The sequence below is a fragment of the Camelus dromedarius genome, chromosome 33, assembly GCF_036321535.1.
Source record: "Camelus dromedarius isolate mCamDro1 chromosome 33, mCamDro1.pat, whole genome shotgun sequence".
In the NCBI taxonomy this organism is placed as follows: domain Eukaryota; kingdom Metazoa; phylum Chordata; class Mammalia; order Artiodactyla; family Camelidae; genus Camelus; species Camelus dromedarius.
Genome location: NC_087468.1, coordinates 13,610,872 through 13,752,605, shown reverse-complemented (window position 1 = coordinate 13,752,605; position 141,734 = coordinate 13,610,872). Strand labels below are relative to the sequence as shown.

Here is a 141,734-nt window from a genome sequence, read left to right as displayed (position 1 = left end):
GTGAGGGATAAATGAGAAAACACACATCCAGGGCTCATCACAGGGTAACCTGATGCCTGGGTTCAGTGAACGGTGCCACTACAGTTATGGTTTCTGACCAGCTTTCATCTCTGGGGTAACATCTGTCCAGGGGCCTCACACTACGAGCTCCCTCTCCCTGGCCACCGAGCCTTCCTCCTCCTGGGTCCCTGACAACCACCCACTATCTCTCTGCCTCCACTGGTTCCCCAACCGCTCTGGGTCTCCCATCACCCAGTGCTCTTGGCTTGAGTCTGGTCCAGGCTGGCCCGTCATCAACCTCACCGACCTGCTGGAGCCCCTGCCTCTCAAAAGCCACAGAATCTGTCTGAAAACCCTGGGTCATGTCCCACTGAAGGGCCCCGCCATGCCTTTTTGATCTCTCTCTTCATCTGGGCAAAGTTTTAATCATCTCATGTCCATTTTGAGCACATTCCTCACCTGAGTTGCCCCTCAAACTTCTCCAGTCTCCCGGGGTGCCGAATTCGACCCTGGCATCCCTTTTCAGCAGGTGACTTTGCCCAGGGCAGGCTGGTGCTCCCTGGGAGGAACACCTCTCCACGTCCCACGAGGGCTGACCCACAGACCACACGGCACGGCGGTGGGGCCGTCGAGAGAGAAGAGGGGAGATGGGAGGGGCGGGGTGGATGGATGCAGGCATCACATGAGCAGAAGTGGGCCTGAGTGTCAGCCGGCAGGCTCACTGACCCAAAGCCTTGACGGGGGAGGCGAGGCCAGATGGAGAGGCTGGCACAGTGCAGCTGCTCGGTCAACATCCCCTGACTGAAGCTTTGTGTTGAATACTTTTTTCTTATTTTCAAAACCACCCCAAGAAAGCTGGTTTCCAGGACCAAGTGGCCCAGGGCTCGGCCATCTTTTGGATTCTATGTTTGGGCAGGAACTGAAGAGGGGGAGGCATACCCAGCGCCTATAACCCAAGATAATACACTAGTGACAATCCAGAGGCCTGGAGGGGAGGGCAGGGGGACTCCGTGCTGGGCCAGTGGGAGGAGCTGGAGTCTGGGGGAGAAGACCAAAGGAGGCACAGGGGCAGGTGGGAACGTGCATTCCGAGAGTCAGAGTCAGGCATCCCCAGGGGTTGTAGCTTTCGACACCCCGTGCCGTCCAGGGCAGCAGGACCGGGGGCCATGAGCCTTAGCAGAAGCACTGATGTCTGCTGTCCTGGGGACACTGGTCGCTGGCCTGGCTCGTCTTCCGAGCACTCACATGTGGAGTGGGAAAAGGGCAGGTGGGACTGCCCTGTGGGGGAGGGGACCCAGAGGTCAGCACGGGGCCCGTGGGGCAGGAAAAGGTGTGCAGAATGGAGCCTGGAAACAGGCTTCTTTTTTGGGCTCCGGAGCTGACAGTGTGTGGGGCAAGGAAATGACCTTCTGCCCACTCTGCCCACAGGGCCTCCATTTAGAAATTTGGAAGTGGGTCCAGATCAATGGGTACCAGACTTGGGTGGGTACCCGAGTCATCACCTAGAAGGCTGTTAAAACACAGGTGGCAGGACCCCACCCCACCCTGCAAAACACACACACACACACACACACACACACACACACACACAGAGTCTCAAATTCGGCAGGTCAGGGGCGGGGCCTGTGTCCACATTTCAAACCAGCTCCCCAGCAGGGCTGATGCTGCTTCCCCGGGGAACACACTTTGAGAACCACTGGCCTAAGCGCCGATGTTTAGAGCTTCTTCCAGCTCCGAGGTTTTAAGATCTGGTTTCCAAGAAGTACACAAATGGAAAGAAGACATTTCAAAATAAGGGAGAATTTTAGAAGAAGCGAGAGGAGACATTCCTAAGCATATCAGCTCGCCGTGGCCGCAGGCAGGCGCCGGGTCGCAGCCCAGGACTAGTGGGAGTCGGGCCGCCGGCGTGATGGACCAGCTCACTCCTGTCTGTGCTCTTCGGGTTTCTTTTCCTTTGCTTTGCATTGGATTCTGCATCGGAGACCATATTTCACGACGCCAGCTGCTTGAGTCTGTAATGAAATACTTTATGAGAAAGCATTTTGAAAATATGAAGTATAAGGGCGGGGGGTTATTTTTAACGTATGTTTGTGTTTTCTGCTTTATCTCCTTCAAAACAGCAAATTATGATTGCCGTAAAAGACAGAGAGGTAGTTGATGGGAGAGAGTCGAATGGGTTGGAATTGAACTGATCTGAGTTAAGTAAGAGTTGCATTATCCCGGCTCGTAGGAACCAAACGCTGAATGTAGGCGGAGGGGAAGCAAGGTGACTCCAAAGATGAAAAAGCTGCTGGGACCCTGGGCTCCCGGAAGCCTTGATGCCGCGGGGCCTGCAGTCAGGGCATTTGGTGACCAGGTCCCGGAATGAGAGCTCAGGCTCCCTGACTCGCCACCAACGTCTTTCCCACCATCTCAACATCTTTCTGTGGCCTTGGGGTTTCCTCCCTCTCGGTACAGCCGGGCACCTTGGATGTGGACCCCGCCCCTTCCCATTTGGGTTTTCAGTCCACACCGGTGCAGCTGTCCCTTCCAGCCGTCTACCCCGCGCCCTCTCCACACACACACACACACACACACACACACACACACACACACACACACGGAGATCAACAGGGACTGAAAGGCTGATTGAATGCAGTTTGATGCCCATGAGCAAATCCACCCTCCACCCCAGGACACCCAAGGCCCCTGTCCCAGGCCCTGTGACTCCCAGGGCCTCGCTCTGGCCTCCGAAGCCACGATTCTTGTCGTGGGATGAGGAGTCTGAGGGCCTAAGGAGACAAGCACACCGGCAGCGCCCTCCCCACCTGGACGATGCTCCAGTACACACGCCTACACCTGGACGTCCGTACACCTGTGTGCAGAGCCCCTCGGGGTTCAGGTCACAGCTGGGGATGGGAGGGCAAGGTGGACCTCAGCCCTGCCTGTAGAACTGAGTCCAGTGCCAGCTTCACAGAAGAATTGTATTCTGTTTGTACTTGGCAAGAGGCTGAAGAGAGGCAAAGCCGGTCAGAGTCCCGTGGCCCCCAGGAGGCCCCCGCCCCGCTGGCGGAGTCGCCCAGCGCCACTCAAGAGCCCTTCTCAGAGGGATAAGCCGCGCTCTTCACCACAGTTGCTTCAAGCCACGGTCCCAGTTACCCTTGAGAACTCTTGCAAGTGGATGGCTGGCCAGGGTGGCGCCAGGCAGCCCCCCCCCCACACCCCCACGACCTCCTCCTGACCTCTGTCTGGGAACAGGCTGCACAGAGGCCCCGGGAGGAGCCCAGTGGGCAGTGTTTTCTGGAAACACAGCTGAGGCCCCAAGGACCTGCTTTCTGTGGGCTGCCCTGGCATCTAAACAGGCTGGGGCACTGAACTAGTGCCAACTGGGCAAAGGGAGGTCTTGGATTTAGGCTCAAAAAAATCAGCTGCCCTGGTATCAAGTGGGAGAGACTCCGCTAACCAGATCATCGAGACCACAGACCGTCAGCATGTCACAAACTTACCGGAGCCAAAGCCGGCTAAAACCCGAAACAAAAAACGAATGCAATCTTAGATTGCATTAACAGAAGTATAAGCATCAAACTAAAGGAGGTTAAAAAGGGTCAGTCTATATTCGGTGTATTGTGGTCTGTTTTAAGTAGTTCATTTTTAAGACCATAAAGACAAGCCAGAATATTCTCTAATCAGTGGAATGGTATGGGTAAGGTATGGGCTTCTCGCAAAGGAGCCTTGGAAGAATTTTTAAGGAAGTGGCTGTTCTGCTTAGAGGAGGCAAGAATCCAGGAGATTTGAGAGCTGTCTTCCAGTATCTGGGGGGTTGTGTGTGAGACTGCTTGCTTCCACCTGAGTGTGACAACAGAGTGCTGAGAAACACACCATGTCAATAGAAATGGACCTGCCTTTTTGGAGAACAGTATGGCCTTCAATACTAAAGCCCCTAAAAAAAAATCCTCACGCTCTCTGGTCCGGGACTTCCATCACTAGGAATTTATCTCAGAGAAGTGCTTAGAATGTGGCAAAGATTTTTCCTACCATGGTTTACTGCCGTATTATTTATAATATTGGAAAGTCAGAAAGAACTTTAACATCCAGCAGTAAGGAGATGGATGCACACACTGGGATACATCCATGCCACAGAAAACTTGGCAACCATTAAACATACGTCTTCAAAGACTGTTTAGCAATGTGAGAAATGTTCAGTGTCGGTGAGAGGAACGAGCTGGATACAAAACCCACAGTCAAATACAATTCTAGTTTTGTAAAACACATGCATATTTCTTCCACAAATAGGAGGAAATACACCAACATACTAACAGTGCTTATCACTGCATGATACACTTATCAGTGATTCTTTTTACATCCATTTTTTCCTATATTTTTCCAATGTTCTGCAATGCATATGTATCATCTTTATGATCAGAAAAAAAGTATTAAGAATGTTTGGAGAGCAGCTGTGCGCTGAGTCGGTGATAGACTCGGGGTGGACTAGCAGCCGGAACTGCTCAGTGCCGGCTTCCCAACGAGCTGGACGCCTCCCTGTCACTGAGTGTCCAGCCCTGCGCTGGGTGGGAGGTTGAACAAGGGGGCTGCTAAGTGTGAGAAGCAAGAGGATGAAAAGGGCAAATGACACTTACTGTGGTCCTGCTGTGGTTGGGATGCTCCAAGACTGAGGGTTAGCATCAAAATAACCGCCGTAATGGCCTAAAGCTGGGAACAGCTGGAGCTGGGAGCTGAATCCAGGACTTCCTGCCTCTTCAGCCCATGTTTGAAAGAGCCTTTTCCCTCTGCAGGGGCCAGGTAGGCTCCAGTCACCTGTTTATGTGCTCCGCCTGCATCCCTTCTGGGGATCAAGAAAGAGGAAGGAAAGCTTGCAATTTGTTGCAGAGCTTTTCCCCTACAGTTCGTGAAGCCTTAGGGTGGAGACGTCTCCGGGAGAGGAGTTGCTCAGCGAGTGGCTGGAACATGGCTGGATTCTCAGCTTCCAGTGAGCCTCCATCACCCAGCATCGGGGCGCACCTGTGTGGATCAGAACTCCAGCTGATGGGCTCCCTTTGAAAGTTTGTAGAACAGATTTCTTTACTGTCCCTGAAGCATGACGCTACCCTCAAAGGCAAATCATCCAAATGTAAAGCACCCGATTTTTCTCCCCCGACCTTTGCTGCCTTACGCACCTGCAGCCATTTGGCTAAGGTGTCAAAAATCATATGGCCCATTTCCCGTTCACAGAGGGCAATACTGAGTCTGCCATCAAAAGCTCTAGGCATCAAACCTGGGACAGCGATACATCTGCCTCCTACCAAATCTTTGGACTTTTAGAGGGTTACTTGAGCAAGCGAGTTCTTATTTTCATGAGAGACTTTCAGTGGGTCCCAGAAAAAAAAAAACAAGCCACAAATGTTATAGTGCTTAGAACTTTCTGAGCACTGATGAGCCACTGCTCCTTTCCCTCCCTCCCCTCACCAGCTGCACACACATGTGCACACACATGTGTACACCAGTGCAGGCACACACACACGCAAGCACCTCTTCTCCATAAGGGCCCTGAGTGTCAACTCATTTTAGCAGTTCCTGACTCTCACCAACAAAGCTTGGAAAGCACGGGTTGTTTTGAGGAAAGTCTGGCCCAAACGTGCGAACTGAACGCTCTCAGGGCACAGGCCCCACGGGGAACACCCATTGTGTTAGAAGGCCAGCGTGCAACCTCCATTTATAGACGTGGGTCTATTAAAGGCTGTGACGGCTCCCATCTCAACACAAGGGGATTGGGGCGGGTAGGGGGAGCAGTAGCTTTCTTGTTTTCAGATTTCCAAGAATTTGAAGTAGCCTTTAGTTTTCTTAAGGTAAGCTATATTTCCAAATCCTCCTATACCTGAAACATTCTCCAGGAAAAGGCAGTCTTCGACCACCAGTACATATTTATGAAAGTCAGAAATGCCAGATGGGACCATTTTATCCAGCAGGAGAATACTTCGTTGCCAAACTCCATACAGTCATCTCCAGAGGATCTAAATATTCCCCTAGAACAACAGAACAAGCCTAATAGCTCATTCTGGGGATCTAGCCGTCTGACTTTGGGGAGCTCATTTGACATCTTTGGATGGCACTCTCCTGCTTTGTAAAGAGGGTGTGAGCCCCCAAAACAATCTCCCAGTTTTAAGTTGCATGATTCAACCCCACTAGGAATTGATTGAGACCCAGGGCTGGCCGACAACAGTTCACAGGTCAAACTCAGCCTGGTGCCTGTTTTGTAAATAAAGTTTTATTAGCACATGGTCATGCCCACATTATCTACAGCTGCTCTCGCACTACAATGGCAATGGCAAAGTTGAGTAATTGTGACAAAGTGGCCACCAAGCCAAAAATAATTACTATCTGCTCTGTTACAGGAAAAGTCGGCCAAGTCCTGGTCTAGACCATTAGAAACTGAGGGAGCCTGAGTTAGACGGTGAGAAACTGAGTGTTCTGTTGGGAACACATAGCAGTACATCCATCGGCCTGGAAGCTGTTTATATTTTGAGCCTGTGCCATCTCTTGGGGTCACACAGCAGGCAGCAAACCTATGGAACGTGTTAAGTAGAACTTTCTTGTCGTTTGTCCCAAAACGGCTGCTTCCAAGCTTCAGTGAGTGTGCCTTTGGCAGGAGCACCGATCTCCTCCCGCTCCGTCCCCTCCACTACCCCACAGACTCCATCACTTCCCTGCTTATGCTTCCTCTTTCCAGACTTTACTGTTGTTCTTTTTTTTTTTTTTTTTTTAAGTCTCTCTTCCAACAGAAGGCTCTCCCTCCCCTTGAGAATTTTAATTGCACTTCTCTGGACCAAGTCCAGGTTCGTTGGGTCTCACGGGAGCCTGTGACCAAAACTGCACACTGTCAGAAGCAAGCTCTAGATTCATGCAAAGAGGGGAGTTTTGGCCGTGGGGCTTAAGGGAAGGGGGGCCAAGTTCTGTGGTTGGACCCGGGCTGAAGTCCTGACTCCCAAACCTTCCAGTTACGCAGCCTTCATCAGCAACAGCCAGGCCACCTTCAGACCCTCTAGGGTGGCTGTGTGAAGCGGTGAGCTGGGGAGACATGGGACCCACTGCGGAACCTGTGTGAACGCACACCCCAGGGGGATAGTTCCTGATGATGCTGTGTGTGGATTCCTTTCTTCAAAGAAGTCAGCTGTGATTTCAACTTTATATTTCCATGAGTGTGTGTTACGCACGTGTATAGAGATAGACAGTTGACGTCACAACTGACTTCTCTGAAGGTAACAATCTCTCCTTCTCTGTCTGTCTCTACACACACATACACATATGCACATCCATACATATATATGTATGTACATTTATATAGTTGTGTATGTGGGTACACACACAGTTGTAAAATATATATAATACAACATATATTGCCTTATATATGAATGCTTATTTATAAATATTTATGTAATTTTTTTTAAACTAACAAAATGTTTCTTGTTCCCCAGTTGAGCACTAGGCTTCTCATGGGGATCCAGCCTCACCCATCTTCCTGCACATCCAGGCGCCAGCATGGCAGGTGACACACCAGACTGCCTTGGTGAAGGGACCCTGAAGGGCACCATGAGGCCCAGAAAGATAGACTCCAGTAGAATTTAAAGCTTTGAACGAGGAGCTATAATGGCTCCATAAATACTTGTGAATTCACGTTTTAAGTTGCATGGCTCTCAGAACCCGTGTTTAAAACGTTTATTTAGCCAGCTTTGATGGAACACAGAATTTGAGCCAAATCCATTCAAATAGGACATGTCCTTTGCACCCCTAAGTATTGGCTTACAACTCATTAGCCATTTGACAGGGCAGCTGGGAGGGCGGGGGCGGAAGAGAGCTAATGCTTGTGGGCCCCGAGCCATGGTCCCCTGGATGGAGATAATGCATCTTTGCGATGTGACGGAAAGCCCCTGAGAACTCATCTCCATGAACAGCACCCAGTGTATGCACCAGCACCCAGCGTATACCCCAGCGCTTAGGAAGTACAGGCAACCCCAGTTCTCTGTGGGCTCTGGCTTTGGTGCCCTGCATCCTGTGAGTGCGCTTGGGCTGATGTTCCCCCTGAACCATTTACTTTGAAAGTGGCCCACCTGCCCCTTAGCTGCCAGGCCCCAACAGCAGCTGGTGGCCATGAGAAGCCTTGTCCCTAACCTCTGAGTTGACCGCCTTATACACAGATGGTCGGAGAGGGGAGATGACCCAAGAGCTGAGAGGAGCCCCGAGCATCTCCCGCCTCACCTGGATGTGCCCTGGGTGACTCTGAGTGTTTTCAAAAGCAAAAAAAAAAAAAAAAAAAAAATTAAGTTTCCGAAGGCCTCTGCTCCCGGCTCCCATTACCCCTGAGCAGACCTCTATCTCTAATCAGGATCACGCAGTAATGACACAGACAAGTCCTGGGGAAGATGAAAGGCCTTGTATAATTAAAAAGATAAGAGTGGGCCTGGGAGAAGGAAATTGGGATTCAATTAACACGGGCGCTCTCCCCTCGCCCTCCCCCGCTATCAAATGTTCCACTCGGAGGTGCCCTCTCAGCTCCGGGAGCGAAAGGCTGAGGGCTCTTATTTATGGCCTGGCTGGAGCGGGGCCGGGGGGCCTTCCTCAGCTGGGGAGTTTGTTTACTCAGAGCTCAGGACAGGAGGGGAGAGCGACACGAATCCTGCCAGAGGAGGTAACAAGCTGCTTTTGACTCCTTTTCTTGCCTCGTCTCAGCCCCTCTGATCTTCTTGACAGGGGAAGAAAAATACTCAATAGAAGGTCTATTTCCTTCCTCCTTCAGCCTGAGGCTGACACAAGAGGCGAAGGGTCACCGCTGGGAAAGCTCCGCGGGGTTATTTGTGTTGGGAAACCCGGCCACTTCCCCCTTTCCGTCTTTCTCAGGTTTCCGTGGAGGCAGAGGGAAGATAAGGGTGGGGACGCAGCTGCTCGAAGGGTCTGTGGGACTGGACACGTGGGGCCTCAGGGAACCCTGCTTCTGCTGATCCGCTGAAGGGCTCTGAAGCCAGGGGAGAGCAGAGTCTGCTGGGGTCCGTGGTCTAAGCCGGGGTTAGTAGGGTGGGGACAGCTTGGACAGGGATGGGGGGCTCCAGCAAAGGGCAGGAGCTGACACCAGCTCTGAGGGAGTTGGTCCCACGGTGCCGTGACCTGTGACCTCTCACATCACAGCTAACTCTTGGTAGAGGCAGACCCAGGCCCCAGGACCTTACAGAGATAGAACATGGCGGTCCATTTGGAGGGATGGGCTATGTTTTGAAAATTCTGCTTTTGCTGAAGGATGGTGAAGCTTCTCCCTGCCTCTCTTTTGAAGGGGCTCATGGACCCCTCAGTCAGAGCCCTCCCCACTAGAGGGAGAGGGTCTAGCTCAGAGGTGGAGTGTATGCTTCACATGCATGAGGTCTTGGGTTCAATCACCAGTACCTCCATTAAAAATAACTAACTAAATAAGCCTAATTACCTGCCCCTACCCCACAAAATAATTTAAAAAGAGAAGGAAGCCTCCCCACTAGAAAGCATCCCTCAGTCGCCCTGCAGGGCCCTTGGGCCGCATGCTGTCAGGCCAGCGGGGTCCACAAGGCTAAGGAGAATGGCCTTGAGGGGACCAACCCAGGGCATCTGGGACCAGGAAGACAGAAAACAGTACAACAGCGGGGAGGAGTGGAGAAACCTGCAGATAAATAATCAGGATATGAGATCTTATTCTTTACCCAGTGAATCATCTGGAAGCTCAGCTCAAGGTTGTACATTAACCTCACTTCATACGCCGCAGACACCTCAAGCTCAAGATATTCAAAGCCAAACTCCACATTTTAACCATCCAATATCTTCTCCTCCCATGTTCCCTATTTCAGCAAAGGACCATCTAAGCCTCAGTTGTCCGATCCACAAATAAAAGAAACAATGCCAGCTCTGTCTCCTTCAGAGTTGGTAGAATTAAATGGACAGCCCAGAAACCAACGTGATTCGAAAACACAAAATGCAAGGCAGGTCGCCAAAGCTGGAGACCTTGACTGCCTTCTCCCTCACTGCCCACATCGGGAGCCTCCTTACAGAGGAGCTCCGTGTCACATGAAGTGAGACTGCAGTGGCACCCTGCAAACTTCAGCGGGCTGCACCTGTGAGCGGATGCAAACCAGTGCAACCCAGCTCAAGAGACCTCCCCCAGGGGCAGCGCACAGCCACTTCCAAGGAACCTTATTAGAGACTGAAACTGAAATGTTAGTAGGGAAGAAGGGCAAGAATTCTAAGCTAGATGGGAGAGGAGAATGGCTGCACCGCAGGTTTGAAGGAGAGCTATTTGGACCAAGTTTTAACATGAAGACCTTAGAGACAATCCTCTGTTTCCCCCATTTTTCAGAGGAACCATGCACACTGAGAGACCTTATGGATATCAGCCTCCAAGCTGCTCTCCTAGAATTCATGCTCTTGTGAAGTCCCCTCCCAGACTGATAAGGGCTGGCCCACACAATCAATAGGATACTGAGGAAATCACAACTTGTGGCTTCTGAGCCTGGCTCACAAAGCATGTTGTGACTTCTGCCTCGGATCACTTGCTCTGGGAAGCCAGCTGCCATGTCATGAGGACCTTCAAGCAGTCCTACAGAGAAGCCTACATTGTAAGGAATTGCAGCCTCCTGCCAATAGCCACGTGGGCAAACCATCTTGGAAGCAGCCTCCCCAGCCCCAGTCAAGCCTTCAGATGAGTTCAGCCCTAGACAGTGTCTTGAGAGACTGTGAGCCAGAACTTCCTGATTATGCCACTCCCAGATTCCTGATCCCCCAAAATGTAAGATAATAAATGATTTCTATTGGAATTCACTCAGTGGTGGGAATATTTGTTGTAAAGCGATAGATAATTAATACAGAAGGTATATATCATGCTCTTAAGTTCTGTATTTTCACAATGTGTCCACAGTCATTATCTCATTTGATTCTTACGCTTACTTGTTCTTTCAAAGGTAGAGAGGCTGCGGCTTGGAGAGGTTAAGTAGCCTTTCCAAGTTCATAGCATGCATGGTGGCAGAAACAGGTAAAGAAGCCAAGCATTCCAACTTCTAGAATTTGCTCTTTGCATCCAATCCAGCTTCTGAAATCACATTATGCAGGCATCTGCATCCTGAGTCATTGTCTAATGCCTGCTCTGTTTCATAAGAATTGCTTGCTGGAAGCTCTAGGGCACAGACAGGGACAGAATCACAGGTACATTAAAGAGTTACCTCAACTCTAGCACCACCTGCTAAGTTAGTCTGAGTATTCCCAGCCATAATGATGTGCCTCCATTGAGCGCCTGCCTCATGACAAGTGTCAAAGAAGCCACATCTACAGGATGCATTTCCTAGAGGCACAGTTCAATAGAGAGCCAGGGGGGTGAAAAAAAAAAAGAGAAAAGAAAAAAGAAGAAAGCTATAACATTTGAGCTTGAAATGTCACAGGGAGCCGAGGAAGTGGTCTGATGGATTGCCCTGTCATCTCCAAGCCAAAAGAAAAAAACTTTCAGATCCATCAATGTGTTCCTGCCCTTTTAATCCAAATAATATTTTACAGCATCAGAACGCAAAGAAATTATTTTCTTAGACATTCAACAATGTACGTGGATTGCCGAGCGCTTCACCAGAAAGCGGCAAGTGAGAACCGCAGGTTGTTCTGATGTCTGCACGTCTCATTGACCCAGATTATATAGAAAAATATACTATAACATATATGAGAGTCTACATGGTGCTGTATGTTCATTTATTCACTCATTCACTCACTCATTCATGGGAGGCCCACTGTCCACATGACTCTGCCCCAGACATTTGACTTAAAGGGACACCTGTGTGCCTGTTCACCAATGTCCAGGTCAAGGACACCTCGCCTGCTCTGGACCTCCTCCTCCCTCTGGCTGGCTTCCCAGTCAGTAGGCATGCTCTCCAGCATCCCTCTCTCAGGCCTCTCCTCTAGGCTTCCACCATCTGCCTCTTGGATCAAATGTTTGGCTCTTGGGCTCAGGTCCGACTGGAATATAGCTTAATTTGCAGAGTAGGCTGAAAAACCCCATCCCTGATATGAAAAGATGACTGGCGGCAGGAGGTATTTGCTGCAGTTTTTAGAAGGGCAAACATTTTAGGTTGGCTTCATACCAAAGGCTGCCAAGGGAGGTGCGATTTGGTGAAGTGTTTGCCAGTTTCGAGCAATTCCTGCCTTCTCTCATCCCAGCTCTTAAGCCGCACTGTGTCAGTCTCCTCCAAGCAGTCCTTCCTGATTCCCTCAGTCAGTGTGATCTTCCCCTTCCCATCATATTTGGTGTCTCCATCTCAGTGATCTGCTTGGTATTTTAATTACCCACACGCGTTTCTCACTTTTCCACTAGATTGTGAGTCACCACCGGGCATGATTGCATCCACATCCCTATGCAATACTCATACAGGGACTAATAAATCTGTATGACAATGACTATCATTAACTACCCTCATTTTACAGATGATGAAACGAAGGGACCGAGAAAAGAAATTGCCTTCTCAGGGTCGTAGAGCTAAGCGTTAGAACTGGGATTTGAACCCATCTGACGGCAGATCCTGTGCTCAACGCCTTCACAAAGCTGGAAGGCATGGCTTGCTACTGGTTCCATGTCTACCTGACTTCAATGTCTGTCCGTTTTCTGTAGGGATCCAAGTCAGTAAAGGGAAACTCTTTTCTACATCCTTTCAAAGGTTTTGCGGCAGCATAGAGTATGCCCCCTCTGAATTTTCTCTCTTGAAGGTTAAAAATATCCATCCTCTCAAGTGTTCTGGAAGATGAGCTGTTTGTAGCCCCCTCACCATCTTGGTCACCCTGCTGAATAAGCCTGAGTGTGTAATAATTCTCATAGGAGGTGATACCTAGAAGTAAACACAATACCGCAGGTTTGGTTCCACCAGCAAAGAATAAAACGAGACGATGATTTCCTGTTTGGCGTGGAGCAGATGGCAGGTACCTAGGCTTAGGGAAAAGCCACTTAGAGGGGACAAGGGTGATGCTGAGTCAAAAAAGGAGACAGGAAACAGTGAGGTGGTAACGAGCTGGGACAGCTGCAGGAAGGGCACGTTCTAGTAAAAGTTTAAAGTGCTGTGAAAACTAAGAGAAGAGGGAGTTTAAAGAAGCAGGAGGGGAGCTTGCGATGTGAGATTTTGCAGAGGGGTCAAGGAGGATAAGAACTGAAAAGATGGACAAATCCTCAGGCTTGGGGAGAGCAGCTGGGGAGAAATGCAGGATTACGGAAAGAGCAGGCAACGGGACTTCACGCAACAAAAGGAAAAGGAGGAGACCAGTGGCTGGTGGGAGGCGGGGCAGGCAGCAGGGTCCGGGAAAGCATTGTTTGTAAGCTATGGAGGTGGGAATGGGGTGTTTTTCAGTCGAGAGGAGAGAGTGAATGAAGAGGGAAAGGTTGAAGTTGCTGGAACCAGAGTAAGATGGAGGAAGCAGGCCAGATGGGAGGTAAAAGAGCGCTTTGCTAGTAGAGATGGAAATACCTGAAGGTCTGAAGGTTCAGAGAAGGGGCGCTGGGAGTAACCCTCACTTAGTGCTTTCGGAGGGCAAAACCTTTTCATACTCGTCATCTCACTGGATTGCACACCAACCCTAAGAGGGAGGTATCACTATTTCTAGTTTACCTGTAAAACAATGGAGACTTATAAAGGATAAGTGACTTTCCCAAGGTCCAGGATTTTCTTAATCCTAATCCCTTTTTTTGGACCTTATTACTGCAGCCTATTGCTCTGTGTACCAGAGAGTTCCAGAAGGTGTGAATCAATACCCTGCCCTAAAAGGGAAGCAAGTGAAGGGTTAGAGGTTAAGGAGAGCAGAGAAGGTTGACTACACAATTGTAGAAAAGGGGTCAATGAGAAATGGATACAAAGTTTGGAAGCACCAAGAGCATCAGGGGAGACAGCCTAAGTTTGCACCAGTCTAGAGGAACCCAGCTCCACTCTTCTGCACTCTTCTGTGTCCTGAGAAATGAGAATCCATCCATTGATTCCTCTAAGCTTAGTGAGTGCCACTGGGTCAGAGAATCAGTGGGTGACTCAGGGCAGGAGTCTTATGTGGCCAGAGACAGGGTGGAAGCACAGGACGGACATGAATCAGGACAGTGGCCATGCCTAGCATGATGTGACCAAAGAGTGAAGGGTCTGCTCAAAGACCATAGGAAATGGAGGGGACTCCACGGAAGTGGGTAGCCTGGGAAGGTCCCTGCAGAGGTTTAAGCCAGAATTCTTCATGTGTCCAAGCATGGCGGAGAAGCAGTGACAGAAACAGAGAAACCTTGGCACTAGTGAATGTATTTGGGTCAAGTCAAGTCTTGTTACTAGAAGGGCTGGAAAACCCTCTCAGAAGAGCTGGAAGAGAACTCGGATTTATTTCCGTGGGGAATACTTTTCTGTAAGAAGAATTATAAAGCCTCAGAAATTACTTAAAGTTGATATCAAAGATTCACTCACACCTGCTAAGGAGAGCCTCAGAAACCTGGAATTCTTTTAGGCACCTGCAAAACTCTCTTTCCTCCCAGAATGCTAGTCTCAAGGTGTTGCCTGGGTAGGACTCAAGTCCCTGGAGACCCAGGCCACATCCTTTTTCTTTTTCCTGACCAGTTCTCTATATCCATCTTCAACAAGCAGTTCTGGGTAGAGCCCGGCACTGTGGGCAGAGAGGATGACGTGAGCCTGGCTTCGACAGAAGCCTCACACAGACAAAGCAAGGTGGCCACTCTCAGGCCATTGGGGACTGATGGCACAGGAATTTCAGACCAGGTCCAGCTTCTTCTGTGTCACTGCTAGGTTGTCCTGCAGCCTCTGCTTCCTCCAGTCCAGGTAGCATCACTGCGGCCGGCTCACCTGCCAGCCCATGTGCATTCTGGAGGGGAAGGCCACCCGCATGGGCAGCTGTAGCATCCTCTCCGACACATCCACCACCAGCTGCCAGGCATGCAGCACCCAGGCCACACCTTGTGGTTACTAAAACCTGGCCTGGATCTCCTGGTGCTACCTTGTCATGTGAACAGGTATCTAACCAGTCTCGTCATTGTCCCCAAATCAGTAGACCCCTGGGGGACCCTGGTCCTAGCTAGAACTTTATAGCAAATGCATGAGGGGGAGCCCATTAGAAAATATATCTATCTGTATACAAATGATGCTTTGAAAGCTACTTTCATTTTTCAGAGTTGGGAGAGTTTGGCAGTTACTGCTAGAAATCTGAGCTCAGTTCATGATGAAATTTTCAGAACCTCAAATTGAACTGTGTGATCTGACCTACAGGTGTGCCTCACAGGTGTGAGAACGATGGAACAACATATTTGAAACCTGCCCAGGACATACAGGGAAAGCCACCATTGTGTAGTAATAAGAGAGTTCAAGTTGGCCAACCTGAGTCTGAGTTCCTACAACCTCACTTGCTCTGTGAACCTGAGTGAGTCTCAGACTCCCAGAGCCAACTTCCAGTCCCAGACCAGCCCGTGTGCATGCTTCTCATGCATGAAGTCCTGGGTTCAATCCAGAGTACCTCTACTAAATAAAGAAAAATAAACCTAATTACCTCCCACACACACACAAAAAAAAAAATTCAAAAAAATTTTAATGCAAAATTAAATCTAATCCTCAAGGAAGCTTCTAGATTTGAAATTAGTATTCCCACTTAATATATGAGGAGACTGGGGCTCAGGAAAAAAAAAATTAAGAATGTGCCCAAAGTCATACAAACAAGTGTCAGAGCTGGGGATGTGGCTCTTTTCTTAAAGTCCCATGTTCTTTTCACTCTACCACCCCTGTAAAGAAACGTCTTAGTGAACCAGATGAATTATTTGGGGTTCCTTGTCATAGTACATTGACTCGAAAGCTTCACTGAACCTTCTAGACCATCAGCAGGGCTGAAATAGACAAAATATCCAGTGATATGGACTACAGAACCAGAGCAGCTCTGTGTGTAGACGGACACCACTTAAAATGGAACACAAGTGGTTGCAGATCAACACAGAAGTAATAGACTCTTCAACAAATCTTGCTGGGACAACTGGTTAACCATAAAGAAAAACTAAATTGGAATTCTACTTCACAGCATATACACAATCAATTTAAGACAGCTTAATAACTTAAATGTGAGAAGTAAAATTTAAAACTTTAGAAGAAACTGGGGGGGGGGGGATATTTTTATGACCTCAGGATAGGAAATACTTTTATTTGAAAACAATATGAAAAAAAAGCTCATAAAGAAAAGATGGTTAGCTTTGACTATGATGAAGTTAAGAACGTGGGTTCAACAAAACACACTATAAAGAAAATGAAAAGACAAGTCACGAACTGGGAGAAAATATTTGCAACACATAATCAACAACCGATTTTTCAGAACATAATTTTTTTGCAAATCAGTGAGACAAAGACTAACAATTTGACAAAAATAGTCGAGAGAAATCACGAATAGTCATTTTATAGAAGAGGAAACACAAGTTGCCAATAAACACAAATATTCACTCAACCTCACTGGTCATCAAGAAAACTGAAATTAAAACAACAATGAGAAACAATTTTGCACCTCAAAATTTAGAAGTCTGGTAATACCAAGTGTTGGTTAGAAAAAAAAAAGTGAAGCGAGCAAACTCTCCCTGCTGGTAGGGATGTAAGTTGACACAGCCACACTGCGAATAAATTTAGCATCATCCATGACAGTTGAAGATATGCATTCCCTGTGACCCTGAAGTCATACTCCTAGGTACAGTCCGACAAAAAACACCTGGCCCACGCAGCGAGAGAGAAATTGAAAAGAATGTCTGCAGCAGCATTACTGAAATAGAAAAATAGACTGGAAACAAGTCAGCAGAGCAAATGTACATCAATAGGGAAATCGATGAGTAACCTGCGACATCGTCCTGCACAGGAATAGAATACAGCCATGAAAACCATGCAGGTGCGAACATCAACACACACACGCACCTCCCAACATTGACTGAGCAAAATGAGAAAAAAAAACCTCAGCTGCCCAGGAATATACACATGGCATGACACTGCTTGTATACAGTTCAAAAATAGGAAATAGTGAACAATCTACTGTTTGGAATGCATAGATTTGAAGCCAACTTACAAAGAAAAGTAAAAGGAATGACGAACCCGGAATTCAGGAATGTGGTCCCCCCCGCTGGGAGAAAGGGGGGCTGAGGTCTCCAACGGTTCCACGGGTGACCTTCTGTCTCTCACGTTGTGTGGTGTTTACGCTGGTGTCCGCTTTGCCCGTCTTTCCACCTTATGTACACTTTATGGGCTGTGTTGTGAGCATGAGTTTGGTAGAAGACCCAGACAAGGAAAATTCATGCTTGTAATTCAGAGTGAATGGTCATCCACTGCCCTGGGCACAGCTCAACCCACTACCAACACTAAGTTCTTGGTGTGGGAGGAAGTCCATATGGCCAGTGTGTAGATCGTTACAGATGCAAAATGTGACTTGATACGGGGATGAATGGTGGAGGATTGAGCGCACGGATGGGTGTGTGGATGGATGGATGCCTAAATGAGGTGGCCAGCTCAGAGCCTAAATAACATGAAGGTATTTAATAGAAGTTCTGGCACAAATGGGAAAAGGAGGCAGGAATCTAGACTTGAGATTTACAACCAGAACTTCCTTTCTCCTGTCTCCTGAATGCACTCAATCAAATACAGTGAGAATCATCTAATTTAACATCAGCCTAATTGTCTCTCTTTATTAAATGGAGAGAAGGCTAAGTGTTAATTCTGCACAACCCTCCCGCCACCACCGCACCCTCACCAGTTGGCTTAGAGAATCTCCTGATCTTTCTCAGTACCCCACACCATGCGTTGCCCTGAGCCCTGCTCCCCTGTCGGTCCTGATTCGATCTTGAATGCGGACACTGTTTACTGATTTGCAAGCATGATGCTTTTCTGGGCCCCTTCTAGGCTGTAAGCTTGATGAAGGGAAATGCGTCTTATTCATCTGTTAATCCTGCATTTCTTACAGCACTTGACAGATCACATGTACTGGACACACACTTCTTTTGGAATGAACAGGCACTGAGATGCAGTCTATGAAAAGCAGTGAGTCTAAGTCACTGACTCCAAAACTCAAATATTACTGGATTAGATTACTCAAAACCAGAAGGAAAGGCAAAAACACGAAGTAGACTCTAGGCTGATGATGGCTAAGACGTAAAAAGGCAATTTAAACCAAGCCCTGAAGTCTTGCCGAGTCCCCGACTAAGCCAAGCAAATCTGATGCGCATAATACACCTGGCAGGCCACACACAGCCCAGGGGACAAAGCGGTTCCATAAAGTTTGGGCTGACATAGCTTTAGAAGGTTGAATAAAAGTCAGCTTTGTGAAAAAAAAAAAAAAAAGGCATTGGAGATGAAAAAATTTTTTTGGTATTTAGCCCTGAAAAACACTCACATCAGGGCAGCCTGGAAAGGCCAGGCAGGTGACAAGATCAGGAAGAGGTACAGAAACACAGAGAGATGAGTGAGCAGGGTGGAAAGTCATGCACAGAGCAGTGAGAACCCTGGAAGGAATTAATCACACCTCTAGTCGCTCAGGTCACTGTCTGCACTGACCCCGTGCTAATTCCGCTGCAGCTGCCAAAACTCAGTTGAAATTCTTCTAGCAAATACTGCTGGAAACTCTTCTAAAAACCTGTCCAAGTGACTCTATTTTGTTTATACCCTAAATGCTTCTTTTGCATCCAAATGTCAAAGCAGAAGTCGAGGAAGAGACCAGGTTGGAACTCATAATTGGATCTGATGAGTTCTTTCCTTCTTCCTTCCTCAAATCTTGGTAGTTTAAGCTGATTGGTGAAAGCTATTACTGCTCAGCTACGGGATGATAACACCTCACAACGCTAGCAGCAACGGGGCAGTTACACCCTGTTGACCACTCCCTACGTGCTGACACTGTCTTAATCCATGAGCATGTGTTATCTTTACAACAGTCACAATAGTGTTATCGGGTCAGCATTATTAGCCCATTTTCTCTAGGAGAAAACTGAGTCTTGAGACATGAAGTAGACGGTGCTAAATGAGCACGGTTAGTCTCCAGGGCCGTCTGATCTAACCTCCTTGTAGCTCATATTCATAAAAAGACATCTCTAAGGAACATTGGGTTCTCTGCAAGTACTGTCTGGTACTTCTACCCACTTTGAGGGCAAAGAACAACAGCCATTAAACCACAGGAAACATGAGGGCAGGAATCAGCACAGAGCTGGGCATCATGAAACGCAATACGTCCACTGATTGAATTTTGTTTGAGGACCACTTGGCACATCAGAGCTTTGAGAATGTCAGCCAGTGAGAACTTCCCACTGCCGGTGGTCCTTCTCTGCTTTTCCTCTTCTTCCCTTTCTTCTCCATTTCCTTCCTTTCTCTCCTGCCTGCCTGCCTTCCATTAAATGAGCATTTGCAAGCACCTACTATGTGCAAGCTTTGTGCTAGGAGCTGGAATACGGAAATAAAGTAGACATGGACCCACACTAGGTACCTTGACAAGTAGATATGAGAAGACACCACAGAGAGGCTCTCAAACTCCAGCGAAGAGTTGGCCCCGCAGGGTCAAATTCATCCCCTTCTCTTTGTGTCCAACCAGTAGACTACAGGGCCATGCTTCCAAATGGGAGAGGACACCCAGGCACGTCTGCCTGGCCTGGGAAGGCAGCCCTGCAAATGAACTAAACCACACGTTATGTACAGGAAGTTCAGTGCAATCACATGAAGGAAAACCCATCAGCCAGGGATGGAGAGAAAGAGGGGCCAGAAGAGAGGCAGACAGAATCCCTGAGCCCCAGAAAGAGGGGAAATCAGAAAAATCCCTTCCTGATCATTTGCGCCCCCAGCCCCCTCTCAACCCCTCCATCTCCCAACGAGGTCATTGACTTCTCCCCATCCTTAATCTTGTAAGTAAAAATGGGAAATGAACATCTCATCAGCATTGCAGAGCAGAACAGGGCTGGAGACCACCCGTCGAGTCGAGGGGGAAGACCCATTCCAATATTTATGTATTATTATTATTTCGAGAAGAGGGGGAAAAAAAGCCAGAAGTATTTCCAAAATGTCAACACTATTAAGGAAATCTGAACACCTTAATCCATTTAAATGTCAGCTAGAACCAGGCCGGGGTTTTCAGGAGGGAAGAATGAAGGAAGTAAGGAGGGGCAGAGGGAATTAATGCCAGATTCCACATAATCTATCAAAGTTTCTTTCTTTTCTTAATATATTAAATATTAAATGCTTCTTTGCATCTGAGTGAGAGAGGAGAGAGCAAGGGAGCAGGGTGGAACTCATAAATGCCTAGATAATTGGTTTTGAGCTTTTTTTTTTCTTCTTTCTTTCTTTCTTCTTGGCGGATTCTCAATTTCCCTATAAAAGAGAAAATTCATTTCCAGCCGCTAATGTAATGTCAGCGTGCTGTTTACTAAGCATGGATGATGTATAGGGGGACACTACTTTCAGAGGACTACTTAATGATGCATAGAATTAAATCCTGAGCTCCTCAGCTGAGCCTCCTCCCTCCCTCCTGGTTCCCAGGCTCCCAGTGCATCCTGGGAGAAGCAGGGTTGGCATAACCTGTCTCCCCAGTTGCTAGAATTCTGGGGTCTTTGCTGAGGTAGCTTGGAAATAGCCCCTGAGCCTCAGCAGACACGTTTGCCCCTGGCATAAGCTGGGATGACCTCCTGGGCAGGAAGAAGCTGATGGACAAGGGGAGGGACGGATGCTCAATGCTGGCGGGGCAGGAGTAGGGCGTTAATGTGAGGCACCCAGTGTGTGTGTGGGGGGGGCGGGCAGGGGGGAAGAGGGCAGGGTGAAGTAGGAGAGCCTTGGTAGGGGAAGGGCTGACCAGGAAGAGCTGGAGGTGGAGCATCTCTGAGCTCACCCTCTGCCCTCTGGAAACCACAGCATTCAGATGCCAAGGAAAATAGATGCGGGCCTTTCGGCTGCATCCCAGGGGGTCTGCGAGGCTGTCATGGCCAGGGCAGCACCTCAGTCCTTCTCCTTTACCAGCCAGGCGTTTGTCTCGGCTCGGCTCGTGCTGGTCTCACAAGGCGGGGCAGCACCCTGCGGCGGGACCACCCGGCTTCCTGCCCTGGGGAAGTGACCCAGCCATGCCACCTAAGAGACCGCAAACTGGTGGGCTGGAAACTGGGAGAAAAGGTGGAAAGGGAGACAAGGGTGGGGTGCTGAGAGGAGTGGAGAAATGCGGGTCTCTCAGCGTGGTGATACAGGGAGGGGTGACCAGGTAGTCCCTTCTGCATCTCCTCCAGGGTTGCTCTGGCCCCACCATCCTACTCAGTCTGGTCTCCCTTCTCCCCCTGGGTAAGTCGGGTGGCCTCATTTTCTCTGTCCTGAGCACTTGCTGTCACTGATCACTCCCTGTTTCTGGAAGCCCCCGTCTCCTCTGGCATCCACGATGCTGCTCTGCTTCTGACAGCTTGCTTCCCGTATCCCTCGTGGGTGTCTTTCGTTCCTCCAGTCTGCACACTGTAGGTTTTCTACAGCATCTTTCTTGACAGCTTGCTCCTTCTCCGTGTGTTTTCATTCCCTATATAGGTTTCTGTCTTTCATGACTCCAAGCCCATATCTCTAGTCCCACCATGCTCCTGGGCTCCCGCAGCACATTGGCTGCCACTTCCAGGCACCTCGGTGTAGGTGTCCCGCCCTACAGGGCACATTCAGTATCCTCCGTACCGTCAGCTGCCTTCCCCCCACCCCATTTCTGCCCATGCAACTGCCATTTTTCCAGGCCCTCAGATCAGAAAGCTTAGAGTCGTCGCTGTCTCTTCTCTCATTTATCAGTTTTGAAGCATCCCTGGCTTCGCTCTTTCCCACTCACCCCCTGACCCAGCATCACCCTGGTCCAGCCCTTGTGCCTGGACTCCTGCCAGGTTCCTCCAGGTTTCACCTGCCTCCAGTCTAACCAACCCTGAACTCTGGTGCCCAACTCATCTTCCCAAAACCTCATTTACACTAAGTCATTTGACAGAGGCTGGCCACCACCTACTCAGCTGAGTCCAAACTGCACAGCACTGGGCAGAACCCACTTCCAGGGAGGATCAGGCCTAGGAGGGAGAGGCACCATCACGCACCAGCCAAAACTGGGAGGAGACCCCAGCTTCCTCGTGGAAGAACCATTGAAGAAACAAGAGTTTCCAGATTGGAAGAAGGGAGGCTAAACACTGGAATTTAATTTGAAAATCTAAAGAGCTGTCCTGCAGCCAACGAGGATCAGGACCTGAGTGACACAGAGGGATACGTCTGGAACACAAGCGGACACAAGACGTCACGAGCTAGATTTTAGAAGAACTTTCCAAGAGTCAGAGACAGCTAAAGCTGAAACTGTCTGCTCCTGCCTCTATATATGTTCCAGCAAAGCCTGACAATCACAGGTCGGGAGATTATGGAAGAGACTCACATGTGGGATCGGTGAGCAGGAAGTTTTTCTAGATGGGTTTTTTTTTGAAGCATAGTCAGTTTACAGTGTGTCAATTTCTGGTGTGCAGCATAATGTTTCAGTCATACATACGTTCCTTTTTGATACTCTTTTTCTTTCTAGGAAATTGAACATAGTTCCCTGTGCTGCACAGTAGAAACTTGTTTATCTATTTTCTACTTAGTCATTCATGTCTAGAGCAGCTTTAAAAAATTCCTCCCCACGCAGAGGTTCTACGCTGTTCTACGTGACTTCAAGGCCCTCCTTCCCCGACCTCATGTCTGTAGCCCTCTTCTCTCCCAGCATCTCCCGCGTGTGTGCAGACAGGCCAGACTCTTCACTGCCCACACGTGCTCAAGGCAAATCTTTGCCCATGTGGCTTCCAGAATGAATGGCCCTTTGCTGAGCCTTCAGACCCGCTCTGTCTCCTCTGCGCTCTCCCACCTTTGACTCACAGCCACTCAACCACATCGTCTTGTTCAGTACCTCCCTCTCCTCACCCTCCCATCTTCCGGTGTGTGACTCCCTCATGACCTCATGATCTGATCATGCTGCTTCTTTTGCAGTTGCACAGCATCTAACACAGACCCCGGTGTGCACTGCCCTTAAGAAATATTTGATCAGTTGATTGATTAAACATTAACACATGCACATCTTCACTGCCCACCTTGAGTCTTGCTCTGTTAGACTCGCCAGCCAAAACAGTGTCATCAAAAGGAGGATCCTGCGTGTGGCTTCCCATCACATATTGAATAAAATGCCAGCTCCCAAGCATGGTACTCAGATCCCATCACACCCTGATCATAAACCACCTTTTCAAAATGTTTCTTAAGTCATTGCAACCAATCCACACTCTTTGCTCTGGCCGCAACAGACTCCCACTGTTCCCCCTGCCTGGAATACACCCTCCCCATCTTTGTTCATCTGGAAAATTCCTACTCACTCATCCAAAGGCACCTCAGAGATCACCTTCTCGGTGGAGCTTTTGCTGACGACCTCTAAGGCGGCAGCTTCACCCTCTCTGTGCTCCCATGACACTTTGGGCAGCTCTCCATTATATCACTCACCATATTTTATTATAGTTAATTGTGTACACATCTGCCTTCCCCGCTTGTCCTTCAAGGGCAAGGGCAATGTCTTCCCCATCTCTCATCCCTCTAGGACCAGCAGAGTGTGAGGTGTATAGTATTTAACTAATGGGACAGAGGAGAGGGGAGGGAGGGACGGAGAAAAGGATAGAGGGAAGAAGGGAATAGAGAGGAAAACTCATGGGCAGTGAAGATGCTATGACAGGGATCTGAGGAAGGACATACGCCTGGCCCGCGTGTCATAAGTGACCAAGAAGAAGGCACTTTGTGAGAATTTAAGAGTCTAAAAAACCCACAAATCTTTGCCTTCTCTTAGGAACATCTGCTCTGATGCATGATTACTGCCTCCTTGCGTTATAATCCATGCTAATTAACGCAAACATCTCTCTCTCTTCTGAGACCCTGAGGTCTCCCTCTGTATAGGACAGAAGAGAGTATTTCCGCGAAGGCTGGGGATCTTGAGTGGTGGGGTAACTTTGTGCAGGGACTTGGGAGCGTGAGGCATTGTGCTTTATTAAGCCCATGGAGAGGGAAGGTAGTCCTGAGAATACACTTTTCAGTTGTTGTTGTCATTGTTTTTTCACTTTTTTTGATAGTTAAATACAGAGTGTGATTGTGCAGGCCGAGAGAGGAGAAAATAAAACACCGAGGTCAGATTCAAGTCATGACACCTTCAGCCGTGTTGTTCAGGCTCTGCGTGCGGGGCATCCACCCCCTGAAGACGAGGGTTCCACCCGGGAGCCTTGGCTGCAGCCCTGAGAGTCAGGTTCACTGAGGATGCGGTGCTGAGAGGCAGAGGCAGAGCTCAAAGTCCGCCCCAAGGGCGTCAGAGCAGTTCTTCCTTCCTTAGAGGCCCGCCAGCATCAACAGAAAAACCTGTCAAAGCATCTCTAAGAAGGCAATACCTTGGTTGCTCCAGCCAAGAGCTCTGGTTAGCACCAGTTTTGTAGGACTGAGTGTCTGTTCCTGTGGCTTAGACATGGCCAGTATTTCTTTGTTTTTGTGCTATTTCTGGAACCCTTGATTTTTCACCATCACATAGGAATTCCTTCAGATTCTGTCTTCTCAATTTTGCCCTTTAACATATTGATCTTTCTAGAATATCCTGATTTCTATCCCTTCTCATCTCTTCCACAATCCAACCCACCTCCACTTCCAGGCCCTTTGTCCTGAAAATAAATGGTTTGGCCCACGGAGGATGTGAAGACCATACAAAACCTGCCCAGCCGATTGTTCAGCATCCCTTCCCACAAGTCACCAGTGCCTTCAAAGCTGGCTCTGGACTCGGATCTGTCTCTTTCCCCAGATTCTCATCTCAGAATCCAATATCCCGGGTCCCCTAAACTCTTCTGGGTTGAAATGTTAATGGTAAGTGTGAGTCAATGGGTTACATTTTCCTGGGGACTTCCGAAGTCACCAAAGCAGGAGATTTCCTCTCAGGTCCTTCATACGAGGAGGTACTTGAGACTCACATGTTTCAGTTCTGTGGGAAGCACCATGGCCAAGCCCCTCAGAGACCCACGCTCCCCGAGAGACATGTCCCACCTACTCCGTGCCTCTCTGTCCTGGTCATCTCAGGTTTGGGTCAGTGTCTCAGTCTCACTGCTCCTGGGGGTCTCCACACTGGGGCCAGTCACCAGCCCCATTTAGGACTTTGTCTCCACATATTGTCTGATAGTTTCAGTCACATCAGCCAGGAAAGAAACTTCCTGACTTGCCCATCTCTTTCTCTCTCTCTATCTTGTAGTCACTCATCCATGCTTACCTGCCTCTAAAATAGTTCCATGGATTTTTTTTTCAAAGTTAAGGAAAGAAAGACTTTAAAACATCCTATCTTGGGGCTGTGATGAAATGAGGGAAATGCCATGCCTCTGGCTGACTTCTGAGACAGTTATAAATGACTAAAACTAGAAATTTGGGATGGAAAGAGTTTCCCAGCTGTTACTTCACAGCCAAGAGTGGAAACAGGCTCTTCACAAAGGGAGATGGCAGGGAGGATGGCAGGGGGCGTGGGGGGGAGAGGCACTGAGAAAAGTGAGGAGTTGAATAAATGCTGCCGGACTGGGAAATGAGACCTGGGGAAGGGAAACACTACTCCAGGCCCTCCTCAGGCCATAAAGACTCACTCACACGCCCTCCCACGACAGCATTTCCCACACAACGTGTGTAAACAGCAGAGGGGGCTCCGGGGAGCTGCGAGATGAGCAGGGGAGGAAGGGGGCGGATCAGTCTAAACTCCAGGGATCTCAGCCCAAAGTCGACTGGGGCTTCCAGGTTGGGATTTGGGGAAAGTGTGCCTCAGTTTCCTCTTTTGTAAATGGTAATAACCAAAGCTAACAGCCACTGCGCCTCCTCTGCATGACACTGCAAATTTCTTTATGTGCATTCGCTTACTCCTCACAACAACCCCACAAGGCAGGTCCTATTAGAGGTCCCAACAGACAGACGAAAAAAACACAAAGATTTGGAGAGATTAAGTAACCAGCCAGGGCTTATACTGTGCAGCCTGGATTCAAACCTGAGTCTTCCTGTCTTTCTACACTGCTTTTCTGAAGTCTCGTAGAGTAGCCCTTGCTTCTTATTATTCTCTGGGACTTCAGACAGCAAGAACCCTGGGCCTTCTCCCCTGCAAGGTTCATTCGCCTAGTCTTCAGATGAGGGATGCAAAGAGGGTGAGTGAGTTTCCTTCTCTGGGTCAACTAGAAAGTTAGCCAGTGCCAACAACCCATGCACATGGACAGCATCTCCAGTTTGTGAAGTTTTCTTCTATGCATTCTCTTTTGGCTGTCTCAGTAGACTAAATATACGAGCAGAGGCAGGCTTCCTCATCTATAAAGTGAACATAAAATCACCTGCCTTGCAGAACTGGTCCAAAGATAAGACGATTATGGGAAAGCCCCTGGGACAACATCAGGCACAGAATTTACTCTGTCAGCGAATGCGAGGTCCCTTCCAGCTCTCTCCAAAGTGATGGCATGAATGAGCTGTAAAGACTGAGCTCTTACAACTGCAGTTCCACCCCGCCAGACTTCCTCTCTGGAAGCAAGACGTGCTTGGCACCGTGTGCCTCTTTTCTGAACTTTCTCCCTTCCCCTTTCTCCTCCTCCTCAAATGCCCCAGAACTACAAGTCATAGATGGATTTACAGGGTGGGACTGTGTTTTAGGGCAAGAATCTAAAAGAAGACCCAAGTTTGGAATGGGTAAGGGATGTTTTGGGGTGGACAGCATGCAAAGGTCTTTAGGGAGAGAAGGACTCAGGTCACTGAAGGGAGAAAAGGCACTTGGCACTGAGAGATGGGCAGGTGAGTGCACACAAGCCAGTAGGGCACGAATAGCACACATGCTTGCGCGCGCACACACACCAGCCAGGAACTGGCAGTAGTGATCTCAGCAAATGAGCCCCTGATCACTCTAGAAAAGAGCTGTTCAGGCAACCTGCTCTCCAGGAAACTTATCCTTCATCAGGGTGAATGTCAAATATGTAAAGTCATCTACCATTGTTTATGTGGTCAAGTGTGTCTGAGGACCAGCCCTCTTGGCCTGCCCTCGAGGTCCCTCCACAATTCCTTAGGGATCCATGGAATAGACTTTGAAAAACACAGCCTTAAACCAGAGAAGGAAGAAATGCAGAATTTCAAGGTTGGGAGACAGAGGGACCATGGTTCACCTACAGATCACGCGATGCAAACAGTTGCTTTCGGGGGTGGGTTGCCTTGGTCTTTAGTGACTTGGTGGAGTCCCTGCACCCATGCTTGGCTGTCACAGCCACATTCCTTGCTTTGGGAGAGACTGATAAACCCCTGCTTTGTTTAGGCCGCTTCATTTGGATTTCCTGTTACATGCAGTTCAACTCGAGCCCTAACTGATCCATCATGCCCTCCATTCCTCTGCTGGCCTCCTGCATCCCAGGCTGACCTCCCCATCTCACGCTCACTCTTTCCCCCAGACTTGACATCTCATATTCTCGTCCTCCCCACAAATCATTCAGGATGCCTTCCCTGCCAGATTCATTGCATTATCCCCTCCCATGTCTCAGATCCATGCTTGGCACACAGTAGGCACCAATGAATATTTCTTCAGCAGATAAATGAATTATCTAAGCAGCCCTGCTCTGTTCCCATTATCCTACAGATGCCCAACCATCATTTCAAACCCTGACCCCTTGGCCCTCTCCTACCTCATCTTTCTTATTGTCTATGGAAGACCTCTATTGGGTTGACCTTCCAACCCCTGCAACAAAACTTGTCTGAAACAGAGCTTGTTATCTTTCCTTCCAAACCAGAGCCCCTTTCCACTTTCCCTATTATTGCTAGCAGCTCAATTAGCCTTAGGACCGCACAGTCATCGCTCTTCATTTTTCTCTCTTCTTGGCATCCACTCCCTCTTTGGATCCCGCCTGTTCTTTCTCAGCAAGGTCTCCCAGACTCCGAGTTCCCTGTTCTCAACAGCCAACTGCTGATCCAGACGTGCATTCTGTGCTGGGAGCCCCGGGAGATCTCCTTCACAACACCAGTCAGACACCGCTATTGTCAGTTCCTTGATGCGCTCAAAAGTGAGTGCTGGGTGCAGGCACAGCCACAGAAAGCTCTAGCGAGCATGTGACAAAGGGATAAGGGAATGGATGGGTAATCCCCATGCTGGCTGCTCCTTGGGGAGAGGGGTCATCTGTGTCTTATCTACCCAAGTTGAACGCAGTCATTTCAAGGACAGACTGGAGGCTCTTCTTAATTCTTCAAGTTTCTTTCATCCTCAAAACCAAGCTGAAAACTTATCCTCTCTCCCCTACCTTCACACCGTCCCCTCTCTGTCACTTTCTCCTGATTCTGGACCTCTGCGTTTCACTGAGTAGCATCCACATGACAGCTGGAGGAGGGGCCGTGATGGAGAATCACTGGTGATCTTAACAGCCTGCTTGTGGGAACAAAGTCCCGTCCACCTTCTCCTGCAACAGTCCTCCTCAGCCTTTTTCTTCAGCTCTGTCTAGAAAACACTCCAAAGTTTCTGTTCTCTTTGATATTTACCCTATCCATCTATGCTACCTTCCAAATAAATAGAAAAAGAAAAGAGGAAAGAAAAAATTTCTTCCCATAAGCAAGGATAGCTCATTTTCATCACCGTTTACCCCCAAACTCCAACCCTAAACCTATCGAAAAGTGCTCTTTAAGTGAAGAATGGGGGAGAGGATTTTTGTCCACCTTAGTATGCTTTCTGGGTATAACTGCACCACTCACCCCTGCTTAGAGTCTATCTGTGTTGTCTAATGTATGCAGGGCTAAGACGCTTCCTGAGAAAACAGTTTGGGATTTGAACATACACAGGTGACACTGATGGGGTCTTCATGGAAGCCAGACTCTGGCGAGGAACTCCAGTCACCATTCTGAATCCATCTGGACATGGGACGTGAGCAGCAGATGGAAAGGGTTCTGCTAGGGCCTGGATGCTTTTCCGCAGAGGAAAGTCTGGATGTATGCACAGTTAAATGAGCTGCAGATTCTTAAGGTTCAAGCAGATCTGCTCCAGCACCCTGTAAGGAGACACAGAGGAAGATAGGAGCCTTTGCCTCTCCCGTTTTGCAGAGCCAGTGGTGGCTGTCACCTTCAACAGGCCACCTGAGCCAAGTAATGTTGGGAGCACAGCCAAGAAACCAGCAGCATCAGTGGATGAGGAGAGCGACGAGACTCATGAGAGCATTGTGCCGCCCCTGCACCACCTGAGAGGGATGGGAGGAGCCGTGGGCGGCTGAGGGCGTGGGGAAGGGGGATGACGGCCTCAAGTCGCCAGAAATGACTCCCAGTACCAGGAAACAGGCACACAGATCACTGCAACCTCACTGCACCCACAGGAGCATTCAGATTACATAAGGAATCCTCCAGGCCAGGGTACATCAACCAAGCCCAAAAAATGAAATAGGGAGAAAAGAAAAACAAGACGACAGGCTTCCAAAGCACTGAGTGCATTGGAGATGGCTGAGCGCAGACAGTGCTTGGTCAGAGGCTGGTTTTGTTTGGGGTTGGATGGGAGAGGAAGGATGCAACAGGAAGCCAGCCCACCCTGAGCCATCGCTGTTCTCAGAATGGTGGGGCGTTCACGGAGGTCCCCAAACACTGGAAGCCTTGGGGACTGGCAACTCCAATTCCTTCTTTCCATGAATGAGCACATGTGCTTTCACAAAAGAAAATAATTGAAAGTAGCGTTTGGATGGCATGTCAAACAAGGCCCCCATTAGCCCAAATAATTCTCAAAATATCTTCATGAGATATGGCTGTCCTCACTTTAAAGCTAAGAAATAAAGGATCAGCAGCCTTAAATAAAACCCAAGACGCCCTGGCTTCCCTGGACCATTTACTCTATCAAAGGGGGCCTGGGGGTGGGGGTGGGGGAGGTGTGGGGGAGATGTGGGGGAGGGGCGGGTTATGAGAGATGATGAAATTCTGAGCCAGCTCTTTTATCAGTCCATATGGTGCATATGAAAACATGTTTGGTATTTTCTTTTAAATCATCAAATACAAGTTGGGCAGAATTTTAAGAACTGAGACGCCCCATAAAATACTGAGAAAATGTGATTCAGAAAAATGCAGGAAATATATGGTCCAGTGTTTGCTGTGCATTAGAACTCATTAAAAAAAAAAAAAAACTTGTGCAGACTCTGCCCATAAACTACTGAGTCCGAATATGGTGGGGGGAGGATGCTCCGTATATCCAGCAAGCTGCCCAAGTGATTGTGCTACACGTGAAAGTTTGAGAACTAATGATCTAGGTTCTGGTTTATCTTAATTTATAGTTATCAAGACAAATAATTAACTAGTTTTAAAAACCCACGTTTATTGATTGCTGTCATTTTTCTAATAACAGTGAAGCTTCATGAGGACTTATATGTCTATGTGTATCCTGTATATTCTGACTTAATTTTCATAAAGAACTCTCCGGGGTTAGTATTGTTCTCCTCGCTTTATAAAAGTGGGACCTAAAGTTCGGAGAGTTGGAGTGATTTGGTTGGCATCATTGGCCCATTGGCCCCACAACATCCCTCCTCTTCCGCACGCGGCTGGGCTGGGAGGAGCGGAGGCCTGTCGCGTGACTCCCACACCGGCCCCTGCGAGCTTGGTGCTCCGCACAGGCGCGGGCACTTCTTGCAGCCTTTTGAGAAGAAGCAGGTGAGGAAAGACGGGGAGCCTGTGTGGCCTGGATCAGTGCTCGGAGAAACAAGGAGCTCGTCTGTCAAAGAACTGAGAGACATCAGAGAGGGCGTCTGAGGTGAAGATGAGAGCGGATGGAGAAAGGGAGGCGGGCTTGCGGAATGTCAGCTCTTTGGGGCTGGAATCCGGGGCAAGTGAAGAGCGAGGTGATGTGGATGTGGTTAGGAGGGCTGTGAAAGGGAAAGTGGGTAGAAGGGAGAGGAAGGAAACCTCCAGACGGAGGGTCAGGGTTCAAGGATAGGGCTGCTCCAAATGAAGGGCGGGAGCATGAGAGCAAGGCAGAGGTGAGGGGCGCGGAAGGAGGAGGCAGGGAGCAGACTCAATATTTTTAACCCAACCTCGATCAAACGTATAACTAATAAACTTTTAGAGACACACTCTGGTCCCGCTGTCTCAAAAGTTGATCTCAGGATCTCTAAAAAATTATCGAGCAGCCCAAGAGCACAGTGGCACATTTAAAAAATATGTATTTATGAAAACGAATATATGTATGTATATGCATGACTGGGACACTGTGCTGTACACCAGAGATTGACACATTGTAATTGAATGTACTTCAATTGAAAGATGTATTTATTAATTCATTTAAAAGTACGAATAAACTCATTCATGTTAATAAATAATAAACTCATTCATGTTAATAAACAAATTCATGATAATGTATTTTTATGGGAAATAACTACATTTTCAAAAACGCATGAGCCAAGAGTCATGATTATACACGTTTGCACATCTTTAACGTCTGGCGTGATAGAAGCCGGCTGGCTTCGCAAACCCGCTTTTACATTCAGTGTGACCATATGTTGTTTTGGCTGAGGTATACTGAACAAACTCTGGCCTCACACAGATAAGGAGCTGGAAAAAGGAGGACTATATTCATCTCTTTTTCAGATAATTGTGGGCATTCTTCTTTCACACGACCTCAAAATTCGACAAATGGTATATTCTTAAAGGTTACTTGTGACACAGAATCTCAAACCGTTCTCAGTGAAGTTTTGGTACCCTCTGACTTGCAAACGTGTTGATCTGTTTCGCACCTTGGATGCCTCGCCCATGCATGATTTGTAACATCGTGCACTGGTCCTTTGGAAAATGTTGGCTCACTGAGCTCTGAGGAGCTTCCAGACACACAACAGAGAACCCACAGTACACTCGTGAGCCAGTGAGCAAATCCAAAGCAAGTGATTTAAAACAGCGTTGACCTCACAGGCCCCCTAAGAGGGTCTCGGGGAGTCCAGGGGTCCCAGACCACACTTGGAGCACCACAGCTGTTGTATATTGAAAAGTGTCCTGAACTGGGTATCAGACAACCCAGGTCCTGGATCAGACCGTACTTCTCATTAGCTTGAGCATATTCCTGAACTTCTCTGAGCCTCTTCAGCCAAAAGGGACGATCACTCTTTCTTTAAAGTTCCCCCATGGATGGGGAGGGTACAGCTCAGTGATAGAGTGCATGCTTAGCATGCATGAGGTCATGAGTTCGATCCCCAGTACTGACATTAAATAAAAAAAAAATTAATAAATAAATCTGATTAACTAACCTCCCCCCAAAAATTCCCCATAAGCCCCTCCCACCAAGGCTTTCTTTGCTATCTCTGAAATATACTCTTCTCTGCTCAGTTCCCCAATTGCCAGCTGTCAACCTCATCCCTTCTGGAGGCCCAGCGGCTTAGCCACTCCTTCCATGACATACTTCTGACTTTTCCTCCTTGGGCCCTCTGCTGCCTTTGTTTGGACCTTTCTTGGGGATCTTCTCTCACTCTGCTCTCAGTGAACATGACCAGAGCGCTTGTCTTGCTTCCCCACCTCCTCCACCCCCACCACCCTCTCCCACCCACGCTGGGAGTCCCCGGAGAGCGGAGACCACCGGGCCTTATTCATGTTTGTGTCTCCTGCAGCTACGAGCCCCCTGTCTGATGTGGAGTAGGCGCCCTGCGGAAGTGAAATTAATTGGTTAGCATGTTTCAGAAAGATCTATCTGTAAGGCTGAATGGATATTTATGGGAGAAGAGGCAGGGAAGAGGTGACTGGGAGGTGAAGGAAGAGGAATGACAGTAAATGGAAATAATGGGAAGACAGATAGAAGGAGACAGAGAGGAGAGGTCAAAGTCTGTGCCCAGAGGTCACAGAGCGGGAGAAAGAGATGGGACGGGATCTGGGCATGGTGAGAAGATAAGAAGGGCATTTTAGGATGGATTTCACCAATTAAGGGGGTGGGATGCTTGAGAAATGGCATTCCACTGGATGAAGAAAACTAAACCATACTTGGATGACAATCCTGAGAGGCTAGTGGGCAGACAGGGCTGAGTCCCGGGCAGCCCTAAGGTGGTTGCTTGTGTGAGTGAGGGGTGAGAATGGCAATGACAGAAGCTGGTCCATGTGGCCATGTTTCCACTCCTCTCTCCTAACATCTTCAAGGATGCTGCTGGCTGCCTGGCACCCAGAAACCCCTGCCAGCGCCCACACATCTGGCGAGGAATAAGCCCGCAGGAGGCAGAGTGGAAAAGAGCAAGACACTCAAATCCTCTAATTTTTTTCTCTTTAAATATTTGCAGAGAGGGAGTGTGGAATCGGCACGGGCGACGCGGTGCTTACTGCTCACACTACATTAAAATTCAGATTGGCTTGTGCAATATTCCGGGCATAACCGCTCTGTGCTGATATTTTTATAACTCTTAATATCAAACAAATTGCCTCTTCACTGAGACAGTTTAATGTGACGGGGGCTGTGCCCGCCAGCTTCCTCGCACCGGCCCCATAAAGATCACCGTTCTGTTACTGGGGACAGAGGAGCCATGAATTTCATATCAAAAATACGGCTGGATTATGCAGAGTAAATCTTGGACTGTATTAAAGGGATCACGGTGTTTTAATTTCTCTTCTCTCCCCACCCCCCACGCCCCCCACCGCATATTTTCTTACTAATAAAATGCAGTGAGGGGCCTCCAGACTGATTCAGCTATGAATCCTCTTTTTTGGCTGAGGTCCCTGTTTTTGTCATCTTCATGCCTCTTCCCGAGTCATCAATGGATGCCTTCCGCCCCACCCACCCTCAATAAATGTCACCTCTCTCTTCTTCATGATCTGAGGGAGAAAGAGACTTGGATGGATTTTCCTAGGAAATCCCCACCCACCGTTCTGTCCACTTCAGGGTCAAGAGGGTCCTCTTGTTTGAGCAGGTTTTGCCTCAGCACAGAAGAGAGAGAACCTCAGATGACACTGTGCTCCACCTCCCAAGCTCTGTCTGGCAGAGACCCCCCCATTACTACCCGCCATGAACTCCTACACGGTTAGAAAAAACACACTGACTTTATTAAACAATTGGTTCTCCCTTTTATGTATTCTTCAAAGACCAAGAAAAATGTCAATCAGAAACAATCCATTTGAGATAATAAGTATTCCCAAACCAAGGTGGTAAAAATCAACCCAGAGCAAAGACATTGATATTGTATTAGCCCAAGATGCTCTATGGTAGGTAATCTGCCTATTTTTCAAATATTGAAAATAGTTCATGGGCTCCTCCTTCTCCACATTACTGCCTCAGGGAGCCACTCGGGACGCTGAAGTTTACAACAAGTGATGTAAGGTGTCCTCAGAGTCCCCAGGAAATAGATTAATTGGAAAGGTCATGTCCGGAGAGATCTCAGCATGCAAATTTCATTTGTTTCAATAAAAGTACTGACGACAGCACAAACCCAAAAAGCAAATGATCAGATTGTTTTGTGTCATCTTCCAGCCTTCCTGAGACCCACACGCTCCAGGCTGACAGACAGACATAAATATATGGACTGTTTTTTCCAAGGAACATAGATGAACCTTGACTTCGAAAGTGCCCAGTTGACACAGCGTTGTAAATGGACTATATTTCAGTTTTTAGAAAATCATGTTATCATCACAGAAAAAAGAATGTTTTAAAAAAGTGCCTGGTCACTTGGGTTACCTATGTACTGTCACTGAATCACAGATTTTTCTCCAACATGTATACATTTCACACTCCTTTCTTCTTCTCCACTCACAGGCTTATACTTTTCATATTAGACTCTTAGAATGATTCTCCCATTTTCAAGTTTTACATTTTAAGATTCTTTGAAATTAGTGTATTTCAAAACTATACAATTATTATAATTTGATTTGCATTTTATTTGCAAATGTCTTACAAAGATTCAAGCTAAATAATCATTTTCTTTAACTACTGTATGTTTGTTGATTCTTATAACAGCTGGAGACTTACTTACCTCTCTTGCTTGTGGGACAGTCTCAGATGGCCCTGGTTTGTAGATTCAGGTGGATTTTTGAAACTCTCTAAAGTTCTGGAAGGGCCTGTCTAGGGTGGGCTCTCAGACCAGACCCACTGCAGTTGTCAACTTTTAAAATATGTCCCATCTTATGAAGCCAGGAAGGAGTGGAGATCAATGCTTTTTATCACCGACAATGATAAAAATAGGACAATTTGGATCACACTAAGGCTGGCACATCATAATAGCAAAAGTTTAGAAATAATCACAATGATAAAAAATGTGTGCCTTGTAAAAGGACAGTCAAACACAGAATGTACCAACATACAATAAATAAACTGTAACCATTTAGAATTACATCTCAGAAAAAGATTCAATATCATGAAAGTGTATGCACAATACAATATTCAGTGGATAAAGCAGATCCAAAAAAATCTGTACGGTCACCCTTTTTTTCTTTCCAAACTGGGATAAATACCAAACTGTAGAATTAAGCAGTGATTTATATTTTCTTGTTTGTGCTTATCTCTATTGTCTTAATTTTGATAGGAAAATAAGTGTATTGTTTTTAAAATAAGGGACAACTGGCTCCAATGCACAACCCATTGGAGGTGAAAAGGGAGCCCTGAGTTTGCAAGACATCCTTGTGTTCATGCAGTCACTCCCCTCACAGACAGCACTTGGGGCCTGCAGCGAGCCAGCCCTGAGGCAGTGCAGGAGAACCCCAGACCTACCACCTGCCCTCAGACAGCTTACAGTCTGCTACCCAGAAAATTAAGAGAAGTGACACCCCTGCCTAAGAGGTGAGAAGGGCTTCCACTGCCTTCTGTCCCGTCCTGAGTGGTGCCTGTGACCAGGACGTGAAACTGGTTGCGCTCCCATGGGATCTGGTAAGGTTGAAGCAGCCTGGGCCTCACAGGGGGCCCGGGGCAGGCCCTGAACATGCACCCCGCCCCCACCCTCGGCACCTGTGCCACCGCCCTGGGACACCCACCAACCCGCCCCCGCTCTTCCGTCCCCTCCCCATCCCTTCCCCCTCTGTCTGCCTTCTTCCCGGGCGCCCCCAGAGACCTGCTCCACCCCCAATCTGTTGCGTGTGCCCAGCTAGCGAGGTTTCTGCCCTTTTCAGCGCCGCGTCCCGGGGAAGAAAGAAGCGCGCCCCCGGGCTGGAAGTTCTCCTGGGGGCGGGCGTCCCCCCGGAGTCTGCGGCAGATGGGGGAGGCCCCAGTGGGGCGCACGTGGATGAATTTCTGGGAGGAAACCATGTACCATCCGCTCTCGCTCGCTGCCATCCAGTGTTTTCTTCCCTCAGTGAGTCTCTTAATTTTGCTCATTTATCTTAAAGAGCTCCGTGAGCGCCGTGGGCTCTGGTGGGGGGGCCCGCACAGGGGCTCCGACACCCGACCCCCACGCCTGCCTCCCAGAGGAGCCATCCAGCGCGGACCAAATCTCATTTTCCTACAAATAGTTTGTCAGAAGCAGCAGGGCAAGCAATAAATCACCGAGCGCGAGCGCGGGGAGGGAAGGGGGGGCGGGGCGGGGGGAGGGCGGGGCCGGGGCGAGGGGAGGGCCGCGGGCGCAGACGCGGGGCGGGGTGCGGAGAGCGGCGCCCGGGAAGGAAAACAAGCGCAAGCGGAGGGAAGGGGATGGAGAGACAAAGAGTGGAAAACGAGGGAGGATGAGAGACGGAGGAGGGGCGAGGAAGTGTCGAGAAAGCAGGGGGAGAGGGGGAAGGGGAGGAGAGATGGAGTGAGGCGAGGAAGGGAGAAGCACTGAAAGAAACTGAAAGAGACGGCAGGGATGAATCTGGAGGAGAGAGAGAGGAGAGGAGACGGGGAATCCAAATGGGGAGTGAGATGTCTGGTCAAGAGGCAGGCTGGAAGCAGGATGGTGAGCAGAGACGCCCCATGCCCTCCTCCACCTTCTGTGTCCTGAGCTATTGGGGAACCTGCGGTCTGACTCCTTGTCCTTCTCCCCGCCTCTGTCCCTGCTGCCTTCTCCAGCCGGATGGATGCAGGATAGAGGTCAAGTGGGGTCATCCTGGTCCATTATGTGAGCCAGCCTGGAGAGACAGTCCCCATCACTGCATTTAGTGTGTGTATGCATGTGTGTGGGTGTGTTCTACAGAGTGGGGAACCTGCATCTCAACTGTTCTGAAGCTGTGTGGCCTTAAACCAGACAATTGACTACTATGTGCCTCAGTTTCCTAATCTAGAAAATGGGAACGATCATCCCTGTTTCCAGGCTTGGGAGCACTGGAAGAGGTAACCCATACGGACAAACGTCTAGCACACAGTGCAGGCTGCTTATTAGATAAAGGAGCCTCCCTTGAGTGTCCGTGGTCAGTGAACTTGGCCTGGCGGCCCAGGGCAGGGCCTTCAGAACCTGCACTGCCTCGCCACCCCCGCAGCTTTTGATCCCCAGCCAGGCATTCTGAGCCTTCAGCTGTCAACGCAAGCACACTCCAGTGCTTTCTGCTTTGCCTTCGGTCTCCCCTGGGCAGCTTTGAACACTAGTGAGATCATTGTTGTCAAGCTCTCTGGGCTGCTGGTGCAAGGGCAGCTAGATAAGGAGGGCCGTGAGGCTGCCCGCCCCCACTCCATCCCCAGCCCCAGCTTCTGCTTCTCCTCCCACTCACCTTCTCCTCCTCCCGGGCTGCTGGGATGGAGCCCGCACTCTGGGGAGAAGCCAATACCTTTACAGGTGGGAGGAGGGAAGAGGTACCTGGCAGGGCCCATGCTGTGAAGGCTGGGCCCTCATCTGTGTGGGTCACAGAACTACCCCCAGCCCCTAGCACAGCAGTGGCACATAGTGGGTTCATAAAATGAATGACATTCGTTTAATATGATGAAGGTGTATTCAGACTCATTCACGCTTTATGGCAGGAAAGAAGCTGTTGTTATTACATGTTATGAAAAGGGCAACTGAGACACAAAATCAGCGGCCCAGGGAGTGGCAAGGCTGAGGTCTGCAATCTGTCTCCAAAGCACGCATTCCTTCCACTACAGCCCAGGGCTGGGCACCCTGCCCATCAATGTTACTCTCCAAACAGCCTGTGTTGGCCTCGTACCTCCTGATGCCCAAGGTTAGGGATGTTAGAGAGCCTGAAACCTGCCCCTGCCTTCTCCTTACCCTCTGGATTCTGGAGAAGGGACCCTACAGGAGACTGCACTTGGGGTGAATTCTTCCCTTCCGGACTCTGTGCCCTTGGCATTGTCCGCTAGCCGTGGGCACCGGGCTGTGCCGCTCTCAGACAGATCCTCAGCCCCTGGGCCTCCGCCCAGCCTGGGGCTTTGAGGGTGAGGTCGCACATCCCAGAACCTCTCTCACCTCTGCTCTTAGGACCTGGGCCACGCCCACTCTGCTCCTGTGCCCTCCAACCCTCCAGCAAGGGGAGGGTCCCCTGGGGACCCCGTGTCCAGCCCTGACAAGGAACAGAGCCCAGGGAAAAGAGGGCCAGGGTCTGCTCTCTGCCATTTACAAGCTGGGGGATCCTGGTCAGTTGTTTTCACCTCCCCAGGCCTCGGGTTCCTCAACTGGAAAATGGGGAATGAAAAAAAAAATCCATGCCTGCCTCCCAGAGCTGTCATGAGAATCAATTAAGGCAAAAGCCAGAAAGCACTTTACAGATGAGGAGGCCTCTTTCTCTCCACCCCCTCCTGATGGCAGCTCCCCAGTTCTCCATCCCGATGTCCCTGCCCTCCCAGCCCAATGTGCACATGATTCCAGGGTCTGAACCCTGAGGACCACTGATGCCTCCCACCCTGCCCCTCATGAGGAATCATGACACAACACCATATGAAGCTTCAGAAGTGAATCAACTTAAAGGTGGCAAATTAAAGCAGTGGCTAAGAGTGCTGGTAAGAATTTTAAAAATCACATTTGAAAATTCCAGCTCTGCAGAGTGGGGAAGGGGGTAAAGCTCAGTGGTAGAGCACATGCTTAGCACACATGAGGTTCTCGGTTCCATCCCCAGTACTGCCATTAAAAAAAAAATTAAAAACAAATAAAATTCCAGCTCTAGCATTTACTAACAGTGTTAACCTTGAACAATCATTTTCTCTCTCTAAGCCTCAGCTTCCCCATCTATAAAATGGGATGATAATAATACCCATTGTATAAGATAGATAATGTATGTTTGGCAGCTGACACGGGTTAAGCACCGACTGGCTACTATGGTTATTTCCCCTTATTTTTGTCTTGACTCCTAAACAGTAAATCAGTTGCCAGGCTCTGCAGCTTCTGGTCTCTTTCTTAGTCATCCCGGGGCCAGTACATTTGTCCACATCCTTGTCCTCTCTGCCTTCACCTGAGGCCTCGTCTCCCAGTCTGCAAACCACCCTACTCAGCTCTGATCTGGCCTCATGACCAAGGGAAAGGCCACCCTGGGTTCCCAAGATGCCAGACACCAAAAAAAGGAGGAGTTGAACACAGCAGCAGTCCACAAAGACGGAGTGGTGAGCGAGGTGGGAGAGGCCCAAGGTCATGGGGTTGCTATGATCACAGCCACTGCTAGACTCCTGGACTCCTGGGGCCCAGCTTCCCCATAATCCCCACCGGAAGCGCCACTAACAGCCCGGGACTGGCCTCCCATCTTACAGAACCCTCTGCCTCAAAGCCCTCGGCAAGGCGCCCATGAAGCCCTGCTTTATCCCAGCCCGTCTTCTTGGGCCCTTTCACTCACCCTTGCTCTCAGCTTCATCTGCTATCCTGTCCAGCCTTCACCTGTCACCCACAAATCTCATTCATGGCTCATTCACGCATGCGCTGGGCCTCCCATTGGCTGCAAGGAACTGGAATATGTGCACAGCCCAGTCTCTGCGCTCCAGAGCCCCAGTGTAGTGGGCACCCAGCCATCCAGCCCAAGCCCACTCCTTCAGTCCCTGAAGCCCGCTTCCTCCAGGAAGCTCTCCCAGATTGGCACACTGATGGAAGACTGCTTTGTAAATCCTCCCAAATGGTGCTGTTCCTTTCTGGAAATTCTATATGCATGAGGTATTTTTATCTCCTTTTAAAAACTGGACTTTTGTTCCTGTTGACGTGGCGCACATCTTAAAGTCCGTTTTTAAGACACATACCCTCTTGTCTGGGCTGAATTTAGAAGTCCACATCACTGTCAGATTGCATTCTAAGCACCTGAGTTCCCTGTGACTCGCAGGAATCAAGGCCAGGGCAGGAGAGGGCAGCCAGGCCTGCCTTGGGGAGGAGGGGAAAGGCACCCACAGAGCAGGCTCCAGAACCTTGCTGGTGCCATCCGGGAGAGGAGATAAAGCCCTGTGGAAAAGGAAAAGGCCATTCCTGGATGTGCAGAATCCAGGGAGAAACCACTTTCTATTCTGCTCAAATTCAGCACGCCCGTCCTTGGAGGAGCAGCTGAAGTGCCACGGCAGCTTCTCTGGTCCCCACCTGCCTCAGGGTGCCTTCCACGGAAACTCTCCACACCACCTACACCTGCTGGGGACTCTGGGTTCTGTGCAGGAGTTTTGCATATGGACATCTGTGCACCGCTTTGCTTTCTGTCTGCCATTTGGTCGTGCAAGTTCTTCCCGAAGACAGACAAGGTTTTTCAACTTGAGTATCCCCTTCCCTCCACATCATCCCTCCTGACCTAACACCTGGTGCGTAGTAGGTGATCAGTAATTGTTTGTTGAAGGGCAGAAAGGTAGAAGGGAAAGAGAAAAGGAAGAAAAAGGGAGAGAGGGAGTGGGGGAAGGAGGAGAGAAGGAAGAGAAAAAAGGGAAGGATGGAAGGAAGGAGGAGGAGGGACATGCGCTCAGGTGGAAACAACACTACCCGCCAAGCCGGGCGGCTCTCCCTGTCTCCTCTCCCTCCCAAGTGCCAACCAGGGGGCCTGGAGAAGCAGACTGAATTTTCCAATGTCCCCCTGGGGGCAGATCCCCTGTCTCCCCAGCACCCTGTGTGGAAACCCACACTTTATGGATAGCACTGAGTCTGTGTTTCTGATGAGAAGGAACAGCTGCAAACTCATTTGGATGATTAAGATTCTCAGATCAACAACCTTGAGCAGGATCCAGTGAGACAGAGGAAATCCATCAGCACCGCTACTCCCTTTGGGAACGGGAGGTTGCTGAGCAGAGGGGGAGTGCCAGCAGCCAGGGACCTCTGGCCAGGAGACCAGAGGGGCTTCCCGGTGAGGATGGAGCCACCAGATGGCAGGGCCCTGGTGACGGCTGGCGGGTGGGGGCTCTGAGGCTGGAGCAGAGGGTAGTAAGATGGTGTCTACTGAGTTGCAAATTGAATGAAAGTGGACTCCTACATCCCTCTTCTTTCTGAGAACTACGGGGCCTCAGCTCCCATGGTTGTTTCTCCCTAGCAGGGGGCAAATTCGCCCCCGAATGCAGAGGTGAGCTGGGCCCAGGAAAGGGCATCAGGCTTTGCCCAGAGCCTTGGATTCCAGAGCCAGAGCTGCTGAGAGCTGGCAGGATGACCTTGGATCACTTAGCTAGCCAACCTCGTCCTCATCTTGAAAACCTGTTGATGGTCTCACGTCCCGTCTTCAATCTTTACAGACTCTCTTCATAAGCTAAGAAGCTTCAGTGGGATTTGGAATTTTTTTTCTTTTCTTCAGAAAAACTAGTCTGAAGCTCTTATTTAAATTCAAAACGAATTCTTCTTCCACTCCACATACTTCTGGTCTTTCCTCAAGTATTGCCCACCGAATGAGAACCTACTCAAGCTCTCAAACTCACTCAAGAGTCTGGTTGCTCTTTGTCAGATGTTCAAAACATCTGCACCCATTCATTGAGTCAGCAGATGTTTTATTGAGCACATACTATAAACCAGACTATAACAGAAACAAAGATGGTGACATAGCCCTGTCTTTAAGAAGCTTCTTTCAAGGAGAAAGAAGTTAAGCAAATAAGTCAATTATTGTATGTCCAATATCAGGCACTCTGTACAAAATAATGCCCTAGAATGTCAGAGTCGATCAAAATCGTAGAGGTCACGTAGCCTGTAAAATTCCTGCTTCCTCATATGGCAGCCTTACGACTCCGATCACAGCATGACCTTTGCAGCCAGCATTTGGAAAACCTAAGTTCCGTGGTTATAAGAAATTGATCAGAGCCTCTTTACTGAATCATCTAAGAGAAAAGCCTGCCCTTTCCTGGTGCTTCCATGTCCCCCTCTGTCTGCCGGCCTCTTAAAGCCAGAGTTTAACCTCTTCAGGCCTCAGTCCCTTCCCCTGTGAAATGAGAGGGCTGGATGGCACGACTTCTGAGACCCTTCCAGCCCTAACATTTTACGATCTGTGATTAAGACTGAGATGACATTGCTCAACCCGCTGTCCAGAGGGTGACCCGCCAACTTTCATAAAAACAATCATCATTAACCTATGTTAATTGGTCAATAAAACCATCACAGTTTTATAGAGAGAAACTTGGGACCTGCTGAGACCAGTGCAATGGACAAGCCAAGAGGAAGTTCAGCCTTAGACACAAAAAGAGCTCACGGGTAACTGGTAACCACGAGAGCTGAATTAGTCAAAGTGACACAGACTGAAAATTATCTGGGCTGAAATGAGAACAGATGAGGGAGAAACTGAATGACACATGAACTGATCTCTGGGTTGGAAGAGCCTGGGCCAGCCAGGGGAGGAGGGGGTTTCCAGGGTAGGGTGGGTACCAGAAGAGGAGTCCGGGGGGCTTTTCCCCACAACACCGTGCAGAGGTCACACCTTCCTCTTGAACCCAGTGGTTCTCAAGCCTTTGTATTCATAACTATCAGGAATCAATGAGGGCTTGTTGTTGTTTTGTTTCTTCATTTGACCCCCATCCCAAGACTGGTGGGGGTGACTTTTTAAATAGGGGATGGTTTTAGCTTGTCCCAGAACTTGCTGCCTTGCTTGCAGGGAAAGGACATTGCAAATGAATAAAATCACAGACGCGCATTCCTGTGTGACTACTCCTGGGTCTTTAAAAGACCACCGCCATCACCCCTGGGGCCCCACAGACGATGATCAGGGAATAGGGGCTGGGGTCTGCCTTCTAGCCTCATCTGACAACTGCTCCCCACCCTTCCCCAAGCGGCTTAATCTGCTCTGTATCTGCCCCACTTAGATCTGAGGACCATCTGTCATCCCTGACTCTTCTCCTGCCCCTTGGACTTGACAGAATTCTGCTGAACTCTCAGCTCACCCTCAAAATTGTCCCATTGTGTGCCACCCGGTTCATAATAATAGGAGAATTATCCAGTGTCACCACCTACTCCGAGCCAGATGATTTACATGCTATATCTTGCTAAATCCTTATAATGACTCTATGAGATGAGAACAGTCCTCATTGTTCTATAGCAAAGGAAACTGAGGCTTGAAGAGTTGAAGTGACTTGGCAAGGTCATATACAGGTGATTGGCGGAGCCAAAATTCAAAGCCAGGTGGGCTTGCTTCCAAAGCGCATTCCTCCATCACCTAGACCCCACCCCACTCACATCCTGATCCACCTTGGCCCTCCCTCAAGGAAGAACGAGATCGTTACGTCATTGTAAATTATCAGTAGTGTCACCTTGTCCGCGAGGAGAGACGAAATGGTGACAGGAGGAAAGTGGAGGCTGAACGCTGTGAGAGGTGTTCGTTCCAGTGGCGAGCCAAAGGGCCCAGAAAAAAACCACAAGGGGACAGCAATCGGTTTGGAGGTCATGGAGGTAAGAAACAGAGCAGTGCAGATAGAAGCAGGCCGCTCACAAAACCAGAGTAAGACATTGGAGCCTGCGGTGAGAGGTGACTTTAAGCACAAGGCACATCCAGCCAGGGGGAGGGCAGTTCATTACGGATGCTGGATGTGGCTGGATGGGAGGAGATCTTGAAGGTCAGCCATCCAGCTTTGATCATCCTGTGTCATCTCTGCCAAGAAGCTTCCCAGCCCTGTACAGAAAACCAAGTCACCCCGTTTATACAGACCATCAGGCAGAGACCCTACGTGGTAACTACCAGGCAACCAAAGGAAACTGTGTGCATGTAGACCTGCCATCTATACACCGACCGTCTCCCATGAACACAGCAAAAATGTTGTTGTAATGTTCCACAGTCAGCCCTGGAATACTCCAGATAGGCACCATGTTAAGAGAACTTGTCATACAAACGTGCAAATGCATGAAACTTGATTCTGGAAGTAGGAAGTCCTCAGGTTTCCCATGGGTTTTGTTGCCCAAGTTCAACTTAGAGATGAGTTTTCCAGAACATGCCTGCATGTCTAATTCAGATGCCTGCAGACAACACTGTGGAGCATGGCGGGCAGTTGGCTGCGAGGATCTGCCCAGAGCCCTGGGGTGTGCTTTTCAACTTAACAGGACCCTGCCTGTTCTTCTGATGTGGTATCACGAACCAAAACGGTTCCAGAAATAAATGTTTGAAAGTTAAACAAGGATGTGGCTCGTTATATGTACATATTCAATTCATGCCCGTGTTGGCATAAGGCATTATAACACGGTGTTGTATGTGTATTCCAGATGCTTGACTGGCAATATGTAGTATTGTGGGTGTTTTAATGAAGGATAATCAGATGGCCTTCCCCAATTCCTCCCGTCGAACAAAGCACCTATATATGAAAACTATGAACAAGGAGCACTGACTTTCCAAGCCATGAGGATGGCACCCTAAGTCTGATCCTTTTGACTTGTAATATTTTTCAAACCACTTCCTCTCTCTGAGCCTCAGTTTCTCACCTGTAACTCCTGGAAGGGGCGCACCCACCCCACGCCCTCCCTCCTGTCTCACCCCAGCAGCACTAACCTTCTAGGGGAACCCGGGCACCCCCGGGGGGTTCCCACCCACCATGCAGCCGCTGCACCTGCTGCCCACTCTGCCCGCTCACTTTTTCTCAATTCTCAGCTCACTTGGCATCCGTCATCCTTCAGATCTCAGTTCAAGCATCATTTCCTTAGAGAAGCCTCACTGCAGAAACTGCCGGGTCAAATCCTTCCATTAAAGACCACATTGCACCGCATTTGTCACGAACGCAGATGTACGTGCATCTGTGTGATCATTTCATTCGTGTGTGTCTCCTCCACCGGACTCTCAGCTCCTGACAAGAGAGGCTGTCTGTTTGTCCTCATCACTGAACACAAAAGAAGTAGAACGTAGTGGGGGAATAAATGAATATGTGCCGGGCAAAGAAATAAAATTAATCAATCAATTGATGTAAAATGGGATGACACCCAAATAATAATAATAATAATAATAGAACAGCTTCCTCCCACCACCACTATGCCCTCCCCCAACACATGACCCAAGTACATATAATCTCAGATTATAAACATCTGACTTTACAAATATTTCATTCCTCCTGCCAGCTGCCCCCCGGCCACAACTGGTCTACCCAGCAGCCAGCGTGTCCTGAGAGAACATCACCCTTAAGTCAGCTGTGAATAACTGCCCGCCTCCTGCTATTTCTCCACCATTTCCTTTCTTTCCCCGAGCACGGTTTTTTCCTTCCCTCTTTGCCCCTCTCCTTCAGGATCTAGTGCAGAAAACCCTCAACCATGTGTGTATCAAATCAGTTATGGTTTAGTGTCTTTAAAGAACTCTTACGTGTTTCCCTCCTTCGCTCTCCCGCCTGCCTTTCCCTTTTCTCATCCCTCCCTCTCTTACCCACTTCTTCCTCCAGTCATTCTATCTGGGAGCCGAAAATGGACCTTAATCATGACTGCGGAATGCAAGAGCAGTGCCCAAGCGGTCCGTCTGAATCGGTGAGAAATTCGATGTCGTAAAAAAAACGGAGCCACCAACCTCAAAAGTCCTTGAAGATTCCCGCATCCTTCCCCAGAGTCCCCACAAAAGTTTACTTCTGCAGCTTTCCCCAGTTAATTCTGTTTCTTCCAGAGGTCAGCTTTCAGGGCAAATGCAGACACAGCCCATGGAACTTTGAGACACATTGTTTAATTACTCACACAGCAACAATCTGCGATGAAGGCTCTTTTCATTGTAGATGTGCAGGATCTCAGCTCACTGCAACTGACTGATGCAGGAATTCTAAAGATTTATATTATTTCTATGCAAACAGTCCAGACTCCTGTGCCTGTTCATAACTTCATTCTCTCTTTGAGAAGTTGGAAGCAATCCAGTAATATGGAGATCTGTTGGAAGTAAGGCTTCCCAAATTTTAAGAGTGCTGGTAATGTCAGGTCTGTGGCCTGGGATCTGCAGCAGCCCGGGCCTCGAGGTCCTTGACAAATGAGGTTCGTGCAAAGCCTCCAGCAGCAGCAGCAGTGACAGGTCCAGAGGTCTGTCCGGGCCCTCCGTGTGCAGGTCTCCCTGGTGGAGCTGGCCTCCCCTCTGTCACCACCACTCCTTACCACCCAGCCTTCCAGGGAGCCTGCAGTCCCGGTTTAATCAAAATCCCAAAGCAGCGCAGTAACGGCCGCCTCTTGCACTGAGCATCTCCCAAGCATGTGCCACACCCTTTTGCAAACACTGCTAAACCACCCATGAGATAGAAACGACTGTCCCCACTTTAAAGATGAAGAGACTCAAGTTCAATGACAAAGGCTGGGTGGGGGAGCTGAGGTCCAAATGCTGCCGGCCAGCCTCTTCCCTCTAAGCCCCTGCGGCTCCTGTCCATCCCAGTCCTGGGAGCTAATGTGCATGTTCCTGGGTTCCTCATCCAAAGGGGTACTTTACACAGAGTCCAGAGTAGACCAAGCCCAGATGGCACGCATACAGAAGGGAGCCCACGGTGAGCCCTAGAGAAAAACTCTCAGGAGTCCATTCGGCAGGGTGACAGGTGACAGCCAGGGAGCCAGCGAATAGACCTGGAGTCGGAAGCCAGGAAAAGGTGAGCGGTAAAGAGTAAGCGTCTCCAGGTGCGAGAATCAGGGTGGGCTGAGAAGGTTGGAACTCCTTCTCTTCGGTCATGTCACAGATTTCAGGGTAACTGGGACCCCCGGGGGGACAGAGCCCACGGGCCCTTCTGGAAAGGAGCAGCACTGTCTAAGGGCTGGGCACACACACCTGCATACAGCGGGTGGGGCTCTGAGATGTTCTATCAATGACTCGAGTCCAACTTTAAACGCACCAGGGAGATTTACTCCTTAAAGTTTCGAGAGGAAAAAAGGAACTGAAGATAACTAAATAGCCAGCCACCCCCAGCCCTCCTGGGCTGTGAGCCTGTGTGCTGGCCAAGCAGGCCCTCCAGAAGTGGGACGGCTGGGCTGACGACGGCTGGGCTGACCTGGGCCGATATTTTTCAGCCCACCCTGGTTTCTGATGAGCAGCGAACCACTGATTATTGCCCCTGATGGCTGCTGTGGCCTATTTGTCGTGGTCTCCGGGGAAGAAGAGCCACAGCCATCTTCACAAACTCATTTTAGCTCCTAAACTTCTCCTCTCCTACCCCCAGCCCCCACCCCCACTTCAGAAGGAGGTCACCATCACCCAGAGTCCCTTGGCAGGCTGACACGCCGTTTTAACTTTGCACTTTCCTGCTTTTGCTTTTTCTACAGGATGCACAGACGCACCTTCTTTTCCCCTGAAACAGGGAACCTCTGGAGAAAGAGTAAGGCATCGGGGCACAGTGATGGTCTGAAACTCGGTGGAGGTCCCGGCTCTGCCACTTGTGAGCTGGGACAGCTTGGTCTTATGGCTTGACTGCTCTGAGCTGCTGGTTCCCAATCTGCATCAGGTGAATAGGAGCAGTACTCACCACGCAGGGGTCTCAGGATTAAGGAAAATCAAGTCCATCGTACCTGGCACAAGGTAGCTGTGACCATTACCACGTCAACCTCAGTCCCCCTCCACACACTGTGATAGCAACCTCCAGGTGGTTCGTGCTTCACAATTGTCCGAGGATTTTCAAGAGCACTTTCGTGGGGGCTCCATTCAGCTCCCCAGTTTGCATGATGCTTAGCTATGTATGGCTGCATTGAGGTCTATAAGACCTGCGTGGTTGGTTATTGTCTTCAGTCTATCATTGAAATCTTCTTCTGTTAAATATGCATGCTGTATTGCATGTTTTGAAGCAAATAACAACAAACAGATTCAACTCTTGTTAATTAATATTCATTGTGACCAACCACACTAGGCAAAGGAACTATTTCGGAAATGAGAATAAATAACAGACATGGTTCCTGTCCTGGGAGCTTATAGGTGATTCGATAAAGACACCCGGACCTCGGGCACACACGCACACCCTTCCATGCCTCACAGCAAGTAGGCCAGACCAGGTTGTTGAATGGAAGTGGGTTCTCCAGTGAGGTTCTTTCCCCCCTGGTCCTTAAAGGATTTGCAGGGTCTGTGGATTCTGCCCCTTGGAGATTTACTGGAAAGACAGGCAGAGATTTCTTAACCAAGAGAAAGAGGTCAGGGGACAAGCGGGGAGAAGAAAGGGTCTGAGGTCAGCTGGGCACCTCCATCCTCATCCCTGTGCTGTGTGTGTGCTCCAGTTATCTCCCTTAGTCCCAGAACAACACTGCGAAGCACAGCATCACCCCGATCCCCCTTCCGAGACTGGAAGACTCGCTCCCTGGTGCTCAGACCTCCCTGGGACTGCGCTTGGCAGAAGAGAGCCAGCTCCCCCACAGTCAAGCCCCACATCCAGTGAGTGGATGATGTGGGGCTGGGAAGGCCTGAACCCTCCTCGCCCACTCAGAACAACCCTGCAGGGCTACCCCCGCTTCACACCTCTGCGTGCGGTTCACCGCCGTCAGCTTCTGCCTCCGCTCAGCCCTGCCCCCTCCCCTTCCTCCTCACATGCGGATCCCAGAAGCTCTCTGCGATAAACTCCTCACATGCTAGTCTCTGTGCCGAGAAATAGAGGCTCAGAGAGGTTAAATAGCTTTCCCCAGGTCACACAGCTGTTAAGGGGCAGAGTTGGCCTCAACCCCAAGTTAGTGTGACAAAATGACTCTGTTATTTTCAGTGCATGAGACGAAACGCCCCACCCACCTCCCTCATCAGTCCTTGAACTCTAAAACTCCCTGAAAGAAACCTGATGTCTCCTCCTGGCCATGAAAAGTCCAAATGAGATCAGGTCTTAAGGTTTAAAACCGATTGGAACCCTTGTTCCCCTCCCCCACTGAGAATCCGTCCCTGACCATCTATATAGGACACTTCATGCAACTGACAAGGGCAGGGGGTCCTCGCCGGATGGTCTGCAAGAAAGAGCAAGGCCCCAAGGCTGGTGCCCACCTTGCCACTAGCCATTTGTGTGACTTTGAACAAGTTACTCATCATCTTTGGGTTCAGATTTCTCATCTATAATATAGAATAGCTCTGTCCCAAAATTGTTTTGGGGGTTAAATGACATGACCAATTTGGCGGGGGGGTTGGTTTTTGGTCTTTGGTTTGTGGGTTTTTCTTTTTTTGGAAGTATGATCGATTCACAATGTTGTGTTAGTCTCTGGTGTACAGCATAGTGATTCAGTTATACATATTTGTTCTTTTTCATATTCTGTTTCGCTATATGTATAAGGTATTGAATACAGTCCCCTGTGCTGTACTGTAGGACCTTGTTGTTCATCTATTTTACATATAGCCGTTGGAATGTGCAAATCCCAAATTCCCAATTTATCCCCCCTCGCATCCCCCTCTCCGTAACCGTACATTTGTTTTCTTTGTGAGTCTGTGTCTGTTTTGTAAGTAAGTTCATTTGTGAAATGACATGATAAATATTTTGAGACTATTTTGAAAGGCACAACATTTTCCCGCTCAGTAGGAAAGTAGAACCTTAAAAAGGTGAGGATAAAATGATGTTTACGCAGAAACCCAAAGCCAAGCCCCTCAGCTTCACAGTCTGCCTGCCCGCCTCGGGGCTCCAGGGTTCAGTGAGAGCCTGCTGATGCTCTCGGGGGAACCTGAGACTAACATTCCCTGTCCGTCCTGGAGCAGCATGCGACCCCGGGACAAGCAAGGGGTTGGGTGTCAGGAGACCTACGTTGCAGTCCTGATTTTCTCAGAAATGAGCTCTGTTGCTTCACATACCGCCTCCCTTCTCTGGGTCTGGTTTTTTGAAATGAGGATGTTGGACTAGACTCCCCTTGGCACGGCTTCCCTCTGGGGCATGTGGGATTCTAGGACATCCGGTGCCTTCTAGAAAAAGTGTTCTTCCTCCTCCACTCCACCCCTCACTCTGACCACCTGCCACCTCCCCCCTTCCACTCTGAGGGGATGATGTCCTTGCAGCCCAGGTCAGGGACCAGGGATGACAGGAAAGAGGGGATGAAGGCTGCCAGCAAACTCAGGGCCACTCAGTCCCTGGAATCCACGGGCCACATTAGCCAGTGCTGGTGGCTCTCTCTAGGTAGAGGTAAAAATGCTGCTTACCTAAATGCCAAGCCCTCACCAGGCGGGTCCACGTGTGCACCAAGACAGTTGGCTCCCATGTGTTGGCTGGTGGCTCCTTTGTATCCAGCTTCACAACACACTCAGTTGTTTCATCCTGCAGAGCATCTCAGGAGCCACACCCTGACCTTACAGTAAGTCAAAGCGAACACAGTTGGGAAATAAAAAGTCCTGGCAAAGCGTTGAGTGAATCCACACCAACGCGAAATCAACTCCTGTCATTCCTAAAGGCTGTTTGCAAAGTTAATGACCAACAGGTCCTGCCCAAGGTAGACCCCCCCACCACATCTCATCCGCACACACCTTGGCATGTGGGGCAACAGGGAGGTGGAGCAGCTGTAACTCTCACCCCACAAGGGGTGGGCACCCTTCTTGCAAAATCTCACCCTGAGGGAGACGTGCTCCCGGAAAAAGAGGGTGAGTGACTTGGTTTGCAGGGATGGAAATTGTTTCTGTGGCAAAAACCCATCAGCTACACGTTGCAGCTTAGAGAGAGGTGGCGTTCACTTGACAAACATTTTCAAAGTGAAGCTAAGGTTTCAGAAAGAAATACTGAGTATTGATGATGCTGAGAAAAGCTGGGAGAGCTTTAATTTCATTCATTCCTTCACTCACTCAAAAGTACTTGTAAGGACCTGCTACGTGCCATTTACTTGACTGTCAACCGAAATTGTAGGAATGCCCGTGTGATTTTGAAATTAAGTAGAAGGGTGATAATGGGTAACCTTTTGTCATCAATTTCTAAAGAACCATTAGTGAATTTACTTTAGAGCAGGTATTGTGGCAATGGGACTGTCAGGTATTTTGTATTGTCCCCATGCGGTTCCCATCCACCAGCAGACGTGATATTTATAGATAATTCTCTGTGGTTGCCAGAGGAAACATGTCCTATAAGGAAATCCAAAGTGCTAGTGTCAGGATTCACCCCCTAGTCCAGAGATGGTCAAGGGTTCATTGAATGTGGCAACTTCATTGACTGGGGTCAGGTGTTACAATGTATCCTGGGGCCAATGGGGATCGGTGGGAAAGAGTGCCTTGGGATCCGGGAGGGAAAGAGTGGTGTCTGGCATCCTGGCTTTTCCATCTTGAAAGCTGCATCCCAGCATCCTTCAGGTCCTCAGATCAGAAGGGTTCTAAAGCTGTTCACCGTCTCCTAAGAATGTATTCATGCCAAGGTCCAGGCTGTTTTTCCAGGATGAAGATCTGAGCCAGAGACATGAGCATATGGCCTGAGCAAAGTGTTGAGGTGCTGGAGCCCCGACTGTCTGTTGAGTCCCTCCCTAGGCCACAGAGCCAGCAAAGGGAGCAAGCTCTTCCCTCCCAGCAGAGAGCAAGGATCGGGCATGGGGTGGGATGGACAAGCCCTGTGGAGCCGTTACCCTGGGACTTGAGAAGCCTGCTCCCCACATTTGGCCGGGAGCTGACTGCAGAAGCTGCAGCTCCTTGCGAGCTGGCTCCAATGACAGCTGCGCTCCTCACCTCGTGTCCAAGTAATTAACCAGCAGTTGTTCCCACTTTGTGGAACACAGGCCAGGCCACCCCTGCAGCATCCTGTGGGGACGCTCCAAGTCTCACTGGCAGACAACTGGCAGGCAGGAGAAGCTTCTGCAAAGCTTGACTGAAGGGACTGAGGACATTCCAATTTTTTCTTCCCCACCTCATGTCATCCTGATCCGCCTCTCCCCTCTCCCTCAGGGCCCTCCCGGAGTACCCAGGACCAGCACTCCAGGACACTGACCCCACCACTCCCCTGAGATTGTCCAGCTCAGCCTGGATTTCCACTTCTGGATGGGAATTGGGATGGAATCCCTGAAACCACTGAATTCTGGTGTGTCTAAGCTAGAAGAAACCTTAAACATCTTGGTGATCTCACCATCTTGCAGAAGAGGAAAGTTACCCTTGGTATAACTGTAACCAAGGACACACAGGTGGCCCGGGCAAGGCTGAGCTGACTCCCAGGGCTGGTCACAGCCACATTTCACTCCCATTTGGCCCTCCCCCAAACCCTACAAGACTTTCAATCCACAGCAATCCGGAGCCTCCTGATCTTCCTTGACAAGCCTCACTGGTATTTTCGCTCTCATTTCTGTACCTTCTGTGCCAACCTCTTATTTTAAACTCCAGACTTGTTTTTCTGGAAACTTAAAGATCCCTCAAATGCATAGAACACCATTGCCCTCCTCTTGCCTAAAGCTATACTGTCATCCGTGTTCCTTCTTGTAGCTGTGAAATTCTGGAAGTGGATCTACTCTGGGAGGAAATGGGTACCGGATCCTCTGGTCTCAGCCAGGTAGCCACACACCCGCATCACAAAGACAGAAGCAAGTCCACTGCGATGACTGGCATCCCCTGGTGGGAACTCAGAGAGTTGGCAGGGAAGTTTAGATGTCTGACAGCTGTCCACATTCAGGGGCTGAAAATCCCTTCCTCCCCAGGGGCCTCCATCTATCTCGGGGTGTTAGAATCTAGCTCTGCCCAAGGAGGGGGTGAAACCCACCTCTCGCTAAATCCATAGTACCAAATGATTCACACGATAACATTGCCCGTGTTTAAACATGACCCCAGGTTCCCCCGAGACCAAACATCTCTTCTCTTGTCCAAGCATTTTAGGTCCCAGTACTCACGGAATCTCAGCCATAGGACACCCAGCCACACCCCGCATTTACACTCCTGGAGGTGAAACCCCACATATAGTACTTAGAAGGAAACTGGATAGGGGACAACCAAACTGTCACCTCCTGTGTCCCAGCAGTGATGACCATCCCGGCAGCCTGAGGTTATGCCTGTTGTCTGGACAGCCAAGCCTGCAGGACCTCATCCCAGTGTTCTGAGAAAGTGGGGCTAAGTCTCCATCAGCAATGTCTCCTTCCTGCGCTCGGCCAGGATGCCCTGCCCTGTCTTCTCACAGCCTCTCCTCTGCTTTTTTCAAAGTCCACCTCAAATTCTCACCTCTTCTGCTACTCTGTGTCCTCATCGCTGGGATTAGGGATTATCTGTAAAATAAGGGGATTGAGCTGGGTGGTCACGGGGGTCTCTCCCAGCCCAGATATGCTTCCGGGTTAACTGAATCATAGCTTCGGTTTACCTTCCTCCTCAAAGGTATGACCAGGCCTGGCCCAGCACTATGCCTTGATAAACACTTGCTTGTTAAGTTGAATCGATGCACATGGAGCGATGTAATGGTCCAGTGCATGTGGGTGTTGATAGGGAGTGGGTTGATCATTCAGAAAGAGACAGAGGGGGAGGCCCTTTCCTAGGAAAGTGACGCGGGTGGGTTCAGGGCAGGTGAGAGCAGGCTGGAAGGGGCAACAACACTCAGAGGGAAAGAGGAAAGAGCTGTGATCACGACTGTGCCTCTTGTCTGGGATTCAAGATTTGGGTAGAGATTTTAAAAAAGGGGAGACTGGAGAACAAAGGGCATGATTGTCATTTGTCCAGGAGCTTCGAAACCACAATTTGCAAGGCACCCACATCCACCACATCCATGCTCTGAGCCTCAGTTCCTTCACCTGCAAAATGAGAGACCAGGAACCAGAGTCTCAAAGTGTGGGCCTAGCTTGTTAGGAATGCAGAGTCCTGGCACCATCCCGGGGACCGAATCGGCCTTTAACCAGATCCCCAGGTGATGCTGTATGTGCTGAGGTTTGGGAAGAGCTGGCCCAGACACGCTCTCTGTGACTCCAAAGCAGAAACTGTCAGAAAATGAGCGTTGGACCCCTACCATGCTCAAACTCAGCTACACCCTGAATCACTTGGGAAGCCTTTAAAATCTCATGTCCAATAAATGCTGGAGAGGGTGTGGATAAAGAGGGTGTGCACACTGCTGGTGGGAGTGTAATTTGGTGCAACCCCTATGAAGAACAGTATGGAGATTCCTTGAAAAACTAGACTTCCCCTATGATCCAGCAATCCCACTCCTGGACATATATCCAGAGGGAGCTCTAATTTGAAAAGACACAGGCACCCCAATGTTCACAGCCACACTTTTTACAATAGCCAGGACATGAACGCAACCTAAATGTCCATTGACAGATGACTGGATAAAGAAGCTGTTATGTACTTACACAATGGAATACTACTTGGCCATAAAAAAGAATAAAATAATGCCATTTGCAGCAACATGGATGGCCCTGGAGAATGTCATTCTAAGTGAAGTAAGCCAGAAAGAGAAACAAAAATACCATATGAGATCACTTATATGTGGAATCTGAAAAAAAAAAAGACACAAATGAACTTATTTACAAAACAGAAACAGAGTCACAGACATAGAGAACAAGCTTATGGTTACCAGCAGGGAAAGGAGGTGGGAAGGGATAAATTGGGAGTTCGAGATTAGCAAATACAAGCTGCTATAATATAGAATAGATAAACAAGCTCTTACTGCACAGCACAGGGAACTGTATTCAATATCTTGTAGTAACCATGTTATTAAAAAGAACATATGTATGTATATGTATGACTGAACATTATACTGTACACCAGAAATTGACACATTGTAAACTGACTATATTTCAATTAAAAAAAAAAAGGTTGTCTTAGGACACAGCCCATCTCTCCCCCTGGAGAAGGGCTGTGCTCAGGCATGAACACGAGGTGGCATGCTTTCTAAGGGTACAAATCTTTACCCGTATGTTAAAATTTTTCCACCTGTCACACACATATGCGTACACACACACACACACACAGTCCCAATGCCATAGCCCTATCAACTAAGTCAAATTTTCTGCATACTTTTTTAACTTCTCCAGGTCACTGCAGTGGACAGCAGGGCCGAGAACTACTCTGGAGCCTCTTGCAAGGGTCAGTCATTAATTTTTCTGACTTCACTGGTACCCCCCCTTCCTGAGTGCCCAGCACTGTGCAGGGGACAGAAGGGGGAAAGATGGAGGAACAGCACGTGACGCGGTGTGTCCCTGAGTAATTTACAGTCTGGTTTGGGATGCAAGAAAAGGGCTTGCATTAAAAAGAAGTGACATTGGAACTGAGGCAAGGCCACGTCCACAGCTAGAGGAGTCCATGTCACCCACAGGGGTGCCAAGGGTGGGGCAGCCTCTGGAGGTGGCAGGCACCCGTGTGTAAGGAGAGTGCCTCCCTTTGGCTCCTATCCTGATCCTCCTTTTATAGATGAATAAGTGGAGATTCAGAGAGGTTCAGCAGCTTCCCCAAGGTCACACAGCCAGGAAGGGAGGAGAGAGGCCTTGAATTGTGTTGCTGGCAGACACTCTTTCCAGAAGACCACATGCTGTCAGGCCCAGGCTGACATCTCCCCAAACTTATTGATTTGCCAGAACCATTCAATTGCTAAACTCTGTGGTGCTCCGACTTGGAACGCGGGAGCAGAACAACAAGCCGGAGCAGTAGTGGTGTGTGTCAGGGTGTCTCCGGGTGACATCTACCTAGCCTGCATCACAGGGAGATGTGGCCGATGGGAGGGAACAGGTGCCCGGTGCCCCCTCGGGAAGAAGAATAATTCAGCTCCAGGAGGTGAGGGCACAGCGCGCCCCACGGCCCCGCCTCCTTTGCCAGGGCAACGTAGGATGTCAGACAACACTGTGGCCGCCTCATTATTGGGCTACTTGGCCATTGTCCCCGGGACAATGGTTTCCAGCCCTGGCTTTGTGTGGGGCTGCCAGCCGAAGTTATTAACCACAGGAGCTGCCTTTGAGGGACATCCAAGGGAGGGGTGAAAGGTCAGCCGGAGCAGCCAGGGGAGCGGAAGTGGGAGGGAGAGGCAGCACAAAAGAGAGGGATGAGCCCCTGTCCCCCTCCCCCTCCCCCCAAAGGAACCCCAAACAGAGCTGGGCCCAGAGGGGGGCGTGGGGTGGGTGGTGCCAAGAGGAAGTTCCTGCTGCTGCTGCTGCTGCTGCGGAGAGGAGCCTGGGACAGCTGATCACCCTGACCTGGCCACCCTGGCCAGCCTCGGAGGTGGGAGCCCAGATGGGGATGCAGGCTGAACAGGGAAGGCCTAAACCGGGGAGACCGGAAACAGAAGGAGGTGGCAGAGGCTGGGCATGGGGCTTCTCCACTCCCTCCTAAAACAGGTGTCTGCCACCCAAGACCTTTAACATCCATGCCTGTCCTGCTCTGGGCGGGGGAGGCGAGGACACTGGTTTAGTGCTACTTGGGCAGGTGGCCGTGGGAATTAGGCCCCAGATACTGCAGGCGACAACCTGCCTTTAACTGCACAGGGAGACTGATGCCCACACAGGAGGAGGATTCCATGTAGGGCGCAAACCCGGTGATGGACAGAACTGGAACTCAGCGCGGTGCCCGCTCCCGGTCCGGGGAGAAGCCCTGAGGGCCCCTGGCATTCAGCCGGAGCCTCCATCCTCCCCGCAGACTTCCCACTTTGCCGAGTCCCCACGGCAGCCACGGTCTCCCGGATAACGCTGAAACACACCAGCCCCCCCTGAGATGCCAGGCCCGCCTCTCAAAAGAGAGAAAGGCAGAAGGCGCTGCTCACAGGGCTGCCGCCACCCACGCCAGGCCCGGCCCCTGCTCCACTGGCCCAGCAGAGGATGCTCAGTCCAGCATTTGGCGCCCTGAGCAGGACCAGAAGGTCCTGGGCCTCAGGTCAGGAGGCCGAAAGAGACCCATGTCTCGTCCAAGGTCCGGGGGTCAGGGACGCGGCGGGAGAAATCAGCTGAATCATAAGAGAAGTGCTCACAGCTCTCTCTAAGTGTGGACGTGTAGGGGCTATGACAGGAAAGCACAAATGATTCCACTCAACTTTTATACTTAAAGGTTATTCATTTTTTAAAACTGAAAAGAATGCTTCAGTTCCTTGATATGGTTGCTCAGGGAAGAGAAGAAAAAGTGTGATCGAAGGGTGTGAGGGTCCCACCTGGAGCTGGGAGGGACCAGAACGCGGCTGGTTTGGGGGAGCGCGCAGTTAGAAAGACCCCGGGAAGGCCTGCACCCCATCTCCTTTCTCCGTGGCCTCGTCCCAGATCTTCCGCTGCCCCCTGGGTGTGCGCCATCCTCTGCTAGCTTGATGCTGCGAGCACCAATGTCCTGAGGCTAACTGCACATGGGGACAGGGCTCCGTCCAGCTACTGCCCCAGGTCCCACTTTGGCTCTCTCCTTAGCAACACCCAAGAAGCCCAAACTTTCCAGAATTTGGCAACAGAGGAAATTCCAAGCCAACAACAACAGGAGGAAGTAGGGAGAGTAGAAAGCAAATGAAATGTTAAAAAAAAAAAATTAAGCAATGCTTGCATTCTCATTAGTAGGAACGTGTGAGATGAAGCACGTTATGTTATTAGGCATTCTCTCGATTCAGTAAACACAAGCCGAATAAATTTATAAATATCAGCATTAAGTGAGATTTAACGGGGAGCTGTTTATCTTCTGCCTGTCAGGCAGGAGGCAACGCTCTCCATGTATCACCCGTGGGCCGTGCAGGGCGCCCCGGAGCCGCCTCTCAGCTCCCCGAGCCGCGTAGCTCTGGTGACTTGAGTCCCGGTGACTTGAGGACACTCTGCACCTCTCCGAGCCAAAGCTCTTTATCTGCAGCATAAGAAGCCTGCACGACCTCACAAAGCTGTTGGAGGATCAAATGAGTTACTGCTCAGCATGTGCCTGGCACATAGTAGGTCCAAAATCCGATGGCTTCCCTGCTTACTTACCTCTAGCTCGGAGCTGGAGGAAAGGTCCCCGCGGCCCTGGGCGCTGCCGGCCTAGATAGGAAGGAGCCGGGCAGCAAGTGCAGGGGCGACAAGGCCCCCAGGGGAGGACGTGGACGGGACGCGGGGAGCCTGGCTGTGTGTTATCCTGGCTCCGCTGCGGCCACGTGTGGGACTTTGTGCAGGTGACTCCATCTGGCTGCCCCTCCCCTTCCATTCTCCCGAAAGTCCCTTTGACGCCCCAGCCTAAGTGACAGGGGCCCAGTGAGGCCACATGCGGTGAGAAGCAAATGTCAGAGAACAAGGTCACTGAGACCATGAAGACTTCATGTAACAAGCGAGTCCTGAATGTCGGGGAGATGGGGGTCCTCGCTCCTCTGCGATGCCTGCAACCTGCCTCCCTCTTGCCTGGACCCCACCCTCACCTGAGCCTGTCCGCTGGCTCCGTGAACGAACAGCCGAAATTCCAAAGGCCTTCCCAGACCAGGCAGCATGCCCCAGCGCTGTCGGCTCCCTGGGCAGAGCCTGGAACTTGGGCCGTGTCTAGGCACCCATCTCTCCCTCTCATAAAATAAATTATATTACATATCAGATAAAACAAAACCTGGACTCCTGGTCCATCTGGTCGTGTGTAAACTGCTCTGTCAAGGCCAGCCCCGGCAACGGGCCCCCAGTGAAGAGGTGCTGAATGTGTGCCTGACACCAATTTCAGCCCCCCAGGGAGGCTTCCTTTATTGGAAGAAGCCATAAGGTCCCAAAAGAGTCCCTGAGAACAGAACATACACTTGAGCTACCTGTGAACCAGGAGATACCAAGAGGTTTATATTCCCAATACATGGCAACCCCTCCTTCTCTTCCCTCCTCCCTCTGCTGAGCCCTCCCGACCCCAAGCATCTGCCCCAGGACGACATCCCCGAAGTTATCCCCAGATGCAGCATCTCCGTGGTGCTGGGAGCGGGTGTCACTGGATGGAAACATGCGTCAGGGCTGCCCCCTCCTGCAACACACTGCAGGCAGGTCAGCTCGTGTTAGGGCCCCCTCAACCCATCCTGGGAATGACCCTCAGAGCCCCGTGTTACCCTTTCTAAAGAGAAAGCACATCAAAGCAGGTAGCATGTGAGAGGAGCACACAGGGGGCCGAGGGGAGGCCCGTGCGTGTCTCAGGACGTCCGCCTTCTTGTCAATAGGGCGAAGGGTCATCTTTATGGTCCACTCCTGAATCTTAAGCGTCATCATTATTACGCTCTCTGGCTGTACAGGGAATGAAGGTTCTGGTCTGGGGAGCTGAGTTGCAGAGAAGCAGCATGAGCTGCTCATGTACAGATCCTTGAGTGCAAGGGTATTGGGTTTTAAGGCTGAAATAAGCACTCGGAAAAATTTCGTCATTCAACCACGCTTACAGGAAGCCAGCTACGTGTGAGGCTATCTACCAGAGACTCTGAAAAATAAAATGCAGAAAGAGTCTGAAAATCGTATACCCCAAAACAAACAGCATATGAGCGGGAGGGAGCCCCTGGGCCTCGTTGCATCTGAATCCAGGCCGAGACTTATCTGCATCCCTAAGTTGTCTGCTACACAGGCTTTCGTTAGTGTTGCTTTGAGAGGCTCAGCCTGTGGGTCAGGCGTAGGGAAGACTTTCTCAGGCTTCAGTCGCCGGAGCCTAAATTTGGGGATTGTAATCATGGAAATAAGGCACATCCCCCCTGGATGGGACCCACCCACTTTTGTGGGAGCCTGTCCACATTCAAAGTGCCATGGTATTTCTGGAAGCTTCAGAACAATTTCATAGAGACTGACATGAATGCATGGACAGTGAAGACTGAGAGGGAGGGTGGCGGTGTCATCACCAGCAGTAGGAAAGCCAAGACGAGAAACGTAGCCAAGAAGAGGTCCCTTTGATCAGGGGGCGTGTGTGATGTGTGATCGCGTGTGGAAAGAGGAGATGCTGTGCTGGGATATATTACCTTCGGGGCTCTTCAGTGATTTCCAAGCAGCGATGCTTGCCCGGAGCTCGGGAGACAGCCAGGTTGGAGAGATGTATTTGTTACCTACTTAGAAGAGGGCACTGAAGCATGAAGGTTGGGAGTAGGCCAGAGGAGAGAGTGAGTTGAAAGAAGAGGATATCACCAAGGCCAGCATTAAAATGCACCTTGAACCAGAGATGGGGAGAGAAGGAGAAGGCATATATGCAACACGGAAGATGGAAGGAACCACAGCTGTGCACAGTACCTGGATGTCAGCTTAGCGGAGGGATTCAGGAAGGAGAGGAAGGGTAACTGTGATGAATACTGCAGGGCAGTCCCAAAGATAGGGACTGAGAAAAGCCAGTGAATGCAACATTGGTGACCTTCAGGGGCTGGGAAGAAATCTAACGACCAGAAGCCAAGGCATCCCTGGCGGTAAGAACGTTTGTGTCCCCTCCCCACTCCACCAAAAAGAGTTGGTGATGTCCTGACCTCTGGTACCTGTGAATGTGTCCTTATTTGGAAATAAGGTCTTTGCAGACGTAAGATGAGGTCTTCACCACGGGCCTTCAACCCAGTATGATTGGTGTCCTTATAAGAGAGAGGAGAATGGCATGTGAAGACATGAACACACCTGCTGCATTTCGACTGCATTAGCCTCAACCCTATGGAAACCCGAGCCTGGGGCAAGGATGGAAGGGCTGACACTTTGCAAGGGAGAAAGGTACAGCCAGGCCAGCGAGGGGTAGGACGAGGTGGAAGGAAGGCAAGGGACGACGTGAAGCACTGTGCTAGAGGCAACTTCACAACCAGCTGTGGAGACACACTGCAGGTCACTCATGAGGCTTGGCGTGCTGGGCTCCTCCAGAAGAGTTGCAAAGAGAGATCCTATCTTCAAGTATCTACTGAGCGGAGAAGGAGAGGAATTTGTCTGACCATTTCCCTCTAGTCTTTCATTTCCCACCAATCAAGATGTATCCAACAGTGAGCAAATGCTTCTGGACTTCTGGATTGCTTCATTCAGTCTTTGGCCACACCCAGACACCGAATCTCAAGGCGTGGCCAGGTCTGGAAGGGGAAGGATGACGCAGAAGGGAATGGACATCAAATGAGACTGAAAGGAGGAATTCAAAAAAGCACACACAGTTTGTGGCCAGTGCAGGCGTACTTTATTGCACATCACAGATACTGTGTTTTTTGCAAATTATTGTGGCAACCCTGTGTCAAGCACGTCTATCGGCACCATTTTTCCAATGGCACTCGCTCTCTTCATGTCTCCGTGTCACATTTTGGTAATTGCCACAGTATTTCAAACTTTCTCATTATTATTATATTTGTTATGGTGATCCATGATCAGTTATCTTTGATGTTACTGTTGCAAAAATAAAAAGACACACTGAAGCTTCCAATGATGGTTAGCAACAAAGTATTTTTAAATTAAGCTGTGTGCATTGCTTTTTTAGACATAATGCGATTGCACACTTAATAGACTACAATAGAGTGTGAACAGAACTGTTACATGCACTAGGAAACCAAAAAAACTCGTGTGACTCACTTTATTGTGATAGTCACCTTATTTTGGTGGTCTGGAACTGAACCCTAGACTTTCAGAGCTGGACATTAGAAAGCACCTTGCTTGACCCACTTTAAAGATGAGGCAACAAAGACCTGGAGAGGATTAGTGAGAAGTAACTTCATAAATTTACGACTCTCTTTAGTGGGGGAGTCCTTTCTCAGTAATGAGCATTTTGTGATTTTTGTGAACAGTTTGAAGCGTGATGGTTAAACCTACCTGCTCAGCCACCCACACCCATGGGAAATCATACGAGTCAAGGGGTTGCAGTCCAGACACTTCTCCACCTGGTGGCACCCACCTGAATTACAGGCAGAGTAAGAAACAGCAGGGAACAGTCCGGGAACTCGATGAGGACACGTGAAGTGCTCAGATCTCCTTCACCGACCCAGACCAGCTTCTCCTGGGCTCATTTCTTCCTTTGCCTTAGTCCCCAGGGACTCAGCATGTTTGTTGCCCCTTCCCCTCCCCTAACCCACACTGTAGCTTCCTATCCTGTAACAGGAAATCAGAATTAAGGGGAAAGCCATGAATAAGACCTGTGCTGATGCTGGCCTCTAGTTCTTTGAAGATTCTCAAGATGGTGAGAGGAAAAAACACACCTGTGCACACAGAGAGGAAACGCAGGGACGAAGGCTCGATGCCTGATGGGCTTTTTCTCTCTTTTTCTTTGACTCTGAAAGGTGAATTTCACCTTCTTCAACCGCTGCCCTTCAGCCCCACTGCTGCCATTTTTTTTCCTGACTTCTCTCTGGGAGATCCCATGTGACTTCCCCCAGGATGACCTTTCTCTCAACCAGAAGGTCCAGCCAAAGCAGAATACAGCAACTACTAGACTCAGAGAAACATCCCTGGTGGCTCCAGACTAGCTTCTGGGAGGACCCTCCTCAGGGAGTTCGGTCACAGTTACATTTAAAATATTGAGAAGGAACTGGTGTGTTAATTCACCAATCTCCACGTCAGTGCTAGAGGCAGGTTCAAAGCTCAAAGCAGTCAATTTAGGACCAAAGAAGAAAGAAGAAGAAATTCTATTTTTCGCTCTAGCAGTGAAAATATTCTCTGAGCAGTCTGCTGACAAAACACTCTTACGGCCAAGAGCAGAATTTCTCCGAGCAGACAGCAGAATGAGTATAGTGCTAGTTATCCAGAGCTGTGTAACAGATCGCTGCAAATTTAGCAGCTTAGAGCAAAAAACGTTTATTATCTCACACAGTGGCTGAGGGCCAGGAATCCAGGAGCTCCATGGCTGGGTAGTTCAGTTTCTCCAAAGAGGACATCCAGTGGCCAACCGGCACGAGAAAAGATGCTCAATATTGCTAATTATCACAGAAATGCAAATCAAAACTATGATGAGACATCACCTCACACTGGTCAGAATGGCCATTATTAAAAAGCCCACGAACGATAAATGCTGGAGAGGGTGTGGAGAAAAGGGAGCCCTCCTACACTGTTTGGTGGGGATATAATTTGGTGCAGTCACTATGGAAAACAGTATAAAGATTCCTTGAAAAACTAAAAAGAGACTTAACACTATGATTCAACAACCCCACTCCTGGCCATAGCTGGATGGTTCAGGCTCAGTGTTTCTCAGAGGTTACGGTCAAGCTGTCATCCAGAGTGGCGGTCATCTGAAGGCTGGACTTGGGCTGAAGGATCCACATGCAAGATGTCGCCCTCACATAGTTGTTAACAACGGGGGAGCAGGGCTCAGTTCCTTGCCACAACTTCCATTTCACCCTCAGTCTTCTCTTCTTGGGTAAAATATACTTTATTCTTTTAATTCATCCTTGGTGGGAATGGTTGAGGGTTCCTCTCTATGTGCCTCTGGTCCCCTCTGTTTCTTTTTTTCAGCCTCCTATTTTGAAGGTCATGCTTAGAACTGAACTCACAACCCAGGTGTGGTGTGACTCGGAAGGAACGCAGAGGGAATATCGCCACCTTGACCTTGGATGTGCTGTTACTGCTAATACCACTGAAGATTGTAACCTTTCTGTCAGCCCTGCACCTCCTTCAAATGGCACCTGCCCTAAAGATCCAGCCTCTGAGGGGTGCTTTCTGCTTTCGGGGTGACAGCAAGCTGATCGAACGGCCTGGTGTTTGCTAATAAGTCTGATGGGCCTTTGGGTTGACACTCACACTCTTCCCAAGAAAAACGTGTGTGTTTTAATTCACCTGTAGAGTCACGGTGTCTTAATTAGAGGAGAGATTTATTGGGGGTCATTTCAAGCAAGATGTTCTTTCAAGTATTCTTTATCCAGGAGGGCAAAGCCTGAAGACTCAAGAGCCATGACCAGGCTCCATTTGCTTTCCAGATGGTCTCCCCCCACCTCCAGCCCCAGTCTCTGGAATCAGAGAGCCTGGGTCCAAATCCTGACCCCGACACTCAGTAGTTCGGGGACCTTGGGTATGTTGGCCCATCAGAGCCTCACTTTGCTCATCTGTGAAATGGATCAACACCTCCCCAGTCCTTTTTGGGAGTGCTATGAGATAGCAGAGTTACTGGAAAGTGCTCTGTGGGTGTTGTTGCTTCCATCCTTCACAGCAGTCTCCTGCCTCCCCCAGTTCAGCAGAGCACACACGGCGAGGGAGAGGGAGAAAGGCACGTGGGGCTCACCCCACTTCAGGATGCATGGCCCAGAAAATGCAAATGAAAGACTTTTATCTTCCATGTCCTTCACCATCTGGTAGGGAAGAGGAGTGAGCTACTAAAAATCTTGCCCTGAAAGCATACCTCTAAAGGAAATCCTCAGCTTACCCCACCATCTCCTGGGCCTAGAATAGTGTTAACTGACTGACTGTCTGGGCTGGCTCCAGAAGGCAAAGGAATCACTGGGGCTCCCAGTTCCAGAGGCTGCATGTGATAAAGTGAGTGAGAATGTTTTCTGCTTCCCTCTGGAGCATTGCAGGAGGGGCTGATGTCATGACAGCCCCCAGGGTTTACATTCAAGAAGACTAAAGCATCATCGGGACAGCAGCCAGGGAATAAGAGGTTCTGAGCCCTTCCACATTTTGGTCCAGGTCTCTTTCCTCTTCTGTCTTTAACACGAAAGGCTGAGTCTAATTCTGAACCCATTCGTTCATTCATTATTTGCTGTCTACTCTGTGCTAGACACTGCGTGGAAGAAATCACAGTAGCCCCCCGTTCCCCACCTCATGGTGCCTGTCTCCTAGTCTAAGGAAATGAGAAAGGAGTTGCAGAAAAGGAAGAGCTCGTTCTTAGCAGTTGGGAGGTGAATCTTCAGAATCAATCTGGGAAAAGACATAACAACCTATCAGAGATAAAGAAGCCCTGTCTGGTCTCCTCTCCCTTATCTGTAGGGACTGGACCTGCCACACAGAAGAGTGTTCACTCTGTTTGTCCCCCTGGCCTTGAGACACTGGGGCAGCCGGAGTGGGGAGGAGCGTATAGGAATGACCATGGAGGAGACTTAAGTAAGTGGGGCTCTGAGCAGGCTGGTAGAAGGTCTTGAGGAAGCCAGACCCATGAGGTAGAGGCCACTATGGGGTCAGAAGCAAAGACCTTGATCTAGAGTCTCCAGGTCGGTGGCTTATCTTCTCACTAGAGCATGAGCGCCTGGGGCAGAAGGAGTCTGGTCCCCCCAGAGTGGAACTCCCTCTCCTCCTGAGTGGGGAAAGGTGGGAACCAGCCCACCTGGGTTTCAGCCCACTACGTGCCCTAGGTGAGTTCGCCTGATGCTTCTAAGCATCAGAAATCTTCTTTTTAATCCTGATCAGTAAGTGTCTGGCGTTGGCTGGCAGGTCAGGTGCTGCTTTCCTCTGAGCTGAGGTGCTCTCAAATGAAGACTTCCTGCAGTTTTTAACCATCTTCTACCGGACATCCTGGTTCTTTGTATAATGTCCAATACAATCTCCTGATCAGCACTCAGTTCCTTCAGGATAGTTGTGACGTGTCCTGAAATACCACAGGGACTCAGTCCAGTGCCCCGCAAACGTGGGTGACCTGCCTTCCTGGCGGATTCAGCACCATGGGGGACCAGCCCTGAGGCTGCCAAGACACAGAGAACCCCCGCCCTGGCTTCAGGGACCCTGGCAGACCCCCTCTGTATGTAAATGTGCTTTAAAGAAGGAGGCGCGGGCTTGGGAAGCTGCCTAGGAGCCAGGCAGGCAGCCCAGGGGCTGGAAAGCTGGCAGCTCCCCGCCCACCACCGTGCGGAGTCCCTGAGGCATGCGCAGGGAACCCGGGCCGCAGTAGGCTCAGCCCCGCCTTCCCGAGGCACCGCACAGTGATGCTCCTTTAACTCCTGGCTCATTCTGATACTGAGGCTGCATAAAGGGAAGGGTCCCATGCAAATGAAGGCCAGTGTAGCGGAAGGCTAAATATCTTTAATTAAAGGAAGACACCTGGAGACCTAGTCTATGGGAGGAGCGGGGAACTACAGCAAGTCTGGGCCCTACTGAGCGGGAGGGGGTAAGACGGCCCAGTCCACACCGGGCTCGACCTTTGCTTGAGGCCCCTCCTCTCATAACCTCCCCCCAACCTCCTCCACAAGAGGAGTTGGCCTCCCCGGCTGCCCTGGGGCAAGGCCTGGGTGCCTGGAGGAGTGGGGACTTTCTGTCCTTTGGAATAGTTCTGAGTTTGTGCCACTGGCTCAGCACCCCAGCACACAACTCTCAGACCCCAGAGTCATTGTCTGAAGGAAATAATTGGCCCCAAATGATCAGGCCAGTGAGAAATAGAGCCAGGCTCTCCAGACTGCCAATGTCGGGGCCCTTCTGCTGCCAGCTGGAAATTCCAAGTAGCAATGAGGCCAAGAGTAGCATCCAGGGGAGCCTTTTAGAGCCCACACTACTTCATCATCATCACTATCATCATCACCATCATCACCATCATTATCACCATCACCATCATCACCATCATCACCATCATTATCATTATCGCCATGATCATCATCACCATCATCATCATCACCATCATCGTCATCACCATCATCATCATCACCATCATCATCGTCATCGTCATCATCATCATCATCATCACCATCACCATCATCACCATCATCGTCATCACCATCATCGTCATCACCATCATCATCATCGTCATTGTCATCATCATCATCATCACCATCACCATCATCACCATCATCATCATCATCACCATCATCGTCATCACCATTGTCGTCATCACCATCATCATCATCATCATCGTCATCACCATCATCATCATCATCATCCTCCTCAAAATGTGCCGAGCACTTAAGCCCTGGGCCATATGCTTCACTTATCTCATTTAATCCTCACACACCTTTGAAATGTAGGTGTTCTAATTATGCCCATCTCTGCCACTGAGGCCCTAGGAGGGCTAAATCACCTGTCAAAGCCCTACAATAAGTGGCAGAGCCAAGCCTCCAAGACCATCTGACTTCAAAGTTCAAGGTCTCAAGCTCTTTTCTTTAGGGATAAGGGCAACCCAGAATGGTGGAAACGGCGTACGCACAGTACCTTGGACAGCACCCAACACATCGTTGATGCTCCCAGAGGAGGTGCTCAGTAATTGCTATGCTCCCAGGCTGATGCCCAGACCTCTCTTCACACTGGTGGGGGAGTGTGTGTTCCCCTGGAGGATGATTCCGGAGAGACAAAACATGGGATGCAGAAATCACCTTCTGGGTCCTAAGAGCCAGAGTTATGGACAAGGGCATCTCGGGTACCTGGGGTCCCAGTCTCTAGACCAACATCTTTCCTGCAAAGTAAAATGGAGAAGGGTCAGTGCTGTTTGCTGTCTCTCCCTCTCTCTTTATGGAAACGTTGCTGAGGATTGGGGCAAAGCAGAACTGGGATCTTTGAACCCATAATGAGTACCCAGAACCCAAGGTGGTCCTGGATGACTTCAAGATCCTTGATTCAGATTTGCCTCTTTTTTTGTACTCAACTTACCAGACATTCAGGAATCTTGCAGGAGAGGGGAGGGCACAGCTCAGTAGGAGAGTGCCTGCTTAGCACGCAGGACATCCTGGGTTCAATCCCCAGGACTTCCATTAAAAATAACAATAATAATAATAAATTCAGACCCTTTTAAAAAATAATCTTGCAGTGTACCAAGCAAAGGAATAGTCCTCATTCACCTGGCTATGAAAATCAAGGTTGCTGTGGCCACCAAGCTGAATGCTCTCTCACCATGCCCCCACCCTTAGAATCACCTATAATGAAAAAAAGAAATGACCCAAGCAGGAGGTGATCCCTGATAGTCACTGAATGCCTGTGAAGTGAAACCTGCCAGTGAGCTTTGCCTGAGTGTCACCACAGTGCAGAGCCCTGTACAACCCCTCACTACAACCCCTCACTACTGTCCTTGTACAAATACATCCCTGTTGTGCTGGCCAATGTTTTACAGACCTTGTTTCATTTAAGATCATCTACAGTCGTGTGTGATAGACACCATCATACCCATTTCATTGATGAGAAAGCTAAGGCTCAGAGAGTTTAGGTAGCTTGTCTAAGGTCACTCTGCTTATAAGTGGGAAACCTGAGATGTACCCCCTGGTAGCTTGGCCCAGCTCCCCAGAAACCCACCCCTCCAAGCTCTCTCTGAGCTTAGCAGTCTTCACCAGAGTTCAGTAGCCCTAAATCCTTGTCCAGGGGCCTGCTGCTGATCAATGCTGTGGAAGAAGAACTTTCTCCAGGAGGGGACTTCATGGGAATTCCTGGACAGTCACTACAGGAGGAAAACCTTTGGATTTCTAAAAAATCCAAGTCAGTGATCAACAGTCTTTACCACGCAAAGGCTGGAGGACAATGATTAATGCCAAAGTGTCACCAAGAGTCAAAGAGTAACAGTCTGCAACTCCTCGTGGGGCCTGAAGCCAATGTGGGCTTATTGTTTCCTTCTCCCTTCTCCTCCTCCTGGCTCTCAGAGCAGGCCAGAGTAAGTGGGTCTGACAGAAGAGACCCCCTCCGCCCCCAGGACCACTGGGACAACACCCTCCCAGGTTTGGGCCCCTGTAAATCAGGGCCCCAAAAAGTTCTGGCTGTGATGGAATGAGGGGGAGGTGGCTTGGCAGGGGGATCTGCATGTTTAGCACAATGACCTAATTGTGTGGCTTGTTGCAACTCAGCAGTGCTCACATGGTCACATGTCCCTTAGGCCGCAGGTGCTATGACATTTGCCCAGAGATTTGGAGCCCTCGATGGCAGAACTGAATGCCAAAGAGGAGGAAGGTGGTCTGGCTGTCTCTCACTTTCCTTGGGATCCAGAGGAAAGGAAGGTGACTCCCTCTACACTTCCCACTGACCCTGGCCAAGAACTGATCCCACCCAGATTCTCCTCGGAGGATCATCAGCTGCCCAAAACAAAGAAGAGATAGAGGCAGGCAACATTCCCCAGGGGGAAACTGAAGGACTTCTGAGTTTCTGCTTCCACCCCCTACCTGTCAGGAACCAATGAGGGGCATGCAAGCTGAGACTTCGGGCCAGTGTTCATGCTGTTAGCTGCTGTGTGCCCAGTGCCCAGCACCACACCATCACAATGAGGGCATTTGTTATCCTGCTGCTGACATCGCCCCATCAAATACTCACACAATTGCAAATGTTTACTGAGCTCCTCCTATATGCCAGGCACTGCTCTGGGCACGGAGGACACAGAAGTGCGCAACCAGCGGGAACGCCCCGCCCTCGTGCCACTTACCTGCTCCTGGGGGGGGCGGGGGCAGGTGATAAACAAATAAATAAGTGACACACGTAATATGTCAGATGGTAGAGACAAATACAGCAGAGTAACAAGGATAACAAGTGGGGAGAGGGTTGCCACAGCAGGGCTGGAGAAGGGCTCACTGAGAAGTGATTGGGGTCAAGACTTGGAGGCGAGGGGGCGAGCACCAGGCTAACCAGGGAAGGTCCAGGGCGAGAGCAAGCCTGGTGCGGGTGAAGCATGCAAGGTCCATGTGGCTGGAGCAGGATAAAGAGAAGAGGAGGAGACGCTTGAGGGAAGTGATGGAGTGGCACGTGCTGATACAGCAGACTTTAGAGGGCCTTAGGAATGCTGTCATTTCCTCTGAGTAAGCTAGGGAGCCACTGAATATGAATTGGAATATACTGGAATTTCATCCATATATATGTATGTATATAATTATATATAGAAATATGTATTATGTAATATATAGTTTTATATGTTATTATACAGCAGATACACGTAGCAATATGTAGCAATGCATGCATGTCCTAACAAATGTATTAAATAACGGATGAGATAGCATTTAATCACTGTAGAGAGTTGTATTGGTCTATATAGTGTTAGTACAACTTACGGAGTTTCAAAATACTTGCACACACGTGGGTTCGTAAGAGCCAGTAATGTTAGCAAGGAAGATGTCCTTAGGAACTTTGTGCTGAACATGAGAAACATGAGTGCAGAGGTACTGTGTGTTTTCTGCTCAGGACACATCCCTGCAGAATACTCCTCTGCCCCAGTGCTTAGCCTTTTTTTACAGAGCTGGGGACACCAAGGCCCAGTTAAGCTGAGTGACCTCCCCGAGGTCCCGCAGCCTCAGTCCCAAGTCTGGGACTGTAACCTCCTGACTCTCGGCCAATCCTCTTTTCTTACTGTCCTATATAGAGGCATATGTAGGTACCCCTTGTGTAACTGTCCACTCCCTCCTTCATCCTGGTCAGTGTTCCTCTGTTGCTTAGCGCAAGGATGCTATCTGTGCCCTATCCAGATCAGGGCAGGATTTGAAATCCAAAATCCTGGGCAACTTTAGGCACATGCCTAAAGGAAGAAGAGGAGGGAAGGGGTGGGGAGGGAAAGACATAGGGCTCTCCTGCTCTCCTGGCAAGGTTACCCTGGGCATTATATTCAACATCATCACTGCTTTATCACATTTCTTAACAGTTAACAAATCACTCTCACACCACCCTGCTGATAGGATGTGAATAGTATATGCACTTTTTTTTCTTTTACTAAGTATGAGGAACCTGAGAATCAGAGTGGGTGAGTGACTTTCCCAAGATCACACAGCTCAGGGCAGGACTGTGGCATAAACCTAGGTGTCTCACAACTCCACAGGCTCTGGAATGGAGAGGCTGAGTGCCAAGTCTCTTGAATCTTGAAGGAGAGACTATAACACTGAAAAGTCATCCAATTTGACCTGTGAAGGTGGCCTTGAGGTTCCCAGGGAGCTGAAATTTACCATCTCTTGATTCCCTGATAAGTTTGAGACAGTCCAGAATGTTCTCAGGATGAACAATCCTCAGTCAGGATGATCAATTTGGAGCTTCTGTATACCCTGGACACTGCCTGCCTGGAGGGTGACAATGACCCTGGATCGGGAGACCTCACAGGCAGCTTCTTAGTCTCTCTGACCTGCTTATCTTCCATCCTGAAAGGGGTATTCAAGAGCCATGAAAAGAGAAGCCAGCCTGCACTGGTGGGAAGCCGATCAGCCCGTGCCTGTTTTAAAGGTGCCCATCCCGCACTCCCACCATCCCGTTTCTCATTATCAAGTTCTCCAGGAAGATATCCCCACATGAGCACAGAGAGTTCATTGCAGAACAATTTTGATGAGGAAAAGATGAAAGATAAATATTCTTCCAAAGGGAGACGGTTGCTTAGACTAGATCTCATTCACCTTTTGGACTCTGATGGAGACGTTTAAAAGGACCAGGTGGAGCTCTACACCCTGAAGCGCAAAGGTATTGGAGACATCGCTCAGTGAACGAAAGCAACTCACTGAGCAAAGCTCACTTCTGATACACTACTACGTAGGCTAAAACACACACCGCTAAAAGCAACAGGTCATTAATTCTACAGCTACAGACGTAAAGTATGACTAGAAAAGGTCCGAAGGACAAATATTGAATAGGTAATGGGGTTACCTCAGGCTAAAGGCTGGAAGAAAGGAGACATTTATCATGACTGTTTAAATTATTTATGATCTATTATGTGTATAAGTGAAAAGTAAACAAGTAAGTAAGGAAAGAAAGAAAGAAAGAAAGAAAGAAAGAAAGAAAGAAAGAAAGAAAGAAAGAAAGAAAGAAAGAAAGAAAGAAAGAAAGGGAGGGAGGGAGGGAGGGAGGGAGGGAGGAAGGAAGGAAGGAAGGATGGAAGGTTGGAAGGAAGGAAGGAGCCTTATGCTCCGGCCTCTACCCTCTGGAGCCATGGGAACAGTCTCTGGGAGGAGAGTGCTCAGGCTGAAGAACTTGGCAGCCCCTCAGGGAACAGAGAAGACCTGGTCCACGAGCACAGTCTTGGGCATCCCCAGAGTGGGTTTGTACCCCACCTGTGGGTGCAGGAAGGAAGCAGCTCACACGCGCCTGGGGAGCCTGGGTTCCGGCAGTCCTAGGAACTACCAGTTTGGCTCTTCTTCCCAGTGCCCTCACCCTACCACCCTTTGGAATCTCTCAGCATCTCCCGGCATCCTGAGTGTGGTGCCTGTGGCACCCCAAGGTCCATCTCTATCATCTGTATTGTGGCAAATTTTACTTCCAGTCACTAACGGTTACTGAGCTCGCTGTCTGATACAAGAGAAGCACCGTTATCAGTCTCACTTCTCAGACTCAGAAACTCCAGCTCAGAGAAGTTGGGTGCTTGGCACAAGGTCACACAGCCAGTATAGGACTGTGCAGGATTCCAGCTTTGAGCGCCAGATTCCCAGCCCCACAGAGAATCATGACTTGTACCCTTTCTCTGCCTTGTGACGAGGCGGGGGCCCGGATCCAACTGGGAGAAGATCCTTCTCCAACACTCTGGGCTCTCTCCCCTGGACCGAGCCTGAGGGAAAGGATTCTACTTGAAAAACTGAAGTCTTGGAGCAACGGGATGAAAGTCTGTAAGGTGAGAGGGACTGTGGATGAAGCAAACAGAAACTACTCTGGCCACAGCGCATTTCCTGAGCTTCAAAGGAGAAGTGTTTAGGACAAAGTAAAGGAAACACTACCTTATGTAAAGATGACGTGCCTAGCAATGGGAAGAATTTTTTTTTTAACTTAGAAAAATGTATAGGTTTAAGGCCTGAGGATCTAATGTAAAGCATGGTGACTATAGTTGATAACCCTGTATTGTATAATTGAAATTTACTGAGAGTAGAACTTAGACATTCTCACCAAAACAAATAAACAAATAAAAGAGATGATGGTATGTTAATTAACCAGACAGCCAGAATCCTTTCACAATGTGTATCAAATCACCACGATCTACACCTTAAGTATCTTATCGTTTTATTTGTCAATTATACCTCCAGGAAGCTGAAAAAGCAGGAAAAATAAAAAGGAAAAGACAACATGTAGGCGGATGATTAACTCATTCTCGCCGCAAATGTGTTTTGTGTCTACACTTTTTTCCATGGGATTTCCCAAATGCATGGGGATTCAGTTAAGGGGAGAGGCAAGACTCGCTGTGACCCCAGCCCTGATTTCTTTTTTTATTCTTTCATTCACCTGGCCTCTCTGTGCTTAGGAAGAACTAGTTACTAGGGGTCAAGCTTCCTGCCAACAGGCCACTGACGGCCCCTGAAACTGACAAACAAGACACTTTTTCTAGTTTGTTTTCTAGTGTGTTCCCAGTAGCTTTCCTGGAGCTATTACAGCTGTCCATGCCCTGTAAACAGCCCACGTGGGAGGGGAGAGAAGGCTGCCTCAGGTCCTACGTGAGCCTGCGTTCAGATCCTGGCTTCACCGTCCAATAGCAACCTCTGGTGATGACCCAGAGCAACCTCTATGCGCCTGTTGCCTCAAAACTGGGTTTCACTGGGTGTTGTGGAAAGTAAATCGGGTGATAGGTAAGGCACTCAACAGTGCCTGGCTTTTAGTGCTTAGTAAATAACAGTGGAGGTAACTGTTGTTATTAGAAGGAAAAGCCATGCTCAGCATCCCCTCCACATGATGGTGTGTCCACCCTCTGATGGGGACAGGATGGAGGCATCGCTGGGACACTGGTGCATGGAGACAAAAAGGGAATCCAAAGCTCTAAACCCTCAGGCTGTTCCTTGAAACACAGGGAAGGCAGGGACGGTAGGGTCTGCAGCAGAATGCAAGAAGGGAGGAGAGTCTTGAGGCCAGCCAAGGCCCAAAGCACGGCAAAGTGCCCAGGATTGCTCAGCTCAGAATATGGGAAACCTTCCAGGGGGCAGGCAGTGAAGGCTGCGGGGGCAAGAGGCAGGTGAGAGCTCCTGATTCTTCTCTGTCCCTCAGCTTCTCCCCTCTGCCCCCACCAGGCTCTCTGGTCCTTTCATCAGGGCCCTGGGCACTGCCAGGGTTAGGGGAGCCCACACTCTGTTCTGTGGTTTGTGCCAACAGCAGGAACCCTTGGCGTTCCAAGGCCACTGAGAACAAAGCCAACCCTGAGTCTGTTGAAAAGCCCCGGACCTGGGTTTTTTCCTTGGCGCCTCTCCAAGAGCAGCTGTCAGGACAGCAGCCCGCCCGGGTGCCCTGGTGCTGGCCTGAGAGGATTCCTGTGTCCTGACTCCCGCCGCTCTGGGCTGGACTGAGGGGCCTGGCCAAGGGGAGGGCATTCCTGCTGGATGAGCTGATCTCCTTTCCTGTGGCAGGAAAAGTTTTCTGGCTATGGGAGTCTGACCTCACCCTGACCACTCCTTGGGATCCAGAACCTTCCTTTCTAATGGGAGGCGGAGAAGGTGCTGGGGAGTGAGGGAACTGGGCGGGGGCGAGCAAAATTTCCCACATTTAAGGCAAGGCCTGAGTCACAAGTGCTTTTTTGGGCATTGAGTCAGCCACCTACCAAGCTGGGTAACCTTGGCCGTGGTATTCACTTTTCCTGGGACTCAGTTTTCTCACCTGCAAAATGGGCTGCAAAAGGGTCCTTATTTGTCACTTTTAAAAACTTTAAAAAGAGAAAAAAAAAAGTGACCTTTGTCACCTCCTCTATACATTGTTCCTTTCCTTTCCTTCTGTCACTTCCTTTTCCCCAAGGAGGCGCTTTCCTACTCAGCCCTGAAAATTGCAGGTCTCCCTCCCTCACCAGCGGCCCAGGCAGCAGCCACGAAGGTGCTGTGGGGTGGGCAGCAAGCTCCAGAGACCGGTGCCCAGGACACATCTCCAACCAACTGGACAGATGCCACCGGTGGCTTTTTCCAAACTGCTTTTCCACTTTCCTCTCACCTGCCAGGACCTGTATTTCTATGTCTGTGTTTTGAAAGCCTGGGGGTGGGGGGCGGGGAGGAGCTGGGGTAATTAATGATTGATTCTCTGGCCACAGCCACCCAGAGGCCTCAGGGCAGGCTGTCGGCCATTTCCTGAGGTGTGGGGACAGGGTAGAAATCCTGCGTGGCTGTGGCACAACTAGATGAGTCTGGGGGGTGGGGAGGGTGGTGCCCTGAGCACCTGACCCTGAAGTCACTGGGGACAGATGCTCTGCCTGGGGGCTGCCCCCCACCCCCCCGCCATCGGCTCTGCTCTCTCTGGGTCAAAGATTATTCACTGCGCCCCTCACCAGCACCCCCACCCCCCAGCACCCCCACACCCACCCTGCACCCATAGCACGCGTTCACTGGCCCTTTCCTGCTCTGCCGCTCACCTGTCCATCACCCAGTGGCTCACACAGGGCTGTTTGAAGAACTCACGGTGCCGCTGGGAACAGATTAAAGCAACCTACTTCTACAGCAAAATTTCAGAGGAGTTTTAACTCTGCCCTTCTTGGAAGTATTGCCCTGCCTTTGTTGTCTACTAATAATTAACTCTGGTACAGAGCTGCAGTATTCAAAGGGCTTTTACATTCATAATTCTATTCATCCTCACAACAAGGCTACGAAGCAGATCTCACCTTCCCCACCTCCCACCCGCACCCACATCCTACAGAAGGGGAGACTGAAGCGCAGAGAAAGGAAATGGTCCCATTTCACAAGGCCAGGGCTGAAATGCTAGCCCTTGGGTTGCATTTCTTTCTGACTCGAAGTGGCGAGATGTTGGATGCAGGTTCTTTACCAGGTCAGGGAAGGCAGCACAACGGGGTAGCCAGGAGGGTCGTTGGGGGCAGGATCTCCCCCAGGGCTGGTCTCTGGGTAGTTGGCACAGAGAAACTTCTGAGACTTCATGTCAAGGGGAGAGAGAGGCCCCAGGCTTCCCATCCTGGGGTACAGAGAGGCGAGGGGGACAGAGGCCCGTGGACCACGCTAAAGTTCAAGGGCCTGTGGCAGAAGGAGGCAGGATTCCACCTACACAATTAAACACCCAGCTTGAACTCTGAGCTGCTTATAAAAGACCCCAAAACCACCTTCCTTCCCAGCTCTATCAGCTAAAATGACCAGCTCATCCTGGTTTCCCCCGGACAGTTTGGTTTTTAACACCAAAAATCCCACATCTAGGAAATGCTCTCAGTCTCGTCCCTGACAAACCCTACCACCAACTCTGTGGATTTCAGCTGAACCATGGAAAGAAAGACCATCTTTTGAAGGTTCAGCAGATAAACTCAGAATTTAAAAATCACAGAATCCTCATTGTGGTTAGGTAGCCACCTGGGATGGATATGAAACTCTTTGAACGTTGAACTGAAAGAATGTTCATTTCCACAAAAAAAAAAAAAAAACAACCCACTCAGATCTGTGGCCAGCATTGCCAAATTTTTTAAGGGAACCTCTTCTCTACATTCATATTGGCAACTAATTAAATTGTCTTGGAAAAACACTGAGTTAAAGAATTGTAACTGAGTTTCAATCGTAGGTTGCCAGATGACAGTCTTGCCAGGAAAGAAAGCCTTACGGGTGTCAAATCTGAGAAGAAGGTCCGGGAGAATGAGGTGTTGGTTTTTCTAAAGTGTGTTCTAAATTTCCCATTGCTCTGAGCATCTCTGAGGCAGGATGATAAATCGATTTTGGAATTTTAAGTTACAACAAAGGAAGGTTTGAGATGTTCATGCTTCACTAAAAGGATCATAGGCTTTTTTTTTTTTTTTTTTTTTTTAGGTTTGAGGAAAAACTGTGATAAAAGTCTTTAAAAAATTATACATAATTTCAACCTCTTCATTTTGCAAAGAGTTGAGGTATTGGTTAATATCATTTCCTTGGCCTTGGTTGAAAAGAACTAGGAAGTAACAAGGAACCCAGGCCTGACTTCCCATTGTAATAAAAAGCAGGACCGGGCCATGAGGCAATGGGGCTCACTGTGTTCTTACTGCTTGTTGGCTTGTGGTCTTGAGAACTTCTCTGCGGAGCCTCCTCCTGGCCATCTGCTATGTCACCTGCTGTCTAGGCAAGGGGTACTCGCAAGGTGGGTGGGGGATGTGGGTTTTGCACTTTAAGTTTTCAAATTAAAATGAAATTTTAAACAACGAACTCACAAAGGAGGACAGGAATGTTTTGATAACTTACTGGCTTTGTCCTTTGAGAAGTTTTGCTAAAACGGGGAAGGAGAAGGGGTCTTGTTCGGGTAGACTCTCTGAGGTTTGCAGAACTCTTTGGATAAGAGCTTGCCAGGTCCATCGCACGCAGAGCACTACCTCCCGAGCAGGAGGGGAGCCAGGGCAGACTTTGCTGGGTCTTTGCTGGGACCTCCACACTCCACAGCTCCCCAACAGCAGTGGGGCAGGCGCCAGAGCAGTGAACTGGCCCGTGGGGTCGGGGAGGACCCACACTGAGGTCCACTGCCACCCCAACACCTTCAATGCTCTCCCACTAGTTGGGGAGTTCAGACTAGAGAAGCAGAGTATCTCTAGACATTTAGAAACCACAGAGCCATTTTAAATAACCATCTTGGAGAAGCATTTAAAACAATAAAGCACCTATTGTTTTTTGTTTAGAGCCAGGTATGCATGTGGAGGACCCATTTCGGGACATTCTTTTTCTTTTTATAAAATGATTAATTTCTGCTAAATCGAGAAAGGAGAAAGGCTGGGTGGGAGGAGGAAGTGGGTGAATCTGAAAGATAGAGCTTTGTCTTTTAATGAAGAAAAATTATGTGTACTCACACAAGCACACACACACACACACATCCCCCCGAATCACCCTAGGTTCCTCTGCCCCGTCTCTTCCCTGTCACTCCAACAGCTCTAGCCTCTATCCCAGAGCAGACCCTCCAGGCCAGGAGCCTTGCGTCCTCTCAGCTGTAACCCTGAGTCCAGAGCATGGTCTGAGATTGGGGAGCATTCAGGCCTTGCCCCACCAGCCTGTTGGTGCCCCCAGGACATTTGTTCTGCTACACAATCTTCCCCGTACCCCGCTTCGCTGGCGGAAGAGCAGGCCTGTGAGGACAGAGGGGGCAGCTTTTGCCCCCAAGAAAAGCCTTCTCATTCCCACCCAAGAGAGCCCTTCGCATCCACACCCAGGCCCCCACCGTCCCGAGGCTGCTGAGTCCTGCAGACAAGCCAGAGGTCAGCTCAGTCCTGTCCCTTTCCAACACCCTTCCACGTGGAGGTGAAATCTCACTGCCTGTCCTCTGCACTCTTAGCCCAAGTTCAAAATCCTCAAGGAGCAAGAAAGTTGGCTGTGTGTTTGGAAGGAGAACGGAGTCCCTGTGGAAAAGGTTATATGACCGTTTCCATCAACGTAACAATGTGAGGCGTGGATCCTGACTGGTATGGAAGGAATGGGTTCAGGGGCTGCTTGGGACTTTGCTCTGGAAGAGGTCCACACTGTATGAGAAGGTGGGACCATCTTGCTTCCAGCCCTGTGAACAGGTGGCTACCTTAAGAACCAGGCATAAAAACAGAAGTTCTCTCCTACAAAAGAAAAGGCTGATCCCCTGAGTGGATTAGGGGTGAGAGAAGGAGGAACACAGGGTGCACAGAACCACCATTTGCCTTACTTCTGGAGTCTCTGACCCCTGGGGGGACCCAGACAGCCTCATCCTCAGGCTCCCAGGCCTCCATCTCCCACTCCTCTGGTATTTCCAGGCCTGCTGAGTTAGAGCTTAGCTTCCTCCTTCTCCTTCCTCCACTGGAAACAGAAGCTCCAGCGAATGTTTCTAACTCCTGAGTCCACTCAGCCATGTCCCCCTTGCAAAATCCTCCCCTTCCCGCACCCCCCTGCACCCAGCCAGCCAATCCGCGGCCTGCGAGCCTCTCCAGACCCATCTCTCCGGGCCCAGGCGGGATAAAACCGGTCGTTGATGCCGGGTGGATGGGAACAAACTTCGGAAGGAGGAGAGACGCGCGGCCCAGGGCACCCTCGCAGGCAGACCCAGGCAGAGAGGGCCTGCGGCCAGCCGGCCAGGTATGCTGTGCAGGGGTTGGCTGAAACCTGACTGGGCGAGAGGGACAAGGCATAAAACAAGGGAGCGGGTCCCAGGAAGCCTGGCAGCCTTTTCCTTCTCAAGTCAAACCGGACAAGGCTGGGGCAGCAGAGGAAGAGGGCACCCAGGCTGGAGTTTGGGGCTGCCTCAGCGGACCCCGATCCCGGATCCTCCGGACAGGCGCGTGTATTAGGCCAGGCTGGCCACACTTCGCCTAAAAATCCTGCGACTCCTGCCTCGAGATGAAAGCTTCAGGGGTAGGGCCTGGGGAGGAGGTCCAGGACAGGGGGCCGGGAGTCTCATGCCCCTGCCCCTGGGTCTGTGCAGGGCAGCGGAGTGGCGGCGGGCGCAGCGGGGACCTGCGTGAGGAAGCCCTGAGCCCTCGGCGGGCTGCGAGCGACTCCCCGGCGATGCCTCACAACTCCGTAAGATCAGGTAAGAACGCGACATGGCCAGAACCCCGAGCCCCCGCGTCGCCGTGCGTCCGTGCGTGCATTCGGGTCGGTGGGGCTGGGGAGCTTGCGCTCGGGGCTCGTGGGACCCCTTGCGTTGGGGCGCAGCTGGGAATGCCTTGGGCCTGGCCCTCCGTGGCGGCCGCCTCGCGGCTCCCGGGCCCTGAGGTCCCCCTCGGTCCGCCAGAGCCGCCCTCCTCAGGCCTTGGTTTCTGCGGACTACACGGAGAGGTGAGGAGCTCTCCATGGGGTCAGAGGGGTGTCCTTCGCGCCCCATCCCCGGCTTGCCTGGCCCATCCGAGTGGGCGTCCTGAGCGCTCCCAGGCCCTGCGCCGCCCCCCGACCTCTAAGCCCTCGTCCCGGGTGCGCGCAGCTCTTGCCCAGGGCTCCCCGGGCAGGACCCTGAGCCCCGCGCACCTCTCAAGCCAACGGGTAAGGAGCCCGTGATGCGGGGCCTGGGAGCCGTGAGCGCACTCGGGGGCTGTCAGACTCCTCCTTGCCCAGCATCTGGCAGGCAGGGACCTACCGCGCTCGGGGCGTCCGGCCTGCGAGGACTGAGCTGCCCGCCAGCCGAACCCCCTCCCCGCCGGCGCCCGGGCTCAAGGCCTTCAAAAGTGCTCGGGGTCCCTGGCTGTGGCACCAGATCTCGCCCACCTCCTGGCCCGGGAAGGAGCCTCAGGGTCGGGGCCAGTGGGCGCGGTGGGCACGGCCGCCCGGGGGCTCAGCAAGTGTGGACAGCGGGCAGAGTCGCGGCCCGGCCAGCGGTGATGGATGGAGCCGGGTCGGCCGCGAAGAAAGCGATTTACGGGGCCAGGGCGCAGTGCTATCGATTTGGGCCGGCAGAGTGAGAGGAAATCAATATTTCAGATGAATTCTCGGCGAATATGAAGTCCCGCTCGGCAAACGGGACATTTGTTATAATAAGGAGGGTCGGATCGGGCGCGGCGCGCGTCTGAGATCTCAATTTAGCGCAGAGCGCCGCGGGTCGGAGCTGCGCCCCGCTGCCTCGGGTCTGGGGGCCTAAACGCCACCCGCAGAGGCTCAGGGATCCCCCCCAGGGCGCCGGAAGCTTTCTTATTCGGGTTCGCTCTACCGCCGGATACAGAGTCAACAGCCCGCTTCCTCCCCATCCCTGTCCCCCAAGGAGAGTGGGGCCACCGCCGCCCTGGCTGCCGTCTTCGGGAGCCCGGCCTCCGGGGGCGCGGGGTGGAGACCTCCCAGCCCTTCCTGCGAGCGGCCGTGTCCGCGAGCCGGGGGGCCCGAGCCGAGCGCCTGCCACCCCTTACCAGCTGCGCCCTGGCGCCATGCAAGCTCCTTGATTAATTTTTGAGGCCCGGACTAGGTTTAAGTCCCGTAGTCTTGAGCCAAACCGGGGTATAACAACGGCCGTCGCCCTTGCCTCGGGATCAGGAAGGTCTCCGAGGCCGAGTGCACGGCGCCTGGTACCCGATTCCACGCCAGGCTGGTCCTGGCCGCTTCTGCTCGGCTCCCGGGTTCGTTGTCTCCCCGACCCCAACCCACCCCCGACCTTCCCCTGACCTTTCTGGAGGTGCTCTCGGACTTCGAACTTACCGTGGTGGACCAGACTCTTCCCTCTCTGTCGCTCGCTGCTCGAGAAATAAGAGGATGTCACGGTCCCTCGGGTTGGCTCGATTTTGTTTTCGCTACTGATTTTCATTACAGAAGCACTCATTAGAACAAATGGAAATAAATAAGGAAAGAAGAAAGGACGCAGTTTTTACTTTTACTTTATTTTTAATCAGCAACAGACCCAGATGATGAGACACCACTTTTCCATGAGCTCAGATGCGAATCGCCCTCAGGCTAGGGAAGGGACCCGTCCTCCTCCAGCAGGGCCTGGGGCAGAGGCATTTTCTGTCTAGGGGAGTCAGAGAGGCTTCTTCTAGCCTCTTCCCAAAACAAATAAAGAAATAAACCTAAACTGGAGGGAGGACGAGTCTTTCTCCATTGGTTTAATTTAATGCTAATAAAACAGAAGAAAATTGCTTAAAAGGTAGCGCAAAGGGTTCAAGGCTGTCCCCTGTTTCTTTTCCATATCCTCTCCAGGCAAACCCGAGGGAGAGACCCTCCGCCTTTGTGGTCAGTCGACTTGACACCATTGCCTATGTTAAGAGCTCAATTCATAAACGGACCCCTCCTGTTTTCATAAGCCAGTTTCCCTCTCGTAGGGCTTAGGGGCTTCCCTCTGTTCCGCAGGCACTCCCGTTTCTGAGCTCAGCTTTGCCTGGGGAGTTCCCCTTGAAGCTTGCCCTGGAGCAGAATCCGAGGTGCAGGTGGCTGCTGGCCCTTTCGCGCCAGCGAGGCGGACGCACGTTTCTAATTCCAGATGCTGGAGAAAAGTTTCTTGCGCGGCTTCAGCCGCCGCGGCCGCCGCGGCTCGTCCTCGGCTCACTCTCAGCTGACCTTGCTTCGCAGAGAGATCTTTAAAACAAAAAATATTTTTCTTAAGTTTTATTCTGAAGGGATGTGAAAGGCAAAGGGCCGATTATTCTGATGTGCCGCTGGTCAGCAGTGGGCTGAACGGCCCCTAAAATCCACTGGGAGTTTTGTAGCATCAGGGAACAAAGATCCTCTAAAGCAAAAGTATTTTTTAAAATAGTCAAAGATGCAAGAGAAACGAGAAATACCACATAAATATTAAAATATAAGTAATACTTTATCCTTGTATCCGGGAGGAAGAGGAAGAGAGTTTAGTAAAAAAGCACGCGGATTGTCCTTAAAAGTTATGCGAAGTAACTTACCAGAAGCCTTCTCCCTCAACTCCTGAAAATAGGTTTTTCAAGAAGTAAAATGAGACTTTAGATCAAGGAGAAACCTACCTCTAACTTCCTTAGATCAGCGATGTAACCCCCCCTCGCCCCTGCCATTCCTCCTCTTGTTTTTAGAAAGGAGCAAAGGGGACCAAATGATTTGGGGAAGGATCAATTTTGTTCCTAGGTTTCTTGACTGCGCTGAAAATAAAGTCTCGGAGTGGGAAACAGTCTTGAGGAACATAAAGAGGTATAGGGGTTCCTCAATTCGTCTTTGTTTCAAGATAGTCCGTCCTCCCACCCTCCTCAGTGCCAGTTAATTAGGAGATAATTTAGCTACCTTGTGAATTAGTTTTAAGATAAGTATCTTTTCAAGCTTTGTCACTTTAATTGCCCCCACTGATTGATAAGAAGTAATTATTTCTAATTGACACTTTTTTGATGTCTATTGGAAACATTTATTTGGGACATTTTTGAGGTGGACAGAAAGTTAATTAATTTTATCCATCTGTACCTGAAAGGACTCTGCCTGATTTTGCTGAAGAGGACAAAAGATACGAAGGAAAACAACTCAAAAATCAATCAATCTCGGAATTTTAATTATTAAGAGATATTTTGGTTCAAAAGAGAGCATCCTACTGTTATAATAACATGTCAAAACTTTCTATTTACGGCCTCAAATCTTGAATTTTAATGCGGTACATATTTTATGGGTATGTGTTTTCCCAGGGTCATACTCACCATCCTTTTATATACTGACTTCATTTTGGAGGCTATTCAGCTTTGTAATTAATTTTTGTGAAAAGTAGGATCAATAGATCTCAGTACACTCAGAATAAATGGCATCATTTTTGCCAGAGCTAATTGTAAGAAAGATTTACTAATAATCATCCTTGTTCTGTAATTATTGATAGAGTTGAGTATAAAGGTGAAACTTTTCATACCTAAACCTCAAACCTCAAACCTCGGAGTAAACAGTTTAATCATTCACATCCTCCAGAATATGCTACCACAAAAGAGAGAGAAGGGAACGAATGAATACAGAGGAAAAGAAAGACACTGGGAAGAAGAATGGGGGAGGGGAGCAGAGGGAGGAAGAAGGTAGCTGGAGAGAAAAAAAATGGAAAAACTTATTTCAGAAATGAAGGTAGCCTGGTGCATGGAGGCGTTGCCATTCAATATAAGAAAATCAAAATTCTGCTTCAAAACATGTCTTTTTTGAACGTGATCTCAGCCATAGCTCCTAGCAACCCCTAACCACCACCAGAACCTCCCCCCAACACAAACACTTTTCTACGCATAAAAAGAGGTGGGATCTTTGGGGAACCGGCTGGTCTGGATCTTGGGTGTCTAGATGTCAAAGTCTGGATTTGGTGCCCATGAAAAGGAAACTAGAAAATACACATTGTGCTCTGATGGCTTATAAAGAGATTTGAGTGCTGTTTATTTTTATTATTAAAGCCCCTGTGATCTTCATTCCTAGTTGTGTGTACTCACAGTCTTTTCACGGATAGACTTGTGTCTCCCTGACATAGGAAAACATTTCCACATTAATCCAAAGTGGAGACACATGATCCCGCACACCCATGCACGCTTGAAATCAGAGCAGCCCCATCAGACAAGATGCTCTCCTGCCAGGTTCATTTCAGCTGGTGCCTTTTTCCAACATTTGCGCATAAAATCTCGTCTGTTTTTAATGCTGTTTCTCCCGGATTACGTGGAGCTGCAAGAATGAGGAAACATTTTAAATGAAAAAGAAGTTTAAGACGTACAAACAGCAGATAATATCGCATACCAACCTCACTATTAGTGAAACTGGAAAAAATATATAAATAATGCAAAAAAATCAGCAAGGGAGAGTTTAGTAATGGAAAATTCCCCTGCAATTAAATGAAACAGTAATTTAGTGGAGATATGCCTGGGTGAATTAGCATTTATTAATTGGTTCTCATAAAAACAATTTATGTGTCTGTGTTTGGGGGGAGGTGTTTAAAGTATGGATTTTTCATGGGAAAATTTCCTCAAATATTCATATCAAATTATGGAGTGGGTCCATTCTATTTTGTGAAAAATCCCCGTTCTGAATTTCACCTGCCCACAGAGAGCATGAGGATAAAGAGGAGGAGCCCCCTTTAGATGACAAGAATGAAGCTGGTCCCCTCTTCTCTTGGGACAGTTCCAGGCATGAAGCCAATGGGGGACATATCAGCAGAGTCTGCTAAGCTTAGGAACATCCAACCCGGGTCCTAAGTAGATGCCCAGGTGACCCATCCCCTCTGGGGCCCAACTGAGAGGCAGGGGAGGCTGCTCTGTAGCCCTGCCACCCCCCACCCCCCCACCCCCGAGCCTGCTCCAACATCCTCGCCAGCTCAGGCAGGAACTGCAGTTTGTAATCTCAGCGAGGAGCTTGCTAGGGTTGACTGGTGCAGGGATGTGTTTACTTTCTCTCGCCACAGTTGGTCTGTCTTCAGTTCTAAGCATTTTCAAGCTGCTCTATTTATCAGTCCACGAGGTGCCGAGTTCTCAGTGGCACTGAGAAAGCTTTGAGCTCCAAGGATCTGAGTACACAAAGAACCAAAAGATAAAAGAGACCATTTCGTTTCAGGAAAAAAAAAAAGAGAGAAAGAAAGATGACTTTCAAAGGAGGGGGCAGGGGAATGCACCCCCATTCAAGACGGCAGGTTGTTTTTGTTTTAGTTGAGACTTGGGGAAAGGCTGAGTCACCAGCCTTCAGGAGCTCGCACTCCCTTCAAGGAGAGAACTTGGGGATGTAAAACACCCCCTAAAAATAGGAGAAATGCAACCCCACCCTCAGAGCTTCAGGAGGGGAAGGATTCTGGACCACCTTAGCCCAGGTTCTCTTGGAAGTGGAGCTAAAACACTCCACTAGGAGGTACGTGTAAGGACCACTTCTGACAGAGGTGCTTGGTGCTTCCCTTTGAGGGAAGGAGTACAAAGAAAAACTATCCAAGTGTCTCCTGGTTCCTGAAAACTTCCCTCTCCCAGGCCAATTACAGTTTCTTCGGTCCTCTGTCAGTGACCCTGGGGTGGAGCCTCTGGGTCCGGGTGGAATGGGCAGGGGCGTCCGCACTTCCTTAGTTATTTGCCATCATGGCATGTTTAAGTAGATCTTCGAGGGTTTGTAATTATGTCCTGAGGTCCAGGGTTAGGGCTGACAAGCCCATCTGAATTTCTGAAAACCCCTCCTGACTCTTCCCTTGGCCTGGTGGGTGGATGAGCAAACGTCTCTGACCTGGGTCAGGGGTCAGAAATACCTTCGTAGAAAGGTTTCTATTTTAAACCCACAGTTCATGTCACTGAGTCTGAGCTTTTCCTTGACTGGGGCTCCTTCCCCAGAAGGATAAAGGGCCTGGGTAGGACCTAGTGTCTCCTTGCTGAAGCATGCCTGAGACCCAGGGGAGGGACACTCAGGAGTTCCCCAGGGATATGTGGGTCCTGTCTCTGTGTTTATTTTTGAGGATCCTCCCTTAGTCCTGGATACCTTATAAAATGTCAAGGATCACCAAAGCTCAGCCCAGCCAGCCCACAGCCACTCCAGCTGTGCCAAAGCCAGGTTCAAAGTGCTGAGGGTACCCTGACACTGAGTGAGCGCTCCGTAAGTGGAAGCTCTGACTATTATCTTTGTGGGCTGTTACAGGTGTGGGATTCTGCTGGGAGGAGGGTGTGCCCATCATCTCATTGAATTCTCAGGAGTCTATTAGGCGGGTTTGTTACAGACATTTTTACAGAAGAGAAGGGAATGGACGCTGAGTGAGGCTGATCTGATTCCAGCTCCCTTTCCACTGTCCTTCTTTCCAAAGTCCAGATCATCAAAACTTCCTGTAGTGTTAGATGGTTCATGCCTTCAACTCCATTGGGAACTCGGACCAGCACCCTGGGGGAGGCAGCTCAAGGCCCTGTACGGACGGCGACAGGTAGGGCCTTCAGTTTATCAGCTTGTTTTTCTCATCGGTGTCCCTAAGATTCCAGCTCAGTTCAAATAGATCCCTTTCAGGGCTGTATTCACTCTTCCCGTCTGCAAAATGGGAGCAGTGGTCCCTCTCTGGATGTCCCTCTTGGAGGTCACTGTGAGGAGGAAGGGTGCTCAGTGACTAGGAAAGGCAAACAGAGAGAGTTTAACACTCCCCAAGATGCTGTGTTTCTGCCTGCACCCCCAAAAAGCAGCTATCCACGGGCATCTCAATAAATCACAGGCCAGCAGGGAACTTACTCCCTCGGCATCTCCAAACCCCACCGGGCCTCTGCGCCTGGGTGCGTTTCAGGGACTCATGAGTTAGTGGGTGTGATGCAAGCAGCTTCACAGTTACTGGGAAGACCCGCCCTGGAAGTCAGGGGCCGTCACCAGGTGCCTTGCTCATGGGCAGCAGGTGGGGAGCCCTTGAGATGCCGGAAGCCATTCCCCCAAGTTCAGCTTCCTTCCCTCTGCTGCTTCCTGGTTGGGGCGGGGAGGGCTCCTCTCACTCAAGGATTCAAAATCACATCGTCTGCGCCCGTGGAGCCTCCTTCGAGGCGCACTTGTAGGAGCTGAAAAGGGGGCTCATTTCAGTGTCACGTTTCGCCGTGGGGAGTAGCGGCCCAGCTCCTGGCTGGTGGCATTTCTCAGATGCAAACCTGTCTTTGGGTTAAGCCAAGAAAGAGTGAGAAAGAAAAGCCACTTCTCTCCCTTCCTCTGTAAACTCTCTTTTCTTCTCCTGTCCTCCGCCACGTGCTCCTCCGCGTTATCTTCTGCACTCGCTCCCGTAAGTGGCCTTGGAGTGACCGGAGTCGTCAGCGCTAATTAGTCCCCTGGGACATATTGTTGCTGTCAGAGCAGCAGAGAGGTCGGGGAGCTGGTTGGGTGACGCATCTAAGAGAGAAACAGCTTCATCTGCTGTTGTCCCGGGAACCGCGCATTCCCCGCACACCCAGGGCCCTCTGCGGGTGTTGCGTTTTGATTCCTTACTCCTCTGGGAGGACGGCACAACCATCGCTCCTGGGATCGACTCCAGGGGAGCTGGGAGGCGTCAAGAGGGCAAGGGACTTTTGAAGTCACCGGGGAGCTGGGCCTTGCGGCAACCTCCCGTCTCTGCAGGCAGCAGGAGGGGCCACGCCTCGGAGTCTTTGCCTGTGACTCACACCTTGCTGCTTTCTCCCCCAGTGACGTCAGGCGAGCCAGCCACCTCTCTGGGCTTGAGTTTCCTTTGTATAAAATACGGAGATGTCACAGGGTTTCTAGGAAATACTGAAAGTAAAACCAGTATCCTCACCTGACACGTAGCAGCTACTCAGGAATTTGTCCCTGCTCCATACAGAGGGCACCAGGGAAGAGCATCTTCCAAGATTCTCCAGGGCAGATGCCCAAACATGCTAATATTTGTCTTAATATTTCCTGTGAAACTCTCCTGGAGGAACTTGACATCCAGTGTCCAAACCTTGTTCCAGTTAAGACTTAGGACAGACATTTTACTAGTCCACCTGGACAAAATAAGAGGCCTACGGCCCAGGAGAGTTGGATTAAATGAAAGGGTTCGTGGGAAAGGCTGGCTCAGAGCCCTGTGGCCATGATCAGCTGCTACCCCAGCCCACTCTGGAAAAGGCTTCCTTATTCCATTTCCCCAGAAAACTCAGTCACAGGGGAAGCACTCGGCTCACGATAGAACAGGCTGTCTCTGAACTTTGCGTTGGAATCCAGAACATTCTAGAGTTTTAGTAGAACTGGTCTTAGAGGAAAAGTGAGCTAGAGTGGGCGTGCATCTTCACTGTGTGTGTAGCTAAGACAGGACCACGGGAAGACGTGCGCGGAGTACTTGTTCTTAATTGACACGGAACCAGATGTTTATTTAAAAAGAATAAGAAATTTACGAGTCTTCTGTCTTCTACTCTCTTCTCTCTCCTCCCTCCAGCCCCACCCCTACCCCTGTTTTATATTTCCCCACTTTGTGTAATAATAATCTAGCTTCGGCAGAATAGCAAACCCTGGTTGACATTTAGAAGTCTGGGATTAGCTGAGCACCAAATCCCTGACGCCAGCCCTGTTTTGCTCTTTCCCTCCAAAGGGATTGTTCTTGAAGGCTGTCCAGATAGACGTGGCAGGAGTTGGGCGATCACCTGATACATCCCTGTATGTCTGGCCATGACTTCAAGTCAGAGGAAGAGGCCAGGAGGGAGAAGGTGGGGCCAGGACAGGAGATGGAGTCAAGCTGGAATCTGTGGGTCAGACAGAGGTTTGATTCAATTTCACAAGCCCTCGTGGAGGGCCACCTGCCGTGGGCAGGGCACCACGCCAGTGATGGTGGCCCTCACTGCCACGGTAGTCCACATAAATGGCAGGAGTGAGAGGCCTCTCCTCAGGGCAAGAAGCTCAAGACTCATGATCCCCTTTCAAGGAGGTAGACTCAACACCAGGAGGGGAAATCATCAGACAGAACACTTCAGTGGTGGGACAAGGGATGAGAACCAGCAAGCCGGGCGCTGGGATCACAAGAAGTCATTTATCACCCATAGCCACCCCCGCACAACCACGTAGTCACTGATAACAGAGAACCCCTCATCTGGCCTTCTGGAGTCTGGTCAATCCCCAGAGCACTCGCTGTTCCAGAAAGGCAGCCTGTGAGGCAGTGTGGGAGCAGCCAGCTCCACAATGGTCTACCCTGGGGCTCCGGGTGGCTGGCCAGCTCGTGGCAAGATGTTCAGAGTTGTAGGTGTGAACGCGGTGGAGGCCTGCCCACTTCTGCCAAATCAAAACCCTCGCCGGACCCATCCGATGCTTAACCCGCGTGCCTTCAGAGATTGTCAGACTTTACAGGACTTCCCCCTTGGCCTCCCATCTCCTTGATAGTGTGACAAGGCCTGGGTCCTTCCAGTCCCCGTGTTTTCTGGTGATATGATAACACCCCATACCAGAAAGATCTCGTGCCCCCCACACCCTCTCCATCACCTCCTGCTGGCTGGACAGGTGCCTCCAACTGGGACGGGCCTGCCCCGGGCCTTGGGGCTCACCCTCGGGTGAGTGGGGCCTGCTCCCCAGAGTAGTCACACAGGTGCCAGCCTGATTGCTTGCTCACAGTTGCTTTCCTCAGAGCTGGCTGGGTCCTACTGGCTGGAAGGTGTCCATTTCCCCGGGAGATCTGAGGCCGGGAGCGCGTCCTGCCCCTGCCCATGTGGCCCTCCGTCCCCACCTCCCTGGAAGTCACTCTCTGTCCCGGAGGGTACACACGACTGTGCATGGTCTTCTATTGCTTGCAGGCTGTTGTGTGTGTGTTCATCCATCTCCACACGTAGACAGTGCCCGTCATGAGGCCAGGGCGCCTCTTTGCCCCTGGATGGAGGTTCCCGAAGAGGCTGGGCCTTGGGAATCTGACACACCTGGTTTTGAATCCCCACTCAACCAGGTCCACCTGCATGACCTCAGGGGCCATTTCCCTCCCCGGTGACGTGGACTCATGGTTCCTGCCTCAGAGGGCTGCTGTGAGGCCATGTGTTTGTGAAGCACTGAGTCCCAGGCTCTGCACAGCCCAGCCCTCCTCAGGCCACCCAGCTCAAATGCCACCTCCCCCTGGAAGCCTTCCGGGATTTCTTTCTTCCTCCCCAAGTTTCCTAACACTTTATTTTTATGGCATGTTTTGTAGCCTACTTTGTGTAGGAATGTCTGCCTCTGCGTCTCTCACCTCCTAGACTTAAGAATCACAGCTTACAGGAGCCTCAGAGGTCTTGTTACATCAGATAGTCTACCTAGACCCAGAGTTGTTCAAGACCGGAAGGGTGAAGCCCTGTCATCATGTTTTACCCACGGGGAAACAGGCCTGGAGAGCTGTGTCCCAGACCCCACGGGCTCGTGGCAGAACAGTGGCCTCACACTTATAACCCGGGCTTTTGGTGGCACGCTGCTGCCTGTCGGAGGGTGTCCCAAGGGAGAGTGAGCGCTGACCCCAGAGAATAAGAAAGGTTGCGGCTGTCGGGACTGGCAAAGCCCAGGGGGAGCTGCCGAGGCAAGTGCACACCCGCACACGCACACGCACACACACTCACACGCATGCATACACACACACAGCACACACTCCCGTACACACCAACGTCCAGCGACGCACACATACCCACACCTACACACAACCAAGGCTGGGACTAGGGTGAGGCACAGAGGCACACTTCCAGGCACCCAAATTTAAGGAGGCTCCCACACGCAGGCTCATCAAAGAGCAGGGTCAGCCCAGAGAGCCAGTGCCTCCTTAAATTTTGTACCCTGGATGCCTGGCTGTCCTCACCCTCGTCCACATAGGTGACACACACACTCCTACACCCACACTCATACACACGTGGGTGACGTGGCTCACCCACACGTGCACACGTGTATACAATACTCACCCTCTCACACACATAAACACACGTGTGTGTGTGCAGAATACTGTCCTAGGTCTGTGGGCGATAAAAAGCCATGGCCAGAGAAGCCCCTGACTCCCAGACACCCCGAGAGACCTGGCCGGGAAGTTACAGGAGCGACTGATGAGTCCCGATCGAGGCCACAATGGCTGCGAAGACACGATACTGGACGTGGCAGGGACAGTGGGGTGCAAGAGATCTGGGGAACCCGCTCTGGGTTCTGGATCAATTCCCGTCAGCCTAAGGGTCACTGACTTGTGACCTCCCCGCTCTTGAAACCTATGTCCTGAGGTCTGAGCAGAGGAGCTCTGCTGTCCAGCCATGACCCTTCTAGGCCCCCCACTTAAGTTATGGGACATTGGTGGCTATGGGGCCCCGCAGAGACCTTGTTTGCGGATGAGACCCAGGGACAGCCAGTCATTTGTCCCGGTCACTTGTCTGGCCAGTGTCAAAGCCACTACAATGCTCGGGCTCTGAGATCCATGGTGACTCTTCCCAGATGAGGACAGAGTTACAGAGGGTGGGAGTGGGGGCAGAGTGGCACGACTTGCCTGTTCCAGAATCTTGCCTCTTGGTCTCCCGAGGATGACAACACTGGAGGCAGGGGTCTGAGGGCTGCCACTGGTGGGCTGCTCTGCTCAGACCACGAGAATGTCCCCACTCGGAATCCCCGGGAGCTCTGCACAACCCCTCCACTAAGCCTGTGGGGGAGACGTGAGCGGGACTGGTGGTCTCGTGGACACGTGACATGAGACTTGCTGCAGCCCCACGTGAACTGGTTGTTACCAACAACGCGGTGCGTCACAAAGACTTTGTATATTTGACCAACAGATATTCGTATAACGTTCATAAATCGGTGATTCTCCCACAAGGTTTCCCCGCACAGTGTGTAACCCGATCATTGATATAATGAAACTGAGTTACGGTGGCAGGAAAGAGTACATTTGTGGATAAAATACCTTTGAGTTAAGGGTGTATTTTTTTTCCTATTTATTGGCCACTGCCTCCTATTTTCCTAGGCCCTGGGGTCTGATTTAACAGCACATGCTAATTTCTGCTTTGTAGAGCTTACTGTTTGGTGGTGTTCTTGGCAGAATACTGTGTGTGACCCGCCAGATGCCCCGTCTCCAGGGAACAGCAGGGGATGGTGTGAGACTGGAATTGCCTGATGGCCACCGAGTGGCTGTGACGCCCCAATTCTGTGAAATGCTGAGGTCCACAGGCCCGCATCAGAAGGCATCTCAAGCATTTCCTCCATGGAAAATTTATGTTGCCACCGTTTAATGAGAGGAGCCTCATGCCTGCGCCCCCTCCTCCTGTCTTTACTTTTCCCAACAAAACCTCCTCCTTATCAGGCATGTGGTCTGACGAGAGAGCGCGCGCCCTGGTGTCTCTTCTTCGGGCATTAATCCCATGATAAGCTCCCCACCCTCATGGCCTCATCTAACCATGATCATCTCCCTACGTCCCCACCTTCAAACACTGTCACACTCAGGACTGGAACGTCAACATATGAATTTGGGGGGTGGGGGGGGAACATTGATCCCATAATACCAGCCACAGACATCACGGTTTATTTTTCTCCTTCTCAGATGCACAAACTATTGATTCTCTCTCCAGAGATGCTTCTGTTCCTAGCCCTCTGTGATGTACCCGTCTCCTCTCTTCCCGGCCTATTTCTCTTCTAAGTAGGTACTCAGTCTGGATCCTGCACCTGGACCATCTCAGGTTTCACTCCAGCTCCTAAAGCAGCATCTGGTATCCCTTTAGTCACCGGCTCTAACTTCCTGGCGTGGCTGCGCCAGCCTGGCCAAGCCCAGTACCCGTCTCTCAGTGCCCCCACAATCATGCTCAGTTACTCCCCGATCTGATGACATGCTCTCCCCAGTCATTCATCCCCTGGCCACAGAAGCCTTGAGTTCTAATTCCAAGCTGTCTCAGAGAACATTATTACTCAAATATTCTATTCAGTGAGTTAACATCCACCAAGCTCTTCAGTGTGTCAGGCGTGGAGTTAGGCTTTGGGTTACAGGAATCAAGAGACCGTGCCTCTGCCTTTGTGCTGATGTTCTAGAGAGAAAGAAAAGCAAATTGGACTTTAAGTCACAAGCACAAAGAGAAAGAAAAGGCTTCAGTCCAGAGAGACACAAAATGCTGAGTTTGTCGGGCAGCAGGGAGGCGTGCTGGGCTGAGTGGGTGCTGGGGGAGGCAGGGAGGGCCTTTCTGGCGATGGGGCAGGAATCCACCAGGGGACTCAGGAGGGACCTGCTGGAGCCGGGACGTGACACTCTGGGAGTGTGTGCAGGATCCAGAGCCCAGGGTCATCTCTGGGCAAAGGGGACAGTTATGGGAAGACAGGTGGGGTTCAGACAGTGTGGGGTGCTTGCACCCTGCCGTCAGGAAGACGGGGTCAAGTGCACGGAATGTACTTGCTAGTGGGGGAGCAGTTCCCGCTCACGGCCATCCTCACCTGGCCCGACCTCACACTTCCCTTGTCACCGGGTTCCATATTCCTAGGGCTACATACCTACGTACTCGGTCCTCTCTGGGATTTGCGGTGTTTTTTTTGTTTTCGTTTTTGTTTTTGTTTTTATTGATGTATAGTCAGTTTACAACGTTGTGTCAATTTCTGGTGTCCAGCACAATGCTTCCGTCATACGTGAACACACATGTATTTGTTTTCATGTGCTTTTTCACTGTAAGCTACTACAAGAGATCGAATCTGGTTCCTTGTGCTCTACAGTATAAACTTGTTTATCTATGTGGTGTTTTTATTAAGTGGAACAGCTTGGCGATCGTCTGTGATCGCTAGATGTTTCACATTATCAAAATGTTCGGATTTCCTCCTGTCCCAGCCCTGTTCCAGAGGATCCTAACCTGGTGATTTTCCAAAATTACCCTGCTTGCCCTTCCTCTTAATCCAATCATTAACAGGCATCTGTGGGCAAACAGCGGGCGTACAATCCGAGAAGGTTCCATCCCACCCCACCGACCCGAATTCCCGCTGTTTCCGTATGCTGACCCATGTTCCAGCCAGCTAGTCTTTGTTTCCAAAACACGCCGTGCACACTCCCACCTCTGTGCTTCTGCCCCATTCGGTGGCAGCTGCCTGGAACCTCGTCCCCACTCCCGCCCCCTTGGCCAAGCTCCGCTCAAGTGCCACTTCCTTAACCAGACCCTCTCTCACACCGTCCCGTGTGACTGCCCACTGCACCTGCCTCCAAGCGAGAGGAAGAATTCTGGCAGTTCTCCTTGAATCCCCAGCACCTTTGAGAAAACCCTGTCTGGAGCGAGGGCTCCACAAATCCCCGTGATGGTCGTTTTCACCTGACTCGCCAATAACATGGCCCGTTGTTTCACTGGTTGACCTAACTCATACACTTGAATTTTGTAAATAGAGTTTTTCCAGCATGAAGTACACTTGGTCGTTTCACATGCCACTGATATAATTACTGTTCTATTTTCTTTATAATAAGTGGCCACTATGGGACAGAGAGAATGAGAAAAGCAACCGTTTAGGGAAACGGATGCAGCCACTGAGGCCCGAGCTGTCCCACCAGGACACCTTCCTGCTCCTGAGGCATCGTTGCTGGACTGGGCTCAGATGCAGGATGACAAGGGGGGGCAGCAGTGACCACTGGAAGTAGCGAATACTGGCAGCGCTGGGCCGGACTGACCCAGCAAGGGAACCGTCCTGTGGGATGCTGGGTATCAGTGTGGCAGGGTGGTGGGCCAGATTCAGGGTACATGTGTGGGGACCAATAGTTCCAAGATTCTGTAGGTTAGGAATAAAATTTCCCAACCAATATCTGGCACATAGTAAATATATGATAGATGCTTGATAAATATTTGCTAAATGAGAGGACCTTTTGGAAAATTTGCTTTATACAGATATCCCTCAAGTGTGCTCTCTGGTCTAACGTCCGAAGCTCCTGGGGCTCTATTAGCCAATGGGGGGCGGGGCTCTTGAATCTGTGTCCTTCTCGGGCTCCCCGCGATTCTGCTGTAGATCAGGATCTGAGAATATGGATCTAGAGTCAGCCCACCTTGAGGCCCAGCCAGAGGTCATCCTCACGTGGAGCCTTTCGTGCCAGCCCTCTAAAGAGACAGCCCTTCTCTCTGCCCAGTACCCCTCTTCCCGGAGATGTTCCATCTGGCTGTGGACAGGAGTGGATCAGACCCAGATACAATCTCAGGTCTGCTCTTAACTGGCTGTGCACGAGCCGTTAACCTTCCAAGACAGTGTCTTCACCCACAGGATGGGCTCGGAGTACCAGCCCCTCCCTGCCCATAGAGTTGTGAAAACCCATCCCCTACGCAACCAAGGCCCATTGATATTTGTTACCTTGAATTAAATTTCGGGATCACTTACCTGATAGCACTTTGAAAGGGCTCTGCAAATGTCAGGTGCGTTCCTGACCAACCTTTTGACTGGATCCGGAAAGTTCTTGAAAGGAGGAGAAGCCTGCAAGTCCTTGTGGGCTTGGGGGGAGCACAGCCTGGCTGGGCAAGAGTGAAGGACCCCTGCAGGAGGCTTCACTGGGCTGAGATGTGGCAGCTCTTGCCTTAGAGAAGAACTTGCCAAAGGATGGAAGGGTGGGGAATGGACCAGGACGGTGGCTCTGTGGGAGGATGGCGATGTCAAGAGAAGCAGGTGCAGGCAGAGAGGGTCAGATACTAGAAAACGTTTGCTCTCTGCCTGAGTGGTGGAGCCCTCCTTAGACTGACAAGTCACTTGGAAGGGCAGCCAAACATCCAGGACTGTAGCCCAAGGGGCCTTCCCCATGCCTGCCGGGTCTGTTTCAGAGCTGGAACCTTGTTGATCTGTGCATTTGTTTGCCGGGGCTGCCGTAATAAAGGACCACAAACAAGGGGGTTACAGCACAGACGTGCATTGTCTCGTGGTTCTGGGTGGGTAGGGGTCTGAGATCCATCTGTGGGTAGGGTTGGCTCCTTCTGAGGGCTGTGAGGGAGAATCTGTTCTGTGCTTCCTCCCCTGGTGTCTGGTGGCATGCTGGCTGTCTCACCTGTTCCCTGGCTTGTGACAATATACCTCCAATCTTCACAAGGCATTCTCCTTGTGTGTCTCTCTCTCTACCCAAATTCCCCCTTTTCATAAGGACATGGTCCTATTGGATTAGGGCCACCCTAATGACCTCATCTCAACTCGATCATCTGCAAAGACCCTCTTTCTCTATATGGTCACATTCTGAGAAACGGGGTGAGGACTTCCACGTGGGAGTTTTGGGAGGACACAGTTCAACGCATAGCAATCTGGGTGTTGCAGGCGGTTAGTCTAACTCAGCTCCCTCTGAGACTTTTGGCTGCTTCAGGTCCAAGTGACACCAGCTATAGACGCCCTGGCTGGGGACCGACAGAAAGAGGAGGAGCCAACAGGTGTTCCTTAGAGCCTTTCACACCCCCAGGCTCCCACAGGAGAAGGGACTCTGTTTCCCAAACCCAAACCCACAGAAAAGAGCTTCCAGACTGTGTTGATCACATAAGAAAATCAAATGACAAGCAGACTGATAAAAGGACCCAAAATCTTTCAGGGATTCTGCCCAAGCCCCACCGTCTTCTTCCTTCACTGTCTGCTGAGATGGCCCCAGTCAAGATGGTGCTCAGGTCCCAAAGAGGCCCCCTGGGATGTGGAATGAACAGGGACTGAGGTCAGAAAACATGACTTTTGCCCTGGTTCTGCCATGACGTGTGTCTGTGACATCGGACACATGGCCTCCCCTTCCTGGCCGAGGGACGCTCTTAAAAGTGGTCACAGCCCTGGCACCTCATGGGGTACTTCACGTGCCCCCCTCAACTGTGTGTCAGCAGAGTGGCTCTCTCTCTGTCATCTTGCAGGTCACCTGCAGCCCACGGGGCCCAGTTCATCTTTCTACAGGTGGCCTCCGGGCCACCTCCTGGTAGTTTCCTCTGCAGAAGAGTTTCCCAAAGTCCCCTGCAGAGCTTTCTCTGCGCCCTCTGCTGGTAGTTTCTAGCCACCATTCCTGAGGGCAGTCCTGGAGTCGTAGATGTGGGACTCAAACGACAGTAAAGATGATCTGCGCCCTTCAAGCCAGATGAGGAAACTGCAGCACAGACAGGCAGAGTCCTGGAGCAGGTGGAACCCAGGTCTCCGATTCTCAGCATGCCCCTCTCCTTTCCCTGAAACCACTACCTGCAGGCTAGGTCTGCCCCGCTGTGTGCCCTCCTGTGTCCTTATTCAGCACTGCGTGGCTGTTAGAGTGTATCATCCACTTGGCTGCAGTGCCAGGTTCTGGGGAACCAGCTGTCGACAGGTGTGGAGACCACGGATATGCAGTTTTGTCACAGATTTTTCTCACTGTGTCACACGCCAAATAGCGAGTCTTCTTCATTCGTTTCTATCTGTTTCACTCCTCAGGGCGGCCAGGCTCCCTCCTCCTGCCCCCACAACGAGGGCTGGGGGCTCTGTACACATACACACACGCGCGCACACGCACGCGCACACACTCCACTGTAGGAATGCCACAGGGTTGTGGAAAGAATTAAAGGAGACCGTGCTTGCGAGTGGGTTTTAAAACTTGAAGGTTCTATAAGGTGTCAGGGATTATTAACCTGTAAGTTTCTCAAGGGTGAGAGCTGTGTCTTCTGCTCACATACACGCAACCTGGAATATTATTAGAGTGGGCGCTCATTGAATTGAAATCTAATGAACTGAAAATTGCTTTAAGATAGACCCATTTTTTAAAAGAAAAAACAGCGTTAACATCTGCAGGCCTCTGACCCCAGGGGGATCGGAGTGTAAAGCAGAGCGATCTGTGCTGATGCCAGGCTTCCAAGTGCGCAGTCAGCAGGCTCTGGGCGCCCACCTCGTGCCTGTCCGCTCTCCCCCAAGTGCAGAGGCCCTGGCCTTTTCCACTGCAACCCCGGGGTGGGCGATGCCAGGAGTCTAGAGGCATCCAGGACACCTCCAGAAGCTCTGGCAGGTGCCACTCGCAGCCCCTGAGTGCAAGTTCGTGTTTCATCAATTCCTTAATGTTTTCAGTACATATTTATTGACCATCTACTGAGTGGATATAAACTCTGGTCAATTACAGAGGAAGTTTTTAAAAATACAGACACCATGCCAAGAGATTCTGGCTGAACTGACCAGAGGTGGAAAGTTCCTGAATGCCCCAGAGATTCTAGCGTGCAGCCAGGGCAGGAAGCACCGCCCTTCTTCCTGCAACGCAAGCTCCTGCGGTCACGTAGGACACTGCACCTGCCCTCAAGGAACTAGGTGTCTAGGGGGCAGGGAGGGCACTGGCCCCAAGAAAGGCCAATGGTGGGAGTCAGATGGAGGGCTGTGGACCGGAGCGGTCAGTGGAGAAGTGGGAGTGAGTGAGTGAATTTTCCTGGGAGCTGGGCCAGAAAGGCTTCTGTCCTCGGGAACATGAAGGCCAGGGCGTAAGGTGGGTTTGAGCCACCCCAAAGCCACATCCACAGAGAAGAGGCACCACGTCTTCAGGAAGAGGAAGGAGTGCGCCTCCAGTTTGAGAAACAGGAAGGGAAGCGAGATGGTACCCAATCTTAGTCACGGGGAGAAAGTGGTCCCATGCTGTTTAAAAGCCTACCAGTATAGTTTATTGGATCCGAGAAAGCTGGCAGAGGCCTCCAGAAATCTTCAAGACAGTCCCAAAGGTGAACTTAGCCAAGAAATGCCTCCAGCTCCCCGGCCCCTGCATTCCCGAGCCTTCCAGAGTGCCTTAGAGACCAGGCAGGGCCTCTCATCAAGCAGCACTTTTCTTAGGGAGCTTAGAGGTCTACTGACATTTACAGCAGCTCCATCCCTGGAAGTCCCCGAGCTGGGTCCCTTCCTGGGAGGGAGGTGACAGGGTTAATCTAAGGGCTGAGGGAGGCGGAGAAAGGCCTGGAAACCACACAGTGAAGCCAACCAGATTAACCAAGGAAGCGAGAGGGGGGTAGACCATTAGGAAGACAAAGAGAAAATCATGCTGGAGCAATAGAAAGGGAAATCTAATATCAACTAGGGAAAAATAAATGGAGATTAGGGCAAACAAATTAGCTTTAATGGGTTCAATGCTAATACAAGAATAACAGCCGAGCTGTGAATGCCTTTGAGGGGAAGATGGGATAAAGAACCCGAGCAGTCATGCAGGCAATAAAGAGGATGCGGGGAGGCAGATCGACCAGAGGAGCTGGAGGCGGGAGGTAGAGGGAAGGGAAAAGTCAGGGCCACTGCGTGAGGGAGAGATGTGCAGGAGAGGTCTGCCATCTTGGACCAGAGTGGAGGTGACGGGGCAGGCAGAGGGCTAAGAGGAGGTGAGATGGGGGAGCAGGGGCGATCAGCGAGGGGTGGAATCAAAGCAAGCCAGGCAGTGGGAAGAGACTGAGAACAGAAGAATAAAAACCCCGAGAAGGAAAGTCTGGGCAGAGAGGGAGTGGGGATGGATGGATGCAAAGAGAGTGGAGAAAAATAAACCAACAGGGAAGAGGGGGAAGTGTAAAGGCATTAGGTTTGTTCTCAGACTAAAGAAAATCATCAAAGAGGAAATATTAGGTCCCAGCAAAATGCAAACCCAGAGAGGATTCTGAAGTGGGCTTTGCAAAGCAGCCCAGCCGGGGAGGTGACGGGAAGACATGTTCCCCCTCAGAGAAAGGTCTGACGGCGCCTCCAGAATAACCACGTGCTACCAGGGGCGGGGCTGGGTGGGCGGGGCTGAGCGGCACCTCGGAGGCCCCAGCTTGAGCCTCAGTTCTGCGCCTTTGTGACCATGCAGCCTCGGGCAAGTTGCACACGGTCTCTGCTCCGATCTGTAAAATGGGGACAACGTGCTGTTACAAGACCTAAATGGGACGAAGTGCTTAGAGCGTTCAGCCGGCTCCAGAACGAGCACCGCCACCACTGCGCGGCTGTCAGCGTCACTCCTAAGCGTTGACTCACGGCGGAGAGCAGGGCGGGACTGAATACCGAAAACCTTTACTTATGTTTTCCTTCCCCTTTTTCCTCTTCTGTAAGTCCAGCATTGGCCAAACACAAGCCAAGTGTGGTTCTTTCCCAGCTAGAGACTAATCCAGGGGAATCCATCTTTACCACCTGCCCCCACCCCCGACCCCTGGCCCCATTTCCCACCCTCCATCCTTACCAGCCCTCCCACTCTCTGGGCTGATCTAGAGCATCCGAGAAAGCCAAACGTCTAGCTTATTATTCCAAGGGCCTCTAGGAGACCCTCAGATCTGCCAGAACTTGAGAGCATAGGAGGCTGGGAGCTGGAGTTGTCCTCATGGCCTCACAACCTGGGGCCCTCTTGGGCTGCATGAAAGTACATGGCGTCCCCACGAGAGGGACAGAGGCCAACAGACCGAGAGAACGAATCAACAAGAACCAGCCCAGGAATGAATGAATAACCACCTCGACAGGGGATCCAGAAGGGAAAAGAAGGGCTGGGATTGTTTCCTGCCCCTCAGGGCATTCCAGAACCTTGCCCTTTGCTCGTCACTAAGGATTTTGGAAGACAGAGAGCTTCTGCTGATCCAGGCAAGAAGAAGGGTAGGTGGGGTGGGAGAGCTTGTCACTTGCTGAGAAATAAGTTCATTCAATGGAAACCATTCCCATAAAACCGTCACCTCCAAGACAGGTCGCCAGAGCCTGGAGCCGTGCCTGTCGCGGAAGCAATGATGGTCAGAGGGTAATGGAGACTGTTTGTCCGAGTGCTATACGTGCATCATGTTGTGTAGATCACACAACACGCCTAGCAGGAGAGGCGGAGAGCGGCAAAGTTCATGCCAAAGTCAGAGGTGGGGAAAGGGTTTGAATGTTGCTGTCTGTCTTCCGAGCCTGCTCTCCTAAACTCTACCCTACACAGCTTCGGTGGATGAAACTAAATGAGTAAATGAAAACTGCCCACTTATCAGGGCGAGAGGACAGATTCAAAAGCTACTTATCAGTTCATGCTTCTGTGAGGGACTGAGAAGTGGGCCACGGGGCAGGGGCTGAAAGGCTAGAGGATGGTACAGGATGTCCTCTTGTCACACGTGGTTCTTGTCAGCATTGTCGTAGCAGCGGCAGGTGATCCAGATTCCAGCTCTCCTGAAACCAGCCTCATGGGCACCTCGGATGGACCAGCAGCAGCCAGGATGTGGCATCACCTGGGAGGTCCAGGCCCAGCTCCCCGGGCTCCTCCTCCAAGCATCAAAGTTCTGAGGACTCCAGCCTCTTCCCTTTCCGCCCGCGGGCCTAGGAATGATGGCCCCCTCCTGCAGGTGCCCTCTCAGGGCCACGCCAGGGCTTCTCTGTGCTCTTCCAGCCTCCAAAGCCCAGACAAGCAGGTCCCTGCATGAAAGCCCTTCTGTGGAAATATCTGGAAATAAGTTTGGGTTTTCCAACCGGCCCCTGACTGATACTCTACTGAATGCCAGAGAAGGGCTGAGGAAACAGGATTCCAGGGCTGGCTTGGTTGTGTCCTTGGCCTTGAACCCAGAACACAGTGCTGAGCATCTTGGCAGTGAGAACTGGAGAATCAGTTTCTTTTTTTACCAACAGGACCCTGGCAGACACCTAGGAGCAGCAATGCCCAGCAACCTGGAGCCAGAAGCTTCTCCAGGGGCTTCTGAGCCTGGATGGCTGAGCTCCCAGGAAGGGCATAGCTTTGCTAGTAAACAGTTGTTCCTCCTGTCTTGAGCTGTCTCTCCTGGTTCTGCCCCTCAGTACACGCTGAAATCTCCCCACCAGAGCTGTAAATCCCTCGTCATCCTCCATAACCCTCAATGGCCGGAGTTAGAAGGAAAAGACTTCTCAGCCTGCGTTGGTGACAGTGTCCTAGAGTGATGTAAAATGGTGACAGTAGCAGTCACTTCACGGAGTGCCCCCCCGGAACCAGCAAGGCAGTGGGTGAGCCGTGACGCTCCCAGAGGAGGTGTGAGCCTGACACGCATCACACATGCAATGCTGACCTTGAAGGCTGGATGCAAAAGCCAACAGGAAGGTCCCTGCATTCATTCCACGGCTCCTGTAGAAGAAAGGCAAGCCTCTCTTTTCCTGCGTCATGATGTCTGGATCCCCTCTTTAAAACAACTCACGTCTAAGAGTGTAGGTTTTTGAAAGATACAGACTCCTGCTTGGGGAAAAGAATGTGTGGGCTTCACTCAGCTTGTTTTGGAGCAGCTTTCTTTCCTCCCTCCCTCCCTCCTTCACATCCCTCCCTTGCCTGCTTCCTTTTTTCCTCCCTTTTTCCTTCCTCCTTCCTTCCTTCCTTCCAGTAATTAACTCAACCAGTGTTTATTGGGTACTTACTGTGCACCAAGCATTATACTAGATATTAGGGTTTTGAGATAAAGAAGCCACATCGTCCCTCAAGGGGCACGGGATCCTTGCAGCAGGACCCAACCAGTATAAAGAGATCCTGTTGGGGGACGGTATATAGCTCAGCAGTAGAGTGCGTGCTTAGCATGCGCGGGGTCCTGGGTTCAATCACCAGTATCCCTATTGAAAAATAAAGTAAATAAATAAATAAAAATAAATAATGAAAAAGAGACCCTTATGTTCTACTACATGGTGGTGGTAGAGGTTGTGCTCTGGTATGTTTAAAAGACAGGACCGGAGATAGCAGGGAGGGAAGGCAAGGAGGACTTCCTGGAGGAGGCAGCTTCCCGGACTGACTCAAAGTGTGAGTACAAGTCAACCGGGAGACAGTAAGGAAAGAACACTGCAGGCATGGAGGACAGCATGAACAGGGACACAGGGGAGGATTCCAAGGCTGTGAAAGAACAAGCAATTCCGTGTTGCTGGGTCATCAGGTTCGAGGCTCAGACAGGTAGGAAGCGGGGTGGGGAGGTAAGCCAGGGTCAGCTCATGTGGACATTGCCCTCCAGATTCAGTAGCTCGGACCTCACCATGCAGGAGATGGTGCCGTGTCCTGGAGGATTTCTTCAGTGTGGAGTGACACGGTCAGCCTTGGGTCTCAGATGTATCGCACCCCACAAAGGGTTGCATGTGCAGGTAGACGGCAGAGACCAGGGAGTCTAGGTGACTAGTTAACCCCTACTCATGTGCGTCCCAGATTATCTGTCACTTAGAGTTTTCTTGGATCACCTGGAACTAATTCCGTGTCTCGTCCTCCACCCCGTTATTCTTTAATACTATACTGTGTCCTTCTTAGCATCCATCCAAGTAATAATAGTACATTTATTTGTGTGTTTGCTTTTTAAATATTGATCTATCCTTAGACTGGCAGATCCATGAGGGCAGGGATCGATTCTGTGTAATCATTTCCAGTAAAACGCATGGCAAGCGATAGGCACTCGATACATGTACGCGGAACGGATAAGTGAACGCGTGGACGTGTGGATTCTTGGGATGGCTAGGAAGGTGCTGGTTAGGTAAATATTTGGCAGGTAAAATGTCATGGATTGGAGAGGACTCCATATGGAGAGACTGGAAGAAGCAGAAGGCTGTTAGTTGATTCATATGCTGTATATTTCTTGAACATCTTCTCTAACTGAATAATGAACAAAACAGACACGGTCATGCTCTCAGGGAACTTTCATTCTGGTGGGAGAAGACGGTCCGTACTCAAATGTGTAATCACGCAACAAATAAATATAAAATGAACATCTGAATGAATGCCATGCAAGAAAGGAAAAGGATGCTGAGAACATCCAAACAGAGGCCCTAACCGACTCTGTAGGATAAAGCAAAGCCGCCTGGAGGAGGGCACTTGCGCTGAACTTTGTGGGGCAGGAGAGAATTAACTAGGTGGGAGGGGAAGGTCAGTTCCAGGCAGAGGGAACGGCACATGCAAAGGCGCCAGAGCAGGAGGACACACTGCTCTAAGGTCACGCAGAAGGTGCAGCGCGGAGAGGGTGGTGGAAGGTGGCAGGATATAAAGATGAAGGGCCGGGTTTATGTTTCCATGGCAGCTGGTGTCGTGACCAACTAGGGCGACACTCACAGAAGAGTCTCTGTCACCCAGGAGATTTCTGGTAGGATGCTGAGTACAAAAATGGGGAATGATCTGGACTGGAGACACCTGGATGCCCACGATGCCATCAGTACAGGGGATGTAGGTAAAACAATGAGAGTGGGGGGCAGGTCACCAAGGATGTAGGGTGAGCTGGATTTAAGAGAAGCCCAGGGTGGGGTGGGGAGGGGGGAGACATAATGAAACAAATGAAGGAAGAGAGCCAGATTAAAGAGAAACAAAAGCACAAGGAACCAAGAGATGTCCTTGTCATGGAAGCCTCTTTTAGAGCGAGAACTCAGCACCCTCCACGGCCCGCCATCCACCTAGCTCTTAGTCGCTGAGCATCTGCTAAACCTCAAGTGGGTCGGGAGGTGACCACTGACTAGCAAGGGAGGAAGTGAAGGAAACAGCCAAGTATGACACCTTGTTGAGAAATTTGGTTGAAAACAATGGGAAAAAACAGTTTCGTAGGCAAGGGGAGGTTTGGTTTTGTTTCGTTTCGTTTTGTTTTGCAGGAGGGGCTGGGAAGGCAGCATTCATTGTGACTGTAGGTCTAGGGGACGGCCCTAGGGGAAAGGGAGGAGTGACTCATGTGAAAGCCGTGGGAGGCTGGTGTATGGAGTTGGGCAGAACGGGTCAAAGGATGAGGAATCAGTGAGAAAGTGATGAGAAACGCAAGCAGCAGCTTTAGCGAGCTACGGTCTCTCTTCTCCAGTTACCCTCGGGAGGAGAGGGCAAGGCACAGAGAGATGGGGGCCACACCCCACTGTGGGTCCTGCGCTCGCTGCCCCCAAGCAAGCTGGCCTCCCCTTGTCTGAGGACGTCACACCCAGAACCTGCTTGTGTCCGACCAGGCCGTCTCACTGTCCCCCGCCACCCCCATGACCCTCTGGACCACACAAAGGGCCTTTGCTCAGGAAGCGTCAAACCTCTTCCTGGTTCACATCTTCCCCTCTGGCTCATCCAGGGTCTCCCACTCGTTCCTGGCTTCCGGCCTCAGAGCCCACCGTGTCTGCAGCAGCACGGCTAGGTGGTCAGGATGGTGGGTGGCCCGGCCCTCCCTGTGGCAGGAAGGAAGGCTGCACCCACCTCTGGGTGTTTGGTGGTGACTTGCCCAAAGGAGTTGACTCCCCCACACCGGACACAGGAGGGACAAAAGTCCTTCCGTTCCGGGGACTCAGCTCCAAACCTCAAACCATAGGGGCCATCTTCTTCTGCAGCCAGCAGGCTCTTTCGAGACTCTCCATCCTGCCTGTCCTATGGTCACAGTCAATGTCTTTCCATTTCTCAAGAACATCAATGCCTTGGGCCTGGATTTTCTTCCTCTGGAAGCTTCTTCACCTGGTTCTCTCCTAATCATTCCTCCCTGCAAATCCCCTCTGACCACTTCTGGGCTCCCCTAGCATCTGACTCTTCTTTCCAGAATCTTCCTGAATCTTCCAGAATCTTCCAGAATCTTCTTTAACATGGTGATTCCCAATTCATCTGACTGCATCCCCCCCAAAGAGTTTAAGATCACGGCCAGTTTTCTTGTCTCGTCCAAGGTGATAGCCTCAGTGCTTTGCACCTGATTCATGGGAGGTCCTTGGCACACATGTGCTGAGATTAAGAGAAATGAAAACTGTAATACACAAACGTGTAAGCACTATCATTCTACGAAGACGGGGCTAGGATGGGAGGTGTGTATGTAGTTAATTATTCTCTTAAATTTTCTTTACCAGCCATTGCCCAGTCTAAACCAGTGGTTCTCACCCTGTGGCCCCAGACCAACAGCATCAGCCCCATCCGGGAACTTTTTAGAAACGCAAATTCTTGGTTCCATCCCAGACCTACTGATTCAGACACTCAGGACTTTGCTGTTTGTGTCCTGACAAGCCCCCCGAGTGATTGTGATGCACATTCAAGTTTGAGAACCACCACTCCAGTCCTAGGGCCAACCTTGGGCCATGGCCTCCAACCACATGAATGTTAAAAATCAGGAAAACGTTACACTTTGATCTAGAGTTCCCTCTGACCCAACGTTTCTCCATCCTCAGTCCCCCGTTTTCCTCTGGCAGCTGTAACAGATCAGCAGCAGACACTGCAAGAAGTTTGGCTTAGCTCCCATTCAATGGATGAAAACACCAAGGCTGGGAAAAAAAACCCTCAAGTTTCTCAAATGATGAAACTAAAACAGGCAGAGTCAATGCAGGAATCTGGCCCAACCGTAACACAAAGAACTCAGAAGCCAGTAACATAAAAGAAAGCCCCAGAGAATTCACAGGGTAAGGGCCAGAGTTATGACTGCATCTTTCCCTTCACACCGATGCAGGCTGATCTAGTAAATTGCCTTTCAGGAGGGGTCCTGAGGGTCCGGGTTTCTAAGGATGCTGATCAGCCCTTCATGAAGACTGAGGACAATGGCCTACACAGCTTCAGTGGAGAAACAGAGTAGATTTGTTTTTAAGGCACAATTCCCAGTGCATGCCACCAGAGAATGGCCTTTGGCTTTCTACACCTGCTACCTTTCTAGGGGTGAAGAACTCCACCTGTAGGAAATCTCGCTTCCAGACATAGCGGGCCTAGCACAGACACCTGAGCCCGGTGGGTGACGTGGCAGCCTAGGTTCTGGAAATTTGGGACAAACCTGGACTGCTCAGGGTCTTGTTTGTTTGGGTGGCTATCGGGCGCCCCCTTGTGTTCAGTGTCTGGACCCAAATGAGCCAAAAAACAACACAGATGGAGTGAGGGTCAAACGGCCGGCCTGTGGCCAATGAGAAGCCAGCTAACTGGGCTCAGGAGTAGATCCAGGCCCTCCGCCGACCACCTGGCATGTCTTCCCAACCCTGGTGGAGACACACTGGCTGGGCCAAGTGGCCTAAAACAGGGCAGCGTCCAAGCTCTCCTCCAGGGAGCTGGGTCACCGCGTCCCTCCTTCAGGGTGTTTGGCCAGCAGGCTTTTGCTGCTGACCTAGTGCCCAGGCCAGAGGCGCTTACAGCCTCTTTTTTTTTTTTTTTCCAAACAGAAACTGACTGCTCTGCTGAAGGCAGCTTGGGCCCCTGAGGACACATTGCAAGGAGGTTCTGAATGTGCTAAGTCAGTGGGCAGTAACGGGCACAGTGTGCCCAGCAGAGGATCTTCCCACCCTCGGCCGTAAATAGTCCTTAACGGGCTGACACGGAAGGCCTGGCAATAGCTCTTCCTCCTCGCCTCCCAGCTCCCTCGACTCCCACCCCCGGGGCTCTGCCATCCCGGCCAGATCACCAAATCATGCCCCGGTGTGAAAAGACGTCCCAGCGCAGGACTGCGCGACCAGTCCCAAGTTCCCAGGGTCGGTTCTGGCCATAGACCTGGGCTCACCCAACAGCCCTGGTGGGAGCCTTAACCCTTGGTGAGATCCTGACTTCTCTTCATAGAAGCCAAGTCACCTGTCATATAAATCAAGTCACTGAAACTCTCTAAGCCTTGGTCTCCTGATCAGCCAAAGGAAGATCGCAGGCCTGAAATTAGCCCCACCTGGACCCAGAGATTTTAGAAAGTTGAATATGTTGACGAATTTAGCAGATCAGCAGCTTGTTGCCTCTAAGCCTTTGCACATGCTGTTCCCACTGCCTGGAACAGTTCTAGCTTTCTTCCTTCTCTCCTTCTCTGGTCTGATCCATCTTTAGCTTCAGTCTCAGCTCAGACTTCTCCAGGAACACTTCTATGGTCCCCTGAGCCTGGGCTCGGTCCCATCCAATGGTTCCCAAGACCCCCCGCGTGTCCCCTGTCCCAGCAGTGGCCATGCGGTGAGTAACTGGCCGGTCTGGATCCTCACTTAAACCCTGTGAGGCAAGAGCAGGGATCACATCGGCCTTTTTCACCTCGGCATCCGCAGGGCCAGGGACCAGTGCCTGGCACGAAGTAGGCACTCAGTAAATATGTACTGAATAAGCAGAAGGGCTCAGAATGAAACACAGGCTGCAGGCAGAGGGCAGAGGTCGAGTCAGGAAGGAAGCTGAGGAAACATGTGCACATCACGGCCTGTCCACGTCCTGCACCACTGCCCACAGCCCAGCCTGCCAGCCCTGGAACCCTGGGAGCCGGGGCCAGTGAAGTCTCTGCCAGCCCTTCAGGGCTCCTAACAGTGCTCGGGCCATTCAGGCTGGGAACCCACGGATAGAGCTTGGGCCTCCTCTGCCCCAGCTCAACTGGAGAAGCTCTGCTTTTATTCTTTTGTGTCTGTGTTTCTCAATGTGATTGTGCTTAAAAGTCTGGCTCTATGGTTCAAAAGAAGAGAGAAAGGGAAACTCAAATACCACTGATTTCGCCCTGTGCCCTCGTTTCACAGATGAGGAGTGGAGGCACAGAGAGGAGAGGGGATTCCGCCAAGGTCACATAGCTCAGTATCAGAGCAGGAAGACCCTGAATCCTCAGCTCCTTCTATAGTCTCCAGAAGGAGGGAGAGGGGTGGTGGGGTTGCTATTTGGGGTGAAGTGCTGAGGGTCTAAGAGGAGACTGAGCAGGGACAAAAGGTCCCCAGATGGTGATGTGCCCTTCTGCTGTCAGACACCACCCCCTGCACTGGAGCTAGTCATCCTCAGAGGCTGGGAGCAGGATGGGGTGCAGCAGGAGCGACCGTGTTCCCGCTGGGGGTTCAAGTTCACAGGCTCTCACATAGCCAGTGCCCACACGTGGGCCGATTCCCTACCTGACCACAACATTCCCCGGGACTGCTGTCTTTCAGGCCACGGAGGGCTGAACCAGCTGGGAGGGGCCTTTGTGAACGGCCGACCCCTGCCCGAAGTGGTGCGTCAGCGCATCGTGGACCTGGCCCACCAGGGCGTGAGGCCCTGCGACATCTCCCGCCAGCTCCGTGTCAGCCATGGCTGTGTCAGCAAGATCCTTGGCAGGTAAGCACAAACTTCACCACTCGCCACCCTCCCTGCAGGGCTTGCCCTCTGCAGCCCACCTCGAGGCCTACCAGGGACTCGGGTCCCCTCCCCGAGTCCAGCTTGGGTCCCAGGACCTGCACAGAGTGTGGTGGTGGTTCTGGGCGCCCCCATCGCTCTCCCTCTCCTGTGGTTTTCCTGCCTTTCCGTCCTTCTTTGTCCATTTCCCCTTCCTGGCTTGTCTCCCTCTCCCTTTCCCTCCTCTGCCCCATGTCCCATTTTCCAGAGGCTTCTCCGTTCCTAAAGCAGAAGACTCTTCCCCAAAGGCCCTCCCCATCCTGAGACCAAGGGAAACAGAGCCAGTAGGGAGGGGACACGCAATCCGAGGTGGCTCCTGAGGTCTAACCCCAGCACGAGGGACATCTGAGTCTGTGTTCCTCAAACGGTAACTCCCAGAGCATCTGCGACCCAAGCTCGGGGCTTGCTTGATGAAATGCAATCCCTAAGCCCCAGGCCAGACCTACAGCATCAACCTCTCTGGGAGCCAGGGCTGGATGCTGTGATTTTCATAAGATGACCAGGTGACACTTTATGAACACTAACCCCAGAATGGCAGTTCATAGCCCTGGCCACACAGCAGACTCATCAAGGAAGGAAGGAAGGAAGGAAGGAAGGAAGGAAGGAAGGAAGGAAGGAAGGAAGGAAGGAAGGAAGGAAGGAAGGAAGGAAGGAGGGAAGGAAGGAAGGAAGGAAGGAAGGAAGGCAAGAATTGATGACTAGGCCCCAGCCCACACCAGTTGAAGCAGAACTTTAGAGGAACGGTCCCAAGCTGGGGTCTAGGGATCAGGAACATGAAGACTGGGGGGGCTGATGCAGCCACGCAGTCTGGGGCACAAGTGCCCACTTCCAGCAGAAGTGCCCGTGTGCACAAGGGACTTAGGGCTTTGTGCCAGCTCGCTGTACCTGTCCCCTTACCCAACCCATAAGTGGATTCAAGAGGAGCTCAGGTTCAAAGTGGCCAAGGCCTGACCTGTAATTGAGCACAGACAGCCCTGCCTTCCCGGCCTAAGTTGTCAGGGAGAAGTGAGTTCCCGGCTAGCATCAGGAGGGGGTGGTCTCCAGATGGGTGCATTTTCCCGAGGGGAAATTCCAACACACAGGAGTTGATTTTATTTCACGGCAGAAGAGACCAGAGAGTTTCCACCGAGAAGGGAGGCAGGCTCTCCTGACGTAGGTCACTGATCTGCTGAAGAAGCTAGTTGGGGGATGGGGGTGGGGTGGAGACCCTGGGAGAGTAGGCCCAGTTCTTAGACAGCTGGATGTGGCCAGGGCTCCAGGCCAAGCTGGGGTTCCAGAGTGCATGAAGACCGGCTTCAGCTTGAACCACGTAACCTGGTAGAAAACCAGTGGCCGGGAGTAGTGGCTGGGGGGTGTTTTATGGAGAGCAAAGGTAAAACCAGCAAGACAGGGCAGAGGGCCCAGTGACCCCAGCTGGCTTCCTGGGGAGGGAGGGTAAAACCAAGATGGCGAAGGAAGATAGTAAGTCATGCTTCAACCCAGAGGAGCTGGATGGAGAAGACAGCCATGGTGAACCTGTGTGCACACAGAGCGTGGATGTGAAGATGTCCCTTCTTAGAAGGGAGATGCTTTGTGCCCCCTAAGGTGGCTCCTGCACGTGCTCAGATGCCGGCAACTGGCCAGAGGGCCAATGGGAAAAAGGAGATGCCAGGTGTCCTGGGGTGAGGTCTTCCAAAGAGAGTTCCGGTTTGGTAGCAGCATAAACCCACCCATGCAAGGGAAACAGGCAGTGCTGGGGACATCAGGTGACAGAGGCCAGCCCAGGGGCATGATCGACCCCGGGCCCCTTCCCAGAAGCCTCAGGGGGAACGAGAGTCTCTGGCTAAGTTCCTGCCAAGACCCCACCTGCTTATTGGGTAATTCTTTGGGGTTCTCTATTGGAGTAGGTACTACGAGACTGGCAGCATCCGGCCTGGAGTGATAGGGGGCTCCAAGCCCAAGGTGGCCACCCCCAAGGTGGTGGAGAAGATCGGGGACTACAAGCGGCAGAACCCGACCATGTTTGCCTGGGAGATCCGAGACCGGCTGCTGGCCGAGGGCGTCTGTGATAACGACACTGTGCCCAGTGTCAGCTCCATCAACAGGTGAGGGGGGCTCCGCAGCGGGGGCCAGGGCCCCTGGGCTTTGGGGCCATCATGATGGGGACCTGAAGAAGGGCTTGGCTTGAGTGGAACAGAGCCTCGGAAGGGGCTGCAGGCCAAAGAGTCAGGCAGGAAGTGCCCCAGGCCCAGGGCAGGTACCACACTTCCAGCCTCCTCACTGCCCTGCGGCATCCCCACCCCTACCCCCACCCCCGCCTTGGGTTGTTCTCTCTGCAGTTTCCTTCCTCACATACCACATCCTCTTTCATTCAATAAGAGAATCTTCCTCTTGAATTGATCCTTTCCTGAGAGAGGCATGAGATCCCTAACCTGGACCTCATTCTGGCATCCACTCATTTGATTGGTCATTCAGTTATTCACTCACTATCTCCATCAGTCATTCACTCACTCACTCATTCATACATACATACATAATTCATTCACTATGTGTAGAGCCTGGGGACACACAAGCCTTGTCCTTGTGGAGCTTAGTCTAGTGGGAAGACACCAATGAAGTAATGGTCAAGTGCCTGCAACAACTGTAAAAATGATGCTATAAGGCAGCTAAGGAGAGACATATGAGGGTTCTGAACTGCCATAGGCTGGCATGTTATGAAAAGGTGCTCCTGAGTAAGAAATAACGAATAAGAATTAACTAGGTGAAAGGGGGAGTGAAAGGAGCTCTGAGACAGCATGTGCAAAGGCCCTGTGGCTAACAGGATCTTATACAAGAAAGTGAAAGAAAACCAGTAGATAGAAGAGGAGCATGAGTAGGCTGCCCATCAGAACTGGTGGCCATGCTACATATTCTTGTCTCTGACCTATAAGCAATGGGAACCTTGTCAAATTTTAAGCACGAGGCTTACTTGCATTGCAGAAAGCCCACTCTGGCTGTGATAGAAAGAAAAGACTAGAAAGAGTCAAGAGCAGATAAGGGTGGGCCAGTGAGTGACCCTGGAGGGAGAGAGTTGGTGGTTGCAATGAGATGGGGTGGTGATGCTGGAGAGATTTACAAGGTCAAACCCACAGAGCCTGACGCTGGGCCTGATGGAGGAGGGAGCAGGGCAGACGTTGAGCCCCCCCAGTATTCCTGCCTGGAGGGACCGGAGGAACCAATCAGGAAATGAGAAGAGTGGGAAGGACCAGATGTGAGGAGCGAGGTGTGGGTTTGAGGGAGGACAGGCTGAATCCGATGTGCCTCTAGATACCTAAGAGGGACCTCCAAACGGGGACTGGGTCTGGGGCAGCCAGGAGCCCGTTTCCTCCTCTTCTAAGGTTCTTTCACCTCTTCCTTGCAGAATCATCCGGACCAAAGTGCAGCAACCCTTCAACCTCCCCGTGGACAGCTGTGTGGCCACCAAGTCCCTGAGCCCAGGACACACGCTGAGTGAGTGCTCAGGGCCCCGCAGGCACGCTCAGCCCCTTGCACGCACACACACTAAGCACACACACACACAGAGCTGCGCACAGACACACCCGTGTGAGGACTGCGCCTTTCTACTGGGACAAAGTCTGGCGGGGATCTCCGGGAGGACTCACGGCAATATTTAAGGGGGGGAAGCACTTTAGGCAACAACCCTGGCAGGTCCGCTGACTCCTCCACGGTGGCAGCCGGGGCTCTGAGGGGTGTCAGTCCCAACTCCTGACGCTCCCTCTCACCCCACCGCAGTCCCCAGCTCCGCCGTGACGCCCCCTGAGTCTCCCCAGTCGGACTCTCTGGGTTCTACCTACTCCATCAACGGGCTCCTGGGCATCGCCCCGCCCGGCAGCGACAGCAAGAGGAAGATGGACGACAGTGAGTGTGCGGGAGCCAGAGGGCAGGTTGGGGGTGCAGGAGGGCAGTCTGTTCAGGCTCTGATGGGACAGAAGCCACCACCCCTCCCCACAGACCCATGACTTTGTGGCCCGTCTCTAAGTCCCCACGGCCCCAAGGCCCGGGAGCCTGGTCCTTTCCATCCCTCGAAGCAAGACTGCTTCTCCACTCTGGCCTGGGGGATGGGTTGATGGGCCCCCTAAAAGCTTTCTTTCTGCCTGGGGATGCCCGCCAGGTGACCAGGACAGCTGCCGGCTGAGCATCGACTCCCAGAGCAGCAGCAGCGGGCCCCGCAAGCACCTCCGCACGGATGCCTTCAGCCAGCACCACCTCGAGCCGCTTGAGTGCCCGTTTGAGAGGCAGCACTACCCGGAGGCCTATGCCTCCCCCGGCCACACCAAAGGCGAGCAGGTGAGGAGCCCGGGGGGCTCGGGAGGTGAACAGGCAGGCAGGGGGCCAGAGCCAGGTGTGGTCTCTGAAAGCTACCGAAATCTGCCTGCCGTCCTGCCACCAAAGCAGATAGAAGTTGCTAGGATGGGCTCAGGGCACATGCCTCCTGCGGCTCCAGGCCTGTGACGTGCTTTATTCCACCAAAAGCCAGCCTCTTCCTCCTTCTCCTCCCAGCCTGCTGGCCTTTCCTCACCCATGGACTCTGAGCTTAGAGCAGTACAAACAGCCATGCCATCCCTCGTGCCCACTCCCGGCAGCAGAATCAGGTCCCAGGACAATAAAGCCACAGTTCCAGCCTTTACACCATGACCTCAGCCAGCACCTCCAGCCCCGCCTCGGGCCACTGTGCCTGCCCACCCCTGCACCTGCCCTGCTCACGCTCCCCACCGCGCCACTCCCGTTCACACCTCTCTGCCCTGGCTCACCGTGTGCCCTCCTCGCCGAGTGCCTTCCCTCCCACTCCTCTGCCTGGAAAAATACCGCGCGGCCATTATGACAGCTCAAGCATCACCTGGTCCACGAATCCTTCCCTGCCCTTCAGACTCGCTTTGCCTCTGCCTGGTCCGTGCTTCTGCATGTCCGGCTGGCCGCTCCGGGCACTGCTCACAGGGGTACCCTAATTATCTAGTGGACATAGGTGTAAAGACACAGCAGACTTCTTAAGGACAGGGCAGCACCTTGAGGCATCTTTTTTTATCTTAGAACTTAACATTGTGCCCCGCTTCTAACAGATGCTCGATAAAGGCATATTGAGTGAACATGTTGAGAAATTGAGCACAATAAACTGGAAGGTACAGGAAAGTTTTATTTCCAGTGCTCAGGACAAGTGAAATGCCTTACAGTGGGTTGGCTTCTATGAAAAGCTGGCAGAGCTGTCAAAGGTCTCCCCAGAGCCCAACGAATACTCCGAACCTCTGCCCAAACTTCCAGGCCTGCTGGCCTCTCGGTTCATTATTTTCCATCAAGAGAGGCAGTGTCTTCCCCCCTCACCCCACCAGGCCAGGCAGCTGAGGATTCTCACTAGGCCGGTGTCTGCTCACCTCTCCCGGCTCATGCTGTCATTTGACCCAGGAGGGAGGCGTACACCTTTAAGATCTGAGTAGAACAATGGTGACGATGCCAATAATGGGCTGAACCACTGCCAGTGGCCGTCTGCACTGCTGGGCCGGCGCCAGCACCGCAGCTGGGCAGACAATCTGCGTCAGCGATTTTATCAGCCTGGGCTGTGGCAACCAGGAGGGGTGCGGGGAAAGCTGGCCGTCAGCAGCCCTGGGGAGAGGGCCCGGCTGGGCATCCTGGAGTCAGCACATGGCTCCCCGCGGAGGAAGCAGGGCCACAGCAGTGGGCCGGGGGGAGCCCGCACACCCCAAGGTCCTGGTAGAGAACCCTGCCGCTGAGACCCGCTGGGTCACAGAGCTACTTCCTGGTTCTGTCCCCAACCCCCCAAGGGACCCTGATCCATTACAAAGAGCCCCAAGACCCTGCACGAGCTGGTACACGTACATGGGGGATCGTGCAATGAGACAGCCTTGGGCTAGAAGGACCACGGGGATGCCCAAGCCCAGTCTTTCTGTTTGTAATGGAGATGACCCAGGGCCAGTGACGGTAGAGAGGGCGGGGGGAGGCAAACGGCTGTGGAGCTCAGGCCTGCCAGCCCTGATTTCATTCAGACGGTCCCGCTGTCACCTGCTTGAGAGGCAGTGCTTCTATCTAAGTCCTTGTTTGAAGACTGGAGAGAGTTTGAAAACCACAGAAGTGCTCCCCACCTCACTCTACAGATGAGGAGACAGAGGTTCAGCCGTATCCACCATTGATTCATTCCTTCCCTCAGCCAATCATCCACTCGCTCGTCCATCCCCTCCTTGGTCAGGGGGATGACACAGGGAGAACCCAGCCTGTGTCCAGGGCTCCTCGTGTCCAGGCCCTTGCTGTTCCCGCCTTGGTGACGCTCAGTGCTGCCACATGAACACTCCGTGAGCTCTCACCTGGGCACAGGAAGGCCCTCTGGCCAGGAGAGCGAGAAGCACAGGTCTTCACATTTGACCTCAGCATGCGGCAAAGACATGGTCATCTCTTCTGTAAAACCAACAGGGGACAAAGCACTCAATAGCAATGCCCAGCGGCCTCATTCCTCGTTGCTACTTTACTACCAGGCATACTTACGAGTCTACGCAGCTCTCATTCCTCCGTTTTACAATGCACCAAGAAGCAGCTCGACAGGATGTAACGGTTATGACAGCAGACACCAAATTGGACAGCTTATGACTCTTCCCATAACTCTAAAATAACAAGTTACTGAGCATGTGTTGTTACCAAGCATTCTGTGCTAAGTGTTTAATGTAGGTTTATAAAACCTCACTCAATCTTTGCAACAGCCTCAGGAAGTAGATTCTACGATCCCCATTATACAGGTGAGAAAATCAAGGCTCAGAGATGTCAAAGAGACTAAAGCTACTTGGCTGGTCATTGCAGAACCAGGGTTCAAACTGGCCTGAGTCCTAAAGCACTGTGCCCTCTGCACCGCAAGCCAAGTTCAATTGCAGTAAGAAATCCAGTCATTACTGGGATGTTTAAGCCATTCAGTGTAACATCAGCAAAGTATCTGACTAGATAGGTGGGTTTTTTGTTTTTCCCCACTGAATCGCCTAGATTTTTGAAAGCTGTAGGATTTTGAGAAGGTATTTGGTATCAAATCAACACATCCAGAAAGCATTTTAAACTTTTCTTACACTCTCTAAAAGTTAGGCATTTGGTTCAATTTAATTAAGCCAGGCTCTAAGCCACTCCACCCTGCCTAGAAGCAGGCCCCCTCGGAAGGCATGGAACCAGAGCACCGCTTTGCCAGTAATTGCCGCTACACGCTGACGATGCCCTCGTGGCCTCCAGAATTGACTGCAACTTCCCAAAGTGCCGGGCATGAAGCCGGAATGTGCTGTGGCTCCTCAGAGAACCCGGATGGATGGAAACTGTTGAAAATGATGGCCTTCAGAGGAGCTGTTATGTAACCACGGAGCTTTCCTCGAATTCAGTTTTGCACACTGGTTCCCATGGCCCATTGGTGACATGTGTGACCCACATGTGGGGAGCAGGTGTGTTCAGTCTCATCTCCTGGTGGGAGGGAGTCATGGTGAAGGGTGGTATAATCTTGCCTTTAACAGAACAAGTTCTTCTTGACGGAGCATCTTAGGAGGTGGCCCTGCTCATATCAGGGAAGGCTGGGTGGAATCTCAATGGGGTCTTAACAATAAGTCTCTAGCTTTGAAAAAAATAATAATAAGATAAGATAAAATGAGGTCTTAAGGAAGAAAACCCTCAGGTACCTGATAAAGAGATTTTTAAACAATGTTAACCCCAAGTGTCACATTCAGGCTAAATCTGCACTTTTATATTTGCTTGGATGTAGAGAAAGAGAGGAAAGCAAGCCCCATTCCAGTGGGGGCATCTGGCCTACCACTTCACTGCCGGCGACAACAACTGGGCAAGGATCTGATATCCACAGCTTAGTCCTTGTTTCATACGCACCTGCAACATTTACCTCTCTGGGCTTTAGGCTCTCAACATATAAAACAGACAAAATATTAACATGGCTCACGCACGTCTCAGCGCTGTTGGGGACAATGGATCAGGGTCCAGCACAGGCAAAGTCTAAGGTTCGCTCTCTGCAAATGTAGGTGCTCGTGATGTTGGCCCCTTTGGCGCAGCGGATGAGGGCATGGGCACTGTGAGTCAGAGACCAGCCCAGAGTGGAGTCAAGAATGAGCCAGGAGAGGGGACAGGGAGGAAGGGAGTGTTTCCTGGGGAGACTGGGCTGGGGGGGGGGGGTCACTCGAGGTGGGCCTGCCGCCCAGGGCCACTGAGCACTGACTTCTCTTTGTTCCCCAGGGCCTCTACCCGCTGCCCCTGCTCAACAGCGCCCTGGACGACGGGAAGGCCACCCTGACCCCTTCCAATACACCCTTGGGGCGCAACCTCTCAACTCACCAGACCTACCCCGTGGTGGCAGGTACGAAGCCCAGAATCCCCTGGGCCGCGTGGCCCGCGCTGCGAGGATGGGCCGGAGGGCAGAGCTGGCTGATGGAGAGGAGGAAGGTGTTAGGGTCCTGGGCCTGGAGAGGAGAGGGCGCTGTGCTGGCTGGGCCTCCGTGTGGGTCAGGAGGGTCTCGCCCTCTCTCCTCCGCCCCTCCTCCGCCTGCAGAGGCACCGCGGGGAGGTGGAGCTGCCCTCCCCGCTCCTCACCCAGCCCGGGGGACACCGCGGAGCCCCTCCCGCCCCCGCCGAGCCTCAGGGAGGAGCCGGGCCAGCCCGCCCCGCGCCGCCGCACCCCTCCCGCATCTCATGGCTTGGTTTGTGCATGTTCCCACCCCGTCATCTCACACCCCTCTCTCCTTGTTGTCTCCCTCCCTCCGGCAGATCCTCATTCACCCTTCGCCATAAAGCAGGAAACCCCCGAGGTGTCCAGTTCTAGCTCCACCCCTTCCTCTTTATCTAGCTCCGCCTTTTTGGATCTGCAGCAAGTCGGCTCCGGCCCCGGGGTCCCAGCCGGTGCCTCGGTCCCGCCCTTCAATGCCTTTCCCCATGCTGCCTCCGTGTACGGGCAGTTCACGGGCCAGGCCCTCCTCTCAGGTACGACAGGGAGGTCCCTCCCGGGCCGTGCAGCCATCGCGGGGGCGGGAGGGGGGTCCTCAGGGCCGGCCGCCAGTCCCCTGGTTTGCGTCCAGCCCCCTCCCTGGCCCCTAGTCCTGTCTACATCGGCCCATTCCCGATTCCCCTGGCAACTTTGGGACGTGTCCAGATGCGGCTCTCCAGGCCCAGAAGCCACGGGAGGGGCAGGCACTCTGCGGGGTGGAAGTGGGGTGCCTTGTGGATTTACAGAACCTCACCCCAAGGCGCCATGGAAGAGCAGGAATCCTGAGGCCAGGAGCCAGGCTCTGTTAAAGCTGTGAACCCTTGGTCTGGTAACAAATAGAAAAGAAGAAAAAAAAAAAAAAAAGAAAACTTTGGAGGGAGAAAGGCATTGGCTTTGGGAGCCAATTTCTGGATCCAATTTCTAAAGAAGACAGAGGGTCAGTCCCAGTTGGGTTTCCATAGTGTAGCTCTCTTGCTGTCCCCAGCTTAGCAGAGGCATCCTTGGAGAGCACTCAAGCTGAGTGACTCACCAACCCGAGAGATGGGGAGCAGGGAACTTCTGTCAGGAACCTCTGGGACCTCAAAACGTTTAAAGCAGAACACGCCTTAGGGGCATTGGGAGGGCATCTCTCCTTACACTGCTGGGCAACAGGCCGAGGGAGCAGAGCCTGGCCACGGTCCCTGAATAGGACCACGGTTCCTCAGCTGGGTGAGGGCTCAGACCCCAGCAGAGCTGGGTCTCCCTGGCCGAAGGACATTGGCCCGTCCAGCCAGAGTCTGAGCAGCTGCTGGAAGAGTCACAGTGCTTGTCTTGGGCAGAAGGCCCGAGGCGGAGTGAGGGTGGGGGGCAGAGGCCCGTCCCAGGCTTTCTGTATCTGAAGGGCCACCGCAGAGATGAGACTGCTTCAGACGTGGGCCCGGGGCCTTGAACCAGGACCCGCGGAGGAAGCCAGGAGTGGGCCAGCCCTTCTGGATCAGTGGTTTTCAAGCCTGCTGGGCCCCGCCACACTCTCCTGAAATGAAAGCTTTGACGGAAGCCAGGTATCCAAACCAGACAAATGAGGAGCTGCTCCGTCTGGAGCAGGGGCTCTGCCCACTGAAAGCCCTTGGACTTGAAAACCACTGCAACGGGAGAACCAGACCTCTACCCGCCCAGAGGGACCACAGGGTCATCTTGTTCATGGTCATTGACCCTTTCTTAGAACTGAATGTACATTTTACGTCTGTCTGGCACCTGGGTTATTTTTCTTCCCTCTGTGCATCCTTGCATCTAATGAGGGAGGTCCTCTTAGAAGAGGTGGGCACAGAGGTGAAGGGTTCAGAAAGGAAGCCCAGCGTGTAGGCAGAGAGGCGGCGTTTAAGGATCTGAAGGCAGGAGGGCCATGTTGACTCAGAGCAGAATTTCAAAAGAGGGTGAGGTCAGCGGAGATGGGTCATTTGTTTTGACCAAAGTGATTAGAGAGGAAAAATCTGGGAGCTGAGTGAAGTGATGTCAGCCAGAGAAAATGGGATGGGGAGGGGAAGGAGAGGGGGCGCAGAAGAGACTTACATCCACAGTAGGGTGGACCGGCCCAGTCACCGGGCAAGGCTGCCTGCCTCGTGTGCCTGGCAGGCTGGGTCCAGGAGGCTGCGGTAAGGCAGGTCAAGGATGAGGGGGTGGGTGAAGTGTGCGGGGACGGGGAGCAGCTTTTCACTTACTGTGGGAGCTGCAGAGAGGCTTGGCAGGACCAGCCAGAGAGGAGAAAGAAGGACAGAGGGCGGTGGGAAGTGGACAGATCAGAGCACAGACCTGAGAGGAGGTGTGAAGTGTGGCTGGAACAGCTCAGTGCAAAACCCCAGCCCCAAAGCCCCCACAGTTTCTCCCCTCGCTGTCATCCTGCAAGCACCCCAGCCAACATGCAGTCAAGTCAGGGACGATGCTTCCAACTTCTCTGAGCATTTAGTTTTAATGGACATGCCCTCTCTCCAGACCAGCTGCTGGGCTGGCAGGTCATCCCCCACCGTGGGGCAGAGTACCTGGCAGCAGACACCCAGCTAGGCGACATGGGCGTGTCCTTCAGGCAGGTGGCCCCCAGAGCCAGGCCCAGGTAACGCTGAAGTGCAGGGTGTGACCCCAGGGAAGGCTGGGGAGCCCAGCTCAGAGGCAGGGGCTCTGAGAAGAGCGAGCAGTGCCCAGGCTTGGAGGGAGTGGGTCCAGGAGGTTGCCAAGAGCAGGAGGCAAGTCAGGGCTGCATTTCGCAGAGCCGGGCCCGTCCTGTGGCTCAGACACAAGGCCCACAATAGCTGGTGTCCATGCTGAGCCCAGGTGTTGGCCTGGGGCTCCTCAAAGACTGTCCACCTGCTGCCTCTGGTCAAGACTGAACCTAAATACCTACCACGTGGCTGAGCCACGGTGAGCAGGCCGGGAGGACAGGGCAGGGAGAAAGCAGGTTAGGAGGGGAATGATCTCAGAGTCTAGGAGCTGGAAACCTATTCAAGGGAGGAAGACGTGAATTTGAAAGAAAGGAAAGGAAGCCAAGATCAGGTGACTCCGAGGTGATGCTGCAGATGAGGGGAGAGGTGGGAGGGCTAGGTAACTTTCCATTCCCTAGTCCGTTGCCTACACGCACCCTCCCAGCTCTCCTCCTCTGAGTGGCAGCGGGCAAAGCCACAGTGACTTTGCCTGCCGCCTTCTTCCAAGTCCTTGCCCGCCTCCTAGAGTCTCCCCCGGGTCATGTCCTCTCCCAGCCCAGGGGATCTGCTTGTGCAATTCCCAGGGTGGCTTTTTCTACATCTCAGCTTCTCCCTAATCAGCCAAGAAAGAAGAAATATCAGGGTTTGCGGAACCGGAGGGTTGTCCCTAACACTCCTGCCATTTCCCTCCAGGTGCCCCGGTCTGGGGTCCCAACACACTAGCCAAGAGCAGTGTTGAGGCCGTCCTTGTCCTGGCCGTTCCAGGGCTCATTCCAGCTCAGCTGATGAGAAAGCCCTGACTGGTTTTATCATCAAAGAGTCCGTTACCCGCCTCCATCCTTTTGTGCAAAATTATATTTAGTCCTGCCAAAGAGATTTCTGGATTGCCATAAATTCTCCTTGCTATCACAGCAAGATAAGGAATTGAAAAGAGGTCACATAGAGGGCAGACATCAAAGGGGGCAGATAAAATTGTCTGAAATCACCTCTACCCTCAGAATTCCTCCGAGTCATGGCTTTCTGGTCCTGGGCTCTACCAATATTTAGAATGTTTACCAATATTTCTGGGGTGCCAGTGTTTTCTAATAGAGTCTTACATCACAGCCAGTCAACATGGACCTGTGGCTACATCAGCTTAAAAATTGGACTATATTGGAAGTATGTTGGAGTGCAGAGGAGATGAAATTACAAACCAAAGATGAATCTATGGTGAGGAGCCTTAAAAATGAGCAAGTCCATAAATGGCATGGTTAGGCCATAATGGAGTGCCTCCACCTCACGGCTTCTGTGGTTTCCTTTCTAAGAAGGTTTCAAGGTTCTTGGCTTTTGGGGAAGAAACTATATATTTAATGAATTGAAGCAGAGTTTTGTGGGACTAATAAGAAAGTTGACAGTACCAGGGTCTGGGTGAAGGCCATCCTGAAGACAGTCTTGGCAGGCTTTTCAAGAGGGCCAAGTTTCATGGGAGGAAGCCTTCAAGAGTCCACTGCAGCATCTGACTCGGAGACCTCTGTCCCACTAGGGGAGAATTAGGTGACTCAGGGGAGACGAAGATTAAAATCTCAGAATACAGGGGAGTGAGGCTGATGCATTCAATTTCCATGAGCAATTTAGGGGTGAGTTCTTACGGGATGGGACCCATGGGGACAACCTGATTAAATTAAATTATGGCTTAAGGGGAGCATGTGCCCTGGTGCTCTGCCCACAGAGCTGCAAAGCTCAGGAAGCAGCAGGGCCAGCAGAATGAAGGGGAGTGTGGGAGCCCTGGAGCGCGCCTGAGCCAAGCCCGCCAAGTAGATGGCCTGAGAGCCAGGACTTAGCATCACCCCCAATCGTGGTAGACAGAGGTGCAGCTTCAGAATCCTCAGCACAGTGCACCAGGAAGCCCCTACCGGTCAATCAAGTATTAAGGTGAACCCAACTTACAGTCTCTCATCTAACCTAGCTCCTCATGAGACAGACAGGAAGATGCAGTTCTGAAAAATTAAGTACTTTTTACCTCGGTCACAGCCTGGCCTGGACCTAGAGATCAATGCGTCTCTGTCTCTCTCTCTTTCCCTCCCTCTCTCTCTCTTTCCCTCCCTCTCTCTCTCTTTCTCTCTCTCTCTCTCTCCCTCTGTCGGAGGCAGGGAGGGAAGAGGAGAGGGAGAAGGCATCAGGCTTGAACTGGCCACCAGCCTCTCCCATCACCTGCTCATGCCATGCCCCCCAACCCCTGCCCTTCTCCTTCTGCCCTCACAGACTTCATGCCCCTCCTTGCCTCTCATGGGCTCCAGTGCCTGGACAGGTGCTTCATCGAAGGGTCAAAGGGGCTGAGAGCTCTTCGTATTGCAGTATTCTTCAAAGCAGGATACCTTGGTCTGCCTCCTGCATACTTCTCCCTCGACTTCCAAATGTACTAAAATTCCCTTTCCTCACCTGTGTTTCCAAGCCCTCCTTTGTTCAGGCCCGTGTCAAGTGAACTGAGCCCATCTGTCGAATTCCAGCGGGTTCCATTCTGTTTGGTCCAGCACCAACCACAGCTGGACGTTTTACTAAAAGTCCAACAAATTAGGAAATTAGAGGGTGGTGTTCATTTTCATCAAAACATTCACACATTTTCTCTAGGAGGGGGGCCAGTATTAGGTTTATTCATTGATTTCTGTTTGGAGGAACTGGGGATTGAACCGAGGACCTCGTGTGTGCTAAGCAGGCGCTCTACCACTTGAGCTACACCCTCTCTCCCATTCACACATTTTTAAACAATGGACACCAATGGCTCATTGCCAACAACATTTATTCTACCAGGGTTCCCTTGACATGTAACAACACAGAGAATGTGTCCATTGCATGAATCAATGTGCACCCGTGGCCTGAAACCCTGGCTCTGAATTACAATGATAGCATCATGGTAATAGAAATAAGATGCATAAGGCTACTCTTATTTTTCCCCCATTTTGCATGTGAAGAAACTGAGGCTTGGGGCACATTTGTGGCTAGTCTAAGGACACTTGGAAAATTAGTTGTAGAGGCAGAATGGGGACCGAGGTCCTCTGGTTCCCAGACCCTTCCCTCCAGAGGAAGGGCAGAAGTCCAGTACACCTGGTCTTGTTTATTGACCCCTCCAGATGCTCATCCCAGTCTATCCCCATCTTGATTTAGTGCCTGGCCTTGCTAACTTAGTATTCCTGCTCACTGCTGTATCCCCAAGTGCTCAGAAAAATGCCTGGTACCTTGTACCAGTATTTGTAAGTATTTGTTGAATAAATGATTTATCTTCAGGGAATCTCTAGAAATAAAGGTAAGGAGTTAGTTACTGCTGTGTTGACAATTTATGGGGTTCCTGGGGATGTACCTTCTCATCCATTATTACCAGGCACCCCCAAAGAGGCTGATGTGTGAAGGACCTCAGGGAGGAACTGGTGGGAGGAAAGTTGGACAAGCAGTATCGTGGAGGGAGTGGACTTGGTAGGCTGGTTGGCAGGGAGCCATGTAAGTTCTTGGAGAACAGGCAGGCCCCAATATGGAACAAGTAAAGGCGTTTGGGCGAAATAGTCATGATCCAACACAATGGTTCTCATCCAGGAGTGATTTCGCACCCCAGGAGACATGTGACCATATCTGGAGACAGTTTGAGTTTGTCACACTGGGTGGGAACCGCTGCTGGCATCTAGGGGGTAGACAGCAGGAGTCTGCTCAGCATCCTGCAAAGCACAGGGCAGCCCCACGCAGAGAATGCTCCGGCCCCAATGTCAGTGGTGCGGAGGTTGAGAAACCCTGTAAGCATCACCAAGAACTAGGATGACCAGGTAATTCATCATGCAAAACGGGGCATTTTAAGGATGAAATGGGCATTGTTAACAAATGTGCTGGGGCAGTGGCCATAACCTGGGCAGACCAGGATGGACTGTCACCTTGCCAAGAATCCTTGGGTGAGGGAGAATCTGGACCTGCAGGACATGAGGCGATGGAAGGAGGGGCGTCAGTGAAGGATCGTGGCACATGTGGTCGATGGAGAGAAACTTACCAGGTCGGGGTTGGGGGGGAGTCCTCCAGAATGGGGAGGTTTGACTCCCTGATGTAAAAGAGGGGCAGAGCCAGGGAAACCAGGACTTCACAGAGCAGCCTCAGTGTCACCAAGGCAAGGGTATCACCCTCAAATTATAGATAAACAAAAAGAGAGATGTTTGTCTGTTTGGCTGAAAATGGTTCTCTTCAGGAATGGGATGGACAGATGTGCATGGTTCATGGTCATGTGTAAACACTGTCAGCCCACATCTCCTTTCCAGGTCAGGAGTAGCCAGTATGTTTCATGTTCCTTGCAATTCTGATAGGTTGCTTCCACCTGAAAGGCCAGATTGAGGAGTAGGAATCCCCGCTCTGGCTCAGTGGAAAAGAGTGCAGTGATCGATTAGCAATGTCTGCCACGGGTCCAAAAGAGGGGAGTGATGCACCAACGGGCCACACCTTTGCCATCCCTTCACAGGGCCTCATTCTTGAATCTCCTCGGAGCTGGGGCTGAAAGGGTGTGAGCTGAGTTCCGTGGCCTCCAGTGTATGTACTTAGGGCAGCTGTGCCCGCTGCTGTGTGGGTGCCACAGGGGACAACAAAGACCCAGAAGACGTGGCCCCCAGCCTCCCTCCAATGCCACGACATTTTTATGGATGAATAAGATGCATGTAAATCACATCATTAGAGGACAGGGAACAATACAGGATTGCAAGATCAGGTGCTCCCTGCGTGGTGGAGCCTGTGTCCTGGAGAAGAGAGAGGAGCTTGGGCTCAGGAGAGGAGGGAGGAGAGAGGAAGTTGGTTTGAAGAATGGCTTGGGAGAGGGTGGGAGTGGCAGAGGGAAGGCTTGCTGAGCTTCAGGGGAGCAAGCCAGTAAGTACGGGAGCCCACAGTGGTCCACCTGATGACTCTTTGCTGTATTTTTCCAGGGCGAGAGATGGTGGGGCCCACGCTGCCTGGATACCCACCCCACATCCCCACCAGTGGCCAGGGCAGCTATGCCTCTTCCGCCATCGCAGGCATGGTGGCAGGTAAGGAGAGGGGCTGGGCAGGAGGGGAGGCATTGCAAGGAGGATGTGTTGGCCACACGTGGAGCAAGAGGGGACAAGACGTAGGATGTGCCCCGAAGGGCACTGAAGGATGGACCCAAGCGTGCATCTTCTTGTAAATGCCTGGAGAAAAGCCTCCGGTGCAAGTCCTGGCTCCTTAACTCTCCCCAGCTCAACCCCCCCACCTCCCGCCATCACTCGCCACGATGAGAAGGGAGGGGCTGAGACAGACTGGTGTTCAGATCTAAGCTCTGTCATTTCTCCCACGGATTCAGTGAGTCCTGGTGGAGAGCCCTCTGAGGGCCGTCACAACACTGTGAGCCCAGCAGAAGCCCAGCCTTTAAGCAGCCCTGTGGTCTCCCAGTCACTTAACTCTGATGAATCCCACTTCACCCTTTCTGTAAAATCTGAGCACGAACGGTGTTGGCGATGATGGTGACAAGGGAGGTGGTTGGTACGTGCGTTTCTTCACACCCCACGTGCGCTCAGCCCCGCATGGGCGGGGCCCTCGGCCTGGGTCCTCCAGAGGGACTAGAGAGTGTGCGATGAGCCGGGAGTATGTCTCCATCACCACCGGGACCGTCCTGGAACCCTCCCTGCCAGTTGTTGGGGTTTCTTTGTCCATCAGTGTAATCATCACCCAGGATGTCAAGGTCTGGACAAGTGAGGACCAGGAGAGTTTCTCTGGGCGAGTCTCCCTCTTTTAGGAACCAAGAGAAAAACCTTCCTCTTTTAGGAAGGACCCAAAGAGGGAGAGGGTAGAATAGTCGTCACCACTGCCTAGAGAGGCCTGAGGACCTGGGGCTTCTGGAAAGGGCTCGGCATCAGGGCATCGGTGACCACTCCCCGTCACCCCACCCCACCCACCCCCCGCCGCCGCCCCGCGCCAGCCCTGGGCCAGCCCCCCTGGTTCTGACTCCAGAGACTCAGGGCATTCACCCAGCTCTGCTTCCCTCCCCCACTGGCAGCAGTCATTCTTTGCCAGCCACCCACTCTGGGCGCCCTGCGCGAGGCAGGTGGGCCGGGCTCTCCAGGGTGGAAGGAGGGGAGGGAGGGCCGAGGGAGGGAGGGAGGCTCCGCTCCCCGGGAACCCGCTGAGCTAGCACTTGTTGCTGCCTGGTTACCGTGGCGATGTGCTTAATGCAGCGTTGAAAATACAGAATACTGACTCCTCTCTCCCTCCTGGCTCCGGACTCCCTCCCTCCCTCCCTCCCTTCCTCTTCTGGAGCGTGAAATGAGATTGGTCAAGATAAAAAAGGAAAAGATTCGGTTATTTTTTTAAGAGTGTGGATAATGGGGCCTCTCAATCAAAATCCCAGGCTCCAGCCGGCTCCCCCCATCCCCCCTCCAGCCTCTCCACTTTCCCCTGCCGCCTGCTTCGAGGAGGAGGAAGAAACAGAAAGCACAGGGCTTTTCTCTTAATTATGAATCACTCCCCGGGGGCAGTCCCAGGGCAAGGGGTTCCTGGGGTCCAGAGTCTGACCTGTGAGGTAGCTGGAAGGCTTGCGCCCTTCATCGAAGGCCCCCAGGTTGTTTCCATAAAGACCTCATCCGGAGTGGGTGCTGTGCAAAAAATAAATAAGTAACACGGGTACCACCTGGGCTACAAGCGACCTGTGAGAGGGGGCTCGCCTTGCACGGTGGCGGGGCTCCCAGTAAGTTTCATGCAAATCGGTTTTCAGAAAATGCGTCCTATTTAAATGCATCACCTGGTTCCTAGGAACTCCAGGGTGCAAATGAATTCTTAAGGGATGTTTTTTTGGAGAAGTATTTGTCCATCTCTTACCAGTGGTCCCAATCTCCTCTTTGACTGAATGGGAATTCCTTCCGTTAAAATCAATAAACCTTCAATGAGCACCTACTGTGTGTTGGGTGCGTACAAAATGCTCAAAGCCAGGCATGCCAGTGACATTCTTTAATCAGTTACGGAAGGAAAGAAGAGAGCATTTATTATGCACTTTCTGAGTGCCTGGCCATTCATGAATATAACTTTATTTCTCACTTAATTCTCACCACAAGACTGGGAAACTGGTATTATCTTAGTTGTATGTAGATGAAGGAAACAAGCTTATAAAAGCAAAGTGGTGTGTTTGGGGCCATAACCATACTAAGGGGCTGGGTTGTTCAAACAATTCCTTTGATTTCAAATCTAGGGTTCTTTTTACTATACCACACTGCCTCCCACCATACCAGAAATAATACCACGGGCTCTGGGACAGTGACCTAGGAACGGGAGCTGGGCACAGACTTCTCTTGTCCCTTCATCTTCTGTTTGTTGTTGTCATTGTTCCTGCCCCATTAACACAGTCAATGACCCTCTTACCAGTTCAGGAGCTGAACCAACAGGTCCAGATAGACGGGCCCATCCATCTCTCTCTCCATCTTTCCATCCATTCATCTTTACACACATTTTTCCATACATCCATGCATCTTCTCATCCATTCGTCCATCCTTCTATCATCCAGCCTTCTATTCATCTTTCTTTCATCCATTTTTTCTTCCATCTGTCCATCCACCCATCCATCTATCCATCCTTCCATCCATTCATCCATCCATTCATCTGTCCTTCTTTCTTTCATCCTTCTTTCCATCCATCCTTCTATCCCACAACCCATCCTTCCACCCATTCATCTATCCATTTGTCTATCCTTCCCTTATCCATCCTTCTTTCCATCCATCCATCCTTCCTTCCATACATCTATCCATTCTTCTATGCCTCTATCCATCCTTCCATGCATCTTTGCATACATCCATCCTTTCCTCCATCCATCCATCTTCCAGCCACCCTTTCAATCAATCCTTGCATCCTTCCATCCATTCACCACTTTTCACTTAACAGTGGTTGAGGAACTATGGTATGAGATGCTGGGGATGGAGCAGTGAGCAAGACAGGTCCCTCTATTTACGGAGCTTACAACCTTATAGTGGCAAAAAAAAAAAGTATAGTAAACAAGTCAACGAAGGAATAAACAAGATAATTTCAGGTAGTGATAAGCACTGGGAAGACAATAAAATGGGATGATGTAATAAAGAGCCACAGGGGCAGAAGATAACTACTTAAGACTGGGTGATCAGGAGAGGCCTCTCTGAGAAGGTGTTCAGAGCGGTCAGCCAAGTGATAAACAGCTGGGGCAGACCATCCTCAGCTGAAAAGAACAGCAAGTGCAAAGGCCCCAAGGCAGGAACTAGTTTAGCATGATCGCGCCCAGAAAGAGGCTGAGTATATCCGAGAACAGGGAGTGAGTGGGGAAAGTACTGCAAAATGGGGAGATGTTGGTAGTGGATGGGTCAGATTTTCAGATGGCTCAGGCCACTGGGAAAACAGAGTGTAGACAGTCCAAAGAGGAAGCACCGAGACCAGTTAGGGCAGGGATGGTTGCAGTAGTTCCTGCAAGACATGACAGAGGCATGGGCTGGGGAGGTGGCAGTGAAGGAAGAGGAAAGAGACACCGAGGATGTATTTTGGTGGTGAAGCCAACAGCACATATTAGTGAATTGGCTTTAGGGGGTCGGGGCTTGGAAAACTGCGTGGATGGTGCTGGCAAGTGTATTTGTGGGAAATTAGAAGAGGAAGAAGTAGAGTATTTGGCACGTGGAAGTCAAGAGTTCTACTAGGTCATATTAGGGTTGAGGCACCTCCTAGCTACCCAGTTTCATACATCAGTAGGTACATGATCTGTGTCTGAAGTCAAGAGAATATCCTGACTAGGGCATAAATTTCAGCCATTGGGACAATCAGGGTAGAGGTTGTGGGGATTTGAGGGGGTCAGCATTGGCCTGATTGGAGGCTGATGAAGAGGTGAGGACAGAGACCAAGGAGCAGAGAAGGGCTGGTAGCTGGAGAGCAATGTAGAGTAAGAAGAGGATTTTTAAAAGAGAAGATAGCAGAGCACGTTTGCTGGCTGAAGGAGTGATGAATTGGAGAAACTGATGAAGAGTAGAGAAAAGGTATAAATGTTGGGGACCAGATCCTTGGAAGGGTGAGTGGGGTAGGATGCAGAGCAAAGAGGATGGCTGGGCCTCTCATGGCTGCATCTTCTGTGGCTGCAGGTGGGTTGTCAGGGCTGATGGTGGGAAGATGCCGCCCCCAGGGGTGTACCACTTCCTGAGCCCCATCCCCGGCTCTGACTTCTGTGTGACTGAAGCAGTAGGTACTCCGTAAGTGTGTGTTCAATGAATGAGTAAGTGAGTGAGCAAGTGAGTGAATGCATGAAGAGGGGGCCCAGTGAGAGGGCAAACACACTGTCTTTTCCATCTCTCCTCCCGTCCTTGGGAGCCAGCTGTGGTTGGCGTTGGGCGGGGTCGGGGAAAGGCACGAGGGCCCTTGCTGTGTAGCCAGTGCTGAATCGGCTTCCTCCGAGGGTGCACTGAGACCAGGGAGGTGTGGGGTACACCAGCAGCAAACGGGGCAGGTCGCACTGTGGATCCAAGATAGAGCACCGGGGCAGGCGCTGGGGGCCAAGGGCCAAGTGCAGGCTCCAAAGGAGTGCGTGGCCTTGGACAGATGTCTCCCTGTCTCTGGGCAGCAGTGTCTTCATTTGTGAAATGAATGGTTGCATTAGATCATTTCTCTGTTGACTTTCTTTTATTAATCCCTTTGCTTTTCTCCTCTCTCTCTTCTTTTACGTGTGTTTTTCATGTGCCTGACCTGTGTTAAACTTAGTCCCCGCCCTTAAGGAACGTCCTGGGTTACTGCCGATTACTGACTCCCTAGGCGAGAACCCAGTCGCCTTCCTCTGCTTCAGGCCCCTCCCCCTCACACCCATTCCTCCTGCACAAGTGCCACTTCTCTGTCAGGGAAGCAGCCCCCACTGACCCCAACTCAGGCTTCCACTCTGGTTGGATGACTGCCGTGAGGCTCCAGTGAGCTTTACTTTAGCACCTACCTAATGGGAAAATCATAAAAGCTAGCATCTCTTTTTAGTGGCGTTACTGGGGATGGAACCCAGGGCCTCGTACATGCTAAGCACATGCTTTACGGCTGAGCAGTACCCCCACCTCACAAAGCTAGCATTTCTTGACTGCTTCTTATATTCCAAGCCTGGTGCTACTAAGCATTTGATGCATGTTACCTAATTTAATTTTCACCAAGCCCCACAAGATAGGGATAATAATGTGCCCCATTGTGCAGATGAGGAAACCAAGGCTCAGGTGAGTTAAGTGATTTGTCCAAGGTTACCCAGCTGGGAAGTGAGGAACGGAGACTGGACTCCAGGCAGCCCAGCCCCAGAGCCAGGCAGCTTCAAGCCTCCCTTCCAGAGTCTGGAAAGGAGACCAGGAGCCACAACAGCAGATGAGATTCCGGAAGGCGAGGTGGACATTCACCGGAATTCAGGGTTGGCGGGAACCTAGCTTGGTGGATGGAATTGTCTCATAACTGCATAAATGGATGATCTGGAATTTAGAGCTAAGAGCCCTCAGGTCAACTTCTGCTCGGCCATTTCCCAACTGTGTGATCTGAGGCAAACTCCTGAATCGTGCTGCGCTCCAGTTTCCTCTTCTCTAAGTTGGCAGCCCTGATGAGCGCTTCACGGGGAGGTGGTGAGAGTGAAGGGGCCTGGCGTGTGGGAAGGTGCCTTGCCAACTTTAAGCTCCATCCCGAGTCCCGGCAGTAACTGTGGTGGTCTGCTCGGCTTTGCTGTTGCTATTTAAGGGAATTCTTAAGTGATTTCTTTGGGAAAGAATTCCTCTGGTGAAGCCAAGAATCCATTCACACAATGAGGTGATCTGATTTGTTTTGTATAAATCAAGCCCTGAGTTTGCTTGAGGTGGCAGACTTGGGAATGGGACCGCAGACTCTTCTGAGCAAGTTCCCAGATATAGATTCTCCAGGGGGTCGCTGCCCTCCAGGGCCCCTCCCGTCTTCTTCCCTTCCCCCTCTACAGCCCCACACCCATACCACCACCACGTGCACACCCCTCCCTAACAAACTCTATTTAGGGAGGCGAAAAAGTTTATACTTACTGAGTCCTTTCATGACCACTAACCCCTCTCACTCTCATTGGCTCCTCCTGGAAAGGCCTTTTTAACCAAAGGTCCAGGCAGGTAGAAGCGGTTAGAACCTGGAGTCACAGCATAGTCTCCAAGCTCCACCGCACCCTCTGGCTGTGTGAGCTTCTGCAGAGCCTCAAGCCTCTGTTTTTTCATCTGGCAAATGGGCATAAAAATGACATCTACCTCCTGGGGTTCCCGGGAGGGCTAAGCTTGGGCAGTACCTCCAGTCCCTGACAGAAAAGGCACTGCCCCAAATGATGCAGACTGAGGGGCACCCCGAAGGGCTGATGGAAGGACATTCTGAGCACCCCTGTCCCTGCCCTGGCTCCACCTGTCCCGCAGGGCTTGCTCAGTGCCAGTCCTGCAGACCCTGTCCCCCATCCCCAACTCTACATGAGTGCCATCCGCCTCACGGGTGTCTCCCCTGTGTGCCTCCCACAGGAAGCGAATACTCTGGCAACGCCTATGGCCACACCCCCTACTCCTCCTACAGCGAGGCCTGGCGCTTCCCCAACTCCAGCTTGCTGAGTAAGTCAGGTCTGGGGCCACCGGGGCCCTCTGCTGTGCAGGGCGGGGAGGGCGGGGTGCAAAGCTGGGCCGAAAGTTGTTTGAGAGCTGGGAGGCCCCACTTAGACGGAGGGCCTGGGGAGACAGATGTTACCTATATTCCAAGCAGGTAGAGGGAAGGCGGGGTGCCAGGTTGTCTAGGGGAGGAGGGCAGAAACAGGAGGCTCCCCTGCATCATTCTCCCTTCTGCCTCCCCAGGCCATGTCTATTTTTTGTTTAATGTTGGACTATTTTAAATTTATATATGTATTTTTAATTGAAGTACAGTCAGTTACAATATGTCAATCTCTGTTGTACAGCAAGCACAATGTCCCAGTCATGCAGATACAAGCATATATTTTTTTTCCTTAGAGGTTACACAAGATATTGAACATAGTTCCCTGTGCTATACAGAAGAAAGTTTTTTAAATTATATATAGTAAATCTCAAATTCCCCAATTTATCCCTTCCCACCCCCTTTCCCCAGTAACTTACACAATGGAATACTACTCTGCCATAAAAAATAGTAAAATCATGCCATTTGCAGCAACATGGATGGACCTGGAGAATGTCATTCTAAGTGAAATAAGCCAGAAAGAGAAAGAAAAATACCACATGATATCACTCATATGTGGAATCTAAAAAAAGAAAAAAAGGACACTACGAATTCATCTACAAAACAAACAGACTTGCAGACTTAGTAAACAAATAAGGCCATGTCTATTAAATCTTTGTTCTGTGTAAGATTCAGAACTCAGGCCTTGGGAGGGCAAGAGTGGGCTCCAGAAAAGTCTCGGAGGGGAATCCCTACCTCAGGGACTTCTAGTCCCACCACAACAAATGCTGACACAGGGGTGGCCCCCCGGGAGCACCAGCTGCCCTCCTACTGGGGAGCGTGCTGATTGCAAAGAATGCCACCCTGTTGCCCACATTAACCGGCGCTCGCAAAGATTCCTGATTCAGCACGAGAGCCCTTACCCAGAAGTCCTCTGTCCCGCCACATTCCTGGCAGTTGGCTGGAGCCTGGACCGCCTTTAGGATCGAGGTCCAGAGAGCGAGCTGCCCGGCAGCAGCCCTTCACCCCTCTCTCCCCCTTGGGCCTGGATGCGGCAAAGAAGCTTCCCAGGAGACCAAGCCCCGTACATGGGGAACATGAGGGATCCCACTGGAGTCTCCGTGAGGGATGACCTTGAGGGTCTCAGAGCAAACCTGAGCCAGGGAGGAGCCGCAGTGCCGTGCAGCCAACCCCAAGGGCGCCGGGACAGGCCTGGTAGGACCATCCATTCCTGAGGCCCCTCCCCCATTTCTCCCATTTCCTCCTGACATTCCAGAAATGAACTTGGGACCTGAACCTGGGCTGTGTTTGCCAGATGAGTTCAAGCCACCCTTCTGTTCACTTTAGCCAGAAACAATGAGGAGACTGAGACGGGCCCTCCCCACTGAGCCTTCCCAGGCTGCCTGGCCTGGCAGGGCACAGAACCTCCCGGTGGGGCCCTCAGATGTCCATCCCCTTGACCAGTCAGGATCCAATTCCCCAGCTCCTAAGAAGATTCTCTGACCTCACACCTTTCGGGCAAGGCTGGGGAAGCCCCCAGGGATCCCCCAGTGTACTTGGTTCTTCAAGGATCCAAACAGAACTGCTCTCTCTTGCCCTCTCACTGGTACAAGGTGTTGAAGGTCAAAGGAGTCATGGGGGGAGGGGCAAGAAGCCACTGTTCTCCTGGCCAGAAACTCAAAGCTGAGGCCAGAGAAGGAGGAAACAGGGCCAGAGAGGAGTTAATCTTTGATGATCAGATAGATCAGAGGGGTCAATGATTAACTTGTGCTGTCTTAAAGGTTAGCAGGCACAGGGGAAGGCTGTGGTGCAATTTCCCCTTCTGACCAGCAGTGTTGTTGTTTTTGTGTGTGTGTGTGTGTTTTTTTTTTAACATGTCCAGGTTCCCCGTATTATTACAGTTCCACATCAAGGCCAAGCGCGCCGCCCACCACCGCCACGGCCTTTGACCATCTGTAGTTGCCATGGGGACAGCGGGAGCCACCGAGCCATAGGAGGACTCGGCCCAGGACAGGCCCCAGAGAGTCACACAAAGGAATCTTTATTTATTACATGAAAAATAACCACAAATCCAGCATTGCGGCTCACTCCCTGTGTGGTGGATTTAATGAACCGTGAGAGACAGGACGACTTTGGAGAAGGCCGCGCTGTCCTCCAAGACTCTTTAATGAGGGGCAGGAGTCCCGGGGACACAGAACCATCCCGTTCCAAAGAGACCAAATGGGAGGAGAATGTGGAGAGAGAGAAGAGGGGACAGCGAGGAGCTTGAAAGGTTTGGCGCGTGGGGCCCACCGCGGGCTCGGGGCCGCACAGAGGCGCCCCTGTGTCTCCATCATGGACACGCTCGAGCAGCCCCGGGCTGTAAGCGCTTCCACCCAGCCCACCGCCACAGCGGGTGCGAAGGCGCTCCCTCCCCTAGCCACCCTGAGAGTCACCTCCTGCCACCCCAGAGCTGAGGGTCTGGTGCCCACCTCTACTCAGCTTGCTTGGCCCTGCCTGCACCTCCCTCTCGGCCACCTTCTGAGGACTCGGTCCAGCCACCCAGGAGCTCCCCCTGGTGGTGAAGGTGGTCACCACCTTCCTTGTACCTGCTGCCGTGAATGTGGGAGCTGCATCCCGGGCCCTCCTCCCTTGGGTCCACCCCTTGGCAGCCAGACCAGCCTAGCATAACCGGAGCCAGACATTCCAAAGCACCCGGGGGTCCCTGGGGTGGGGTGCAGCCCGGCCCAAGGCAGAGCCAGGCGTGATGGCCGGGGACCCACCTTGCTCTCCCGACAGCCCTGCCAAGCCAAGTGTGCTCCCCACCGCCCCAGTCCACAGCTCCCAAAGAGACCCCGAGCACCCCCCTCACCCCAGCCAGCCATGGCGGGCCCCTCTCCGCCCCCGACCAGGGCCTGACTGTAAATACTGTAAATAAGGCTCTGCTGGAGTCAAGCGTCCCTCTTCCCACCTGCAGGCTTTGGCCTCTCAGTGAATTGTCTCCCTGCCATGTTGGGCTTCTCTCCTTGACGCTTCCTTCTTTTTTTTAAGACAACCCACCATTGCTACATGACTCAATAAACCATTCCTCTTCGTCTTCGGCTTTGGGGTTGGCTGGGGAAGGAGGAACCCCAGGACTGGGCTGTCTCCAGACAACCTCAGAGCCCGGTGGCCAGTGAGCTCACTTTAGGGCCAAGAGTTGAAACGCCCGAGAGAGCCCTGATTTAGTGCTCACCTTCTGCTCTAAAGAGAGTTTAACGCCCAGCAAACCATGTACCCCAAGTTTTGATTGCTCCAACTCTTAGTGAATGGCGAGGATAAAGTAAGCATGTGACCCGGAGCCTGGCCAAGTACAGACTCCCCACAAGTCACCGCGGTTATTACCAGGAAGCCAGAGACTCAGCCAGGAGGACTGGTGACAGATCCGGGAACGGCTCTACACTGGAACCCACATAAACAGCTCTTCTGATCTGATCCTCGTGGTGTGAGAGGAGGGGAGGGAGAAGACACCTCCTGGGCTCTGCTGCGCCCCAGGCACAGTGTGGAGGGTCTCACATAGGTTAAGCCAGATTCGCCCCATTTTACATATGGAAAAACTGAGGCTCAGAAAAAATGAAATCACTTGCCCAAGGCAGGAAGTGGTGGATTCAGTCAAGTTCCCTTACTTGAAGTCTGGCACCTTCACCCAACACTGCAGGGCCCTCATCAAGGATGCCAGGGGGTTCTAGACCCAAGGGAGGTTCTGGGACTGCCACTGAGAGTCTGATTTCTTTTGGTTTGGTTCCTAAGTACTTGGCAAGACTGCAGTCAAGAAGCTGGGGCCAGGAAGAAGTGAGGGAGCTACTGTAGGGACGTAGGACAATCCCCTTCACGAAATTTTGGAGAACAAAGTGGGAAATACAATACTTGCCACTCCCAAGAGGGTTGCTTGGCCCAGTAGGGGCTGCATGGAGTCTGCATGGACCCTGTCCACGAGGGACCCAACCGGAGCGAGGGGCAGGATGCCCAGGTCAATGCTGGCAGCTGGACAGACAATAGCTGGGGTTAAATCAGATAGAAGAAGGGCTTCCTCACCCACCCTAGGGCTCCCAGGCTGAGAAGCAGGGCTCTGACCTCCCTGGTCCTCCCAAAGGAGAGGCCGGGAATGCTTGCTAAGGATGGCATGAGGAGAGTGGAGCCATGGAGGGGACCCTCCCACAAAGAAAACCTGTCCTCATGTCTTCCAGTGGGATCTGAGAGGAGGCTCATCTCTCACTAACAGGACTTCCCTCCAGCCACGAGCATGGCAGCAGGACGGAATCCCATTAGAACTGAGGTCCTTGGTGATCCCACACCTCTGGGTTCCTAAGCACCCTAAGACAGCCCCTGCCCAAGAATCACCGTGAGGTGCTGGCCTGCAGGGCCATCCTTTGTATTCGCAGCCAAACCCTTTCTGGGAACTCTCTCCAACCCCCCGAATGATGAAAGGTCTTGGGCTTTTGCCAGGGGACTGTGGTTCAGTCCTCCTCTTCCTTCTCAGAGGTGGAGGTGAGCTGAGCACCCCAGCACTCTGCTCAGAGCCGTGTTGGCGTGTGCATGGCGTGGCCCAAGGGCAGCGTGTCCTGGCCAGCATTTCTCCAAACACTCCGTCCAGGATCAAACCACAGGTCCAGCTGCGGGGCTTGGAAGCCGTAGCTGTTTACATGCTGGGGGAGAGAGCCCATCTGAGGTGCCCCAGCACGGAGGGCGGTGCTGGGACAAGTCAGGGAGGTACCTGAGAGGGTCATGGCAAAGAAGGCATACAAGAAGGTGTGAGGACAAGTAGGAGGGCCGCGGATGAACGGGAAGGCTGCTTTCTCACCGGTGGGGAGTCTGGGAAGCAACTGTGGGTAGTTGCGTGCGAAGTGGGGGAGGGGTGGTTTACTCTGTAGCAGAGTCGGGTCCCTGGTTTCTCTGAAGGCGTGTGGGAGCAGTGTGTGTGCTGGCAGGAGAATGTGAGGTGAGGTATGGGCCTGAGGCCTTCCCAGGGCAGAGAGGGCCCAGCCTCACCCCCTCCCCCGCTGCACCCCGGAACTGTCCTTTCCAGCTTCGTCCTCGTCAGCTTTCCAGGCCAGTCTCCCTGGTCTGTCATCCTTACCCTTCTTCCTCCAGGCCCTCTGCCCTCCTAACATCCTCCGGGGCACCCCAGGGTGCCTGGAGCTCACAAAGTTCTGTTTGGGCCAGGTAGCCTCGGCATGGTGGTGGGTTTCCTGCTGCGAGACAGAGCAGCTGGAACCGTCCCTGGACCCAACAGATAGAGCAAACCCCAACTTCCTAAGATTGGCTGGGGCTGCTGTGACCCCCCCCCCCAACCCATCCCTACCTTCCGCACCACCTGGGAGGGGTCAGGAGCAGCCAGGAGTCCTGCTCTAAGGCCAGTCCCTAGGCTGGTTCCTACCCTCCATCACTTCTCCAGTATTCTTGCCATTAGGTATCACTAAAAAATATGTGACTCTGCCCCTCATGTGCCAGGCACGCATTGAACCCTCAGGACAACCTCAGGTAACAGAAGTGAGTGGCCACAGTCCACAGATGGGGAAATGGGAGGCGGGAGAGGGGAGAGCTGCCTTCATCACCCTCCCACCTCCCTCCCCAAACACACACACCTTTTCCCACTCCAATCGAATCCAGTCTTCTTTCGGCTCATCCTTAGGGGGTGGGCGCAGGAGGAGGGAGCTGGAGAACTTGGGTTCAGTGCCCTGAGCTTCACGGGGATTGGGGCTCCCTCCCCGGCCCCCCTTCACCCTGACTTAACTGCCCTCCCCCATCCTCAGAAGTGAGAATAATCTTAGTTTTTGTCTGTTTGCCGAACTCACTCACATCCACTTTTGGCTCTACATTGGCCCCGTTTTGCTCTTGAGGAAGCCGAGAGTGAGAGGTGACTTGATTTTTCAAGGTCATTCAGAGGAGCTGAGAGCACAGCCTGACCCCTCATCTAAGGCCAAATCTGCATCCTAATCTAAGGTCTCAAACAGCTGGATGTGGCCAGGTTTCTGCAGAAACCTCAGGCTCCCAATGCTTTGTAGGGAGGGACAGAGTTACGTGGCCAACCTAGGGGACGGCCACACACTCCCACCTTGGGGAACAGTCCTGGATGAAAGGCCCCGAGGTCAGCCTGGGCCAGGGAGGAGACTGCCAGGTGAGCCTCCATCCTCGGCCCCCAGTCTCCCCTCAGGCCGCCCCTCACAGCTGCTCTCCAGCCTGTAGGTTCATAAAACATCTTCATCTGCAGGGGCCCTGATTGTCCCTCTGCCCCTATGCGCGTCACCCACAGACAGGGAGGGGCCCAGCCGTGCTGCTGTGATTCTGATCAAAGCTCCCGTCCCACAGAGGCCGCCTCCTCTCTCTCCCTCTTTCTCCTTCCTTTTCCCACCTCTTTCAGTTTCTTATTCCAGCCTCTCTTCTGCTGAGTCCGAAACAAGTATTCCTTTGAGAGACCTTCAAGGGTGTGGGTTCAGGAAAGAGAAAGTGAATGTTGGGGAGGATTTAGAGGTCCCACGTCTGCTCAGGAAATGGCCAGACGCATTTCTCCCCCCCCCCCCCACTTCTGGCTCCTTGGTTTTCTCGTTACTTCTCTCCCTCTCTTCTTCTGGCTCTTTGGGAGCACCCAGGACACGGATGCTGGAGGCCCTTATCTCCTGATGTCAGATACTCATTCCCTGCTCTCTTGCTCTCATTCTCTCTCTCTCACACACACACACCCCACCACCACCACCAGCACCAGCACCCCCACCTTCACATCTCCAAGCCCCTCAAACAGAACCAAGTGCTTGGCTTCCTGGACAAAGCTGGAGGAGGCAGGCAGGCAAGGCCGGTCCCCTTCCGGTCAGCATCCTCCCGTCGACGGCAGCCTTTCTCCTTCTCTCGAGAAGCAGCAAAGCCCAAGCCCCAGCTGCGGAGAGATTTGGAGCAAGGGCTGGGTCTGGTGGGCGGCGGGAAGCAGGGCTTTGTGTTGGGGGAACAGGGAGGTCGGGGGTAGGGGGCCCTGGTTCCTCCGCATCTGTGCCCGGTGGCAGCCGGCCAGGCTGTGGAGCGAAGCGCTGCCTGCGGCTCCCCCGGGGAAATGCGATTTCCCCTTGAGTGAAGCGGACTGTGCAGTGTGGAAATTGGCTCTTTTCTGAGCGAGTGGCGGCTGTTCTGGGCTGGGGCCCGCGGGAGGCCGTGCTGGCCCCCGGAGTGAGCCGGGAGCAGCCATGTGCTGAGAACTCATTAGGGATAAATCAAACCGTCACCAGCATGAAGCCAACACCCGTCCCCCACTGCGCCTCCTGGTCCCCCACCTCGGAGACCCCCCCCCCGGCCCCCCTCTCCTCCTCCCCAGCCAAGGCATGCTCCCCCAGGGGAACGGGAGCCCAGGCCCACATGCGTGCACACAATCACACACCCAGCCCACCTGCTGCCCCACCTCGGCCTTGAATGAGAGCCCCGTTCATTTACAAATAAATCTTTTTGTTTGTTTTAAGTGTGTTTGCTTTTGTACAGGGAGGGGGCGACGGGTCGTTTCACTAACAGCCCAGGCCCGGCTCCAGCCTGCACTGGGAACTCCTTCCGTACACCCCACTCTCCCACTGCCCCCTTCTCACCCCCTGCTCCTGCCTCCAGGGAGCCCTGGGTGGAGGTGCCCAGCTGTGCACAACATTGGTTCCCACCCCCACACACCCCCTGGGGAGAGGAGCGCATCCCGGCAGGCCCGGCCACAGAGCATCCCCCGAAGATCCCTCTGGTCCAGTCCACCCACACACCCCCCAGGGATCTCACTGCAGCGGGAAAGACACTGTCCATGAACGGATGAGCTTGATGTGAATGGAAACCCATATCCCCACCAAAGGGATGGAGGAAAAGACAGAGGAGAGGGTAAGAAAGAAGAAAGAGGGGCAAGGCTTCTTGGCCGAGATGAGGACTGAGGTCTTTCTGTTGAAAGTGCAGCCACACCCTCCCCAGAATCACCCTCTTTGCTGATGACGAGGATAAGGGCCGGCTCGCAGAAGTTACTGTTAGTTACTGTCATTGTAACACCTCGGTTTACCCCCCGGGAGACAGTGGTGAGTGCTATGGCCGAGGCCCCAGTGTGGGGCTTTGTCCACCACCCCCCACTTCCCCATTGACAACCCCAGAGAACTCCTCTGCTTCCTCGGCTGCAAAGTGCCTGGCTCGGGCCAAAATGACGTCCAGCCCCAACGCTGTGATTCAACAGTCACCTGGGTCAGTAGAAGGCATTACGGGACTCATCTGACCGGTTCGGGTATGAAGCCCTCTTTCTCCCAGATTCCCCAGTAATTTTCCATCAGGCAAACACCATATTTCCACACATGGAATCTGGTCCCTGTTTGGTGACTTCTGGTGCCCCACCCATCCAGGGCACTCAGGCTTTGCCTCGGCTGGCTGGCTGAGCTAAAGCCAGGCTTTAGAGGCCTCCAGGCTGGGGCAGAAACCAGCGCGAAGTACGCCAGCCACAGCTGATACAGGGAAAGTCTGCGTGGCCCTGGCGTACACTGGTCCATTCATCCATTTGGAAGTCACGCGACGCGCCAGCCCCTGACAGGCACCTAGAAGGAAACAGTATGAGCCTAATAGGATTACCAACCCCAAATAAAACCAAAAGCTCTCAGAGCGTAGAATTAAGATTTTTAGCAAAGGCGCTATAGAAGAAGATGGGAAAGAGACAGAGGCCAAAAGGGAGGCGATGTAAAGTGCTGCCGGGTTTGGGTGAGATTTGCTGAATCCCTCCTGGCCCTCCCCAGCCTTTCACGAGCATCCACATCTCCAAGAACAACCAACTGTACGCCCTAAACCTCAGGCCTGCAAGCTGGAGCTCTCTTCCTGGAAACAGGCTACTGTCCTGCGTTTCTGTGTCCCAGGAAGGGATCAGGAGGGTACAAGGCAAGAAGACTCACAATGTAAGCGCCCCCTCCCAGACACACTGTCACCCCATCGCAGCCACTGCCTGCCGGCCTGGCCAACTGGAACACGAAGGCTCGGGTCTTTCTCTGAGATCCATGTTCGTTCCTGCGGTGGGATAAGGAGTTGAGGGGGCGCTCAGGGGTTCAAAACAGACCCAAAGCTCCCCTTCCTGCAGTCCTGGCTGGTTCCTCTTCTCCCTATCTCAGTAACCTCCTGCCCCAGGCTGGGGTCCCCCTGGATCCCTGACCACAGGTCCAAGGATCTGGAGGGAAGAGAGGAGGAAGAGGGTCCTGAGTGGAGATGGTGGGGAAAGAGGCCCAGGAGAGGCTCCGTCTCCTGGGTTCTTCCTCCCTGGAAGCTCTGGCTCAGGGTGGTGACAGTGACACAGGCCTTGGGGACAGGCCTCACCTCCACGATCCCTTCCCCCATGCACATGTCCAGCAAATGTCTACTCGGAGGGTGGAGGGAAGGCCTTTAGGAGCTGAAACACCGTGATGGGGGGGAGGAGAAGGAGTCATAGGAGGGGGAGCAGGTGCCTTCTCCCGGCAGCCAGCCCGGGGTAGGGGTGGAGTGGGGGTGGCTGAGACCCAGGCCAAGGCTCGGGGCCCATCTGAGCATGTCGCCTGCTAAGGAGGGAGCGGTGGCGGGGGAGGGGAGGGCGGGGAGGTGAATAAATAATAGGAAATAAAACTTCATGAAGCAGAAAATAAAAGGCAGATTATACAGATGTGGCAATTTGAAGGATCATTGCCTCTGTCCTCTTTTTAACTGCTGCATCTGGAGTTTTGAAGCAGCTTATCCTCTCCCTCCCTCTGCTGGGTCCCCGCCTGGCTGGAGGCCCCCCTGGGGCCAAGGCACTCGTGGGGACAGCACCTCAAACACCCAGCCGGTGGCACTTCCTAGCATCACGCGCCGCCATCCAGGCTCAGATGGCCTGCGGGGCTGGGGCACTTGGTGGGGGGGGGGGGTCCGGGGAGGAGCCCCGGGGTGAGGAGTGCTGGGGCTGGGAGAAAGCGGAGTGAGGGTGATGATGGGGTCGGTTATGGGGAGTGAGGATGGGAAGGGAAGGAGCCTGGATGGTCAGGAACAGGGTGGGGATTGGGGTGGGGCCGGATGAAGAGGAACCCTGGCATAAGGGGCTTTGGATGAGGTGTGGCTGGAGGGAGAGCTAAAACAGTATCCTCGTGTAGGCAGCTTCTCACTCGTCTTCATCAAAATTCATTTGTTAAGCCTCAATTTGACACCGTGCCAGGTGCTATATAAACAGACATGGTCCCTGCCCTGAAGGAATTTCCAGGCTAAGACACACACACACTGACATTTTGTTTATTTTATTTTAAATATTAATGTATTCCCCACCTTGTTCCAGAGAGGATTTGAGACAGCTCACAGGAAATGCATGCCACGAATGAGTAAAACACAAACAAGAAATAAAGCATCGGGACCACAGAAAACGTGTACTGGGCAGTGGAGTCGGTCCGGAGCAGCTTCAGCGGAGCTGCAGATCGGCCTTGCACCTCTCGGTGGCGGCCAGGCGAAAGGGCCGTCACCGTCACTTACCAGGACTCCTTTGCTGAGCGAGGGAGTCAGCACCTCCCTGTGCGGTACCTCTTCCCCACCCTGTTCCTGTCACCCCCGCGGGGGACAAAGATCGGAACACCTGACACCCAAGGTGAGGCAAAGGCCCAACTGGCTCAGATCTGCTCCCAATCCTGGTGTGTCGTCTTTCAAAGCAATGGACGACCTGTCACAGAATCGTTCATAGAAACGGGGGAGTCAGACGGGGACGGCTTCAGTGGAGATGACACTGAGTTCAGTCTCACGTGTAATAAGTAACATGTGTACAGGAATTTACCATTTCCAGGAGGATTTATTGAGAGGCCACATCCTGTAGACACTTACAACTCTGGGTCTGAGATTCAGAGCAAAGATCAGGGCTGACAACTTAGATCTGGAGGCTTTTCTCAGAAGCTCTCCTGACGGCCTGCAGTCAGCCCGGCGAAATCTCTGAGACTACACCTCGAAAAAATGCTGAGTTCAGGGGTGGGAGGAGCAACGGAGGAAAGACAGAAAGAGAGCACTC

The 141,734-nt window shown here is 51.6% G+C and overlaps 1 protein-coding gene, 3 long non-coding RNA genes and 1 pseudogene across 24 annotated transcripts; 2 read left to right on the top strand and 3 right to left on the bottom strand.

Annotated features, from left to right (window-relative positions):
* Positions 1-14,738: 14,738 nt before the first annotated feature.
* LOC135319832 (mitoregulin-like) lies at positions 14,739-15,019 on the bottom strand (annotated as a pseudogene).
* A 21,056-nt stretch (positions 15,020-36,075) lies between these two features.
* On the top strand, positions 36,076-47,792 carry LOC135319879 (uncharacterized). Its single transcript, XR_010378875.1, has 3 exons — positions 36,076-36,238; positions 45,550-45,631; positions 47,384-47,792. It is a non-coding gene; the product is annotated as an uncharacterized LOC135319879 (long non-coding RNA).
* A 13,162-nt stretch (positions 47,793-60,954) lies between these two features.
* Positions 60,955-74,961, bottom strand: LOC105104186 (uncharacterized). The gene is made up of 3 exons (XR_838545.3): positions 74,865-74,961; positions 66,842-67,082; positions 60,955-65,294 (listed from the first exon to the last, which is right to left on the bottom strand). It is a non-coding gene; the product is annotated as an uncharacterized LOC105104186 (long non-coding RNA).
* Positions 74,962-78,392: 3,431 nt separating this feature from the next.
* Positions 78,393-133,829, top strand: PAX8 (paired box 8). 5 transcript variants are annotated; one of them, XM_031441279.2, is made up of 13 exons: positions 78,393-78,492; positions 78,839-78,946; positions 85,556-85,669; positions 107,755-107,920; positions 109,861-110,061; positions 111,357-111,445; positions 111,728-111,853; positions 112,107-112,282; positions 116,204-116,324; positions 116,732-116,944; positions 124,039-124,140; positions 130,594-130,680; positions 132,636-133,829. In XM_031441279.2, the coding sequence occupies exons 2-13, from the start codon at positions 78,922-78,924 to the stop codon at positions 132,710-132,712; spliced, it is 1,497 nt and encodes a 498-aa protein (XP_031297139.2). In that variant the 5' UTR covers positions 78,393-78,492; positions 78,839-78,921; the 3' UTR covers positions 132,713-133,829. The 5 variants fall into 5 exon arrangements, with proteins under 5 accessions (XP_031297139.2, XP_031297142.2, XP_031297140.2 ...); XM_031441282.2 differs by having other exon boundaries at positions 78,394-78,492; positions 109,864-110,061; positions 116,811-116,944; XM_031441280.2 differs by having other exon boundaries at positions 78,395-78,492; positions 109,864-110,061.
* LOC105104187 (uncharacterized) lies at positions 113,107-116,795 on the bottom strand. 17 transcript variants are annotated; one of them, XR_010378819.1, is made up of 5 exons: positions 116,744-116,795; positions 116,303-116,392; positions 115,918-116,040; positions 114,485-115,577; positions 113,107-114,397 (listed from the first exon to the last, which is right to left on the bottom strand). It is a non-coding gene; the product is annotated as an uncharacterized LOC105104187 (long non-coding RNA). The 17 variants fall into 17 exon arrangements; XR_010378814.1 differs by having other exon boundaries at positions 116,303-116,427; positions 116,698-116,787; XR_010378827.1 differs by having other exon boundaries at positions 116,312-116,427; positions 116,698-116,787.
* Positions 133,830-141,734: the final 7,905 nt, after the last annotated feature.

Coding starts and splice junctions, on each gene's coding strand:
- PAX8 (XM_031441279.2), top strand. CDS start 78,922: ATGCCTCACAACTCCGTAAGATCAG. Junction 107,921..109,860: donor GTCAGCAAGATCCTTGGCAG/GTAAGCACAAAC, acceptor TCTCTATTGGAG/TAGGTACTACGAGACTGGCA. Junction 111,446..111,727: donor GAGCCCAGGACACACGCTGA/GTGAGTGCTCAG, acceptor ACCCCACCGCAG/TCCCCAGCTCCGCCGTGACG.